Source organism: Dasypus novemcinctus, chromosome 17, assembly GCF_030445035.2.
Source record: "Dasypus novemcinctus isolate mDasNov1 chromosome 17, mDasNov1.1.hap2, whole genome shotgun sequence".
Lineage (NCBI taxonomy): Eukaryota > Metazoa > Chordata > Mammalia > Cingulata > Dasypodidae > Dasypus > Dasypus novemcinctus.
This window is the reverse complement of record NC_080689.1, coordinates 96,862,918-97,007,096: the sequence shown is the minus strand read 5'-3', so window position 1 is coordinate 97,007,096 and position 144,179 is coordinate 96,862,918. Positions and strand designations below refer to the sequence as shown.

Sequence of the window (144,179 nt, the reverse complement as noted above, 5' to 3'; positions counted from 1 at the left end):
GGTAGATGGGAGCCAACGGTGAAGAGGGCACTGGCGAGGGGAAGACACAGGTGGAGGCCCAAGACAGTGGGCCCAGGGAAGGGGACTCTGACTGTGGAATGGGCTGGACCATCACTAGTACATACAATAAAACAAAAGTGGTATATGTACTGTTTTGAAGCTGGTGCCTTTTTTTGCTTTTAATTAAGGCTTAAACAAATTACAGCTCACATAGGGAGTATGGGCTTGGCATCAAGGCCCTAGGACCAGAGTGAACAAGAGAAGAAACCTCACCTCTGCTCTGTAAACAGTGAAATGCATATGTCTAAAATATGAAATATTCCTGGACAATTTGTCTTTTAAAAAGCATAGGATTGGACAACCAGCAAGATGGCAGCGGAGTAAGGAGCTCCGAGAGTAAGCTCCTGCTACAGTGCAGTTAGTAAACACCCAGAGCTCTCTGGAGCTGGCTGTAGCACCTGCTTGGGGGCCCCAGGAGACCAGACGAGCATCTTGCAATGTCCTTAAAGGAATGGAAGGAGGAGACGCCCATCTGCAGAGAAGATTCGTAAGTAGAGCATTCCACACCACGGAGGCTGGTGCTCATCCTCCACTGGAGGAACAAGCCACCTCAGGAGCTATTCTGTGGCTGGAATTGAAAGCTCCACTTCCCAAAAATGGGGGAGGAAGAGATGGTTGGGCACCAACTTTAGGTACTGATGAGTAAATTCGGCAAGCTAAATATAATCCTAAGAACTGCTAAAGTTTGAGCCTGTCCAAGTCAGAAAGAGGCCGGAAGCCACCATCTTAACTCCACTCCTGGCATGAGGGGAAGCGGGGCAGACTGAGAATTCCAGTGCTGGTGGGGACTGGCTTCTTTCCATCCAGGTCAGACTGCAGCTGTAGCCTAGGTCCCAGTGCCACCTCCGGAAGGGAAGAAGCTTGGGGGACCTGCGTCAGCCTCTCCAGGAAAATAGTGGCCAAGCTGCAGAGGCTGGTGAATATCCTACTATGGCAGCACAAGCTGCCCCAAGAACTATTCTGTGGCTGGAATTGGAAGCTCCATTTTCCCAAAAACAGGAGGAAGAGATGGTTGGCCACTGATTTCTGCTACTGATTAGCAAATTCAGCTTGCTAAAGTCTAACTCTAAGAACAGCTAAAGTATGAACCGGTCCAAATCAGAAAGAGGCTGGTAGCTGCCATTTTGACTTTGCCCCCAGCATGAGGGGAAGCTGGGCTGACCAAAAATCACAGTGTCCATAGGGACCAGTTTCACTCAGATCACCTGCAGCTCTATCCTACGCTTCAGTCCCACCTCTGGCAGGGAGGAAGCTGGTGGGCCCTGCACAAGCCTGTCTAGGTAACTGCAGGTACCTTTGGCTGACACTGACTGAATAACAGAAGCCTATCAGGACAGCTGTGGTCATCTTGGACCTGCACTGCATAAACTGCTGCCCACACCTGCAGCTCCATCCCTGCCTCAGGCAGGGGAGAAAGGCGTGTGAAATATCATCAGTATCTCTAGGCCTCCATGACTTGAATTACTGTACACAGCTGTGATTCTGTCCCTACCTCTAGCAAAGGAGAAAGTTGGGAGAAGCTTCATTGGTCCCTGGGGCAATGAGGGCAGCTTGAGCCTCCAAGCTTACAGCACCAACTACATCCTTGGCTCCTACTGCACAACTAGCAAGAGAGAAAGGGCAGGAAGCCCTAAACTAAAGAGAAAACCTGCAACCAGAATAAATACTCTAGTAAGCCAGATTCCAAGGCACAAAGGAAAAATTACAATCCACATCAAGAAACAGGAAGATATGGCTCAGTTAAAGGATCAAGATAAGCCTCCAGATGACACAAAGGAGTTGAGACAACTAATCATAGAAGTTCAAACAAATATCTTTAACAAATTCAATGAAATGGATAAAGAGATTAGGGATATTAAGAAGACACTGGATAAGCACAAAGAAGAATTTGAAAGCATACACAGAAAAATAGCAGATCTTATGGGAATGAAAGGTGCAATAAATGAAGTTAAAAAAAACACTGGAATAATATAATAGCAGATTTGAGGAAGCAGAAGAAAGGATTGGTGAGCCTGAAGAAATGGCCTCTGAAAGTGAACATACAAAAGAACAGATGAGGAAAAGAATGGAAAAAATTGAACAAAGAATTAGGGAACTAAATGACAGCAAATATTGCAAACATACATGTCATGGATGTCCCAGAAGGAGAAGAGAAGGGAAAAGGGGCAGAAGGAATATTTGAAGAAATAATGGTAGAAAATTTACCAACCCTATTGAAGGATATAGATATTTATGCCCAAGAAGCACAATGTACTCCCATCTGAACAAATCTGAATAGACCAACTCAGAGACACACACTAATCAGAATGTCAGATGTCAAAGACAAAGAGAATTCTGAGAGCAGCAAGAGAAAAGCAATGCATAATATAAGGGATATTCAATAAGATTAAGTGCTGATTTATCACCAGAAACCATGGAGGCAAGAAGACAGTGGTCTTATATATTTAAGATACTACAAGACAAAATCTTCCAGCCAAGAATCTTATATCCAGCAAGACTGCCTTTCAAAAATGAGATTAGAATATTCACAGGTAAACAGAAACTGAAAGAATTTCTAAGCAAGAGACCAGATTTTCAGGAAATACTAAAGGGTGTGTTAGAACCTGAAAAGAAAAGACAGGAGAGAGGGGCCTGGAAGAGAGTCTAAAAATGAAGATTATATCAATAAAAGTAACTAAAAGTATCAAAAGAGTGGTGGAAATAAAATATGACAGATGAAACTCAAATAGTCAGGAATAAACTTAACCAATGATGTAAAGCACTTGTATTCAGAAAACTGCAACTCAATGTTAAAAAATATCAAAAAAAGGCCTAAATAACTGAAAGAATATTCCATGCTCAGGTACTGGAAGACTAAATATCATTAAGATGTCAACTCTACTCAGATCGATATACAGATTCAATGCAATCCTGATAAAAATCCACTAGCATTTCTTTTAAAAATTGAAAACACAATTATCAAATTTATTTGGAAGGGTAAGGGGTCCTGAATAGCCAGAAACATCTTAAAAAGGTAAAACAAACACTCATTTCCAGACTTTAAATTATTTTACCTAGTTATAGTGGTAAAAAAAAAAAAAAAAGCATGGTACTGGCATAAAGACAGACATGTAGACCAATGGAATAAATTTGATGGTTCAGAAACAGACCTTTGCATGTATGGTCAAGAGATTTTTGACTAGCTTGACAAACCCACACAGCTCAAGCAGAACAGTCCATTCAATAAATGGTGTTGAAAGAACTGGATATCCATAGCCAAAAAAAGGAAAGAGGACCCCTATCTCACAGCTTATCTAAAAATTAACTCAAGGGAAATGGACTTTGGCCCAGTGGTTAGGGCGTCCGTCTACCACATGGGAGGTCCAAGGTTCAAGCCCCGGGCCTCCTTGACCCATGTGGAGCTGGCCCATGCGCAGTGCTGATGCGCGCAAGGAGTGCCCTGCCACGCAGGGGTGTCCCCCGTGTAGGGCAGCCCCACGCGCAAGGAGTGCACCAGTAAGGAGAGCCGTGCGCAGCGCGAAGGCCCAGCACGAAGGAGGGAGCAGCATGCTGAGGAATGGCGTCGCCCACACTTCCCGAGCCACTGACTACAACAGAAGCGGACAAAGAAACAAGACACAGCAAAAAGACACAGAAAACAGACAACCGGGGGAGGGGAATTAAATAAATAAAAATAAATTTTAAAAAAATTAACTCAAAATGAATCAAAAAACTTAAAAATAAAAGCAAGAACCCTAACATTTCTACAAGAAATTGTAGGAAAGTATATTCAGGACTTGGTGGTAGGTGGTGGATTCTTTAAGGAGATAAGAGGAGGACTGAGATGGACTGATGATGGTTAATGTATGTAGAAGTTTTAATTAGCTTTGCTGTAAAAGTATGGAAATGTATAGAGTGGATGGTAACACATAGTGAGTAAAAGCTAGTTTATAAATGGGAATGTGGCTGAAAATGGTAGTCTAGATATGAAATGCCAATTGACAGAATGCTTGGGAATAATCTAGGAACTGAATAGCACAGTAAACAAGGAGGTGTATGAGAATTGTGTTTGATGGTACAGATGCAAGAGTGTCCTTTGTGAGCTAGAGCAAATGTATATTACTACTGCAAGGTGTTGGGAATGTGGAGAAGCCCTGAAAAAAATACAACTGGAGTGACCTATAGACTGTGGTTAGCAGTAATAATATCTTATTGCATCTATGCCAAAGATGTACTGTGTTGATAATGGGGCAGTATGGAAAATGTGTGCCAAATGTACACTATGGACATGGTAACAATCAGATACTATCCTGTCTACAACAAACGTTCAGATAGAGGGGTGTTGCTTGGGAATTCTGCACTCATGCATGATTGTTTTAAAAGTTTACAATTTCTGCCATAAAAATATACTTAAAAAACAATAGGGAAGGTAAGATAAGACTGTAAGATTTTGACAATAATCTTTCATAATTGTAACAAACGTCTCATGAAAATGTAAGGTGTTGGTGGAAGGTTGATGTATGGAATCCCTGTATGATGTTACACATATTTGCTTCACAATTTTTACCATACTTATTGTTTATGAACGTTCATATATAAATGATAAAAGATAATAATAGGGCGGGTTGGGGGAAAAATACCTTGGTTAGTAGCAGCATTTTGACAATGCTCTTTAATCATTAGTTTAAAATGCTTAACAACAATTCAAGGTATTGGTGGAAGGGTGAGGTACAAGAGTCCTGTATGATACTATATATGTTTGCTTTGTAAATTCACAACTATTATTATATACTTACTGTTTATGTATGTTTATGTATGAGTGATAGACTTCAATAAATTTTTAAAAAAAAATTTTTTAAAAACATGGGACCCACTGAGTCCATCACTCTCCTTTCTGAAGAATCCAGATGGAAGGAGGCTATTTGGGGAGTCAGGCAAGCTAAAATTATAGACTGAGAGAATGGATAATAAACACATGAGCCATCCATATGCTGCTTACAAGAGACCTACCTTAGACTCAGGGATACAAACCAGCTGAAAGTAAAAGGTTGGAAAAAGATACTCCATACAAATAGTTAACCAAAAAAGAGCAGGGATAACTATACTATATTGGACAAAACAGACTTTAAGTGAAAAAAAGCTATGAGGCAGAGAAGGCCATTATATAATAATAAAAAGGACAATCCACTAGGAAGATGTATTTATGCACCTAACCAGGGTACCCCATAATACAGTTACCCGTGCCTGGAAAAATGCCAAAGACTGAACCATGCCCTGAGGGCCCGCCACCCACGGGCCGCCCCCGAAGGCAGCCCTGCACCCCGCCTTGGCCCCAAACCGGGTAGGGGGGCGCAGGACGGGCGGCGGCGCCACGCACAGCACTGCGGAACCCCGGGCGCCCCCGCGCCCCGCAAGGAGCAGGAGCTCCCCCGGCGGCGCGTGCGGGGGCTCCCTCGGGCAGCGCGGGGAGGGCCGCTCGCCCCTTTTCCGCGCCCCGCGCGCGCCCCCGGGGCCACCGGCGCTGCCCGCCTGCCCCTCCCGCCGCCAGGCTGGGTTCGCAGACGCCCTGGGCCGCGGAGCCGGGCGCAGGCGGGCGCAGGCGGGCGTCCGAGGTGCGGGACCGCGCGCGTGCTCCCCCTGAGCGGCCTGGTCTCGACGTTCGCCGCCCACCCGCCTGCGCCGCGAGCCAGATAACACGCCCCTCCCCGCACGCGTGGGGCCGCGCGGCGTCTCCGCCGGGAACCAGCACCAGGTGAGCGCGGTCGGCGCCGGACACCAGAGCTCCGAGAGGGGGCGCCACCGCGCTGCGAGCGGGGCGGGGCCTGAGCGGCCGGGGGCGGGGCCGAGCGGCAGGGGCGGGGCTGGCTCGGTCACGCCCCTGCCAGAAGCCCCGCCCCCGCCGCCGCTCCACGGGGACCCGCTGTCACTCCCGCCCCTCCACGCTCTGGTACAGCGCGGAATCCGGTGGGACTGCTACCTGCCCCCTCCAGGGGCCAAGCGTCCCCCCACTCTCAGACCTGACCCGCGCCTGGTGTCCACGCGGATCCCCTTGGTCAGGACTGGGGACGCCTCCCAGGAAGGGCTGCTGGCCTCTCCGGTGTTTCTTTTTTTTAATTTTTAAAATTTTCTCTATTTTTTTTTTAATGTTACATTAAAAAAAATATTAGATCCCCTTATACCCCCACCCCGCTTACCCCACTCCTCCCACCTCAACAACCTCTTTCATCATCATAGCACATTCATTGCATTTGGTGAATACATTTTGGAACACTGCTGCACCACGTGTACAATGGTTTATGTTGTAATTTACACTCTCCCCAAGTCCACCTAGTGGGCCATGTCCAGCATCTGTCCCTGCAGCACCACCCAGAACAACTCCAAGTACAGAAAATGCCCCCACATCATATCTCTTCTTCCCTCTCCCTCCCTCAGCAGCTACCATGGCCACTTTCTCCACATCGGTGCTACAATTTCTTCCATTACTAATCACAATAGTTGCACAGTAGAATATCAGTAAGTCCACTCAATCCATCCTCTATTTCTCCATCCTGTGGACCCTGGGATGGTTATGTCCACTCCACCTCTTTGAGATAAATATTCTTCTATGTAATAGACTGAAGCTAAGATTGCAGAATGGCAAAGTGTAGTAGAAGGTGCTCTGGGTGGGGTAGAGTGGGGAGTCTCATTGTAAGCAGATGATTACTGATTCCTTTTCAACTAACAGGTCATGATTCCAGGACCCAATATGATAAAAATAGTGAAATTGGCTAGAATTATTGTAGTTTCTCAAAGTACACAGGAATTTTAAAGTGGAAATCTTAAAGGGAAATTAAGGCCTATGAAATGCTACATTTATAAGTGGATTGACACTTGGAATATTTTAGAGCAATACTTGGAACAAACTGTCTGTAATTCATCTTTTAGGACTTGTGTAATCACTCCAAACAGATTATTCCTGTAGTGTCAGAAACCTATCATAATTATAATTCTCTTTGGTGCTTGAAAGGAACAGTTTCTTTGTACTATATCTTTCATCTACAAAATTCTGAGATGTCACCTTCTGATGGTAGAGTTCCATGCCATCCAAAAGGAGAAGGTGTGCCTACCAAAGAAATAAGCCACAAAAATCCTGACTGGTTCCTGTCCAAGATATAGGTTTCTCTACTTCTAAATATGGCTAAAAGCTAGGGTATTAAGTTAAACAAGCATTTTCAACACAGACTTACTACAGTATGGTAGTCTTCATTACTAGAACCAGTTAAATCATTTTTCTTTTCTGCTCTAGTACAGAACCTGCTCGGAGGGTTTTTCTCCTAGCTTACTTAAGCCTCCCCTCTTCTACTAGTGCCTTTGCAGGGTCCTCTCTGACCACATGAACCTTCCCTGCCATTCTTTATGTCCCATTTCTCCCCTCCTCCCTGCTCTAGGTGAACCACTACCACAGAATTTGCTCCACTCTGAACTGCTTCAGCCAACTGATTGGCCTGCACTTGATCACCTCCAGTAGCAGGGAGCTCACTACCCTTCAGGTGGCCTTCTCCGTCTCTATCCAGGTCAGTGTATTTGGAATGCTTCTTTCACAATGAGCTGAAATCTCTTCTCTGTTTTATAACTCCCCAGCACTTGTCCCGCTTCTGCCTTGGGACTACCTAGAACTCACCTAACTCCTCTTCCACATGAGAGGCCTTAAACTACCTGAGGACAGGCTTGTGACTCTCCCCCGCTGCAGGCTGAGCACCCTCCAGGCACCCAGAAGTTGGAGTTGGGTGGTGGTGTGGCCTCCTGCCTTGGGTCGGGGCTGCCGTGTGAAAAGCGCCAGGGTCCTGTCACCCCAGCTCAGCGTCAGAGGCCCAGGCCCAGAGGCACCCGACATCCCCTGTGTGGGGTGCTCTCAGTCACACCACTGCTTTGACCTCAGCTTTGTCTCCTGTCAGATGGGGGTAAAGACACGTGGGAAGATGCTTTGGAAAGGTGAAAACACTGCACAAAAGAGCATGGAGGAACTAGCACCAGTGTCAGTAGATGAAGGAGCGGACAAAGACGATGTGGTATGTCTAGACGTACAATGGAATAGTAGCCTGCCACGAAAAGGAATGCAGTTCTGATGCCCGGAACCAGATGAAGAACCTGGAAGACATTATGCTGAGTGAAATAGGCCAGACACAAAAGGACGAATATAGTGTGACTTCACTTATAAGAAATAAGCAAATTCCTAGAAACAGAAAGCCTATCAGGGGTTGCCAGGGACTGGGAAGGGGGAAATGGGGAGTGATTGTTGAATGGGTGCAGAGTTTCTGCTTGGGGAGATGGGAAAGTGCTGGTGATGGATGCTGGGGATGAGAACACAATATTGAGAAGGTAATTAATGCCACTGAATTATACACAGGAAAGTGGTTAAAATGGGAAATTTAGTGATGTATGTATGTCAATGCAATAAAAATATATATTAAAAAAAAAAACAGTAGAGGGGATTGACCTCATCATTCCCACATTCACCCTTCCCTCAGATCTGCTTTGCCACCAAGGGTTTCCACACTGAGGTAATTCTGCACGGATCCTCATTGCCACCTATGACACATTGACTTTCTCCTAATTTGCCAGGAACAGAAAGAGAGAGCAGCAAGCCCGATGCCCACTTTACAGGGGAGCAAACTGAGGCTCCGAGCCCACAGTTAAATCATCACAAGGCCAGAAGCTGAACCCAGATCATCTGGCTCCAAATTCAGGATGCGTAAATGCCAGGGCCTCAGGGACCCAGGGAGGCAGCGGCGGGAAGGGTAAGGAAAGCGGCTGTGCTGGGAAATCCGAGGGCCGCGGGGGGCCCAAGGCCCATAGTTGAGCTGACTTGAAGCTGACTGGTGGGTGGGCCGAGGGCACGTGGAGCAGGGTGATGGGGCCCATGCCTGGGCACCTGCTTCTCTCACCTGCCTGCTCTTTTGATTGGTGGCTAGTGGGTGCAAAACTGGTGGGGTGTCCCCTCTCGATGCCTCTTTCTCTTCTTCCTTGGAATCTGCCCAGGGAAAGTCACCTGGGTTTCTGTTTCAATTTCTCTCAGGCACCGATGTTTCCTGGGGTGGTGGGATGTGGCCCGTGGGTACCTAGCATCTGCGAGGCCTCGTTCCTGCCGTGGGCACCCCGGTACTTGCTCCCTGTTGCTTGTTTGTCCTCTTAACTCAATATCAGCCTCATTTTAGTGGCTGAGTCAAAGACTTGCCGCCTCTGAGGTGGAAGGCTTTTGCTGTTGCTGTTGAAACCAAGGCCAACATTGGGGAACAGAGAAGAGGTAGTGCCAGACCGGAAGGGGTCAGACCCCCCATCCCTCAAACGTTCCCTCTCAGCCTCTCCCCAGCTCCCACCCAGCACTCAGCCCCTCAGCACATTCCCTGAGTGTGCCTTTGCCCGCTCTGTGACATCTTTTTCCTCCCCTCGCTTTTCTGCCTGATTCATTCTTCAACACTTGGCCCAGTGTCACCTGCTCCAGGAAGCCTTCCAGGATTGCCTCCCCATTCGGCCCCACTCCCTAAGCTGAGAGATGCACCCCTCTCTTCCTAAATTACTAGACCAGTGTGGCCTCTGGTGGAAAACTTGTTACTTTCACACCAGGACTCAGGCACTTGTCCTCGGCCAGCCCTAATCCCCCAGGCCGCCTCTCGCCCCCGCCAATGCTTCCTGGTGCTGTGGCCCTCATCACTCGCTGGGGCATATCTGCTTCTTGGCCCTCCCTGACTTGTGAGCTCCTTAAAGGCTGAGCCTTTTTTATAATTTTTATTTTATTTTTTAATTATCTTTTTAAAAAGTTAATAGATCACACAAAATGTTACATTAAAAAACACAAGAGGTTCCCAGATACCCCACTCCCCACCCACACCCCAACCATTTTTCTAATTGTATTTTTTGAGGATACATAGATCACAAAAAATGTTACATTAAAATATAAGAGGTTCCCATCTACCACCCCCCACTCCTCCCACATCAACAACCTCTTTCATCATTGTGGCACATTCATTTAATTTGGTGAATACAATTTGGAGCACTGCTGCCCCACATGGATAATAGTTTACATTGTAGTTTACACTCGCCCCCAGTCCATTCAGAAGGTTATGGCAGGAAATATAATGTTCAGCATCTGTCCCTGCAATATCATTTAGGACAATTCCAAGTCCCAAAAATGCCCACACATCACATCTCTTCCTCCCTCTCTCTGCCCTCAGCAACTACCATGGCCACTTTTTCCACATCAATGCTACAATTTCTTCCATTACTAATCACAATAGTTCCATAGTAGAATATCAGTGAGTCCACTCTAATGAGAAGTATTTTAATGAGGAATATTTTATTCCTCCATCCTGTGGATCCTGGGATGGTGATGGTCACTCCACCTCCATATTGAGAGGGGGCTTAGATTCCACATGGATGGTAGATGCAATTCTCCTGCTTGCAGTTGTAGGCACTCTCGGTTCCCTGGTGTGGTAGTTGACCATTTTCACCTCCATTTTAGCTGACCTCGACAAGTCCAACAAACCAGAGAGTAGGAGTTGCAACTCTGCTGAGGCTCAGGGCCCAGCTGTCACATGGCCAGTCCAGAGATTCAGGTCTCCTGAGTATACACCAACCCTAGCACCAACCACAGGTTCAGTAAAAGTAACAGAAGAGGGATGTGTAGAAAGTTCACATATGAGTCCAACTCCGTAACATTCAGGAACACAAATTCCAAAGCAGGGCCCACTGATACGGCACTGAACTCCAGAGCCGTCTGCCATGACCACAGAACCTGTGGGTCTCCATAGCCCTTGGTGAACCAGTACCTGGGGTTGTATCCACTTTGGCTGTCTCTGGTGTTCTGCTGAGGCGCATGTAAGCGCCACCCCTCTGATGACCTCCTGACTCTTTTTTGAAGACTCGTTGAATCTTAAACGTTTTAATTTTTTAACAGCCTTATTGAGCTATAATTCACCTACCATACAATTCTCCCATTTAAAGTGTACAATTTAACAGTTTTCATATATTTATCACAGCTTCAGAACATTTTCATCACCTCAGAAAGAAACTCTGTACCCATTAGCTATCACCCCCTGACTCTCCCAACTTCCCTTAGTCCCTGGCAGCCACAAATCTACTTTTTGTGTCTATAGATTTCCCTATTCTGGGTTTTCATAACAATGGAATAATACAATATTTGCCCTTTTGTGTCTGGTTTCTTTCACCTGATGTAATGTTTTCTACCCATGTCATGGCATGTATCAATTCTTCCTTCCTTTTTATGGACAAATAATATCCCATCATATGCCTATATCACATTTTGTTTATCCATCATCGGTTGATGTACCTTTGTGCTGTTTCTACCTCTTGACTATTGTGACTGAGGCTACTAGGAGCGTTTGTTTTGTGTGGACAAATAGTCTCATTTCTCTTGGGTAGATATGGAGGAGTGAATTGCTGGAGTGTATGGTAACTCTGCATTGAATTGTTTGAGGAACCACCAAACTGTCTTCCAAAGCAGCTGCAGCATTTCACATTCCCACCAGCAGTGTATCAGGCTTCCAGTGTCTCCCCTTCCTTGCCAATACTCATCATCAGTCTTCTCTATTGTAGTCATCCTAGTGGGTGGCATGTGGCGAGCCTTAAACTTTCCATTTACTGGAAAGTGAAACCTGGTGGGGGGAGCTCGAGCCCCGAGGCAGACACAGGGCTGAAAGCCAAGTTCTTCCAGCCCTGCTCGGGGCACTTGGGGCAAGGTTTTATCACACTGCTCAGCCCCATCGTTCTCTTCAGTGGCATGCAGTAAGGGTAGGTGGTTTAAGAAAAACAGAAACAACAACAAATAAAAATAAAGAGTAGGTGGTTGACAAGTGCCCAAATGATGAATAGATAAACAAAATGTGGTATATACATACAATGGAATACTATGCTGCTTTAAGAAGAAATGAAATTGGGACACATGTAATAACATGGGTGAACCTTGAAGACATTATGCTGAGTGAAATAAGCCAGACACAAAAGGACAAATATTGTGTGGTCTTGCTAATATGAACTAAATATGAAGAACAAATGCATGGAGTTAAAACCTAGAGTATAGGTTATTAGGAGATATGAGGAGGGCTGAGAATGTGTACTGATCCTTAATACATGTAGAAGTTTTAATTAACTTGACTGTAAAAGTATGGAAATGGATACAGTTGATGGTAACACATTACAGTGAGTAGAACTAATAACACAGCTGGTTTATAAATGGGGTTGTGGCTGAAAAGGGTAAGCTGGGGATGTAAATGTCAATTGAAAGAAAGCTAGAGAATAATCTAGGGACTGAATAATATACTGAACACAGAGGTGGATAATAGTGGTTAATAGTACAAATATAAGAATGTCCTTCTATGAACCAGAACAAATGTACACCACTATTGCAAGATGTGGAGAAGCAGTGGGAAAATACAATTAACGTAACCTATGGACTATAGTTAACAGCAATTCTGTAATATTCTTGCATCAATGTCAAAGATGTACTGTGCTACTAATAGGGGGGTATGGAAAAATATGCCAAATGTATGCCATAGACCATAGTTGGAGGTAATAGTCTGATATTATCTCATAATCTGTAACAAATATTCCACAACAATGCAGTGTGTTGGTGGAGGGGTGTTGTATGGGAATTCCACACATGTGCATGATTGCTTTGTAAGCGTACAACTTCTCTAATGAAACTATAGTTTTTAAAGAAAGAGTAGGTGGTTGAAATAATGGAGGAGAAAAGGTCCTAAAGGACATATGAAAATATTGGAATATAGACTGGAAGTTTTATATTGACACTAAAGTTCTTGAACTTGATAAATCTGTACTTAAAGTGGTTACATAATCCTCCCTCTTAGGAACCGCACATGGGAGTGTTATGTGTTCAGGAAACATGATGTAACAACCTCTCAAATATTTAGAAAATAAACAGATAGTTGGACTGATGCTAGATAGTTAAATAGACCAATAAAGCAAATGAAACAAAATGTTAAAATTTGGCTCTGGATATGGGGTGGGGGAAGGGGCAAATTGGAGTTCTCTGGATTGATTTTGTATTATTTTTGCAACTGTCTTCTTAGTTTGAAATTATGTCAAAATAAAAAGTTTAAGGGAGAACAAAAAAGAGTGAGTGGTTTTTGAGAGGTGGTGAACATGCAGTTCTTAGCACAGACGCTGACATTGAGAGGGTGCTCATAAGCGCAGCTAACACCAGAGCTGCCACGATGACCGCAGCTCCACAGCCGGCGCAGGGCCACGGATCGAGGGGGTGGGGGTGCTGTGCCCATGGGGGATGCGCCCGGGGTCTGCGCTCAGGAGGCTGGGGAGGGGGCCCCTGGCCAGAGCCCCTTCTAGAGGGCTCTTGTCTCCTTTTTGAGACTCAGCATATGTGCGCCTCCTCCTGCTGGTTTGAATTTGAAGGCAGCTGGTGCCTTCTGGAACACCCAGGGAGAAAGGTCATTGTCGGAGGTCAGACTTCTTGCTGGCAGAGCCCCTGCCCTGGCCTGGCAATCCAGAGCACAACAGCCTGGCGGCACAGTGGGAGCCTTCGCCTTGGGGTGTGCCCTCCGCCCGCCCCCCCCCCCCTCCCCGGGCTGTCCCCTGGGCCTGGTGCACACTGGGTGGGAGCCGAGACAAGGAGCCTCTGGCTGTCTGAGCTCAGCGGGCAGCCATGCATTGGTGGACCCAGGTCTGACTCAACTCCCAGCTGGCAGAGGCCTGGGTGCCTGGTGCAGCGCAGAGGGGGTACCCTCTGGAGAAGGGGGTGGGGAGGCACCAGGAAGGAAGGGGCCGGCAGGAAGGCGGCAACAAGTGGTGGGACACTGAACTTGGGCAAGAAGGGTGGGGTTACTTTTTTTTTTTTTTTGAGGTACCAGGAATTGATCTCAGACCTCGAATGTGGGAAGCCGACACTCAACCACTGAGCTATACCAGCTCCCCTGAGTTGGTTTTGTTTTTGTTTTTAGGAGGTACCTGGGATTGAACTCGGGACCTCGTACATGGGAGGCAGGTGCCCAACCGCCCCAGCCACATCCGCTCGCCCGCTTTCATTTCACAGATGAGAAGTCCAGGCTTGAGCACCACCAGGAATGGGTGTCCTGAGGGCAGGAAGCCCAGGTGGGCTTGCTCCTCCCGCTGCGGACGGGAGCGACAGTGCTTCAGGAGCTGACATTCAGGGCACCCACGGGAGAGGTTTAAATACCATTGTCGTCGCTGGTTTCCTCGCCAGGCCTCGCCCTTCCCCACCTCCCGAACCCGAGCAGCCAGGGAGGGCTTGGGCTGGGCCACCAGCAGTCAGGGCCTGGTGACTGACTCGAGGCCGGCGGGCGCGCGCCCGAGGCCCCCTCGGAGGGGCGGCGGCGGCTGTCAGGCCTGGGGTGCTGGGGCGCCCTAAGGCCTGTGCAGCTCCCAGCCAGCCCGAGGCGCTTCCTCTTCCCTTTCCCTGACTGTGCGCGGCTTCTCAGCGCCTTCTGCCCCGCGAGGACCCCCGGGTGGGCGCTGGGCGCAGCCGGCACCCGCGCCACAACCAGCTGGCGTTTCCCGGGACCCACCGGGTGGGAGCCTCAGCCCCTCACAGCAGTGGGGTGGGGTTTGGGGACCCGTCCTAAATGAGGCCACTCCCTGTTCGCCCCAGGGTCGTTGGGGAGATGAAGTTTGGGCGCGCGGGCCGTGGTGGCGGGAGCAGGGCTGGCCCGCGGGGTGCGCTCGGGAACCCCATTTTATTAGCTCCTTTCCCAGCTTGGCCGTGGCCCCCCTGGGCCGGAATCCCTTCTCTGTTCCTGTGGTCTTTCCAACCCCTGCCCGTCCTGTTAAAAAGAAAGCCGCACCTGTAACAAAACTAAAGCAACCCGAGTGTGGAGGAAAAAAAGACTTTTATGAACCATCTTGCAAGAACACGCGCAGACCTGGATAAAATGACCGACGCCCAAACAGCAAGAATGCTGAGGCTTATACCCCCCACCTAGCACCAGGGCCCTCCCTGCTCCCCACTGCCTGGGCCCTTCGGGGGTCCCGCCTCTCCGCGTGGTCTAACTAAGCTCCGCGTCCCGCTCAGTCCCTGCTCCCGCCTCTCCACACCCGCGGGCTGGGCGCTCGGCGCCGCCTCCACTGCTGGCGGCTTTTCCAATTTGGTGCCATCTTTACTATTGGCCGCGCCCCCTCCTCACCATTGGCCCTTCTCACCACTGGCCCCGCCCCCTCCTCACCATTGGCCCTTCTCACCATTGTCCCCGCCCCCTCCTGACCACTGGCCCATCTCACCATTGGCCCCGCCCCCGACACTCACCATTGGCCCTTCTCACCACTGGCCCCGCCCCCTCATCACCATTGGCCCTTCTCATCATTGGCCCCGCCCCCGACACTTACCATTGGCCCTTCTCACCACTGGCCCCGCCCCTGACACTCACCATTGGCCCTCCTCATTTTGGCGCCACTTTTCAAATTCCCTGCGCGCCGAAGCCGCCGGAAGCCCTTTCCCTCCCCCCTCAGCGCAGATCGGCCCTGGCTTCCGCTTTGAGGAGATTAACCGCCACCCTTTCCCACACTCCCCGAGGTCCATCCTGAACCCCACCTTCTCTCCAGAAGCCTGCCTGGACCTCCCCAGCCCCGGGAAGGCCCTGTGCAGTCATCTCTTAGGCACTTGGAATTTTTTTTGCCCTTTCAGGGGCTGAATTTTTTTCTTTTCTTTTAAAGACTGGAAGAAGAGACTCCCGCAGGATGACGAGGCTGCCGGGGGTGGTGAGTTACAGATGATGGGGGCTCTCATTTCCCACCGTGCGTGTGTACCCACCTTTCCTGCAGGGTGCGTCATTAAAGTTAGCTGGAAGAGAATTCCAGGTAAATGCTGCTGTAAAGAGGAGGCTGCTGCGGCAAAGGCGGGAAAATGCTGAAAGCGGGTGGTGGGCCTGGGTGGGGGCATGCTGGAGTCCTCTGTGTGTGTGTGTGTGGGGGTTGTATTGTTTTTGCCACAGTACGTAAGTTTGAAATTATTAAAAACAAAATGTTTAAGAAATTATATGCATCCAGTACATTAAAAAAAAAAGGTGTTAGAATGGAAACAATCTGAAGCGCCTGCTCCCCGCGCTGGCGGCGTTCCTCACGCTGGGCCGCCTGGGCCCCCCTGGCCTCATCCCGGGCTCCCCGGCTCCTCCTGCCCCCGCGCCCACCACGTCCCTCCGCAGAGCTCCCTCTCCCCTACCCCGGGCTCACAGCTGCCTGTCGCCGGGGTCCAGCTGCTGTCCCCGCGCAGCCCCGTCCCCGCTCCCGGGGCCCCCTGCCCGCAGGACGCCCCCTTCTCAGCGGGGCTGCAGGGTCTCGGGGGAGGGAGGACTCAGAAACCCCGTTCTTGCTCCTCGGGAAGGCGCTTCGTCGTCGTCACGACGGCAGCCCCGGCCTTGAGCTCCACCTGCTCAGCGCTTTACCTGGATGTGTCACGTGACACCCCAGCCCCCCAGAGCCAAGGCGCTAGAAAGTGCATCTTGCACCCCCAGCCCCCCAGAGCCAAGGCGCTAGGAAGTGCATCTTGCCCGGGGGTAGGGGAGGCTGCCAGGACGAGGAGAGGCACACCACCCCCACCTCAGTTTCCCCCTCTGTACAGGGGCCGGACACCTGCTCCCTCCAGGTAGTTATAAGGATCAAACAAGACCACTGGGCATTTTGTCAAGTGCAAACAGCTGCTGGAGTGGCGGGGCAGAATCACTGCTTGATGGAGGAGGGATCCAAGGCCATCTGGGGGCGGGGCAGGGTCATGGGAATTTTAATAATTCCCTTTTGCACTTGCCCTCTAAGGATAAGAGGGAAGGAAAGAAGAGCGCGGTAGCCGCAGGTCCTACCCAGGCCGTGTTCTCTCCTTGGGGTGCTCTCCCACTCTGCCTGCCTCACTCCCACCCACTCTTCAGGCTTGTGCTGCAAGGTCAGCCCTGCAGGGCAGGCTCCCCGGCTCCCAGCCCAGGCTGGTGCCTGAGAGGCTGGCGGAGCCTCTGACCCTGCGCATTGCACCCGTGAAACAACTAACCCTGTAATTAGGGAGCTCCTGCCTGCCTCTCCTGCTGGGCCGCATCTTGCTCGGGCTGTCGCCTCAGGGCCAGAGCTGGCAGGTGGGTCTCCTTGAAGGCTCCCTGACTGACCTCCACATTTCAGGTAGCCCTGATCCCTCACCCAAACTCACCCCACCTGTGCTGGCAGCCGCTCTGGGTCCAGCTGGGGTTGCTAATTGTCCTGAGGTTTTAGTAGCATCTGGGGCTGGGCTTTAAGCCTGATGGAGTCCATGTCCCAGCAGTGCTGCCTTTTGGCTTGTGATGTTGGGAAAGTTACTTAACTGCTCTGTGCCTTGCTGTGAAAACAGATAATAATAGCTCCTTCCTCACTGGTGCCACTGGTGTGAGGACTACATGAGTTAGAGATGATGAGGAGGATGATTGTAATTATTATGTCTGCAGGAATGACTGAAAGGGTTCTTCCTCCTAATTAATAGCTTTGTCCTTCCAGCAGTGGCCAAGGTCTCACCTGGGTTGGAAAGGCCAGGGCAGGGAGCCAGGGACTCCATCTCCCCTGCTAAGCAGATGACTAACACTGGCAGCAGTCATATTTCCTAATTTGCTGCCTGATGGTGGTGTGGGAGAAGATCAAATCAAGGAATGAAGGCACGCCCTTCTCCCCACAAGTATTTATTGAGCACCTACTGTATTCTGGGCCTCTAGGAGAGCCAAGCAGGAAGCAGGACCCCTGCCGTGCAGGAATGCACAGCAAAGTCACAAAGTGCGCAAGTGTCTTGTAAACAAGCATTTTCCTCCGGGAGGTGAGTGTGTGATGGCCGAGGGATTTCTGTGAGTCGAGCCTCTGTTGACATACTTCCTGGCCCACCTTCTCTAGAGAGGAGATTGGGTGCCTTCCTTCCCCTTGAAAGCATCCGAGTCTTGGTTTCTCAAATGGGATTTTAGCTGGGATCGAAGTGTACCTTTTTGCTTTTATCCCCCTCCCCCCAACTCCACCCCCATTTTTTGCTTGTGCTTGTGTCTCTTCTCTGTTCATCTTCTTTTTAGGAGGCAGTGGGAAATGAACCCAGATATCCCATGTGGGAGGGAGGCACCCAATCACTTGAGCTACCTCTGGTCCCTGCTTGTTGAGTCTCTCATTGTGTCTCTCATTTTGTTTCCTTGCTGTGACTCTTCCTTGCATCAACTCCCTGCATCATCTTGTTGCATGAGCTCACCACACCTGGCCCTCACATCACATGCATTCCTTACTCATCATCTTTAGGAGGCACCAGGAACTGAACCCTGGACCTCCCATGTGGTAGGTGGGTACCTAGCTGCTTAAGCCACATCTGCTTCCGACACCTTCTTAGGGATGCTGCAAAGGTGTTTTGCAAAGGGAATCGTTGAGGGTAGTGACTGTGAATGTGAGCACACTGCAGGAGGCAATAAAAAGTATTGAAATAGATTCAAGCAAAAATTTTTAAAAGGGCGCTGTAGCAGTTTGATATGGTTATGAATTCCAAAAATAGATATTGGATTATGTTTGTCATCTGGTCTGTACCTGGGCACGATTGCGTTATGATTAGGGCTTTGACTGGGCTACATCATTAGGGCATTGGTGGGTGGGGACTCACAGATAAAAGGCATAGCAAAGGACAGAGTCGAAGGCTTTTTTATGTTGGAGTTTTGATGTTGGAATTTGATGCTGAAGCATTCAGCTGGAGCCCCATAAAGAGGAAAGAGAAGCCAGCCTCAGGAAGAAAGGAACCCTGAGTCCAGGAGGAAGCAAGCCCTGGGAAGAAAGGGAACTTGAACTCAGAGAAGCTAGGCCCTGGAAGAAAGGTACCAGGAAGCTGAACACTCACAGCTGTCGGCAGCCGTCTTGCTCCAACATGTGAAAATAGACTTTGGTGAGGGAAGTAACTTATGCTTTATGGCTTGGTATCTGTAATCTCCTACCCCAAATAAATACCTTTATAAAAGACAACCAACTTCCGGTATTTTATGTCAGCACCCCTTTGGCTGACTAACACAGGCTCACAGTTTCCTCTTGTTCTGCTTGTGTGCTCCACACCTTCTGGCTGAGCCACCTAACTAAGTACACTTCCTGTCTATCCTCCTGGCAACCCTGTCACCCTAGCACCTACAATAACGTTTATCATGCACTAAGGTCTCAGATTCCAGTCGGGTCACACCTGACTTCCACCCAGACCCAAATTTAAATCCCCAACTTGACTCATTCAAAATAGGTGGTGCAGTTCCACAGCAATGCACGGTGTTGCTGAAGGGGTGCTGTATGGGAAGTCTGCATGTTTTGTATGAATGTTTTGTAAGCTCGCAACTTCTCTAACGAAATGTATATTAAAAGGAAGTGGTGCAACAGGGAGGGTGTGTTGGTCACAGCCATTGGATATGCGGCATAGTGCCTCTTGATTGCTCTTAGCTTACTAACCGGTGCTCTCAGAAAACTAATACTATCTGGGAGGTTCCATGGCTTGGTGACTTAACGTGTGTTCTACTTTGTGCGGATGCTTGTTGTTTATGTTGGGTTTTGCCAAAACTCCCTAAATTGTGGCTTTTGCAAATCTGGGTTGTCCATGGGTTTTATAGACTGCTAGCCCTTGTATGTCAAGAGGGAAAACCTTGGTTTCCAGTTTTCCCCAGAATGGGCATGATTAGTCTGAGTCAAATTGGCTAATTTTATCCAAAAGTCATTGACCTAATGGAATTGGTATAGGGACAGGAGATGGGCAATCCCTGCCCTGGTGCTAGGGCTGCTGGGGCAGGTAGTGTATGGGAATTATGAGGCTTTGCCTGACAGTAACTGGGAGACTATCTGGGGACAAACACTGTGTCTGTGTACTGTGTCCCAGAGGCCAAATGCAGGGGTTCCACTGTGCAATAGGGGCACCCCCTTCACAGGGAGTATAACGTGGCAGCCCACAGGCAGTGGTGTTCCTGGGGCCTGTGGTTCCTTTGTAGCTATTGCTCTCTGCTACTGTCACTCTCTGAACGCTGACTCCATGGATTACTGTGGATCTAATCCCTGGCAAGGTGGCTAAAGGATTATGGGCAAGACAAAGGTCCAAGCCAGGGTGCCAGCTTCTTCCTACAACTACAGAGGTTGTCTCAAAATTAGAAAAAAAGGTAAAATGCCCATACCATGTACTGAGGCCCTATTAAGCCCTGATGCCTATCATGGGGCACCACCCTATTAGTGAACTGTGCAGGCCAGGGGTTCTTCTGAATGATCCTGCCACCATCCTGCTACTGGAAACCTACCCCAACATGGATGGGAGTCCCTAGAGAAAGAGGCAATTGCCTATGAGTCTGGTATGTACAGGGTTTCAAAGAGGACCCCAAATTAAAACCAAATTTCCAAAATTTAGTTGATTGGAGAGTCACACCATACTTGAAGATTTTGTTCAGGGTGATAAGGAGAAAGGGGCCAATTGACAACTGAGCGTCTTTTGAAGACTCCATGCCCCTCTCCTATCAACTTAGGTATTTATGACAGTAAGAAAAGGTCCATTTGTCTATGGTAGGTATTACTGCCTAGGCAGATGTCCACTGGCAAACAGCCGATGAAGTCCAATTTTACTTAGAAAGATTGGGATGATGCGATGGACATAGCATTTTTGAGCATGCAGACAAGAGACAGACCCAAAATCCATCTCCAAACTGAGGAGGCCTCCTTTGACACTGAGTCATGGAAACTTTTCTTACGTGGAGACCCCTGTCCTCCAAAGTACTGGGCTGCTTTATTCAACCTTTTATGGCACGGCCCATCCCATTTACAAGGCCGTGGATGGGGATGCGCGACGGGCAGGACACGAGGGGGCCTCGTTTCAGAATTACAGATCCTGGCTTAACAGGCCCAGGCAGCCACCTTCAGGGGACCACATGGCCCTTCCCTGGAGGGACTCTGTCTCCTCCTTCTGCACACCAAGGGTCCAGTCCCCAACCCCAGGGGTGTTGTGACTATTGGAACAATTCTTATTAAACAGCTGCCTCCAGAGGGAGCCCCTTTTGTTCTTATTTTCCTCCCTACATGCATCTTTTTCATAGACTGTGTAGCAATTTGATATTGTTTATGTGTTCCAAAAATAGATATTGGCTTATGTTTGTAACCTGGTCTGTTCCTCCAGGCATGTTAGATTGTATTGGATTGAGAGGTTTTACTTTTACTTGATCAAATAATGATTAAGGCTTTGATTGGGTCATATCAGTAGGACATTGCATCCCTGCACATACAGAGACTTACAGAGAAAAACATGGCAAAGGACAGAGCTGGGAGTTTTTGAGCTGGAGCCTGGGAAGTAAACACACAGAGAAGCAGATCCAGCAGAGGCCCTGGGCAGAGAGATGTGCCATTTGCCTTGTAATCTACAGCTGGCCTTGTGGAGAAAAAAAAGCAGCTGAACCTGCAGAGAAGCAAGCCTCAGGAAGAGAGGAGCCCAGGAAGCCTGACCCCTTGCTGGCATCGGCAGCCATCTTGCTCCAGCACGTGGCAATAGACTTTGGTGAGGGAGGTAGCTTGCCCTTTTTGGCCTGGTAGCTGTAAGCTTCTACCCCATATAAATACCCTTTATAAAAAACAACCAATTTCTGCTATTTTGCATCAGGTCTTCCTTTACTAATAGAGTACATATATGCATTTTAACCTAATACAGCATATTTGTAGCTATATACAGTCACCTTTATAATTTGTTTTATTCATTCAATGTTATATTACAAGTATTTTCCTCTACTGGTTTACAGTCTTGATAATGACTATTTCGAAGGGTTAAACGGTACTTTATCTTATATATTTATTATTTTTGTTTTGTTTTGTTTGGGGTACGGGGCCAGGGATTGAACCTGGGAACTTGTAAATGGGAAGCTGGCGCTTAACCACTGAACCACCGTGGCTCCCTGAGTTAATTTGTTTTGTTGATTTGCTTGTTATTTCTTTTTTTGTTTTTGTTTTCAGGAGGTACCAGGGATCAAACCTAGAACCTTCCCCGTGGAAAGCAGTTGCTCAACTGCTTGAGCCATATCAGCTCCCAGTACTTCATCTTATTAGAGAATCAAGATTTACTAATTCACTTCCCAGTTGTTTAGCATTGAAGTAATTTATATTCTTTAGTGTATAGCACTGTAATACATATCTTTATGTATGTAGTGTTTTCCTTCTTTTGAATTTTTTTAAGGTGTCATGCTTTTTGTTTAAATGACAGGTGAGAAAACTGAATCCACTGGTATCTGTAAAGAAGTCTGATTTAGCCCCAATTATGAGAACTCTACTGTTGCCTCAGAAATATCAAGTAAGTGATTTTGATCCTATGATACTTTTAGTATCCTGGCCTGTTGTTCAGATGCACTGGTTGGAATCCTGAATATTTTACTTGAACAATTTATGAAAAACAAATAATGACCTCAACCATTATTATTATCCTGTTGATATTCTAACTGATGCACAAATTCAAGACAGCCTTAAATTGAGGACAGAATAAGCTGCTGTGCGCTCCTTTCAACACTGGTGGAGCTCTGCCATTTTACTAGCAGGGGGCAGTGTGGGTCTACCTGTGGTTCCTGAGCTTGGCTCAGGAGGGCCATTTCCTGAAAGGGGACTTGCCTGGGGGACTAGGCCCTATGCTCACTGTTAGGGACTCAGCAGCTGTGTCCCCTCTAGCCTGGCACAGACCCTGAACAAGTATCTTTGTGTCATTTCGGCAGCTGCTTCTTCCCAGGGGTAAAGAAACCTTCAACCCCTGGCTTAGTGGAAACTGACCTCATTTTTCCTAGTGTGTATCCTTTGAGGCATAGGCAACAACCGGTTATTATTATAAACTAACGAAACCAATGGAAAACTTGAATGTTCCCTTGTACATCTGGCCGTATCTAGTCATTGCTGGCCACTGCAGGAGTCCAGAACTGCAACATAGTCTCCATCCTCTATCCAGCAATTGCCAGCTGCTCTAGGAGTCCAAAAAGTGCAACATATTCTCCATCCACTCTCCAGCAATTGCCAGCTGCTGCAGGAGTCTGATCCTACAACCTACTGAGGGATCTCTTAATTTTCATATACTTACTAAATATTTCAATGCAATGCATATCACATCAAACACACTTACCTTGCTTCTTACTTCTGCAACCCCACTGTGATATTGGTAATTACCAGGTATTTTACTTCAGCAGCACAAAAAAACTACTTTCTTATTTTATGATCTTCCACTTTAATGTGCTCATTAAGGTGGCCTCTGCATCTTTACAAATCACATTCCTTTAGTATGCTAGCCTAATGTTCAGGTGCAGTAGTTGGAATCCTGAATATTTTACTTGGACAATTTATAGAAAACTAATGAGTACTTCTACCATTATTATTATTTTGTTGATATGATTCTGCAGAAGAGAGGTGAAATGTGAACTGAAAGTGTTTCTGTTTAATTTATTCTTATTTAGTCATAAATTATTGGAGGAGGGGAGAAAGAGAAGACAATTTAAGCTGTAATCTGTAAGTGCAGTCAGATGAGATTTTTGCATTAAATTATATGAATGTCAGAGCTATAAATACCAAGTTGTGATTTTCTATGGCCAGGTAAAAGCTCAGAGTCTGCAGCCGGTGAGTGGTGGCAAGCTAGCTTTAGACTAGTGGACTTGCTGGGGGGACAGGCTGGCAGGCAGACTGTGTTAGCTTATGATATGTGATGAAATACCATGGCTTGGAATCTGATTCTAACCAGTGCTTTAAAGATAAACTGTCAGAAGGTAAATGCCCTCCAGAAGTTCAGATCAGGTGGCCTTTGCCATTTGACACTACCTGTCATTTCATCACTTTCCATGTAGTAATTTGTTTTGAATATGAGCGGTACCACATATACCTGAGGATTTAAATATTCAGGATTCTTTTCATGAATTTGGTCCACCAGAGTCAGAGAAGCAAAGTGGAAAACCCAGTGGACTTTGAAATCAGATAGAGAGCATCTCCTCTTTATAGAAATGCCATGGAGACTGAGACAGGTTTAGTGATTTATCAATGTGTGAGGGAATTGGGACTTGACGCTCTAGCATCTGTATCATCTTATTTCATATCTCCTGCTTATTATATTATACACCACTGCCGTTTTAAAAGAAATGAAGAGAGGAAACACTTTTCACTGGAGTTCATATTCTGCTTGGTGAGACAGGACAAACACATAAAGAAACTCAAGGAAAACAATTATAACCCAATTTAAGATCAAATATAGAAAAACTATAATAAAAACTGCATGCATAACTAATAAGGAAGGAGGAAGCAAATGAAATAGTTGTCATGGAAAACATGAAGGTCTTAGGAGAGTTTTTGAGCTAAGTTTCAAGTGTCAGGACATCAAGAATTGTTTTCACAGATTAATTCTAATTCATTATTTTTTCCTTCATAATTTTCTTGAGTAAGCTACCTGGAAACAAAAAGGACCCATATCTATACTTCTAGTGATGATAAAATTTCTCCCTCTTAGTAATATAGTAAAACCTGCATTTGAAACTAATTTTTTTATTAATACACTTTCATTCTAAATATTTTTATTCCTGAAAAAATAATGTAACTTTAGAGACTTTTTAAAAATTCACCTATCAAAACAATCCATCTATATATTTTTTTACTGTTTGGGTTACAGGGAACAGAGACTCACTCAGTCTGACCCAAATAAGTGGTTTTGTTGATAGGATACTTAGACCAGTAAAGGAAATATACTATGTGAATCCCAAGGATCGGAGTCATTGTTTATCTGGAACAGAGGAAGGCACTGTAACCAGAGAACATTTTGGTTCAGGAAACCTCAGGCGCCCCAGGTGTGACCTGGATAATGAGGATGACTGTAATAGTAATAACATTTATTAGGTGCTTTCCATGTGCCAGGCACTATTGCCTGTATTAAAGCATTTAGTCCTCACAGCCACCCAATAATGTAGCTCAACACAAGAACCTGTTAGAGTGGGAGACTGTGCAGGACTGAGCATCAACATGGGGGCCAATAAAGGGATTTGTGGCATAAATGTAGGATAGGTATTACAACATGCCCTGATTGGAAACACTTCAGAAGGGGAAAGGTGGGTTGCCCTCATGGTATCAGCTGCACCAATTGTAGGGAGACAGTCTGGGTGGAATGATTGTGAACATAGACTGTATGGCAGGCAGACCCTTGTTAACCTTGGACAAGTGACTTCATCTCTGTAAGCCTCAGTTTTCTCATCTGTAAAAGAGTCCCTTCTTAATAGGGTGGTTGTAAAGGTTAAATGAAATAACACATAACTAGGTACTTTGCAACAGTTCTTAATACATAGGGCTAAAAATCAAGGTGTTTATCATTATAATTTGAAATCATTTTATTTTTAAATGTTTTTATTAAAGTTAATAGATCACATAGAACGTTACATTGAAAAAACCTAAGAGGTTACCATATAACCCACTCTCCCCCCATCATTTTTATAAATTGTGTTTTTGAATATACATCACAGAAAAGGTTATGTTATGAAAAACATAAGAGGCTCCCATATACCCCCCACTCCCCCACCCCACTCCTCCCACACCAGAATATTGTTGCATTTCAACCAAATTGTTTCCTTTATCCAGTTTTAGCCTAGTGATGACTACCTTGCTGGGGTGAATGCCCACATGGACAGTGGTGCCATTAGCCTTCTCCCGCTGCCCCCATTTGATGTAGATGACATATTCCTTCCTGTTAACCTGGACTACTTTGCCAATTTGCTGACCTTTGTAGTGTCCTCTCACAACCTGAACATCATCTTTTCGGATAGGCATGGATCGAACATTATATTTCTGTCTCAGCTCCTTGGAAAGAGGGGAAGACATAAACTTCCTCCAAATGTGGGAAGGTGCATTGAAATGCCTTTTATGGTTCTTGCTCTGATCAGAGGTCACAAAGGGATTGAACTTCATTTTGGCTACTGCCGCTCAGTGATGGCTGCAAAAGGAAAAAGAGCTGCTCTCTATTTTTGATGCTGATTTTAACTGTATTTAACACTGGAAACTACTTAAAGTCATTATCACATTATTAAAGGGCAAGAGTACTCAAAAGTACACTCCTTGCACTTGTATGCTTCTGTGTACATATGTATGTTTTCTGGTTTGTGATTTTGATCTAGTTATTGTTTTTTTTAAAATTTTCCTTTAATCATCCATTTCTTTAGTGTGTATTAATCCTCATTGTGAGCAGTGATGAAATTAGTGTGTTTTCTCTTCCTTCTCTTTCCCCACCCTCTCCTCTAGTACCTGATTTTAGGTGATTATATCATTTTGCTTAAGAGTTTGCCTTTATTCTGTAAATATGCTTCTACTGATGACTATCTTGAGATACTGATGATGACACCTTCATTGTCCCCTCCTCTAGCCAAGTGGTGAGTTGCGTGGGACCAAATGTCAGACAAGGAAAGGGAGTGGGTCTTTCACACCGAAGATAATCCCTGATGAGTGATAGGCAGGTGACATCACCCATCACTGCCCCTCTACCCTAGTATATACCACCTGATTGCTTGGCTCAACTCCCTTGCTCACATAATATCTCTAATATATTCTCTTTCTCCTCAGAAAAGCCAAGAATTTGATATCCTTGTCTTAGGTTCTGTGTTTCCTAGAGGCAATCAAGGCCTTCTGCCCTCATTTGGAAAGCAAGTGTAGAACAAGAAATTAGCTTAGTTTTCTTAGTTTTTGTTAGTTCATGAATTGATTTAGATGAATGGTTTTTTTTTTTTTTAACCCATGATCTCTGTTTGGTCCAAAGATTCGAAGATTCTCTCACATTCAGCCATGGAAACAAGGTAGAGCTGGGATAGAATCTCATTTCTTGTCCTGTATTCCTCTGCCATGTCAAACTCTATGTAATTCATAAATTCATCCAAACTTTACTGGAAGATACTGGAACAAGTCACTTGTACAGAGCAGGGGAGGTCAAGTGCAAGAAGGAGGCTTAAATGATGTAGCTCTTGTCATTTGTTTAAGAGATACACCACAAGAATATGTTATAGATGTAGCTGTGATCAGGGCTCAATGACTTCCACAGATGGCTGTCTACTCAGTGAGCAGCACAATGTCCCCATATACAGGAAGCCTGGGAGTGCATTTGTGAAATCTCAGTGTGAGCCCATTTGTAGGAGTCCAACATTTTTATGGTTTCAGTTCACATGTTGGCAAGATACTGGGTAATAAGATCATGGCATAATGTGGCTGACAGGTTTTTATGTGTATAGGCATTTTAAAAATCAGCTAACCAAATTAAAGGAATTTTTTTCTACAGGTTATTTCTAAAATAGTGCTTTTAAATGTAGGATGGCCAAGTATTAGTGAGTATTTGACAAATTTGAGGGAAAAAAATGTCAGAAGTTGAAGGCAGGCATACAAAGTATGATCTATGAATAACTGGAGTGCCTGAATGAGAAAACCAAAGCAAAGACATGAAAAAAATATTAAAAATTATAATTCCTTATTTTTCTGGAAAGAAATTCTTTGAAACCTTACACTGAGTATTGACTCAGAATGACTAATAGCAAGACAAATTCTAGCTAAAATTACTAGGGTGGAAAGGAAGAATGAAGTCTTTTGTGCATTAGAGTAAAGCAAGTGCATTATGAAAAGAACATTAGCATCTCATCATCAGTTTTGATAATACTTTGTGCCAGAAGAAAATGGGGTAATATATTTGTGGAAAGAAATGTGAATCATGGTGCTATCAACAGCAAAACTGACATGAAAGTGTAAACAGCATTGAAATCCAACTTCACTGGCTTGAAGTTGGGTAATATTGTTCCCATGATCCCTTTCAGGTGAGGGAACAGATTTCAGGAAGACATTGGTAGGAGGACAGATGTTAAGTCTTACATTTACAGTTATTGGTCCATTCATTCACTCTAACTTTGTTTAGGGTGCATATCTATCTATGTATTTCTTTTATTCATAAGGATGAAGAAAAACAAGTAGTTGGAGAGATATTGTTTAATGTATTAACATCTAAAATTAAATGTCAAACCTATTTTTGAAATTCAGTGTAAGTCTTTGAAAATGAAAAATAAACTTTCCCTCAATTGGCTGATTAGGGAATTGGGTAAAAGGGGCTGAGCACTGAGGCATCTCCATTTCTTTGGTATTATATCCCCTCTCAGGCTCCAAACATCATATCGTCTCCAGATCCTCTGAGACTCAGGCTGAGGCCTCCAGCTCAAGGTCTTTGTGCTGTCAGTAGTGGGGATCACTGGGGAGGCATAGAGATGGAGGGAGGAGTTTTTCTGGAGTGGGTAACAGGAGCCAGAAGACACCTCGGATCATTAATTGTCTGCATTTACTTTGACCAGCCAGTTCTTGTTTCTACCTCCATGTTCACACAGAATGCTGGAAACCTCAGTTTCTCCTCAGTTTTGCTGATTTTCCTAAAGTGCCAAAAGAAGGTTAGGAAAGCAATGGAATGCACATGAACTTGTTTCCCTTCCTCTCTTTATCCTATCCACTCCACACTCACATTTCCTCTTCCTCTTCTTCCTGTCTTTTCATTCATTTCTTCAGTGTCTTCAGTGTATTCTAGGAAAAGAGAATTTATGAAAAGACACTTCTCTTCCTTGAACAGTGTAGACAGCTGCAAGGAAAGGAACCCACTTGATGACCATGTGCACATGTGCAGGAACACCCTGCAAGGGGAAAGCCCACCCCAGAACTAACTTCACAGGTGCTCCTTCCACTGGGTGTGGCCCAAAGCCTTTGACAACCAGCCCAGTTCCCTGCCTGGGCCATTCAGGCTTGTGCAAGCTGATTCAGTGATGCACATATGTTAAAACCAGGGCAATGCTAAGAAAAGAGGTAAAGAGGATGGGAGAAATTTATAGACATTGTTGTTCCCATGACCTCAACTTCCTGGATGAGACCACTTCCTTCAGGATAAGAATCATAAAATAAGGAACAGATAGAATGGAGAAAAGCTATAAAGAGGAGCTTATGAATAAGAAAGGGAGAGATTACAAAAAAGACAGAAAGAGGAAGGAAATTACATGCAAATTGTTGTTCTCTGTATCTGATACTTCAGAAGCTGTGAAGTAAGCCTCCTGGTAACCCGGGCAGTAATGGTGATCTATCAACCTTGTGAAAGGAAATGGGAAAGTTAGGGTTGAGGGCAGAACTCAAGCTCCTGTTGGTTATGTCAGGGTGTGGTCTTATCCCAGGACACAATTCTGTCCTCACCACCACACTCCTCTCCTAGGGCCTCAGTCACTTCACCTTGGCTGTGAAGGAGTGGGTCTAAGATTCCAGAGTCCCTTTCCCAGCTCTCAAATACTATACCTGTGGCCAGTGAGGAATGCCTGTATCCTCTAGTTCCTCTAAGAAGGCAGATACTCTCCATGTCTTTCTATACATGATGTTGTCTTTCTTCTCCTTTTTACCACCTTCACTACCTCTCTGCCTCTTTTCTCTCTCTGTATTACTGCCCATTTGCTTTCTCCTTGTCAACTTTCACCAATCATATTGTTCTATGATACAGGAACACTGGAGAACAATCCCTGTGCACATATTATTCCCATATTATGCTGCCACCCTCTCCAAAATATCAATTAGTCAATTAACCAATCCACTCTAACCAGGGAGCAACTATCAGAAGCATGGAGTTGAATCAGGTCTTGTGTTCTAGCCAGTCAACTCTGCCCTGTTCCCCACTCGACAGTCATGCCCCTCCATGTACCTTTCCTCAGTCTTGTCCAGGCACCCATCAGTGCTAGTACGTCAGTGGTTTGACGAATTCCCAAAATATTCCACTTATTTAAGTGGCCTGTCGATCCCCTATTATATCACTTTCAGACTAACTGAATACAGACAAGTTACTTTATCTCTAACCTTACAGTCAACCCCTCCAATCAGTTCAGAAACTTATAGGGATGCTGTGAGGACAAAGTGTCTTCCATGAACCTAAGGTCATACCAGTCTCAGGACAATCACTTGATTTATAGGATTAACGGTCACTATCACCCGCAGGACATGATTCAATTCCATGCGTCTGAGAGTTGCTCCCTGGTTTAAAATGGATTGGTTAATTGATCAATTGATTTACTGAAGAGGGTGGGCAGTGTAATATGGGAATAATCTGAGAGGAGCAGGGAACCCTTGGCCCTGCTTCCCAGAGACTCTCCAAGACAGCAAGAGCCAGTATGTGAAGCAAGCCTGGCAGGCCATTCACACAAGGCCTCCAGAAACCCAGCCAGGCTTTGGAATGTGTTGGAGAAAGAGTTGTACATGAACCTCTCAAATGGGAGCAATTTCAGGTTTTAATCTAATCCCAGGATTTTGGATTTGTGTGAGCAGTAGAGAATAGAAGGATGTTCAAGGATATGTTTCCTTTGATACCTTTCCAGCACCCAGGTGCATGTGTAGTCAGCTCAGAGCACATGTTCTTTATGTCAGAAAGGATAAAACATTAATGAAGTGCTACCAGACTGGTAACTACAGAGGGAGAAGACCTAATTCTCAACCACCACCTGGCACCCAGTAGAAGAACTTTGTCCCAAGTCTAGTTGATAGTCTGGGAGAGCTTGTGTCCTGCCAGATCCCCTCCATTGTAGGTCAACACCAAAACCTCATCTACACTCTCTTGTGCTTTATTCCCAAGAGCTGCTAACCAAGGAAAAACAAAGGCTTTGAGGATTGGTCTTATGGGAAAGTGAATCTTAAATAGCATAGCAAGGAAAGATGATTGCAAACACAGTACACTCAAAGAACATGATGATAATACTTCTTACTATTGTTATTAAATATGGAAAGAATAAAGCAGACCTCCATGTATATTTCCATTACTTTCTGATTTCACAGTCCCTTCTTCAGTTGCTAAAGTAGCAGTGTTACTAGACTGTTCCTGATAACCCACTCACATTGGATCCTATCTTGAGTGATATTACCTATCTGGATTGTCATTTTCATCACTGCTGGTGGAGTCATACCTCTGATCCACAAACCAATCTTTAGGAACACAAACATCTACAAGAAAGTTTTTAGAGAATGTGGCACACCCATCCCTTCCTTCTCCACTTGATGGCTTTCTGACTACCCAAGATCACCACAGGTTCTTAGACCATCTCTGGACTCTGTGGAGTCAGAGGCCTTCAATAAGACATTATAAATGGTTTGCAAATGAGCGAGGTGGAGAAAGAATCCCCTTTTAACTATTTACTTTCCCCATTTTGATGGATCATTAAAGCTCTTATGTCCAAACTTATCACCCTGAAATTCTGACTGTTCTGGAAATACTCTGTATTAGATGAGTTCAATGAAAAGACCAATGGCAGGCTCAGAGCTGCTGCCCGGGAAAGTGTATTGTGAGGATGGAAATGTTCTTTCTGCATCATCCATGCCATAGCTACTAGCACAAATGGCTGTTGCGCTTTTGAAAAATGGATAATGCTACGTTGTGCTGCAGATGCCCTGAAGGTGTGGTGCTCAGTAATAAGAATTGAAATCATGAATGTTCCAAACTCATAGACAATTCGAGATCCCGCCATGCCAAAGAGATGTGAACAAAGTGTATAGAATTTGGAGTCAAAGCACTTAATATCTCCAGAATATGGTTTCCTATTCTCTAGATGTGAAACTCGAAAATTCATTCACCTCTCAATCCTTCCATATCTCATATGTTTTGAAAAAGTCAGATATGGCTGCTTTTCTTTTATCATGACCAATCAAAATGCCATGATCAGACTTTAAAGGCTTACTAAGAGGTGAGATTTATTACTAAATGAAGACTTATTATGAAGTCTTAGTAAGAGGTGTTCTCTAATACAATTTTTTTAATCTTTTTTTTTTTTAAAAAAAGATTTATTTATTTAATTCCCCCCCTTGCCCGGTTGTCTGTTCTCTGTGTCTATTTGCTGCGTTTTGTTTCTTTGTCCGCTTCTGTTGTCATCAGTGGCACGGGAAGTGTGGGTGGCGTCATTCCTGGGCAGGCTGCACTTTTCTTTTGCGCTGGGCGGCTCTCCTTACGGTTGCACTCCTTGCGCGAGGGGCTCCCCTACACGGGAGACACCCCTGCGTGGCGCGGCACTCCTTGCGCGCATCAGCACTGCGCATGGGCCAGCTCCACACGGGTCAAGGAGGCCTGAGGTTTGAACCGCAGACCTCCCCTGTGGTAGACGGACGCCCTAACCACTGGGCCAAGTCCGTTTCCCACAATTTTATCCATTTACAGTTCTGTCAACATTTTCCTGAAGGGTAATGGGGTATTCTCCTGGTTTACTGAGGTATATTTGACATACAATAAACTAAACATATTTAAAGGATAGAACTTGATACAATTTTGACATATACCCATGAAGAAATGAAGCTGGCATTTTTTTAAACAGAAAGCTGACATTAGCAACTTTTTAGTGTTAGAGAAATCTAGGAAAACACACAAATGGACACACGTTCTCACACATGCACCTTGAGAATCATACACACACACATCAGGAAGCTTCTTTCTGTGGAGAGGTTCTCTAGACAAAGCCAACAAGGAATTTTCATTGATCATCATCTAGATTTTTCCTCAGCAATTGTGTGATGAGAGAATACATACTATTGTTGCTTGCTCTTGGAGCCACCTGTAGTTGCAGAAAAGAAAACACTATAACGATCACAACTTGCTATGTTGTGTTTGTAGAAGGCTTTAGAAAACCAGATGGGAAAGAGGGTCAAGTCAAGGAAACCAAAAAGCAAGTGAGGGGACACCTGAGGAGAAGGCATGAGCTTTTCCTGTGTGATGTATCTCTCCATTTTGGTTGGCATTTAAAAAATTCTTAATCCAAGAAGAAGATATGGCTGCTAAGGATAAACGTCCTTTTATAATCGAATGCTTCCATTCGTGGTTGTCCTTTTGAAACAGAGATCGGCAGGTCAAAACAGATGCCAAGTGAACACAGTCCCCACCAAGGAAATTGTACATATCATCTGTAAAGTAATGGTCAGCTTTAATTGAATGGAAAAAGAAAAATACAGAAAGCAATGGTTCTAAAGGGAAACTTACCTTGGAATTAGGTGGGGCTTCCTCTACTGCCCTGGCTCCCAGGTATTTTAGCAGGCCCTCTGGGGGAGTGAGGAGGATAAAGAGTAATAGTCAGTTCATTGGAAGTGTTGCCCTTGGAGTACTCTGAAGTTTTGCTTGACATGGACAAAGGGTTAGAGTAATATGGAGCAGGTATTTAACAAGGATAGTGTGAGCTGCTGATGAGTGGAAAAAGGATAGCAAAATGGAGGTGGAGGAATAAAATGGGATGCAGTCCTTGACTTTGTAGCTAATGACATCCCAAAGCAATGTGAAATAATCTAAAAAAGTTACCAAATACATGTCATTGTTCAATGATGGATTATCATTCCTCCTGCCATTTTGAAGTCCTACTAAAATGCTACTATCACCTTGTCCTGTTACAAAATCATCAGTATCCATGGTTCCACATATGTCATCTCTCTCTTTTTTTTTTTTTAAAAGAGGTACCAGGGATTTAACTCTGAACCTCATTCATGGGAGGCAGGCACTCAACAACTGAGCTATACCTGCTTCCCATTTTTCATCTTTTGTATAGGATTTTTTTCTCTATTTTTTAAAAAATGTTACATTCAAAAAATATAAGAGGTCCCCATTTACCCCCTACCCCCCTCACCCCACTCCTCCCACATCAACAACCTTTTTCATCATCATGGGACATTCATTGCATTTGGTGAAAACATTTTGGAGCACTGCTGCACCACATGGATAATGGTTTACATTGTAGTTTACACTCTCCCCCAGTCCACTCAGTGGGCCATGGTAGGACATACAATGTCCAGCACCTGTTTCTGCAGGATTTTGCTGTTATTTGTACATGAGCATTTTATTAGCTTTCTAAAGTTTAATAATAGGGTAATTGTTTTAAAGACATTTTATTTATAACTTTATTGTGGGACTGGATTCAAGTCTAGGCAAAACATTCTGTTTTATGTTTTTTTAATCCTTTATCATAAAGATACTCAGTTATAGAAGATTTGAAGATATTTAAATACTGCCACTTAAAAATTGACCACTATAAATCATGTAGTATTTTTCCTTCCAGTCTTCCTTTTCTATACCTTGAATGCTTATTCATTGAATGTGATGGATGTCCATCTTTATACTATCCAGGCACCAATTTGATAGCTCATTATTAAGGGGAGACATGAGTTGAGTGCTAAGGCTCTAATGCAGTTATAAAAATTGCAGCAAGGATGATATACACCAGATCAATAGCCAAATGGTAACTTGAGTTCTTATTGGTCACTGTCCCTAAGGCATGCAGCAAACAGTGCCGAGCATTTCTAGGACTCAAGATGCTGATGTTATGAAATACGCTAACATCTCCCAGTTCCTATCTGTTTGGGCTGTAGTGTGGAGGACTGACTTGGGTAAACCAGATTGTGCTTGCAATCATTCAGAATCTGAGCTGAAAAGGCATGTGGACTTTTTAATGTGCATTTCACCCTATGTCAATTCACAGTCTGCACTCAGTTTCCCTTGCTGGCATGGTGTAGAATCATCGCATGGCCAAGTGATGGGGCTAGATTATGGCTATAGCATCAGGATCAGGGACACTCATGTTTGAAATTGTAGGCTAATTGTCTCTGCACCTCCGTTCTTCTTCAGAAGAGTGGGAATAAACAGTCATAGTATGGTTGTGTTGAAGGTTGAATGAGTAAATATATGTAAGGGGTGTAGTAGTGGTTTTTTTGAGAAGTTGACGCTGGCAATTGTGCTATATAGATGGGAAACAGCTTCTCCACCCTCACCTTCACAATCTCATCTCAAAGACTCTAACATAGATATCTCCAGCCCTGGTACACAAACCCTCACCACCTAAAGGGAATACAGATGGCCATCACTTAACCCAGAAAATAATCACATCCCCATTTCTCATTCTCACCTGGAAGCTGGAATCAGGGTGGTTCTTCAGAGTAAAGCAAGCACACAGTCCCTGGGAATTGAACCCAGAACCTCATACATGGAAAGCAGGTGTTCAACCACTGGGCTACATCAGCTCCACCCTGGTTTTTTAATTATCTAGATTTTTTCTAAAGTTCAAAAATGCATACCATTTTCTCTTGTACCTGAGGCCACCTGTAATTATATTAAAGAAAACTCAGGATCAGATCATGCTGTGTAGTGTTGACACAGATCTTTTGCACTTTTGGTACAGATGGGAAACAGTGGTTGAGTGAAAGGTCCCATAAGTAATTGTAGCAGACACACATGGAAAGATACAAACTTTTCCTAGCTAATGCATCTCTCATGTCTATTTTGGTTGGCACAAAAAATTCTTACTCTTAGAAGGAAAAAATGCTGCCAATTAAAAAGCCCATATACTTGATTCCCTGCTCTTGCTATTTGTAAATAACAACTTGACACAGTAATAGAATACTCCTTAAGTAAGGAAATTGTATATGTCATCTATAATGTACACGGTCAGAATTTTCATATCTGAACTCAATTGAAAATGAAAGGAATAAGTAAAGTGACAATTTTCTCAGACAAAGAAAGGCAACCTTACCTTGGAATTAGATGGGGTCTCCTCATCTGCCCTGTCACTAGGTGGTTCCTCCATCAGGCCAAGGTCTCTCTTTAAAAGGTGGTACACATTCTAATAGTGTTTAAGTGCCCATCCTGTGCTGACCAAAAATAATTTGCTTGCTCACAAAAGCCAAATTGATTGTTAGGGAGGCATCCCCCACTTAAAAGAGCTCATTATCAAAGTTGAATTTTAAAAGTCCCATTCAAGTAATTGCCAAACAAATAAGTTCTCCCTATATACAAAAAAAAAAAAAAAAAAGGCCAACAGAAAGGCCTTCTATCACCAGGCCAAACCAGAAGAAAAATGTTCAAGTAAACAAACAGGACTGCTGTTCTGTCAAAATGCCAAAGTTCAAAAGTCACCCCTAAAAGGTCTAGAACCTCAACCAAAAAGAGGCATGTTCAGAACCAAGAGGACTCACAGACAGGAACTCAGGGCTTTGGGGGAGATGGCAGAGCTAAAGGGGCTTTTGCCTTTACCATGCTTAAATCCAACAGTAGCTCCAGAGTCAGGTTGGTAGGACTTAGAATCCTGTTTCTAACACTATGTAATGTCAACTGAGAAATAAACTAAGCTGCAAGGCAACAAAGGCACTTATTTAGGGTCTTAGGGTTGCAATTAGGGGAGCACAGATTCAGGTAGCAATCCAAATCATGTCCCATCTTTGTATTTCCAGGCAAGGGGCTTTAAAGAAGACTTGAGAAGTTGTTTGTAGTTGTAGTGTATTTGGGGTATTCAGTATTCTGTATTGTCCTTCAGGTTAGATAGTTAACTGAGTTCTTTATCTTGTGTGTGTGTGCGTGTGTATGTTTTAATGGTCAAAGACCAGAGAAGAAATACTTTCAAATATTAGCATTGGAGTATGGATGTGGCTCAAGCAGTTGAACACCTGCTTCCCACATGGGAGGTCCTAGGTTTGGTTCCCGGTACCTCTGAAAAAAAAAACAAAAACAAAACCAACCAACCAACCAACAATCAAACAAAAGAAACCAACTCAGGGGAACCGATGTGGTTCAGTGGTTAAGCACTGGCTTTCCACATACATGAGGTCTCAGGTTTAATCCCCAACCCCAGTACGTTAAAAAAAAAAAAAAAATAGCTTTGGTATTTTTTCAGCGGTGAGCTTGTGATTTTGATTCTCTTTGCTATGCCATCTGAAGTTTCTTAAATAGTATGTTTAAGTTGCATAGAGAAATAACTATTTTGAGTGCTAATGACACCTGTAAAAGTGAAAAGGTCGAATGTTCTTCTGAACACTTGCCTTGAATTGCTTTTCTAATGCCTTACCCAGCATGTTTTTGACAGCAGCTGTTATGTTCAAGGCCAGAAGATGAATGTGATTGGGAACGTGGACATTGATTGGAATTACATGTTCAGGGCTGATTCCTGACTCTGCTTCATGTCAGCTGGGAAATTTACTCAATTGTCTGTGTCTCATTTCCAGATCTGAAATACTGAGCTAGTACCATTGGCCTCATCGGCTGTCCTCAGAATTAAGTAATGGTCCTGGCTCAAATTAGAGACACAATCCATATTAATTTATTGATATATCTAGTGCTCTTTTTCTTATTATTCACCTGTTTGCTCAGTTACTTTTCTTCATATGGTAATTCATAACTGTAATGTATAAGTATTGTGAGACAAAAGTCATCCTAAATTCCAAGAGCAATACCCACAGTGGAGTTATGACCTTTTTCTACGCTCCCAGACAGATATTTATGGACACCAAAGGCAGACTGGATAAACTGGGGGCACAATAATAGTGAAGTTGGCACACTGTTCTTATGTTGTGCTAAAAACTTCTGCCAAAGGACTAGGCCCAAACTGAGTGTGAAATACTAAAATATCTGTCTGGAAGACCAGAGCATGGAATATTGGAAACTACTTCACAACAGTTGTGAATTAAAGGCAGCCAAGGCGTCTTTTGTTGTTGTTGTTGTTGTTACTGTTTTCAGGAAAGTTTATTACCAACCCCTTAGGAGGGCACTACAAATAATGGGGTTAGAAACCCAAACCAAACCCTGAAACACTTGAAAACAGGCCTGCTAGAGAGCCAGATGGCCCCAAGTCGTCAGGGAAAGGAAGTAAAGGAGAGGCATTCTAGATGGTGACCTACCCTGGAGCCTGAGTCTGTATATTAGTGTGACTATTCTGGGGAAACGGGGGGGGGGGGGGGGGCAAGAAATCCTCACCTCCATAACCCCAGTGTTGCCCTGGATCGTGGCGAGGAAAGGCAGAAGCAAGCACTGAGGGCACAGACCTTACTGAGTCTAATCTTGGCATCACTGCCTCCAAAACTGTGAGACAATAAACTCCTTTAAGCCAACAAATATGTGTTATGTGACATGTCAACCATGGTGTACTGAAACAGTTCCTTTGAAAAATCCTCTTGCTCCAAAGTTCCTGAGGGGAAGAATTGATGCCCTGGAGGAGGTGGCTCACCCACAAGAAGAGTACCTATCCTGACCCAGCCTCCTGTCTCTACATTTCCATCCTTGATGCAAAATATGAGGTAGTTTCCCCCACATAAAGGCCTTCTGAAGTATCAAGGATGTTCAAATATTTGGCCCTCTTCCCCCAGCATCTTCACAATACCTTCTGTCTCATGTGAGTCTTCCTGGGGGTTGGACTACCATCCCAAGTGACCAGTGGTCTGCTTGGCTCCTCTACTGGCTCAGAACCTAAGACATTCCAGACCAACTGCCAGATAACAGCTATGCAAAGAATTAGCTTCACCTTTAACTGAACTACTCTGGAAGAACAGTTAATGCTCATCAACTGGCAAAGTCACCCACCTGACTGAGGTTTGGTGAGTTAATGAATGAAGTCTCCCTGTTCCCAATTATCTCCCTGACTAAATATTTGAACAACTCTCTTAGTGTGGAGTCCGTACCGTCCCTGCTGAAGTCTTTCTCATCCTAAGAGTACCCTTTCTGGAAGATATGGGCGTGAGACTTTGTGGTTCTGATATGTATTTTACTGATCACTAGTGATGTTGAATGCATTTTCATACTCCTGCTCATTCTGAACTCACTGCAGAAATTATGATTTATGATTTACAGAGAGGGGACATGGTGAATCATTTGTACTCTGAGATGTCCACATCCTTAGAGAACCCAATCCTGCTGAGAGTAATCTCAAATCCCCAAGGGAGAACAAACACACAGCCCTGTTCTCAGAAATGCTTCATGTTCCTGCATCAAGAGTCCCCACTAGACTTAGAGAAGAAAGATGGGGTTTTCACCATGAAGAGGGGGTTTTCACCCCCATACTCCATGAAGGCCAGTATCCCTCAGAGGACCCCAGAAATTCTTACATATCTAGGTCAGCCAGATCTCAACCAAAGCCCTCTTCATGTTGTATCAATTAACCCAACCCAGTCTCACAAGAGAGAATGATGCTTCCACCATGAGTTTTCACAAGGCATTATCTCTTTTTAGGAGCAATGACAACAGCAGATATGTAGACAATGAGGACAATAGTGAGCTTTCAGAAAGGAACACATCAAGAGCCCACTACATAAAATGCAAAAGATGACCAGTTCTATTCAGTAAACTCACGACAGCCTTGGGATTCAACTGATCATCCAGTCCTTTTTTGTATCTCACCCCATCTACCTTCTGAGTATTCAAAAGATAGAGTTACAGATGTGAAAATGCAAGATTTGCAGTGAACCCTCTTGAAGTGGGCTGGCGGACGAAGTGGATATTTTGGTGTGAATTCATGATGTTGATTCCATAAATAGATACAGGATTAACTACAAGGCAGTTAGACTGGAAGTTTGCATGGTGTTGCCTGTCTAAGCTGGACTCAGTCTTCCTCCACCCCCAGTGCATTGTTGACTGTGAAGTGCTGCTTTCTTTTCCAAGTCTAGAATCAGAATAGTGACTTCATTGCCTGAGGGTGAAACATCAGAGGGTTCCCTTGCTTCTGTGGCAGCTGAGGAATGTCGCCTTTATGGTGACTGGATTTGATTAAGCAATTCCTTGAATTCCTTGAATCTATTTTACCCCAGAGATCACATCGAAACCCCTTTCTCTCTGGATCTTCCTCTGGGGTACCACAAAAGCTGACAAACTAGACCAATGGCCATTCTGACTTACCTTCCTTGTGGACCTCTGGGGCAGCCTGGAGGGGGCTGGGGCTGAACACCACTCCCTCTGCAGCGGTGGGAAGCAGGTGTATGAGCTTGTGAAGGTGCTTGCTTTGGTGCATGAGGTCACAGGAGTGGTCTGGAAGTTCTGGAGGGAGGTGCTTTCTGAGCTTTGAGAATGGAGGTTTCTCATCAGAACCCAGGCCTGGGGAGGAAGGAAGAGAACCATCCACTGACCCCCAGAATAGATGCACTCCCAGTGCCATAGGAACCTGTCTCTGACTTCTGACTGCTCCTTAGCTGCTCCTTAGCCAAATATGTGCAGGATGAAGGCACATCAAAAGCTGTGGCTCAGCCCCCTGGCTCCTCTGGCAAGTCTGGACTTTCTGATGCTGGAAGATGGAGTTTGTCACAAGGGAGACAGGACCCATTGGGAGACACAGCCACCATCCTCTACTCTGGCATCAGCAAAGTTGGCATCCACATGGGACAGGGTGCCCTCGAGCTGACAGCAGAAACAGGTGAACCATTGGGCTCAGATGCTTTGGAGCCTGCTGAAGGTGGCATCTTTGGGGTTAGGGCCTGTGAATCCCCCACCTTATCCCCTGGGGGACTGGGGAGAGCCACTCAGATCTAAAGAGCAGAAGGCACCAGTCCTGTTGTGGTGGAGGTGACTATGGTGGGGGGAAGGACAGGCTAGGAGAAATGGAGTTACCATCGGACCCAGCAATCCTGCTTGTAGGTATTTGTCCAAGAGAGTTATTTTTCACTTAATAACTTGTATACTGATGTTTTAGCTACTTTATTCCTATCTCTTAGAAAAAGGACCATTTGGGTTATACAATTTTTCTGGAATTCCTTTGGAATTCTTTTTTAGTGGTTGCTCTGAGAATAATACAGGTATCACAGTCTAAAAGAATTAATGTTTTACCCACCCAACTAAAATGTGGACACCTTACAGCCATAGGAATCATTTAATCCCCTCTTTGCTGAAGTGGTCTTCTAAGTTCCCAGTCTAGGGTATAACTTCTGCAAACATTTTGTATTTTTATAATTTTTCAAAATTCATTCATATATTTAACAATTTAACAGTTGGAAAAAAGTTATTCTTTCTCCCCAGATACTCACCATTCCTGATCCACATCTTTTATTCCTGAAGTTGAAAGCTTCCTCCTTGAATTATTTCCATTTAGCCTGAAGTTCCTTTCCCATCTTTGTAGAGCAAGTCATCAGGTGATGAATTCACTTGTTTTTCCATCCTCTCCTTCTGTCTTTATTTTGCCTTTAAACCTTAAGCAACTTTTGATGACTGCAGTATTCCTGGTTGAGGGTTTTTTCTTTTAGCCCTTTAATGATGTTTTTTCACTCTCTTGTGGCCTCTATATTTTCTGAAGAGAAATCAAAGGCCTTCAAATTGTTATTCTTCTACAAATAAATTGTCAAATTTTCTGACTCCTTTCAAGATGTTTTTCTTCATCTTTAGTTTTCAGCAGTTTGATTATGATGTATCAGGGTGAGATTTTGAGCCCCTTGGATCTCTCTTTCATAGAGTAGTGTTCAGTCATTTCTTCCCTTACCTTTTTATTGGCACCAGCCTCTTTCTGCTCAACCCAGTCTTTCAAATGAATATTAAAACTTTTAGTATTGCCCCACAGATCATGAGGCTCAAGTTTTGGATCAATTCTCTCTTTCTCACTCGCTCTCTTTTCTCAGATTATATTATTTCTACTCATCTAAATTCCATCTCACCAATTCATTCATCCCTTACTTGTCTTCTCTAATTGGGATTGCTCAATGAATTTTTTAAAATTTTCTATAACTTTATGTCTAGATCAAAAGTTGTCATTTACATCTTTTCTTTGTTTCTTTTTCTCTGCTGAGAACTCCTATCTTTCCACTCAGTGAAAGAGAATGCCCTTTGATGGAGTTGGATGGAGATGTGACCTCTCTACACACGCCTTTTCTGTCAATTTCACTGAACCTGTGGTTGGGGCTGGGGTTGGTGTGTGCTCAGGAGGCTTGGGTCTCTGGACCATGTGCCAGCTGGGCCCTGAGCCTCAGCAGAGTAGCAATACCTACTTTCCAGTTCATTGGACTTACCCAGGTCAGCTAAAAGGGAGGTGAGGCTAGCCAACCACCACACCAGGGTACCAAGAGAGTCTACAACTGCAAATGGGATAATACAGTCCATCAGCCATGTGGGCTGTAAGCCCCCTCTCAGTTTATACTTGGAGTGGACATTTGCCATCCCGGGGCCCACAAGATGGAGGAAGAGAGTATGGAATGGAGTGGATTTGCTGGTATTCTACTTTAGAACTATTGTGATTCTAGCACTGGAAGAAATTGTATCCTTTATGTCAATACAGTGGCAACAGGGGTTGCTGAGGGCAGGGAGATGGAAGAAGAGTTGTGATATGCAGATATTTTTGGGATTTCATTCATAATACCTGAATGGTATTATGGGGACAGATAGAGGACATTGTATGTCCTGCCATGGCCCACCGGATGGACTGGGGGAGAGTGTAGGCTGTACAGTGTAAACTGCAGCCCTTGTGGCCTAGCAGTGCTCCAAAATGTTTACAGCAAATGCAGTGAATGTTCCATGCTGATGAAAGAGGTTGTTGATGTGGGAGGAGTAGGGGTGGTGGGGAATAGTGTATTTGGGAGCCTCTTATATTTTTTAATGTAACACTTTGTCTGATCTATGCATCTTTAAAAACAAAAAGGACAAAATAATTAAAGAGAATGTACCTTAATCTCATTGAGCATAGACAGAACCGTTTTGTCTGATAAATCCTTCTGTGGTTAATTTAGAACAGTGTCTACTGATTGACTTTTCCCTTAAGAATAGGTCAGGTTTTCCTAGTTTTTTGTATATTACATAGGGTAAATTTGAGTGATATTTTGATAAGCGTGTTTACATTGTGAAACTATTTCAAGGCTGTCTTGGCTAGCTTAGCCACTTAATGATTCCATGGGAATTTGAGGACCAGCTTTTCCATTTCTGTAAAAAAAAGTCTACTCAATTTTGATTTTGAATTTAATCTGTAGTTTCCTTTGCGTAGTATTGACATCAGAACAATATAGTTAGTCGATGAACAATGGACATCTTGCTATTTGATTAGGTTTTCAGTGTCACTCAGCAGTGTTTTCTAATTTCAGTATATAAATGCTTCACCTTTTGTTAAATTTTTAGATATTTTATTCATTAGAGGCTATTTGATTGGAAGTTTTAAAAAGTTCCATTTAGATTGTTCTATGCTGGATTATAGAAACAAAAATGACTTTGCATTGTGTATCTTGTATCTTTCAATTTTGCTGAATGCCTTTATTAGTGCCATTACTATTCTTGTGGATTCTTTGGGATTTTGTTTGTAAAAGATTAGGCCATCTGTGTTTATAGAAATAGCTTTACTTCTTCCTTTCCAGTTTGGATGCCTTTCATTTCTTTTTCTTGCCTGTTGGCTCTCTCAAGAACTTCAGGACAATGATGATTAGCAGTGATGAAAGTTCACTACCTTATCTTGTTCCTGATCTCAGGGAAAGACAGGTTGCTACAATTTATGTAGATGGCATGCAGCTGCTAATGGAGTTAAATGACTTCCACCAATGACCATCCACTCAGTGAGCAGTAGAACACCCCCAGGGTACAGGAGGTCTGGGAGTGCATTTCTGAAGTCCTGGAATTTTAGCTAATTTTAGGAGGCCAACATTCTAATCATTTTGAATGGCATCTTTCTTGTTAATGCGTATGTATTCAGGTGTTCATAATGAGATCATGATATGATATAGCTGAAATATTTTTACGTGGTCCTAAATTTGAATATTCTGTAAACCATTTTAAATGACGTTTTTTATTTGTAGAGGTTATTTCTAAAATAGTGCTTTTAATGTAGCAAGGACAGGTATTAAGGACAATCCTTGGGGACCATGGAAAATACATAGATTGCTTTGGGGGTTGTTGGTGTATGTGCCTGAGGATAGTTATAAAGCTACTTGGTGCTATATATGTAGTCCAGATATACATACCATTTTTCTTATGTGATTAGGAATCAAAACAATATAAATTAAAATGTTATTTAAAAATGAATCGCCATTGCTAAAGCCAAATATGTTTGAAAATAGATTAACTTAAAACTAAATAAAAAGAAAATAATACTGAAATTTATGACTCGACTATAATGTATACAGAACAAAGAAAATTCAATATAAAATAAGTATAAGAAACCAAAATCTAATAATTGTGGAAATAAAATGCATATAAATATATACGAACAAAGTGATTCAGAAATGAAATACATTTCAAGACATACAATAAAAAATACCCTTAAAGATAGTTGGTTCTGGAAATATATAGACCTTTATCTTTCAGGGAATGACTAGATTTTGGCAAAGTGGTTTTAGCTGTTCCACATCAAGACAAGAGCATACATTCAAAGGAGATATTCACTAGTCAGATGCAGAAACAAATAGACAATGACAGGTGCAACAGCGGTAATGATAGTGAAGACCCATATTTAAGAGTGTTAGAAGTACAGAACCCAGAAATATCGGGAAGAAAGCTGTTATATATATTTTTAATTTCAAAGAAAATTTGGACAGAGACAGATCTGTGTTGTTGGGAAAGCTATTTTGAATCTTGTTTCTATCTACAAATTTTTAAAAAATCATATGAAATACCAACAGAAAAAATATTGATGTTATTTCCAGTACAGGTATAAGGGCAAAGTAAGGCTCTTCTTTTTGATGTACATTATGTAGTGAAATGTACTATCTCAAAAAGAAGGTAAAAGCATTGATGAAAGGAAACAGTATATGAGGGAACATCATCAATGAGATAGGGGGAAAAAAAACCTCAAAAATGAAGGGACAGAAATCAGGGAAGAATAAGAAAAAAATGGGGAAAAAAATCATTTCATGATTTACATATAAACTAGAAGAAACAGTGAAAAGGTAATACCTAAATAGAAAGAGAAGTTAAAAAGAAGAAATTGCTTAAAAGTAATTTAATATAATGTAAAAGATTTGAGAAAAAAATGTCAAAAGTTTAAGATCAGCATAGAAAGGCCAATATATGAATACTGCAGTGTTTGAATGAGAGATTAAAAGCAAATACTTGCAGCAATTATTAAAAATTATGACTCCATTTTTTCTGGAAAGACTTATTTGAAGCTCCATAATAAAATTACACACTGAGCATTGATACAGAAGGTCTAAAGATAAGGCAAATTTTAGTGAAATTACTATGGTTTAAAGAAAACAAAACCATTTATTAGAGGAAAGCATGCGGCATTATGGAAAGAATATTAGAATCTCTTCAACATTTTTGAGAACAATATTTTGTGCTATGTGAAAATGGGGTAATGTCTTTGTGGAAGGAAATGTGACTCATGGTTTTATCCCCAGCAAGACTGAAAAGAAAGTAAAAAAGACAGTGAATTCGAAGTTATCCTGCTAGACCAAGGGTGGCGTTATTGCCATAATCCCTTCCAGGTGAGTAAACAGATTTCAGCAAATGAAACATCTGGAAGACATTGTCCTGAGGACAGAAGTTAAGCACTAAATTTTCAGTTACTTGTTCAACTATCAAACATTGAGGATTCTATGAGAGAGTAGTGACCTTGGTGGGAGCCAGGAGGGAGACCAAATTTTATAATTAATTTGGCTCTAACTTTGTTTAACATGCTGATCTAAATACATGTTTAATTTTTTTTTGATAAATTAAGAAACACAAGTTGTAGGAGAAAATATTGATTAATATAGTAATATCTAACATTAAATATAAAATGTTTCTCTAAAACTCAATCTAAATTTATCTAACTAAATTCTACCAAAATTTATTTGGGTATGGGTAGAAGAGAATAAGCACAGAGGCATCTCTAAACACCATATGATCTACAGCTCTTCTAAGCTCAGGCTGGGGCCTCCAGCTTAAGGCCTTTGTAGCTGTCAATGGTGGGATCTGCAATAAAAGCACAGGATATAGAATCACCGGGTACACAGAGACAGATGGAGGAGGGGTTTTGCTGGTGAGTGTTGCGGGACTCAGAAGGTACAATAGACCCTGGAGAAGCAAAGTTGGCCACCGATACCTAGGAACCAGATCCAAATGGCACTGAATTCCTATTGCTACTCTCGGCTTAAGGTATCGTCTGTGGCACAGTGTCTGTAAATGTCCAACTGAAGGGATTTAATCTGTTTGCTTTGATGGGTGCCCTTGAAGTGACTCTTCCCTGAAGAGTAAGTTTGACTGTAGGGCTCCAGGAAGAAAAGGCAGAGTCTTATATATCTGACCAGGTGAGAAGCAGGACATCGGAAGGATAGGTATGGAAGTGATTACCCTGCTTCCCCAACCCCTGTCCCCTACACAGTCCAAGTCATGACTGCATCTTCACATTACTATTGGACAGGTTCCTTTTTCTCTCTAAAAACTAGTTTCATTTTAAAACACACCAAAACTTACGTGTGCTTTTCGGTTAAAAAACAGTTAGGCTCTAGTACTAAAATCATAAGTTTTCTTACATTAGTATATTCCAACATGAAAACATTACAGAAGACACTCCTTTTAACAAGATGCTATAAGTATTATGCTTATCTTTAATTAATTATGAAAGTAAAAAATAAATAAAAGGAACATAAGTAACTTGCAATTCTACCCATTTCACTCATCCCAAGTGAGCTCTTCATTGACCATTCTTTCAGGTTTGTATGAATTATACATACCTAAAAAACTTCTCAAGAACCACAGCTTGAGGAAAGGTGGCATGAGCTGACCAGGGATCTGAACAGGACCCAGCAGAGGCTGAGAACCCTCAGGGCTTGGGCAACTGCCAGTCAGGACTTAAATTTCCCCCTAAGATGGAAACTGGCCCAGAATACCTACCCTACCTGCCTGCGAGGGACCCCAGAGTGCCATTGTCCTTATTATGGATTGAATCAGGTCCGCCCATAAAGTCATGTTTTTGTCCTAACCTCCGCTCTTACAAATGTGAACTCATTTCTAAGAGCATACTAATGAATGTGAGTCCAACTTTAATCAGGGGGCCTTAATCTAATATGACTGGAGACCTTATAAGAAGAAAATTAGGCACATTCAGGCACAGGAGATAGGAGTCAGATGGCCAAGAAATGGAGGCATAGGTTCAGTTATGGATTGCTGGCAAGCTGCCACCACCTTCAGAAAAAGCACAGTGCAGCCTAAACCATGATTTTGGACTTCTAATCTCCCAAACTGTGAGACAATCAATTCCTCTGTTTGAGCCAGCTGGTTACCAGTATTGATTAAAGCAGCCCTGGCAAACTAAGACAGCCTAATTCACCCTTTTGCCAGAGACCTGAGTTAGTGGCATTTAGGTTCACTCCACCCTGTTCACCATACTCATTAATAAACAGGAGAGGCTTTTGTTGACTGTAAGTGGATTATGAGTGCAAACTTCACTTCAGCAGGGCTGAGGTGTTGAACTAATCCGGGGTTGATCTTCACAAAGAATGCAGTGTGAGAGCACATAAGGCTTAAAATGGGCTAGTGCCCTCTCCTGCAAATTAAGGAGCCTTTGGAGGCTGTGGCTTGTATAGAATGAGATTTTGTTCCCTGAGAAGAGGGTGTGAGGATATACTCTACTTGCCTGTGCTTATTTTTGACCAGCCAGTTCTTGTCTCCACCTCCATGTTCACCCTCATTTGTGGCAACGCCAATGTTCTCCTTAGTTTTACTGATTTTCCTGAAGTGCCAAAGAGAAAGTTAGGAAAGAAATGTAATGTGTGTAACTTAATTCCCTTCCCCTTTTCATCCTATTCACTCCACATTCACATTTCCTTTTCCTCTTCATTTCTTCAGTGGCTTCTGGGTATTCTAGGAAAAGAGAAATTATGAAAAGAGACTCCTCCTTCACCTCAAACAGTGTACTAAGCTGTGTAAGGAACAGAAAACACTTGATTGTCCAGAGATACCATTTGCAGGAACATACCTGTGAAGGGAGAGTCCAGCCCAGAACCAAGTTCACAAGTGCCCTCCAAAAGAGTGGCCCAAGGCACCTGACTCCCAGCCCAGCTCCCGCCCTGTTACATTCTGTTTTACTTGAGATTGTGCATGCTGCATAGTAGGTTTGGAAATGATGGAAATGCTAAAAAAGCAGTTGAGAAGGATGTACAAAGTTGTTATAAACCGTCTCAAACCCATGACCTCAACTTCCTAGATGAGATCAAATCCTTCAAGATGAGTATCATAAAAAGAGGAGAAGATGGGAGAGGTACAAAGAGAAGTTTATGAACAGGAATAGATGAAAAAAGACAGAAGACATGAATTACATGCAGATCGTCATCCCCGTGTCTGAATCATCTGACTTGATGAAGAATGCTTCTGAATGTACCATGGCAGTAACCATGATGGGGCATCCTTGTAAAAGGAAAGGAAAATGTTAGGGTTGAGGGGAGAGCTTGAACTATTGTTGTTCTCACCTGGTTATGACCTTATCCCAGCACATAATTTTGTCCTTATCACAACATTGCATTCCTTGGGCCTTGATTGCTTCACCTTTACCATCTAAGCTTGGTCTAAGATCTCCACAATCCGTTTTCCAGTCCTCACATACTCTAAATGTAGGGAAGACTGTCCACCTTTTCCCTCTAAGAAGGCAATCGCTTTGTCCATGTCTTCCTGACCACGACATTATAGTATCTCTTACTATGATCTTACTGAAATAGGAAAAGAACAAAGCAGATCTCGAAATATTTCCTTTACTTTCTGATTTCACACCCCTCTCCTCCATCTCCAATGCAGAAGGGGTAATGCAACTGCTCCCAGGAACTCTCTCCCATTGGGTACTTCCTTGAACATCGTTACCGACTTGGATTGTTACCGTCATCACTGCTGGTAGAGCCATACCTCCAATCCACAAGCCAATTGGAGGTATTGTTTAGGAACACAGATATCACCAAGAAATTTAATTGAGAGAATGGCACACTAGACCCTTCCTTTTCCAGTTGAGACCAGGCTGGCCACCGAAGATCACCTCAACTCTTTACCCTGGGTTCTCAGACCTTCCCTGAGCTCTGTGGAGTCAGAGACCTTCAACAGGACATTGGAAACCGTATGCAAATGAAAAAGAAGTGGGGATGGAATTCTTTCTCAGCCTCTCACACTCCCATTTTGCTGGACTGTTACAGCACAAGCCTCCAAGCTTATCACCCTGAAAGTTGGACTACTGTGGATGTGGTCTATGTTAGAAGAGTCCAATGGGTTAGATGAGTTCAGCGGCAGACTCTGAGCAGCCTCCCAGGAGATGTTTTGTGAGGATGAGCATGTTCACTCTGCATTGTCTATATCATAGTTACTAACACACATGGCAATTGGGCTTTGGACAAATGGGTGACATGTACTTGTGCTGCAGATGCCCTGGTGGTGTGGTGCTCAGTAACAAGAATTAAAAATGACAAATGTTGCCAGATTCGTAGTAGAAGATTAGAGATTGCCAGGCAGAAGAGGCATGATGAGATTGTGCTTTGGTATCAAACCACCTAATACCTCAGTGCCTAGTTTCCTGTTTGGTACTTTGCATTTCTGCAAAATTAATTCAGCTTCTAAGCCTCTCTTTTCTCCTATGTTAAAAACGACAGATATGGCTGCTTTTCTTTTATCATCGTCAATGAAAGTGCCATTTAGGGGCAAGGAGAGTGCTCTACACAGGCTACACTATTCAATATTAAATGAATTCTTCTCATTAAATCCTAATGACAGGGATTTTGTAACACAGTATTTTCACTTGGAGTCCTTTGAACATTTTCCTGGGTTGTTATGGGATATTTTCCAGGTTTATTGAGGCATACTTGACTTACAATGAACTATATTATTTGAAGTATATAATTTGAAAATATGGACATACGTATATGTCCTTGGGGAAATTATTATGGGATTGCACAGGTAATTGTGCTGGTTATAGGAGAGAAATCTAGGAAGGCACACAGCAGACATAGGATCTCACACATGCACATTGGCAATCACATTCATTACACTGAGAATCACAGCACATACTCATATACACACACAACACTCACATGAACACAAACCCATGCCATCTAAACAGAATCCAACTATTCAAGAAACATCATGCTAGTTCTTACCTGAAATATCCATTTGCTTCCCCATACCCAAATCCTTGTTCCTACCCGGGAGTTTTAATCAGGGGGCTCTTGACTGAAGCCAGCAAGAAAGACCCACATTTCTTGTCATGTAGATTTTTTTCCTCAGCCCACCTACCATTGACACTTTCTTTTCGGGCCAGCTGCAATTACAGAAAAGAAAACACTGTAAGAATTATAAATTATTATGTAATGCTAACAGAAGGATTTTGTCCTCTTGGTGACTTTAGAATACCAGATAGGAAAGAATGGTCAAACAAAAGGAAAGCCAAAACCGGTGAGGGGACACCTGTGGAAAAGAAATGAGTTTTTCCTCATTGATGCATCTCTCAAATCCATTTTGGTTGCCAGTTAGAAAATTCTTAATCCAAGGTAAAAATATTGCTCCTTAGGGTGGGCCTAATACCATATAGTTTATAAGTTGATGCTGCCTTTGTGATTTTACTCTTGAGACAGGAATCAGCTAGTAATAGACTCCCATTGAAGACATTGCCCAATAGTTTTGTGCATATCACCTATAATGTACATGGTCAGATTATCCCAACTGGATTAAAAAAGAAGGAAACCAAGAAAGCAACAGCTTGATCTCAGACAAAGAAAGGTGACCTCACCTTGGAAGCAGATGGAGCTTACTCTACTGCTCTGGCATTCAGAAGCTCCTCCAACAGGCGCTCAGGGAACTAGGAGGACAGAGAATAACAGTCAGTAGCTTGGGGCTGTTTCTCCTGGATTACTGATGGTGCTTTGTTTATCTTGGGCAAGAGATTAGAGTATTATGGAGGCAGTTTTCAACTAGTATAGAGTGAGCTGTTCAGGAGTGGAAAAAGCAAAATGGAGGAGCAGGAGAATAAAAGGAAGCAGTCCTTGGCTTTGTCATTAAAGACATTCCAAAGCAACATGAAATAGTCAATTTACAAAGGGTAGGAAAATACATGCTATTGTTCACTGATGAATTCTTATCACTTCTGCCTTTTAAAAAATAAGTCAAACTTTTATTTATGGATTTGTAGGGTAAAACCGCAGCTCATACCTCATGCATGCAAATATGTCATTTTAAAAATATTTCTATTTCTATTTTGAGCCCCCATTTGGTAGCATATGGGAAACACAGTCTCAGGCTACTGCAGGTCTCCTTCTGTGTTTCCCCGGGGGGCCAGGAGTTCCAGGAGACTTACAGGATATCAAAGCATCAGGCTGGAGCATCTGCCTGTTTCTCTTGATCTTTACTTTTCAGTCTGTGTAGGCCAGTTCTGCATACTTGTCCCCAGTGTAAAGATTCATCAGGTCTGTCAGATGTCTCTCAACCACTTCACTCCCCTCATTGCTGGGTAGAGGAAATCATCATAATATTTTAGTCTCCTATTATATGCTGGGTACTCAGAATTGTTTCAGGCCCCTTTGCATAGACAGGATCACATACGTAATTTGTGGGGCCTGGTTCAATATGAAAATGTGAGGTCCCTTGTTTAAAATGTATTAAGAATCTGAAGACGGCTACAAGCATTAAACCATGCACAGGGTCCTGTGTGACTGCAGAAGCCACATGTTTCCTGATGCTCAAACACCATGCTGGATGTCAAGAAAAGCATGAGTCTTCCTCCTAAGACAAGCATAGGGCTCTGAGTTTTCAGTAACTGGACATCCTCACTCTCCTACCAGCCCTTATCCTGAGATGCAAGTGGCTGGTCCATAGGACATATTGCCCAAATTGTCTTCTTTCTCTCTTTCTCCCTCCACATAAACAAACATGGGTACTCCATCAAGTCTGGGAGTGTGCCAGCCTGCCTCTTTTCTATTCTCAATATCTTGTTCAAAGGGAAGAAAATTCTTTAAGCCCTGAGACCTTTAGAGCTTAGACTTTTAAACAAAGCAAAACAAAAAATGAGCAGTCTATGTTAACTCAAACCCCTTTTCTTTCAATACTATTCTGTCATTTGCTTTAAAAACCTCTTTTGAAATTCAAAAGCACTGTTTTGGTCTTTTTTCTCTCTTTTGCCTATGGCATCCCTTTCTGGAGTGAGTAAGCCTATAAAGGCCAGATGCTAAAACAGCTGCAAAAGAGCCAATGGGTAAGATAAATGGGCAATAACATTGGTTCTTAATTTACTGATGAGAGGGTTAAGTATGTTGCCCAAGGTCATGCAACTAATTAAGTGGCAGAGGTGGGATTTCAGTTTATGTGGTTTAGTTCCAGAGTATGGAATCTTTTAGTAAGCTCTGAGAAATGACAGCTTCATTATTGATTATAATGTAAAGTAGCAATAACAAAAAAGCTTCATTATTTACTGTGATGATAAAGTAGCAGAAACAAAAGAATATCCAGACCATTAAAACAAATATATTTAAGGTACAAGGAAGAAAAATTTGTTTAGCTTGACATTTATTAGCGCGTCACCATCTTTAACAAATGATTAATACTAAAACAATAATAGAAAGTAGTTAATAATAATTGATAATATAGTTTCTCTCATTTGTATTTTTTGAAAGAAGTTGGGAGTTTACAAGAGAATCATGTGTAACATACAGAATCCCCATACAACACCTGGGGCAGTTTGATATTATTTATAAATTCCAGAAAGGGATATTGATTACGTTTGTAAACTGACCTGTTCCTCTGGGCGTGATACCCTTTGACTGACTTAAATTCAAAGACTTTGCATTTACTTGATTAAATCAAGATTAGGGCTTTGATTTGACTACATCATTAGGGTGTGCAGGGTTGCGTTCCCCACTGCCTTGGTGGGCTGATAGAACAGACTCTTAGACAAAGGCAGGCACACAGAGAATATACACAGAGGGAGAGAGACAGCTCCATAGACATGGCAGGGGCCCTGGGAAGAGAGAAGAGCAGTTCCCCTGATAGTAAACAGCTGACCTTGTGAAGAGACTAGAACTGAGCCTGGAAAGAAATGAGCCCTGAAGAGAGATGAGCCTTATGCCAGCCTACGCTAAGATCAGAAGAAGCTAGACCCATGGAGCCTTAAGAGGAAAGAGGAAGGCTGAATCCTGAAGAGATCAGCAGCCATCTTGTTCAACATGTAGTAACAGACATTTGGTGAGAAAATACCACTTAGGGTACCTTGAGTTGGACTCTTTAGGGCCTTGTAACTGTAAGTTTCTACCCCAAATAAATACCCTTTAGAAAAAACAGAATATTTCTGGAGCTGTGCATCAGCACCCCTTTGGGTAATACTACCCTACCACAAACATCCTGCATTGTTGTGGAATGCTTGTTATAATTGATAAAATAACATCCAAATATTACTACTAAGTATGGTCTAAAGCTTGCATTAGGTATAGTTTATGGAGAAAAATTTCCCCATAAAACACCCTATTATCAGCACCATGTATTTGTATTAAACGTTTGCTGTAAGTCACATTAAGAATGTTTGCATGTTCGTACTGTTAACAAAAATCCATCATCCACCACAGGGTTCACTATTAAGCTGCCCCATGTCTTGTGCAATCCATTACTCCTCCTGCCGTTTTGAAGCCAAACTCAAATGCCACTATCTTGACACGTTCAAAAACCATTTTAGCCTCCATAGTTCCACCTATACTACACTGCATTGATTAGCTGTTGTATAGGATTTTGCACTTGATTGAATGCCAACAATGTATTTTCTTCCCAAAATGTAACAATAGAATAATTGTTTTAAAGACATTTTTATTCATAACCTTTTGTTGTGGGACTGGATTCAATTCTAGAGAGAACATCCTATTGTATTTATTCACTAATCATTTGTCACAAATATAATCAATTAAACAAGGTTGGAAACTACTAAAATACTACCATTTAAAATTGACAGTTATATATCATGTAATATTTTTTCTTCCAGTCTTCCTTTTCTGTGCCCCGTGTGTGTGTTCATTGACTGTGTTTGTTGTCCATGTTTCCACTCCCCATGGCTAAGGGGAAGTGTGGGGTTAGCATTTAGACTCTAACTCCGCTGTAAGACATGAAATAAGGACTATGTGCACCAGGCTGGTCATGAAGTGGTAACTTGAGTTCTTATGGTCACTGTCCCTTGGTTGTGGAGCTACAGGATTTGAACATTTCTAAAGCTCATGTTGATGATGTTATCAAATACACTAAAACATAACCCTGATACTTATCTGGTTGGGGCCAGGTTGGAGGATTTACTACAGTAAACACCTCTCAGAATCTCTGAACTGACCACAAGAATGGGGGCTTTCTCTGTGTGGTATTGTGTCGAGGCCGTAGTGGGTAAAGGCATCTGTCACCTCTTTTGTCTCATGACACCACTGAGACTACTTACAATGAGGAGTAAGGATTGGGGTCTCTGCAGGTTGGATACTTCCAGGAATACAAATGGAGGTTCAGCCTCCCTTGCATGGTGTACACTGACCCCATGGCTGAGCAGTGAATGAAGATAGTGGCTTGGGGCATCATCAGCACTGGGGCTGCATGCCTGATTTCACAAAGAGGCTCCTATACGTAGGAGCTTGAAATCCTAGGCTATTCATCTCTGCACCGCAGTTTTTCCACCCAAGGTGTGGGGAAACATTAAACAAAGCCCTAGTACTGTCATTCTGTGGATTGATTGAATCAGTATATGTAAAGTGTGCAGTCATGAAGGGATAAATTTGAGAAAGTTGACAATAATTGTCCTGCATAGTTGGAAAATACCTCATAGGGAAACACACTCACCCTCACCTAACCTTCACAATCACAACCTATTCTTAAGTGCAATTCCCACTCAACTGCCACATGCAAACCCACACCACCTAAAGGGAACACAGCTGTTTACAAGGACTGTAGAACGTGGCCATTTTTCTTTACCCAGAACAGAAACAGTCCCCATAACTCATTCCCATCTGGAAAGTGATTTTAGGGTTCCCACACCACAGGAACCACAAAAGCCTGGGTTTTATTTAATCTTAGCTTCACTCTCAATAAGTGAGCAATTCCACAATACATACCATTTTTTCTTGTTCCTGAGGCCACCTACAATTAGGCAAAAAACAAGCAAAAAAACCCACAGTACTCTGAGGGCTCGACCATGCTGTATAGTGTTTGCACTGGCTTTTGTTCTCTGCGTACCTTTAGAAAAGCAAATGAGAATCGGGTCAAATGAGTCTCCATAAATAACTGCAACAGATGTGTGCAATGGCACAAGCTTTTCCTGAACGATGCTTCTCTCAAGTATATTTAGGTCGAGAATTTAGGTTGGGTGATAAAATATTTTTAATCCTAGGAGGAAAAACTGCCAGTGAGGAAAAGTCACTGTACTGTGTACCTGGTTGCTGCCACCCTCTTGAATCCAGGGTAGGTTAATTATAGGTTCCCATTGAAGCCTCCCCCAAACAAAGGAATCATACATCATCTATAATTACATGGTCAGATTTTCATATCTGAACTCATTTGAAAAATAATAAAGTGACAATTTTAGCTCAGACAAAGAAAGGCAACCTTACCTTGGAATTAGATGGGACCTCCTCCTCTGACCTATCCCTAGGAATCTCCTCCACCAGGTCCTCAGGGGGAGCTAGAAGGATAGAGTCACTGTCAGTACATTGGGATGCTCCTCATTGGTTATTAAGAGAGCTGCACCTGATGTGGTAACAGCCAAGAGAGCAAGGGGATAGATGGACAATAAGCCTGGAATGATCAGTTGCTGGACCAACCTCCTGGGTGGAAGGATTGTAAAGAGCAGGAGCAGAAAACAAATGAGAAATAAGTTTCTTTGGTTGTGTATGTAACGGCATCCCATTGTAACGTGAAATAATCTATAAATGGTACTAAAACAGACACTATGATTCATTGACAGAGTCCCATCATTCCTCCTGACCATTTTGAAGCTAGACTAATTGTCACTGTCCTGTTGAACTTTCCGAGATCATCTCAAATTCCACACATTCAAAGTGCTCCTGCTAGAATTCTCATCTCTTATGAAGTATTTTTCTCTTTATAATAAGCAAACTTTTATTGGTGGACTGGATTTAATTCTAGGCAAAGTATTCTAATGTATTGAATCATTAGTCCTTTCTTATAAAGATAATTACAGTGGTTTTGATAATACTGATACGCTACCATTTCAAAATAAGCAATTGTGACTACATAGTATTTTCCCTCCATCTTCCTTTTCTTTATCACTTATGCACATTTGTTGAGTGATGTGACTCTCCATGCTCACACTAACCAGCCACAGTGGGTCAGTTCACGAGGAGGGAGGCACAGGTTGAGCACTGAGGCTCTATAGCAACTCTACAAGAGAGTTGCAAGAAGGGTGGTGGAAAGTAGGCTAATGACTAAGTGGGACTTTACAATCTTATTGGTTATTGTGTAGCTTAGATTTGATCATTTGAAGGGCTCAAGGTGATAAAGTTATCAAATAGATGAAAACAAGTCCCTGATTATTATCTGGTTGGGCCAGGTACTTAGCAGTGACCCAGCACTGGCAAAGATTGTCAGGCTTGTCCTACTGATGCCTCGTAATCTGAGAATCTGTGAGCTTGGCAGAAACATGAGGACTTCTGTTGCTTTTGACACAAACAGCTATGTCTAAGTATCTCGTAAAATGCCCCTAATGGTAGCCTGGGTTATGTGACCCTCAGGCTTCCTAATATATAAGATCAGTGTTTAGGAGCCCTCTAGGCAAATGTCTATACATGGATGATGGAAATCCTTTGCGTGGCCACTAATGAACCATGTCTGTGAGCTAAGTGAGAGGGAGTTATTCAGAGTATCAGCATATGGGCCTCATGCCTGTGTTCACATTTTGACTCTACCTCTTAGGAACTCGAGATCTTAGGTTATTAATCTGTGCCTCTCAGTCTGCATGTAAGAAGTGGGGAGAGTAAACATAACCAGAATTTTGTGATGAAGATTTTACGAGTGAATATATGCTACATGTGCAATATTAATGGTTTGGTTTTTGAGAAAGTTTGCAGTGGCCATTGTACAGGGTGAGTTGAACACATCTCTTGAGAAAGCAAACACTAACATCCCCACAGTCACACATTCACAATCACACCACATAGGCTCACTCGTAGGCACTCACTAACCCCTTTACGCACAAATCCGTGCCACCTAGAGGCAACACAGCTGCTTTCAGGACTTTAGAGCATGCCCCATAATGCTTCCCTTTGAAAATCATTTTTTTTAACCACACCCCCAATCCTCATTCCTCGCAGTAACTGGAACCACTATCCCTGAAGACAAACATACTAACAATACCCTGGTTATCTTATCTTCCATGTTTTCCCAGATGTCAGTAATTCTAGATATGTACCATTTCACTTATTCCTACAGCCACCTGCAATTAGAGAAAAACCTATGAGTATTACATCATGCTATACCCTGTTTGAATGGGACTTTTGTTTGCTTGATACCATTAGAAAAGCAGATAGGAAACAGTGGTGAAGGCAAAGCCCCATAAGAAAGTACAGCAGGACATATCTATTAAGGCACAAGCTTTTCCTAGAATATCTCTCAGGTCCATTTTGGCATGTGATTACAAATTCTTATTCCACGCAATAAAAATTGCAGCTGAGGAAAAGGACTTTTAACATAGTTTATAATCTACTCCTGCCATTTCTGGATACCCTGTTGAATCATGGATCAGTTGGAACATGCTCCCATGAAACACTCTGCATTCCTAAAAAACTGTATATACCATCTATAATGCATACTGTTAGGCATCCTTACCTGAAATCAGTTGCAAAAGATAGAATACAAAAAGCAGCACCTCTCCCTTAGACAAAGGATAGCATCCTCACCTTGGCATTGGGTGAGGCTTCCTCCTCCTCTCGGTCCTTGGAAGCACCACCTTCAGTTGTTCCTGGGGAGCTAGGAGGATACAGAGTAATTCTCAGTATATTGGTGTGTTACATGTAAATTTCTCAGGGAGGGTTCTAGTCTTGGACAAGATACTAAAGGGTGTAGAGTTTGTAGTGTAACAAGCCTAGTATGACCGGCTGTAGGGGCTATCTTCTGTACTGAAAGCAGGTTGGCCAGGAGTGTAGCAGGGAAGAAGCAGGAATCAAAATCCTTATTGGCAATCTATAACAACTGACCGTAGTCTATAAATAATACTAAAATATATTATTATTCATTGATAGTCCCAAAATGCCTCCTGATTATTCCATATTTAGCCTAAGTTGACAGTATCATGGGACATCTCCAGACAAATTCAACCTGCATGGATATACATATACTGACAAAGACTTTACTGTATGTTCTTAGGAATTTCCACTTGATTAGGAGCTACCTTTCAGTGGGCTACATTGAATCCTGGGCAAGTCATTCTATTGCATCTATTCACTAGTCCTTTGTTGTAAAGATAATTGTAGATTTGAATATCCTGAGATCATTTAATAATCATTACTTATTAATCATAGAATTTTCCTTCCAGTCTTCCTTTTCTATGCCACGTGTGTGTATTCATTGCATTGGTGGCTCTCCATCATTGCCCTTTCAACACTGTGACAGTCATTATGGAGGGACACATGGATTTAGTGTTGACTACCTCTAAGCCAGATCTCCAAGAGCATTTCAGCAAGGGTGTTGAACACCAGGTTCAGAATGTTTTGAATGCCAAGTGTCTTTGGGTTCTATTTTATCAAGGACTCATAGAACTTGAGCATCTATAGGGTCCATTATGGTGATGATATCAAATGCAGTAAATTGTCTTCCAATGTCTATCTGCTTTGAGCGAGCTGCTGAGCTGACACCTCAACCCTGGCAGGGTTGACCAAGTCATTATCACAACAGAGAATTTTGGGGCGATCAGAAGCATGTGGGCTTTCTGTGTGTTTTTGACACTAATAGCTATACCAAAGTCTGTGATAATCTGCACAACCTGCTGCCCTAGGCTGTGTGACTACTGAAGCTATCTTAAAATGGTGGGCAGTTTGGTTTCTCTGTAGACTCAGGTAATTCCAAGACATAGGGAGATGCTAGAACTCCATTGTCTGATGTCTAATGATCCAATGGCTAAATCATGCAATGTATTTGAGAAAGTTGACACTGGCAATTCTCTGCATAAGTGGGACATAACACCTCAGGGAATTGCACATGATAACCCTACAGTTACCTAAAGGGAACACAGCTTCTACTGGGGACTTTAGAAACAAGGACAGAATACCGTAACAAAAAACCTTTCATCATACCCCCAATCCTGTGAAACTCCCATGGCTGAGTATAGAGGGCAGGTCTGTAGCTCAGAGCATCAGAATTGGGGCCAAAATCTAGGTTCACATTTAGGCCCTTCCCCTTAGGAGCAGACAGCTGAGGCTGTTGTTCATTTCTGCAACTCAGTTTCTCCACCTGTGTTGTGGGGATAAAAAGCACACCCTAGGTGCAGCTGGATGAAGTAAATGTGCATAATCTGTTCAGTGGTGATAGGGTTTATTTGAGAAAGTTGAGAAAGTTGGCCCTAGCAATTTTCCTTTGTAAATGGTACATATCACCTGGTTAAATGCACGCAGACTCAAAATCAGACCCCAGAGACTCACACGTGAACTCCCATTAGCCCCTGTGCACTAAAACGTCTACCACCTAAAGAGAACACAGCTGCTACTTGGAACTGTAGAAACAAGGACAGAACACCCTAATGGAAGCCTTTCATCACACCCCAACCCTCATTTCCCAGTGAAACTAGGATCAGGCTGGGTCCACAGCCTAAAGCTTGGAGGAAACCCCCTATTTTATTTTGACTTTTCCCACAACAGTTGCATGAACCAGAATAACTACCATTTTTGTTGTTTCTTGAGTTCACCTGCAATTGCAGAAAGTAATGAGAATCATACTATGCTGTGTTGTTTTTTCTCAGATCTTTGTGATTTTATAAAAATGAATGGGACACAGTGATAAAATCAAAGACCCCATGAATACATATGGTGGGCTCCTGTGGGAAAGGCTCACACTTTAACTGGGGGCTTTCTCTCTCAAATCCAGTTTGGCAGGAATTACAAAAGTCTTGATCCAAGCAAGAAAAGTGGTGCTGAGACAAAAGGCTCCAGCTATATGGGTTATGACCTGGTGTTGCCATTTTTAATGCCTTCTTATCAGTGGTCTATTAGTAGAAATCCCTCTGCAAATATTCCTTCCCCCAAACAGCACCCATTATCTGTAATGTACATCATCATATATTAAGATCTATGCTTAGTCGAAAAAGAATAAATCTGAGAAAGGAACATTTCTATCTTAAACGAAAACGTGACTACCTCGGCATTAGATGGGGCCTCCTCATCCGCCCTGTCACTAGGAGCCTCCTTCACCATGTCTTCCAGGAGCTCTAGTGGGATGTAGAATAACAATTAATACACTGGGGGAGCAGCTCATGCATTATTCAGGGACATTTGCTTTATTAGGACAACAGGCTCCAATGTATGGAGCTGACTGGTTAGTGAGCGTAGACTTGCACTATTTGGCCTTCCTTGGCAGAAGAAAGACTAAGGTGAGGAATAGGAAAGCAAACAAAAACAGAGTCCTTGGCTTTGTAGCTAAAGGCAGTCTAAATTAATGTGAAATAGTTCATCTATAAATGATAGAAATTTATAGCCTATGATTCAACACTTCTGCCCATTTTGAAGCCCATGTTATTTTCTGTTTTTAATTAGCAACCGTTTTAGTAGATGTGAAAAGGTATCATTGTGGTTTCCTTTTTTTTTTTTTAAGGATTATTTTTTATTTATTCCTCTCCACATCCCCTCCCCCCTCCCCACTGTCTACTCTCTGTGTCCATTCACTTTGTGTTCTCCTGTGTCCGCTCGCATTCTTGTCAGCAGCACTGGGATCTGTGTCTTTTTGTTGCATCATCTTGCTGTGTCAGCTCTGTGTGTGTGTGGTTCCACTCCTGGGCAGGCTGTGCTTTTTTCGCATGGTGCAGCTCTCCTCTTGGGGTGCACACCTTGTGCTTGGGGTTCCCCTATGTGGGGGACAACCCTGCGTGGCGCAGCGCTCCTTGAGCGTGTCGGCACTCTGTGTGGGCCAACTCACCACACAGGTCAGGAGGCCCTGAGTTTGAACCCTGAACATCCTATATAGTAGGCAGAGGCTCTATCAGTTGAGCCAAATCCTCTTTCCTCATTGTGGTTTCAATTTGCATTTTCCTAAAGGCTAAGAGTGTTCAGCATCTTTTCAAGGTCCTTCTGGCCCTATGTATATCTTCTTTGGAGAGTCATCTTTTCAAGTCTTTCTCTGATTGTTTGGCAGTTTTTGATGTTGATTTCATCTCTACATTTAACTGCTCTGTTGACATAGGTTGCTTGTGAGTTTCTAGGAATGTTTTATCTAGGTGTCTACATTGTTGGCATACAGTTGTTCGTAGTTGTTAAGATATGTAACAGTTTAAAGTTTTTTGTGAATCCCAGAAGATCAAGTACTTAAACTAATACATGCCTGTGAGTGTGTGATCTTTTGATTGGACTTTATCAGTGAGGGGTGACACAGACTGGGCCTCCACCCTCTTGCTGGTGTCTATTATACTATATACTGAGGAGTGACTCAAAACACAAAGACAGGTGTCATTTTTAAGCTGCCATGTGAGACAGACCTGAGGATCTCTAGCTGCCATAGCTGAAGAAATGTGATACCCAACAGGCTAAGCACAGAATGTAGCTCCAAGATGAAGAGACTAGCCCTGCCATATGCTTCATTGCCCATAGCTAGCTCAAGGGGAATGCAGCCTGGAGGAGACAGCACACACAGGCCACCAGTTTGCCTTGCCATGTGGCAGGGCTACAGGTTCTGCTAGCAGCCAATCTTTGATGAGAGAGCATCTCTGATGGTGCCTCAGTCTGGACATTTGTGTGGCCTCAGAACTGTATTACCCTAAAAAATTCCCTTTATAAAAAGCCAATGCATTTTTGGTATACTGCATTGGCTACCTTTGACAAAGAAGAACAAGATCTTTTTTACTCCTGTGGGATCAGTAGTAATGTTCCCTGCTCATTTCTGAAGTTATTTGTTTGCATCCTCTCCCTTTCTTCCTTTGTCTGTCTAGCTAAAGGTTTGTCAACTTTATTGATCTTTCCAAAGAACCAACATCTGGTTTTCTCAATACTTCTCTACTGTTTTTGCTTTTTATTCTCTATCTCATTATTTATTATCTCATGTTTGTAATTTCTTTCTGCTAGTTTTGGATTTAGTCTGCTGTTCTTCTGCTAGTTCCTCTTGGTGTGCAGTTAGGTCTTTGATTTTTCCTCTGTCTTCTTTTGTAATATAATCATTTAGGGGCATAAATTTCCCTCTCAGTACTGCCTTTGCTGCATCCCAAAAGTTTGGTTGTAGTGTATTTGTTTTCATTCATCTCAAAATATTTCCTAATTGCTTTTCTGCAAATTTTTTGACTTGTTGGTTTGCCAGATGAGCCGTGGCATATTAGGACCCTCCCTTTAAAAAACGTTCCTGCCACAAAGTTACTGGGGGTGAGAATCAAAGCCCCCGAGGATATTCCTGGGCCACAAGAGGGCCCAAATGCTGACCCAACCTCCTGATACTACATTACAAACCCTGACCTAAATGACAGTGTTATTTCCCTTACATGAAGTCCACTGATGGTCTAGATAAACTCCAAACTTGTGGCCTTCCTTCCCTGCATCATCAGTGTTTCTCTTTCCTGCTGTGAGACCTTCTGGGAGTCAAGTGACTATCTTGAATGACTAGTGGTCTGTATAGCTCACAAGCCGTCTCTAAACGGCAGGCATTCCAGACCAACTACCATGTAACAGATCATCAAAGGATTAGATTCACCTTCTATTGACCAACCCTAGATGACCAGTTGATGATCATCCACTGCAAAAGTCACCTGCTGCATTGGGGATTGTTGGTTTTATGTAAAAAGTCTGCAGGCCCCAATTATCTCCCTGACTACCATCTGCACACCTTCCTGAGGAGTCTAGACTGAGAGTGGGTAGTGAGTACACAAGCACTGAGTATGTATCTTCCCTGCTTGGGCCCTTTCTCACCAAATCGAGTTGATTCAGGAAGCTATTGCTCTGAAATCTGGCAGTTCAAATCAATTTTACTGATCACAAGAGATATTAAATGCCTTTCCACACCCTTTTTCAGTTCAGGAACTCACTACAGATCCTATGACTTATTGTACACTGAATAAAGAGACTCTATGGATTATTTGTTCTTTCATAGTCCTCTACATCCTGTTGATAACTCCAGCCTGCTTGCAGCCTGATCCCTAAACCCCAAGGGAGACAGCCAGTCCTTTTCCTAGATAGATTTTGTCCTTCCCTGAGAGTCCCAACAAGACATATGGGGGAATTTTGCCCTTCTGTGAAGTGGGAGAATTACATGCCCATACTCAGTGAACACATATTTCCCTCAAGGAATCCCTCCAATAATTATATACCTAGGTCAGCCAGATCACAACCAAAGACCACACCATGTGATACGTTTTAAACCATCACAGTCTCACAAAAGAGAAACGCTTCACCCATTATTAGCAGAGAGGACAGAAGCAGAGAACAGACAGTGAGTGCAATCCTGAATAGAAGGGAACAGAGCAAGGACTCATGCAATAATTTGTCTACGGAAGGGCCAGTTCCATTCACAAATCACACAATAATGAAAAGGACATTGAACTCCCATTCTGGGCAGTTCTGCTACATTCTCTAATAGAACAGCAAGAATCCCAGAGTGCTGCAGTGCCTATTGAAGAAAGGCAGAATGTTAAGCCAGACCCTTGATATCGATGACTGTACTTATGAGCCTTTCCTTGTGAAATTGAAACTTATCCTAGTATTATATATTGCCTAAGTGTTACCTCCTGAAAGCCTCCTTATTGCTTAACTGTGTCTTCTCCCTAAGCCAAACTCAGGATATAAATACACTACCTCTCCCTCTCCATGGGACATGACTCACAGGGATGAGCCTCCCTGGCACCAGGGGATTGTTACCAAGCACCAACTAGCAATGCATCTAGAAAAACAGCTTGACCAAAAGGGGGAAATATTAAATACAAATGAGTTTTTATACTAAGAAATTTCAAAGTGAGTTGGGAGGCCATTCCTGAGGTTATGTTTTTGCAAGTATTACCAGGATCTCTTTGACTGCCACAGTAAACAGTGCCTCAAATAGTGGGGCTTCTGGGGGCTCTGGAGACATCTAGACACTATAAGGAGGGCAGACAGCTCAGGAATTCCATTCCCTGCCTTATTTTGGTATATATGCTCCCCAATGTAATATAGTTATACTCATTCATTGGGTTGTCTACACATGGCTATCCCGCCCCTTTTATTTGATCCTCTAATTAACACTATACTTGTTAAATATATGTCCCAGAGACTTAAATCATTGGCCCATCCATGGGCCATTTGAACCCTGAATTTCAGCAGAGTTCCTACGCCTACACTCCAGTTCTTTGGATGAGCGCAGGACAACTAACAGGGAGATGATGATTGAGAACACCCATTACAAGTAGCAGAGAGTGCCTGCAATTGCAAGCAAGATAGTTCCATCCATCTGCCCTATGGGATCTAAGCTACCTCTCAGTTAGAAGTAGAGTGGGCATCGCCATTCCCAAATCCTCATTATTGGGGCATGAACAATGGACTAATGTAGATGTTATTATTAGTTTTCCAATTTTTATTTTTATTTTTTTAATTATCTTTTTTAAAGTTAATAGATCACATAAAAAGTTACCTTAAAAAACATAAGAGGTTCCCATATGCCCCACTCCCCATCCCTCAGCCCCATTAATTTTTTAATAGTGGTTTTTTGTTTTTAAAATGTGTATATTTTGGGGGCATCGCCATCCCCAAATCCTCAAGATTGGGGCATGAACAATGGACTAAAGTAGACATTATTAAAGTAGACATAATAGACTTACTATTACTCTAGTACTGGAAGAACTCCTATCATTGATACAAAGGCAGTGACCACAAGAGGTACTGAGGGATGGGAGAGCAATGAATAAGAGTAATGTGAGGGCATTTTCAGGACATTGGAGTTGTCTTGCATGACATTGCAATGACAGATACAGGCCATTGGATATTTTGTCATAATCTACAAAATTGTGCAGGGCAGAATGTAGACTATATCATAAAATGTAATCCATGGTCAATAGCTGTGCTTCAACATGGGTTTGTCAATTTTAACAAATGTAACACAGTAATGAAGGATGTTGATAATGTGTGAAAGTGTCAGAGGGATAGGGAGTGGGGCATATGAGAATCCCTTGGATGTACCATTTTTATATTCTAAAGCTTCTTTAAATAAATAAATAAATAAATAAATAATTTTTTTTAATGGAAAAACAAAAAATACCCATAGATGCACTCTCACCATTCCTGCTATCCCCATACTAGTTCAAGCAAAGGCAATTTGAGAATAACTGTGGGAGAAAAGGAAGAAGGAAGATGATAAACAGTCATTAGGATGTTACAAAGCTTCTGCTTAAAGAATAACCCCAAGCAGAGTGAAATAATAAAATATGTATCTGGAATTTCAGATCATGGATTATCGGGGAAGTATTTCACACTATGTACAAATTTTAAGGGTTGGTTAGTTATAAAGGAACAGAATGTCGACAGCAAAAATAGTGGATTTGGGGAGTCCCGGAGTCAAGCCATCCACAAAAGCAACAAAGAAAATGACAAAAATAGTAGAATAAAATTGTTATGAATTCTGGAATCTAACCAAAATCATACACCAAGAAGGGGAACTTTGAATCAGGTGAGGGAAAGAGAAAAAAAAAATAAAGCAGGTGAAACGTGTCAGAGAGGTTTGGGTTATTTTCCTTTACCCTGGTCCCATTCTGCTCACCACCTTGGTATGGCTTTGAAGACAACAGCCTGAATTTCTGTTACAATAACCGATACCAGAGGGAGCAGAAAGGACCTTTTTCAGAGAGGCTTCTGGTTGACTGTTTTACTTGGATGGCAAATCCATGGAGGTCCGTCTCCAAGGACCTGCATATATTTCACCTAAGGGAACTCTGGGTGCTCAGGTGGTTACCCGAGAGGTATTCACCCAAAACATTTAAGACAAATAGACTAGTTGATGCCACATGGCTCACAGGAATACACTGGGGCAGCAAAACACTAAGACGAATGTTTTGGAGGAAGGCTGAGGAATGAGGTGCTTTGGCTAATAAGATCCTTGAAAAGCTGCAATATATTCCTGGTTATGTACAATCTATGTATATAGAAGGACTGGGTACATGTATAAAAAGGACCCGAGAACAACCTAAGCACTCATTTCTGGTTTACTATTAAGATTTGTACCAACAGGACATGTGGAGTTGTGGAGTCATAAACTGAGTGTTGAAGCCATGTTGCAGTGTATACATACCACATATCTGCAAGGACTTTTAAATTTATTGTTGATTTTAGGCATATGTGGAAATTTCTGTCCATTCACTGTCTGGCCAGTAAGCTACCGGGACAAGAGATTTTAGTGACTATCCATGACAAATTGTACTGACTTCACACAATTAGTGCTAAGAAGTGACCAAACGAAGAAAAACAACAAGCAGTCACAACAAACCCTGGATGCAGGAAAATCTGATTTTCAGACTGGCCACCTTAAAATAGTCAAAAGATCCAGTTTTATGGGCATGGAGTGTACCAAGAACGAATGTCCCACACACAAGAGAAAAGACAATTAATAGAAAATATCCTTCAGTTATAAAACAGAGTTATACATTACAGATTTTTAATATGCTCAATGATAAAAGGAGAATATGAGGATGGTGTCTCAGTAAGCAGAAAATATCAGTAAAGAGGCAAAAATGTAAAATTAACTGAAATAGAAATTCTGGGGCTGAAAAGTTCAGTCACCGGTATGAGAACTTCTCTAGAGGTTGTCAACATTCGTCTCCCTGACTGAAGACCTGAGCCACTCTTTGAGCAGCCTGGTATGTACAACTTCCCCAAATCCTTCTTCAACTAAATTGTGTCCATTCTGTAAGATGTGTCAATGAGACTTTCTCTTTTTCATGTGAATTTTACTGGTCACTATGTTGAGTAAATTGTCATACCCTTGTTCATGCTTAACTCAATGTAGATCCTATGATTTAGGGTATATAGAGCAGGGGACATGGTGAGTTATTTATTCTTCCAGAGGGCACTCTTTCCTTCTGAGAACCCAAGACTGCACCCAGCCTAAATGAAAATTCCCCAAAGGAAGGACACAGTACTGTTCTCAGAGATATTTTACATCTTTGCCTCTGAGTTACCATGAGAATTTCAGGAAAATGATGGCAGCCATTAAGAGGGAGAATTAGAACCCCTTTTTCTGTGAACCCCAATATTCCTCAGAGTATCCCAGAAATTCCTACATATCTAAAGCAACCAGATCCATAACAAAGCCCTCCTCCTGTTCTATAAATTAATCAATCCCAATCTCACCATAGAGAAAGTTGTTTGTTTTGCATCATCTAGCCACTTGCTGATGCCATATAAATTGGAGCATCTGTTTTTCCATTTCTGTAAAAAAGAAAAAAAAAAAGTCAGTTGGGATGTTTATAACTATAATACTGAACCTGTAGTTCCCTGTGGGTAGTATTGGTATTAGAACAATATTTAGTCTTACCATCCATGAACAATGGATGTCTTGCCATTTGTTTAAGTCTTCTTCAGTTTCATTCAGGTATGACTGCTCTTGTTCAAGTGCTTTACACTTTCAATAAATTCATTCCTAAATATTTTATTCATTAGAGGGTAACTGAATGGATTTTTTTTTAAATCCATCTTAGACTTTTTTTTTTACCATACTATATAAACAGAACTGACATTTGTGTGTATTATCTCATACAATGCAAGTTTGCTTAATGTCTGTATTTGTTCCAGTAGTATTTTTGTGGGTTCTTTGGGAATATCTATTAAAAGATCATGTCATCCGTGTATCAGAATAGCTTCCTTCTTCAGTTCCGTTTTTCTTGCCCAATTCCTCTGGCTAGAACTTCCGGCATAATGCTGCATAGCAGTGATGAAAGTGAGCAAATTTATCTTGTTGTCATGGCAAAAACTTTCAGTATTTCACAATTGAATATAATGTTTGCAGTGGATCATATAGACACAGCTGTGAAGAGAATGGAATGACTTCCACAAATGACCCTCCACTCAGTGAGCCGCAGAAAGTCCCCAGTTTATAGGAAGGCTGTGCGCGCACTTCAGAAATCCTGGAATGTGAGTTAATTGTAGGAGACCTACATTTTTATGGTTTTGAAGAACGTAATTCTTAATAATGTAAAAGTGTCCCACTTTCATAATAAGATCATGGTAGAATATGTCTGAAATGTCTTTTATGTATTCTTAAATTTTAAAATTCAGTAAACCATATCAAGCAAAGTTTTTCTTTCTAGAAGTTATTTATAAAACATTACTTTTAATGAAGGAGAGACAAGGATTAAGGACATCCTTGGAGACCATGGGAAATAGAACTATTACATTGGGGGATGCTGATGTATGTGTCTGATGATAAGCATATACCATATGGTGGTAATATTGCAGACCTGATATGAATGACAGTGAACCTATGTCATTGTGACTCTAAAGCAGCAGCATTTTAAAAAAAAATTCACTGAATATGAACTGCCACTGCTAACACCAAATATGTATGAATATTGATTTAAAACTGGGGAGGAAATTAATAATTCTGAATTCAAATGACTGAAATATGGAGTATAAAAACAAAGAAATTTCCATGTAAAATAAATATAAGTAGCTAAAATATAAATGATTATAGAAATAAAACAGATAAATAGGCAAATATAATTCAGAAATGAAATACAACGCAAGATATCTAATGGAAAATCCCTTACAGATAATTAATTTTCAACCTATATGGGCATTTATAGAAAATGACTAGATTTTGGCAACGTCAGGTAAAAGATGTTTCACTTCAAGTAAAGAGTATATATGAAAAGGAATATTCACTAGTCAGATGAAGAAAGAAAATGATAGGTGCAATAGAGGTGATGAGAGTAAAGTCCCATGGTTAAGAGAGGTAGAATTGAAGCATCTGGAAGTACCAGGAAGAAAGATGTTGTACTTTAAAAAATTTCATTAAAAAAATCTAGGAAGACACACTTATCTCTGTTCCTGGGAAAGCTAATTTGAATTGCACTTCTATAATTTTTTCTAATTATATGAATACGAAGGAAAAAATCACATTATTTTCATGTAACAAAGTAATTTAGGGAGAAACGGAATACAGAGTAGCCACAACAAATGCATGAAAGGCCTTCTTCATTATGTACATTATGTCCTGAAAAATGCTTTCTCAAAAGTAAATAAAAGGCATTTAGAAAATGAGATAATACATAAGATGTCATAAATTAAAAATAGAAAATCAAACAACGATTGGGATGACATCAGAAAATAAGAAAAATATCAGTTCAAAATTGAATTGTAATGCATAATAAATAGAATGACCAGAAATGGTTAAGTAGAAAGCAAAAGGAAAAGCAGATAGTGTTTAAAAGAAATTTTGTGGAGAACGTAAAAGATTTGGGGGAAAAAAAGTAAAAGAATGACAAATGGCATAGTTGGTCTAATACCTGAACACTGGAGTGTCTCGAAATCCAAAAGCAAATCCAAATCCAAAGCAAATCCAAAAGCAAAGACTTGAAAGAAATGCTAAAAAATTACAATTTGTTTTTTTTCCCCCTCTGGAAGGAAATTCTTTGAAGCTGCGTGTCAGAAGTGCATGCTGTGCACTGACTCGGAAGGACTAAAAGCAAGGGATATTCTAGGAAAATTAACCAGGTTAACCAAAATGTGAAAACATTTACACTCATATTATGTGAAGGAATTAGAATCTCATCAGTGTTTTGGAGAACAAGATTTTGTGCCAGATGCAAATGGGGTAACATTTGTGGAATGAAATGTGAATCATGGTTTTATACACAGCAACACCGCAGTGTAAGTGAAAAAGGCCCTGAAATTCACGTTATCCTGCTAGACCAAGATGAGCATTTTTGGCATGACCCATACCAGGTGACTGAACATAGTTCAGTAAATGAAATTTTAAAAACCCATTGACAGGAGGGCTTATGATAAGCTGTCAGTTTCCAGTTATTTTTTCAACAAACACTCAATGAGGATTCCATGAGTGAGTGTTTCACCTTGGTGGGAGCCAATACGGAGACCAGATATTATAATTCATATAGCTCTAGCATTGCTTAGGGTACTTATCGGTATATTTATTTATTACATAAAGAATAAGAAATATAAGTAGTAAAGGTACAAAAGTTGTTTCATATGGCATATAACATTAAAAGTAAAACTTATTTCTAAGACTTCGTCTCAGTCTTTGGATTAAAAACTAAAGTGCCACTTAGTTGTTCATTCATAGTGGAGTAGAAGGGTGAGCACATAAGTGTCGCCAAGCGCCATAAGATCTCCAGTTCTACTCAGCTTCAGGCTGAGGTCTCCAGCTCAGCATCCTTGTAGCAGTCAGTTGTAGGATCTGCAACACAAATACAGGATCTGGACTCACTCAGGTGGCACAGAGGTGGTCGGAGCTTGGGTTTCCCTGAGGTGGTTTGTAGGACTCAAAAGTTATCTCAGACCAACCCTGGAGAGGTGATCTTTGGCCCATGATATCCCACGAGCCAGATCCAGAGGGACTGAATTCCTACTGCTGCTGTCTGCATAGGGTGCTGTCTGTGACTAAGAGTGTCTCTAAATTTCCAGGCAATGGGCTGTGACCTGATTGCTAGATTGGGCACCTTTCAAGTGAATGTCCTCTGGAGAACGAAACTGATGCAGAAGAAAAGATGGGCTCAAGTCCTCTAGAAAGAAAAGGCAGAGGCCCATCTCCCTGGGCCAGGTGAGGGGCAGGAATTCTGAAGGGAGAGGCGTGGAAGCGATAACCTTGCTCCCTCCACCCTGGTCCTCAACAGCATCCAGTGGTGAAAGCCTCAGATCAAAAAGGGACCGATTCCTGGAGCTCTTTCCCTAATTAACAGTTTCATTCTAAATCAAACACTGAGCTTACTGGGCAACCCATTTTAATATAAAGTGACTGTGACGCCAAAATCATATAGTTTCTTACATTAAGATATTCCAACATGTAAGTATTACAAAACACTCATCATAATCTAACAAGAGTTATTACTTAAACAATATAAAATAAATAAGGGGACTTAAGTAACATGCAGTCCTCTCTGATTTTCTCATTCCTAGCAAGCCCTGCAGGGAGATTTCCTTTGTGCTTTGTGTTTGTTTGAATTCTACATACATGAATAAATTCTAAAGAAGTACAGCTTGAGAAAATGAGTGTGAGCTGAAGTGGGACGAGGAAGGAAACTACAGAGGCTTAGGACCCCAAGGCTTGGGCAGCTGTGACTCAGGTCCCACTGAGGTAGAAAACAGGGCCTCAGTAGCTACCCTGTTTGCCTGAGAGTGACCCCACTGTTCTGGGTTCTGGATTGAATAATGGGCAGCCATAAACTCATGCTTTCATCCTCATCTGCACACCTTTGGATGTGAACTCATCTGTGAATAGGGTCGTCAGAGATCTTACTAGTGAAGGGGAGGCCAACCTGCATCTGGGTGACCTTAATCCTATACGCTTGGAGTCCTTCCAAAGAGAGGAAGACTAGACAAATTCAGAGCAGGAGCACTGGGAGACAGATGAAGACAGATGATCAGGTGATGGAAGCAGAGGTTGAGTTATGTGTTGCTGGCAGCATCAGGGAAAGCATCATCATGCTGACACCTAGATTTTGCTTCTAATCTCCTAAACTGACTGTCAATTCCTGTGTTTACCCCAGTTAATCACTGGTATCAGATAAAGCAGCCCTGACCAACTAACTCAGGCTAATTCACCCCTTCCCTGTGAGAACTGGTGGCACTCTAGGTCACTCCACAGTGTACACCACACTCAGTAAGAAAGACAGGAGGATTTGGCAGGCCTTAGGTGGACTGGGAGGGCAAACTTTGGTCCTGAAGAGGGCTAGAGCCCTCTCCTACAAATTAAGGAGCCAAGGGAAGGCATAGCTGATCAGCTTTAGGGCTTACATGGAAAGCACTTCTACTCATGGGGAGAGATTCTCAGGGCACCCTTCACTTGCCTGTGCTCATTTTCCCCCTCAGATTCCTATCTCCGCCTCCATATTCACACACAGCTGCAGGCACTCCAGCAAGCTCCTCATGAACGCTGAATTTCCTGAAGTGGCAAAGAAAGTTAGTGCATGTGGACTTGTTTCCCTTCCCTCTTCATCCTACCCACTACTCCACACTAACATCTCTTCTTCCTCTTCTTCCTCTTCTTCATCTCTTTTTACATCATTGATTCCTTCTGTGCATTCCCGGAAAAGAAGGTCGATGTAAACAGACTCCTCCTCCTCAACGAGTGTAGACAGCTGCAGGGTAGAGAACACACTTGCTTTTCCAGAGCCATATGTGGAGGAACACGGCAGTGAAGGGAGAGCCCATCCCAGAACAAACTTCCCAGGGGCCAACCCCACATGATGTGGGCCAATGCTTCAGACTTCAGCACAACTTCTCACCTGGGCCATTCAGGGACACACCAGTTGATTTATGGTGCATAGTAGGGTTGGAAATCCATGCAATGTTAAAACACAGTAGGTGAAGAAGGTGGAGAAACATCTTAAAAACATTGCCAATTGTATAACCTCACCTTCCTGGAGGCTACCAGGGCCTTTGAGATGACAATTGTAAAAGGAGGGGGAAAGAGAAGAGCTACGAAGAAATGCTTACAAAGAAGAAACAGGAAGATTTTAAAATTAGGCAAGAAGAGGAAATAAATTACATGCATATTGCCATTCTCTACGTCTGACTCTTCTGAGTCCGAGAAAAACGCCTCTGAGTGAACCATTGCGGTGACCGTGATAGGGTGACCTTGCAAAAGGAAAGGAGAAAGTTAGGGTTCAGGGGAGAATTAGAGCCCCTATTGTCTTTGTCATACCGTGACCTGAGCTTGGCACCCAATTCTGTCTGTATCACCCCAACTTTCTTTGGGCCTCGATAACGTCTCCTGTGCCCTGTGTGGTTGGCCTAATGTCAACAGGGTCCGTTTACCAGACCTCATATACTATAATTCTGGGGAGGAATGCCCATTTCCTCCTTGTCCTCAAAGAAGGCAGGCATATTCTCTATGTCTTGCTAAGCATGATGTTGGTTTCCTTTCCATCATCTTGCCTCAGAAACTCCCTGCCTCTCCTCTCTCCCAATACTGCTTATTTCCTTTATTCTTGTCTTCCATTCACATTGTTTTTCCTTATGAGAACACAGGGGAATGATCAAGTGTACCATGCCACCCTCTCCAATCAATGGATTGGCCAATTACCAATTCAACCAATTCCAGATGCAACACTCGGGATCTGGAGTTGAATCAGATCTTGTGGAAGAGAGCTACCACCAACCCCCAAAATCAAGTGATTTTTGAAGTGTCTGGTATGGCTTTAGGTGTGAAGCAAACATTCTGTCCTCTCAACATCTCCATAGGTTCCAAAAAAAGCGATTTAGAGAGGATTAACAGGAAATTAGACATAAAGTAACTTGTCCACGTTCCCTTATCTTGCAGGTGTGTTAATAGCCTTGTGTAGAATGTGTGGCCATTTAAATGAATTGAGCCTTCTAGGTTTCATCAAGCCTTCTTAGGCCTGAGTACCTTGGGTGCTTTGAGAAGCCTGCGGAAAGGCACGGGGAGAGAAATGAATATTGCTTGAGAAACAGGGCACTGCTGACCATAGCACTGAACTCAAAGAGCAGGAGGAAACCTGTGGCCCTGCTGCCAAGAGGCTCTGATTTGGGCATACTCAATTCCAGAGCACCAGCCCCATAGGACTGTGAGAGCCAGTGTGTGAAACAAGTCAGCGGCCCATTCACACAAGTCCTCAGAAAGCCTGCTGGGCTTTGGAAGCTCTTCTGGGGCAACTGGAATCAAACCATTCTCAGTCGTAATTAAATTTAGGTTTCCAAACTACACTGGCATTTTGCATTTGGGTAGGAAGTGCAAAATAGTAGTGAGTTCAATAATGTGCTTTAGCCACACCTCTCAAGGACACAGGTACATGCTAAGCCCAGAGAAAATGTTCTTCATGGCTTCCAACCCATGGTTAACCTTTAAAGCAGGATCCGCAGTAAGGATGGAACATGAAGAAAGTTAAAACTAGATCTAAAAGTGCACGGGATGAGGCCCTACTTCTCAGGTGCCGTCTGTCACTAGCTAAAAACACTTTGTCCCAGGTCCAGGTGAGAACCTGACCCGCTCCATTGAAGTTCAACACTTAAATCCAAACCACGATTTCTTGTATCAGTTACTATGGGATGCTAAGCAAAGGAAACCAAAGTTTTGTTGTCAGACTGTTGAGAAGACATGAAAAAACTAACCCATGGGAAGTTAATTTTTAAAAAAATACATGGAAAGTTCATTTAACACACAACACACACAAAGCTCACGGTCATTATATCTCCTACTTTTATGTTATTGAAAACGAAAAGATGAAAGCAGGCCCTCATAAATATTTCCTATTCTTTCTAATGTCATGCCCCCTTCCATAGACTCCAAGGCACCAGGTATAACTACTGATCTTGGTATCTTCTCCATTGGATCCTTCCTTGAGAATTGTAACCTACCTGGATTGTCGTCTTCGTCATCACTGCTAGTGGAGTCATACTTGCGGTCCGCAAGCCAGTCTTTAGGAAAACAAAGATCCGCAGGAATGTTATTAAGGATTGGGCCACTCCCATCCCTCCCTTCTTCCTTGAGACCTTGCTGGCTACCATAGGAAAACCCAGCTCTCTGCCCTGGGTTCTAAGACCTTCCTGGGCCCCTCTGGAGCCTGAGGCCTTAGCAAGAAAGTGCAAAGTGCTTGCAAGTGAGGGAGAGGAGGGGAAGGTATCAGCTCTCAACTTCTCACTCCCTTATTTAGCTGGAAAATAGAGCACTGACCTCCAATCTTGTCACCCTGAAATTATGACTCTTTGGACATGCTCTGTCTTAGATGAGTTCAAAGCACAGACCTAGTGCTAGACTCTGGGTTGCTGCCTTGGGGAGCATTTTGTGAGGATGCACATGTTCCCTTCTGCATCATCCCTACCACAGCTACCAGCACAAATGGGTATTGGGCTTTAGCAAAACTGCAAAAACTAGAATCTGCTCTAGATGCCCTGGCTGTGTGAACTAAAATGACAAATGTTGACAAATTCATAGCAGAACTTTAGAGACTCTGCCAGGCAGAAGAGACTTGAAGAAAATGTGTGGATTAGGAGTCAAAGCACCTAAAATCTCAAGTTCTTTGGACTGTATCCATTAAATGTCCAGTTCTGAAGACTTTTCTTCACCTTCTCAAAACTGCCCTGTCTCATACGTTAATGAATGGACATGTATGTCTGCCTTTCTTTCATCCTGACCACTCGAAGTGCTATGAGGTATAAGTAAAGCCTTATAAAGCTTATTATTAAGCCAAGACATATTATTACATCCCAGAAAAAGCGTCCTGTACCACATTTCCGTCCCTGTAGAGCTTCATGAAAATTTTCTTTGATGTTGATGAATTATTCTTGAGTTATTGAGGTATACTTGACATATTGTAAGCCACACTACATATTGTAAGCCACACTAACGTAGTACATAATTTGATAATATTTGACATATATATTTATCCATGAAGAGATACTGATGGGATTTATTACAAAGAAAGTTGACACTAGTCGTTGTGCTGTTTGGTGTGTGAAAAATTCAGAAAACTCATTAAAGACTCACATTTGTACACATGCCCATTGAGAATCAAAACATGTATTCTGAGAATCACATCACAAACATACACGTGTAAACCCACACCACTTCCATGCAGACAAACACAAGCCAACTAATCAGTACTCAACTTCTTAAGAAAGACAACCCTAGTTCTTACCTGGAATATCCATTTCATTCACCACACCCAAATCCTTATTCCCTCAAGGAGGTTGTCATCAGGAACCTCTTTAAACTCAATCGACAAGGAAGATTCATGTTTTTCAATATCTGAACTTTTTCTAAGCAAATGTAGGATTTCAGAATACTTACCATTGTTGCTTGCTCTTGGGACTGGCTGCAATTTTACAGAGAAGATAATGCCGTAAGGATCAGAACTTAATCTATAGTGCTACAAGAGGCTTGTGTTCTCTTGGTGACTTTAGAATACAAGAGGGAAAGAAGGAAGTTAAGGAAAACCAAAAGCAGGTATAAAGCATGAACAGTCCTGGATGATGCATTTTTCAAGTCCATTTTGATTACTAAGTACAAAATTCTTAATTCCAGGTGAAAAAATTTCTGCTAAAGAATGTCCTCCTGCCATATGGTTTATAACCTGATGCTGCCATTTATGATTGCCCCCTTCAAACCGGGATTAGCTCCTAATACATGCCCACTGAACACTGACGCACCAAGCATTTGAACCTCTCATCTATATTGTACGTGGTCAAATTTTCGTAACTGAATTGGATTAGAAATGAAAGAAGCCAAGAATGCAGTGGTTCTATCTCAGATAAAGAAAGTTGGCCTTACCTTGGTGTAAGTAAATGGAATGTGCTCTATTGCCTGGGCACTCAGAAGTTCCTCCAGGAGGCCCTCCGGGGGAGCTAGGAGAACAGAGGAATAGCATCAGTACATTGGGGTAGTTGCTCTGGGTTTAGTCAAGAAGCATTGCTTGACTTGGACGAGGGATTAGAATAACAAGGAGGCAGGTATTCAGCAAGCCTAAGTGAGCTGCTAAGGAGTGGAAGGAGGGCAACAGGGAGGAGCAGCAATACAAAGGGAAGCAGTCCTTGGCACTGTAGCTAAAGACATCCCAAAGCACCATAAAGGGAACCTGCAAAGGTACTAAAGAAGAGGATGTTGTTCAATGACAGTTTCTTACCACTCCTCCTGCCCATTTTGAAGCCCAATGTTATTGTTGAACTTTGAACATTTAAATACTTGTAAAGTGTGCAACTATCATGGGATATGAACAAAAACCCAACCCACCCAAGGGGAACACAACTGCTGAAAGTACTGTACAATGTGGACATTTTTCTTCCTCTAAAACAGAAGGACCCCTCTATTATGCCCACATGGAAGGTAAAATCAGGATGCTTTCCACAGTAAAGAAAGCATGAAACCCCTAGTTTAAATATCTAGATATTTTTAAAAAAGAAGTAAAGTGATACCAAAATACATACCGTTTTCACTTACTCCTGAAGCCACCTACAATTAGAGAAATGAAAACACTCTGAGGACTGGAGCAGGCTGTATAGTGTTTGCACAGTTGGTTTACTCTCTTGCTGCCTTTAGAAAACTAGGTGGGAAACGGGTTGAGATGAAGGCCCAAAAAGTAATTGTAACAGACACTTGTGGAAAGACACAGCATTTCCTGTTTTATGCATCTCTCCCATCTATTGAGGAGGAAACCTAGCCCTGTAATGTAGGGGGGACTCCTTGAAGTTCCTCTTGAAGCAGAGATGTTAGTAAAAGTTTCCAAATGAACACTCTCCCGACTAAGGAAATCATAGACATCACCTATAATTATTTGGTCTGATTTTCATATCTGAACTCAATTGGCAAATAAAACAAAGAAAAAAAAATAAAAACCAAAAAAACTTAAAATCAGCAATTTGACAACAGAGAAAGAATGGGTGACCATACCTTGGAATTTGATGGAACCTCCTCATCTTCCCTCTCACTGGGGGACTCATCCAGCAGGCCCTTAGGGGTTCCTGGGAGGACACAGAGTAAATGTCAATACATTGGGTGGTGTTCATGGGTTACTCAGGGACCTACCCTGACACTGCAGGGGGCAAGAAAATAGGGACCTGAGGGGTAATAAGTCTGTAAAAATATGTTGCTGGGCCATCCTCCTTGGTGGAAGAAGGATGGTAAAGGAGAAGAGGAACAGGAAAAAAATGAGAAATGAAAACTTTTTGTCTGTGTACCTAAAGGTACCCAAATTCAACATGATATATTCAATCTAAAAATAGTATTAAACAGATGGTATTACTTACAGAGCTCCATCACTTTTCCTTCCTGTTTTTTTAATAGTTGTGTTTTTATTATTTTCTTTACGATTTACTTTTTATTTCTCTCCCCTTCCCCCCCCCCCCCCCCATTGTCTGCTCTCTGTGTCCATTCACTGTGTGTTATTCTGTGTCCACTTATATTCTTGTCAGCATCACTGGGAACCTGTGTCTCTTTTTGTTGCGTCATCTTGTTGCGTCAGCTGTCCGTGTGTGTGGTGCCACTCCTGGGCAGGCTGCGCTTTCTTCATGCTGGGAGGCTCTCCTTATGGGGCACACTCCTTGTGTGTGGGGCTCCCCTATGTGGGAGACAACCCTGCATGGCACTGCACTCCTTGTGCGCATCAGCACTGCACATGGGCCAGCTCATCACACGGGTCAGGAGGCCCTGGGTGTGAACCCTGGAACTCCCATGTGGTAGGTGGGCGCTCTGTCCATTGAGACAAAATCTGCTTCCCCCTTCTTGTTTGGAATCTAGACTTGTCAATGCCCTTTTGAACTTTCCAAGGTCATTTCCATCTCCACTAATTCAAAGTGCTCCTACTACAATACTAATCTGTTGTGTAGTGTTTTATTTATTCCTTTATTGGTTGACTGGATTTAATTCTAGACAAGGTATTCTTTTGTATTGAGTCACTAACATGTGTCATAAAGATAATATTTATAGGGTTTGTCATAGTACTCATGGACTACCATTTAAAAGTACCCAATGTTCATATGATATTTTTCCTTCATCTTCCTTTTCATTACCATGTTTTTGTATTCATTGTGTGATGTGCCTCTCCATGATTATATGAGCCATCCCACAGTGGGAGAGTTAGGATCGATTGAAGGTTGAGCATGAATCTCTGTGCTAGCTATAAGGGAAACTTGAAATAAGAATGATGAACATGAACCTAATGGCTAAGAGGGAATTTGAGTTCTTACTCATTACTCTTCCTCAAATGAGCAGCTCACAGAATGATTTTTTTTTTAATGGCTTATGGTGATAACGTTATTAAATAGATGAAAATATCTCTCCAATCCTTGTCTGTCTGCTCGGGCCATGTGCTGAGCTGTGACCCAGTACTGGCAGCGATTGGCAAGCTTGTCCCACTGAAACCTCACGAGTCTGAGAGTCTGTGAGTTTACCAGCAACATGTGGGACTCTCTATGTGTTTTTCACACTAATAACTGTGAATAAGTATCTTGTAAAATGCACCTGCTAACCTGTGTTATGTGACCCCTGTGAATATCTAATACATGAGTGTCATGTTTAGGAAATGCCATGGGCACCTACATTTATATAGGCAGTGGAAATTCCTTCATTGTCACTAGTGACCCATACCTGTGATTAGGTAATATTCAGTAGTTCGGAGTAGTAGTATAGGGGTTACATGCCTCAGTCCAAATCTTATCTCTACAACTTAGGAATTTGAAATCTCGGGTCATTAACTTATGCCCCTCAGAACCTGGCTGTAAGGGATAGGGAGAGTTTACATAATTCCAGGAATGATTCTAGTGAGATGTTTACAGGTTATTATATGCAATATGTGCTGTGGTAATGTGATGGTGTTTTAGAAAGGTTTCGATGACAGTTGTCCTGTGTATGTTGGACCCTTCACTTAGGGAAACACACAGCAATGCCCCAACACACACCTTCTCAATCCCTCCAATAGGCTTCGCTCATACACACTCCATGACTGCCATAGACACAAATCCATTCGAGTCAAGTGAATACATCTACTGAGTGAACAATAGAGCATGACCACATTCCTTATCAGGAGGCATTAATGTTTAATGTTTAACCATACCTCAAAAAATCCCACCAGTAACTGGAACCACCCTGGCTTTCCAGGCAAACCTAGGATCAATGCCCTGCTTGTCTAATCCAAAATTACCTCAATTCAGCAATTCTAGATATGTACCTGTTTGACTTTCTCCTGGGGCCACCTGCAATTAGAGAAAACCTTATGAGGATCAGATCATGTTTCGGCTGTTTGCAAAGGATTTTTGCTTGATTTGCAGTATTAGAAATTCAGATGTGAAGTAGGGGTCAAGCAAACCTGATGAGCAGGTGTAGCAGACACACCAAGAAAGGCATGAGCTTTTCCTGGACGCACATTTGTTAAATTCAATTTGGGTGGCGATTACAAATTCTTAATCCAAGGAGAAAAAAATTGTAGCTGAGCAAAAGCCTACTTTGTCAACTTCTGCTCCCCTTTGTGGTTGATCTCTTCAATGATGGATCAGTTAGAAGAGCCCCCACATGATGCTTCCCACCCCAAGGAAATGGAATATTTCATCTAATATGTTCATGGTTAAGTATCCTCATCTGATATCAATTACAGTGGAAGAGACCAAAAAATCAACTTTAGACCAATGACTAGTAAGCTCACCTTGGCTTTAAATGGGACCTCTTCATCCTCTTGATCACTTGGAAGTGCCCCCATCAGTTGTTCCTGGTCTTCTAGGATGACACAGAATGACTCAACACATTGTGTGTGTTTCTCATAAATTTCAAAGTAAATTTACAGCCTTGGACAAGACTCTTAACTGTGTAGAGGAGGTAGTTTATCAAGCATGCTGAGAACTGCTGTGGGACCATCTTCCATCATGAAGGAAGGATGCAAAGAGAGCAGCCAGAAAGAAACAAATATATATCCCTAGCTCTGAAGCTAATATCAACCTAAACCTTCTGACCATACCCAGTGTACAAATGGCACTGAAAAACATGCTATGCTTCAATGCCTGAGTCCCACCATCCCTCCTCTTTATAGTATATCTCAACTTAAGTGCCAGTATCTTCTGGACAACAGCAAATGAATTTCATCTCCACGCCACATATACAGACACAGCATTTACCATTTGTTCTACAGAAATTTATCACTTGATTAGAAGCAAAGTATTCTGGTGGTCTGGATTCCATTCCATGTAATGCATTCTATTGCATTTATTCACTAACCCATTGGGATAAAGATAACATATCACAGAAGATTGGGAATACTAAAATCTTACATTTAAATAGCAACACTTATTAATCAGATGGTTTTACTTCCAGTCTTTCTTTTCCACACCAAGTGTGTGTAGCCATTGAAATATTGACCGTGCATCATTGGCCATCAAATATGGGATAGCCATTATGTAGGGACATACAGATTGAGTGTCAACACCCACAAATGCAGCTCTTTAGGAACGTTTCCACAAGGGGTTTGGACACCAGGTTAAGAACCAAGATGTGTCTGCATTCTTATTTTTCAAAGACCATCTTGTGGGACTCGTGACTTGAGTGCCTATCGTGTCCTTTGGGATGATGCTGTCATATGTACTAGATTGTCTTCCCGATGCCTATCTGCTTCGGGTAAGTTCCTGAGCTGTGACCTCAATCCAGTTATCATGGATCACGTCATCCTATGTGATGCCTCATGACTCTCAGAATTTGGAGCTGCTCATTAGCATGTATGATTACTGTGTCCTTTGAGCACTAATAACTGTATCAAAGTCTGTGGTAGCCAGCACAGGTACTTGGCCTAGGTCATGTGACCACTGAGGCTACTTTATAATGATGGGCAGTTTTGGTCTCTTTGTAGGCTCATGTAATTCTGGTGTATGCATATATACAGATGCTGTAACTCCCTTGTATGGTTTCTAGTAAGCAGATGGTTGAGTGGCAAGTTCAGGTCTGTAACTCAAAGTATTATGACATGTGACTAGGTTCCCATTTAGTACCATCCCATTAGCAGTGCAAGAGCTTGGGATATTCACCTTTGCCCTCAGTTTTCCATCCGTGTTGTGGTCATAGAAAGCAAACCCCAGGTCCAGCTTTGGTGAGTGTGGAACAAGTTCATGTACATAGAACGTACAGTGGTGATGGGGTATATTTGAGAAAACTGTCCCTGTTGTCCCTGGTAATTGTCCAGTCTAAATGGGTTATAACATCTGGGAAACTGCTCATGGTTGCCCCCATATGCACACACACAAAGTCAAAATTACACCACAGAAACTCACACTAGGCCCCCCAAACCCCCATGCATGCAAAGCCTGCACAACCTAAAGAGACCACAGACAAAACCACAGACTGTAGGAACAAGGGCAGATTCCCTTCAGAGAAACCATTTCATCGTCACCATGATGCTTTGTCCAGGATGTCCCCAGCTGAAGGTTTTCTGGAAGTTCCTTATTTCCCCTCTGTTTTGCCCTCGGATGTGGGATTAGCACAGAATACCTACCGTTTTCACTTTCTCTGGAGTTCCCCTGGAATTGCAAAAAAGAAAACACTATGAGGATCCTATGATGTCGAGTAGCATCTTCTCAGGTATTGGTGATTTTATGAAAACTGATAGGAAGCATTCGTAAAGTCAAAGGCCCCATAAATAAACATGGAAAATACATTAGGAATGGCTCAAGTGTTGCCTCATGGATATGACTTTCCAGACCATTTTGATGGGAGTTACAAAAGTTCAAATCCAAGCAGAATACTGGTGCTGAGGCACAAGCCCACTACCATATGCTATATAACCCGGTGCTTCAATTTCTAATGCCTTCTTTATCAGGGCTCTTTTGGTAAGAGAACCCTTCGAAATATCCTTTCCCCTGACCAGTGGCTGGTATCTATAATTCACACCATCATATATTATGATATTTACTCAATTGAAAAGGACAAATAAGAGAAAGGAATATTTCTGTCTTAGACCAAAACAGATGACCTTACCTCAACATTAGGTGGAACCACTTCATCCTCCCTGTCACGAAGAGGGTCCTCCACCAGGTCTTCCAGGGGAGCTAGGGGGACACAGAGTAACAGTCAGTACAGTGGGGTGTGGCTGATATTATTCAGGGATCTTTGCTTGACCCAGACAGGGGCTTGCAATGTGCAGGCCCGTGGTCAGGAAACAGGGACTGTGGAGTTACCCAGACACACTTCATGGAAGAAGGAGACCAAAGAGAGGAAATCATGGGCATCAGAAATAGGACCCTTGGCTTTGTAGTTAAAGAGAGTCTAAATCAGTGTGAAATAGCTCACGAACAAGTGGTCCTAAAATGTACAATATGATACAGTGATATGGCTCCAACTCTTATCTGACCCATGCTGAAATCCAGCAAAATTGCTGGAATCTCATTGACATCATGAGATACTGCTTCACCCTCACAGATCTTTGTTGACCTTGAGTTTCTCATCTGTTCTACAGGATTTTTAAAAATTTTCAACAAGTTAACATCTACATAACATAAAATTTGCCAGTTTACCCATTTTTATCTATACAATTAATTTACTGTCATCAATTAATTACATGTCCAATGTTGTGTTACCATCCCATCAAACATTCAATTCCAAAATTTTCTCATTACCTGAAACAGAAACTGTAGCCATTAACCAATAAGCCTAATCTCCTATCTCCCTAGCCCCTGGTAATAAAGTCTAATCTCCTTTTCTTTCTCTGAATTTTCTTTTTCTTATATTTCAAATAAGTACATCGATACACTGTCTTTCTTTCATCTCTTCCTTATTTCCTCAGTATAGTGTTTTTAAGTATCATGCATATAGTAGGGTGCATCAGAACTTCTTTGCTTTGTGTGGCCCAGTCCGTGGAGATGCTTTTTTTTTTTTTTTTTTTTTTTTTTTAACTGATTCCCCTATTGCTGGACACTTGGGTGGTTTGAAACTTTTGGCCATTCTGAATGATGCTGCAACAAACACTGAGTTTTCAAATACCTATTTGTGTCCCTCTTTTAAGTTAAATTCTTTTTATACATAGACCTAGTTGTTAGATTGCTGGTCCTATGGTAATCCTGTGTTTTTCTCAATGAGAGATTGCCAAACTATTTCCCAATGTGGCTGATCCATTTTACCTTCCTTCCACCAATGTATGGGCCTTCCGGTTGATTCACAGCCTCACTTATATTTGTTATTTTTCATTTTATTTTCTCTTAAAAACATTAGCTACCCTACTGGATATAAGGGGCACCTCATCGTGGTTCTGACTGGCATTTCACTGAGGATTAATTATATTGAGTATCATTTCTTGTGCTTATTATCAATTTGCATGTATTCTTTCAAGATACATCTACTCAAGACTCAGCTAGTTTCCAACCCAGGAGTCCACACTCCAAGTTTACCTGCTTTGCTTAACAACAGCCACATTATTTATGTATCATCTCCCTTTTGAACGAATCTGACAAAGCTGGCAAAGATCCTATTGTTGACAGCCTAAGTGTAATGCCTGTTCTTCTGAATGGATGAGTTTCCTGACTGTTAACAGAGACCCAGTCAAGTGAGATGAACAGCAATTACAAATGATAGTGGTCTTATTTATTATGAAGTCCTTTGTCCCAAAATGCATAAAAATATCACTTTGGATTATGTTTTACCTTAATTATAAGTGTCTCAATTGATATATTTGCCAAGTCATGGAATGAACCATAACTTAACTTTGAACAGAGTTCTGAGTGAAGAATTAGGAGACCTTTATAGTGACCCCAATGTTGGCAGCATCTAAATGGGAATATATTTCTTCGCTGTGCTGTATGTGTGTTTGTGTGGGGTGGAGTGGAGAAAGGAGGGGTGGAGAAAGGATTGGGAGAGGACTGTTTAGAGAGGTATAATAAGACACTGACCAATATTTTATCAGGGAGTGCTCCTGTGCAGTGCCTACACGATGACTGAAACAGTGATTAAGGCATCTAGGAAATGGGTAATTTTCAAATGACACTTGAAGCAAATGACAAAATAATTTTATGTGTAAGACACCAAGTGTTTATCATAAAGTTCCAATTCTTTGAGTAATTCTCAAAGAAAGAAAAATGAAAAGGTATCAGAAGACAATGTAAATACCAAAGCATTTGCAACAAAGTTTTCATGAACTCAAAAGGGGAAAAGAAATAAAATTAAACCTCCCCAGAAACATGAAACATTTCCCTAGCCAGAGAGCACATTGATGTAGAAATAGGCATGTAATACCATTCCCAAGCTCCCTTATCCAACCAGCTAGTGTCCCTGTAAAATGAGAAGGGACACAGAAAGAAACAGTAAAGGGAGAAGGCTATATGAATGTGGAGGCAGAGGCTGGACTCATGCAGCTACATGCCATGGATCACCAAAGATTGCCATCCTCCACCAAAAGAGAGGGAAAGCCAAAGGAGAACTCTTCCCTTAGGGCCTCCAGAGGGAGCATGGTGCTGTGACACATTGATTCCAGACTTCTGCACTCCAGAGCTGTAGAAGAATACATTTCTAGGCCTTATTCTTTTTGTTTGTTATTATGTGGCCAAGATTTTGGTACTTTGTATGGCAGCCCTGGAAAACGAATATAGTACCCTTCATGATATGTAAGGCTCCATACAAATGACCATCACTGCTGATTCACAGCCAGTTTCTTTCAACTAATAATTGACACATGCAGGGACATGAGTGCTCTGCACATCTCAGGACGATCTCAGTGACTGCCATAGAAAGCAGTGCTTCAAGCAGGGGTGCTGCTGTGGGCTCTAGAGACATCTGGACACTTTAGGCCTTTCAGCCAAACTCAGGAAATCGGCACCACATGGGTGGGCCTTACCTTAGAATATATGATAGCCAATCTCCCCGGTGTATCAGGGTTAGGCTCATTTCCTACTCACGGTTTTTCTGCCCATATATTTGAACCTATACTTATCACTATATCCATTAGATGTATGTCCCAGAGACTTAAATCTGCAGTGTGTTCATATGCCACTGGAGCCCTGAATCTCAGCAGGGTTGCAGCCAACACCTACTCTCCAGTTCCTCAGATTCACCCAGGATAAGTAACAAAAGAAGGATGATGGACAACGCCCATCCCAAAAGACAGAGAGTATCTAGCACTGCAAGCAACAGTGTTTCCTCCATCTACCCCATAGGACCTAAAACCCATCTTAATCAGAAGTAGCGTGGGTGTAAGCATTCCGAAATCCTCAAGATTGAGGAATGAACACACATAAGAGGAAAATGTAAATATGGACCAAAGTAGACTTATTATTACTCTAGGACTAGAAGTCCTTTCCACATTGATGGAAAGACAGTGATCACCGCAGTTTCTGTGGGGAAGCACAGGGAAGAATAGGTGTAACATGGGGCATTTTTGGCATATTGGAATTGTTCCACATGGCATTGCAATGACAGATACAGGCCAGTATACATTTTGTCAAAACCTGTAAAATTGTGCAGGGCATCGTGTAAACTGTAATGCAAACTATAGACCATGGTTAGTAACAATGCTTCCATATTTGCTCATCAATTGTAAAAATATATCACAATAATGAAATGTGTTGTTAAATGTGTACAATGTGAGCAGATGAGGTGGGGTATATGGGAATCCCTATATTTACAAATAACTTTCATGTAATCTAAAACTTCTTTAAAAATGAAGAACACGTGAGTACTATAGGTAAAGCCCTTAGAAAAAAGTTGTGGTACAGTGTAACTTTCACATGAATTTTCAATTAGTAAATCTGAAAGGATGTGCAAAAATTTAACAGTCGGGGGAAACGGACTTTGGCCCAGTGGTTAGGGCGTCCGTCTACCACATGGGAGGTCCGCGGTTCAAACCCCGGGCGTCCTTGACCCGTGTGGAGCTGGCCCATGTGCAGTGTTGATGTGCGCAAGGAGTGCCCTGCCACACGGGGTGTCCCCCGCGTAGGGGAGCCCCACGCAAAATGAGTGCGCCCCGTAAGGAGAGCCGCCCAGCGCGAAAGAAAGTGCAGCCTGCCGAGGAATGGCGCTGCCCACACTTCCCGTGCCGCCCACACTTCCGGCGCCGCCCACACTTCGCGTGCCGCTGACAACAGAAGTGGACAAAGAAACAAGACGCAGCAAAAAAACACAGAAAACAGACAACTGGGGGAGGGGAGGGGAATTAAATAAATAAAAATAAATCTTTAAAAAAAAAATTTAACAGTTGGTACTTAATGACAGAACCTAGAGGAGTATAGAAAATGGAGGGAAAGTCAATCAAATTTCAATGTACAGTTTTTTATGTATTTTTAATTGTCTACAAGCACATTATTTTTTGCTATTATCTTATGCAAAAAGCCTACTCTCCGAAATTCCTGAATACAACGATTTCCCTTTTTTTTTTTTTTTTTTTTTTACATATATGGAAATCCAGGGAGTGCAGAGTGCTGAGTTCTGTTTGTTATCTTTGATGTCTGGGCCTCGATGGGAAGTCTCACTGGCTGCACACAACTCGGAAACATGTGGGTAAACATCACCCATGTCTGTGTTCAGAAACAATATTTTGATGTGAAGCCTCTGTGAGACCTCTCCATGTATCTATTAAGGCAACAACCCACTTCCCAGTACCAAATCTAGCTAGTTTCCTAGTGTTTCCATAATAAATTGCCACAGATTGGGTGGGTTGAGAACAGAAACTTATTCCCTCACAGATCTAGGGACAAAAAACTCCAAAGTTATCGTGTCCGTAGCACCACTTTGTCTCTCTGAGGAGCCTAGCCAGGAATCATTCCTTGACTCTTCCGGCTTCAGGTGGCTCCAGGTGCCCTGGCTTATGGCAGCACAACTCCAGTCTCTTCTTCCATCTTCACATGGCCTCCTCCTCCCAGTGTCGGTCCATCTTCACACAGCTTTCTCCTCTGTCTCTTACCTTCTTATAAGTGCTCTAGTCATAGAATATTAACATCCACCCTTAATTCAATAGACCTCATCTTAATCACATCTGCAAATACATTATTTCCAAATGAGCCCACCACACACAGTTACCAAGGATTTCTGAATGTAATTTGTGGGACACAATAAAACACCTGAATTTTTGTCATGGGAGTTACATGACAATATGCCTTTGTCAAAATGCACAGAGGGGTAGACAGGAAGCATGATTCTCCAAAACAATGTACTGGTACTGTCCCTTTAATTATACACACATCCATAATAATGAGAGTGGTCAGCAGGGGAAACAGTGCTGGGTCTGCACTGGGAGGATGGCAGGGAAACATGTAGGAACTTCTTGTACTCTCTGCACAATTTTTATGTGAATATAAAACTCCTCTAACAATTTATATCATTCTTATAACAATCTCACAGCACTTTTTTGAAGTCAACTCTTTCAGCTAAAGTCCATAAATAGATTAATGACCAAACATTACCTTGAAATGCTGTTTACCAGTAAACACAAACCAACTTTTGTCAGTGCCTCTTTCATTATGTGGTTGTGGTGCTATCTACTAACACGATTAATAAAGTTGTGACTTGGCCCAGTGGTTAGGGCGTCCCTCTACCACATGGGAGGTCCGGGGTTCAAACCCCGGACCTCATTGACCCGTGTGGAGCTGGCCCATACGCAGTGCTGATGCGTACAAGGAGTGCCATGCCACACAGAGGTGTCCCCTGCATAGGGCAGCCCCACGCACAAGGAGTGCATCCTGTAAGGAGAGCCGCCCAGCGCGAAAGAAAGCAGCCTGCCCAGGAATGGCGCCGCACACACGGAGAGCTGACACAACAAGATGACGCAACAACAACAACAAAAAAACACAGATTCCCATGCTGCTGACAACAACAGTAGCAGACAAAGAAGAAGATGCAGAAAATAGACATAGAGAATAGACAACTGGGGACGGGGGGAAGGGGAGAGAAATAAATAAATCAGTAAATCTTAAAAAAAGAAAAAAGAAAAAAAGAACCTTACAAGGTATATTTAAAAAAATAATAATAAAGTTGTCAAACATTAATTTAAAAAAAGATGGTGTCTTAGCCTTTGTGTAGGTTTTTCCTCAGTAGGGGACACTAAATAAACTACAGGCAACATTACTGAGGCAACACAATGATTGCAATTCCATTGTACCTTCGAAAGAAGAAGAGTTGCTTGGGGACGTTTGACGGCCCTTCCTCTTCCTTGGCCACATGGTGATTTTGCGACTTCTGACAGACTGGGAATGGTGGGCAGTAGACTTTTTGGATTGAGTAGCACATTTTCTTTTTTTATACTTGAGACATGAACCTGGGAAACGCATGCACAATAGAAATATCAGTTGACATGTTATTGACAGTTGAGCATAGGAAATCTTTAATGAATTATTTAGAGTTCAAACTATCATCCTCTTATTAAGGAGCTTCCCAGAAGACCCCATTGGGTCTAATTTTGGTTTCAAAAGATGTTGTAGTTTTGTGTTGTTCACTTTAGAAACTCAATAGACTGATGTGGGATGCCCTTATGTAGATGAGTCAGCATAGGAAAGCAGCAAAGCACAGTGACCAATGTGTGCTAGTGTCTGATCAACTGGGTTCAAACACCATTTAGAGGCCACCCAAGCCAGGTTATAGCTTGTAAATTTTCTGGGTTCAGTTTTCAGCACTGTCATTTGAAAACTTTAATAAGATCTACTTAATCGTGCATATTATGAAACTGAAAATGAGTAAATGCAAGCAAATCCTTAAGAAAAATGCCCAATATGTCATAAAAGACTTAGAAGAGTTCAATTGTTAAAAGTTGGGAGGAATAAGCAAGTATTCTACTAGTGCTTTGCTCCAGAGAGGGTGGCCTGTCCTGAGCCTTGATGGCTCAGGACAGGGGAGGCGTGACACTGACTTTCAGCCCTACATGGGTGTGATGCTTTAGAGCTCCTGGAGAACATGTGCAATGTCCTGTCACCCCCAAACGAGTCCTGTGTGTTCACAACATTGCTGAGTGAAGGATTTGGGTCAGGAAATGAAAGTGCTACCCCAACTTGGCAAATTCCAGGGGTTCCAAGTTCCCTCCCCGGAGCTGTGGACAAAGGCCAGCCAAGTACTTGATTCCAGGGAAGAGAATGACTCAAACCCTCACCCTACTGTCTGCCTAAAAGTTAATTCTCTGATGCAGAACATGACTCAGTTTCCCCCAAATGGAGTTCCTCTGAAGGACCAGGGAATCTTGTGGACATCCTACCCCAAACTATTCACACTGTCAGCTGCCTTGTGCAAGACTTCCTGGGGGTCAGCTAACCACTCCTGATGACCAGTCATCAGCTTGGCTGCCATGGTGGCTCAGAGCCCAGGATTTTCACAAATAACTGCCCAGGGCAGCTCTGCAAAGCACTAGCTCCCTTCAACCAGTGAAGCCTGAATAAGCAGTGAGGAAGGAGAGAGCCCCATCCCTAGACATAGCTTAGAATCCCCATCTAGGGATTTCCTCAGCAACCCGGGCCTGCATTCCTTTGGGTCCCACACTCTGATCAATTAAGGGATTTCCTTTCTACTCCCTCTCCCAGGCTGCCCTCAGAATCCTGCATCCTCTGCTATCGTCCCACAGAAATCCTGCCAGGAAATCCCAGGTACTTTCCTTTGTAATCTCTGGTCCAAAATGCAGACGTTTTCCATGCATTTCAGCACATGTATTCAGAAGAATGTTCTCTGTAATTTCCCTTTCCCATCTTTGTCTTTCTGGAGTTCGGTATCAAGATTCTCTTGATTTGATGAAAGAGTGTCCCTCTATATCTATTCTTTGCAAGTGTGTTCTGCTTTGGCATGATGTCTTTATGAATATTGTGTGGTAAACATAGGAAGCCACTGGGACCTGGAGATTACTTTGTGGGCACGCTAACTTTTTGTATTTCTTTTTTCTAAACATTAATGCTTATTTTAATGATTGTGAAGTACACAAATGCACTTCACAGGGCTTGGTGGCTCATATAAACACACGTGTTGTGAACGCCCTGACCTCCACTCAGAATGTGTCCAGCCCCTGGCAGCCTAACGTTTGCTACTTCCTGTCAGTAGCCCCCAGCAATTGCCACTGTTCTGACCATGATCACCGTAATTTAGAGTTCTCTCTTTTTCACACCCTATCAATGGGAGCACACAGTATAAACTCTTTTGAGTATGGCTGGATGTTATATCTGAATATTGTGGGAATTCCAAGCTGTTGCTGTGTGAATCAACGTTCGCTATTTGGAATGCCAAGTAATTATATCACATTAGGACTTTGCACAATAAGTGTATTCCTTCTACATTTTATACACTGTATTGTTTCCCTGAATGACTACTCAGGATCTAACTGTTGCAAATGAGTCTTTGCAGGCCTTTGTGTGGACATCGCATTCATGCCTCATTCATGGCCCTTAGATTATATAGAACAAGGACAGGGACTGCTGGGTCACAGGTGCACATGCCTCTAATCCATACCAGAACACTGTTTTCCAGGTGAATGTAACAGCGCCCTCCCCACAGTATCATGGGTGAGTTTCTCCATGTGTGCACCCATTCTTGGTGTTCATCTTTATACCCAGGTCATAGGTCATTCTGGCACATTTAAGAGGCATCCAGAACATCCAGGATACAATTATCCCTTCTATACATCAATGCAATTGACATATTGTATAGGTGACACCTTCTGCAAAAGAACCTGTACTGTGGATGATTTGACAGGAGACAAATATCAAAACTTTTTAGTTCTCCTTTTTTTTTTTTTTTTTTTTTGCCTTTTAATGTCTTGGAGAATGAGATATTCAAGTTAAGGTTTTCATTCCATTTGTTTCCCGGCAAAAATATGAAATGAAAACACCTATCTGTACTTTGAATATATTTTTGTCATACAGGGTATAGTCTTATAAGTAACACTACAAACAAACCATGCAAAGAAATCAGTTCTGTGATGTACTTCAAAATCTGGCAAAAGTTTTCTATGAAGATAGACAGGTCACTAATGCAAAAGACTGTTAAAAGGAATCCTTCCATTTAAGTTAAGCATTTATTTTATTTATATAGTCATGCTTCATAACCACTGAAGCACCTTAAAAGTCTTAAGTGAGTTGTTATGAAAAAAAAAAAACTAGAGAAAATCAATATTTGCTATAAAACAGAAAGAAGAAAGTGAGTCATTAGAGACAACAATGATTACAGGAGGGAATGAAAGAAGCAGGGAGGGAGGGAGGGAGGGAGGGAGGAGGAAGGAAGGAAGGAAGGAAGGAAGGAAGGAAGGAAGGAAGGAAGGAAGGAAGGAAGGAAATAAAGAATGGAAAGGTTCAGGAAAAAATGAGAAAAAGATTCCTTGGATTTCCAGCTAAGGATTCCTAAAGTGTCTTACAAATGGTAAGTCTACAAATGCATAAATAGTAATGTGTTCATTATGACACAACCTGCATCCCATAACACCATCTGTTTTGAAGCACAGCTTAACCACCTTTAAAACCATTTCACCTCCTGCAGGTCCATTTATGCTGCCTCTCCATTTGTTGTCCCTTTTATGGAAGTTTACAGTTTATTTAGGGTCTGGAATTTTGAATTCTGGGCACAGTATTTTGTGTATTTATTCAGTAATCTGTTGATATATAGGAAATCCAATTTTGAAATTTAAAATGTTGAAATCCTAACATTTAAGGTTACTCTTTTTGCTATTGTGTTTTCCTTCTCAACTTAAAATTTTTTTTTATATTTATAGAAGTTGTAGATTATGAAAATGTTATATAATAACAAGTTCCTCTTTTATTCCTTGTGTGTGTTCATGAATGAGCTGGTGCGTGATCTGTGATGGCACTAAGCAGCCCACACTGGAGAATTCATTAAGGAGATAGGCATGGGTTGAGCACAGAGGATCTCTAACCAGGTGCACAAGACAGTTCAGTAAGGGTGACCTGGGCTAACAACCAAGGGAAATTTTGAGTTCTTACCTTCTGCTGTACACACAACTCATGGCTTGCAAGACTGGCACATTTCTTGGGCTACTGGCATTAATGTTAGCAAATACACTAGAAGAATCTCCCGATTTTAATCAGATACTGGCCAGGTAATGATGAGTGACCCAAATCTAAGAGATATTGACTTTGTTTCCCTACATAGTGACTTTGAACTCTCAGATATGTGACTGGACAAATGCATGTGAAATTAGCAGTACGGTAATTTGAGAGGTAATCTGGGTTATGTGACACTGGCAAAATCTTATAATGATGAGCAGTGGTTGAAAACTCGGTAGGCTTGGAAACTTTCAAGTCCATGCATAGATGCTAATGTTGTCCAAATTTCCCATGTACAGTGTTTGATATCTCCATGTCTGAGCTTTAGATGCAGGTTCAGTTTCAAAATTGGAGCCTCATGCCTGGGTACAGAACTTGGCTCTAAATCTTAGGCTCTAGTGAGACTGTTGACATAGGTCTCTGTGCCTCTGCATTCCAGCTGAGGTGTCAGTATTTTAAACACATGCGTGACATATGGCTGTGATGAGGATTTAATAAGTTACTGTATGTAAACTGTGCACTGGCCAGAAGGAATCATTTTCTTGGTAGAGTTGACAATGTTGATTTACCCGTGTAAACAGGAACACTGTCTAGTATGAATAAATACAAGCACACAGACATACACACATTCAGATTCACAGTTACATAACACAGACTTACTCATTGGCATGCCTCAACTACAATCAATACTAATCCACACTACCCAAGGGCAACCCAGCTGCATCCAGAAACATGATCAAAGTTGAAGAAACATGATCAAGGTTCTTTCCCTTGAGATCAGTTTTTCTCACACCATCCCCAATTCTCACTCCCATAAGGAACTGGGAATTATCCCAATTATCCCCACCTAAGCCATCATGGAAAGCCCACCTATTCATCTAGATTTCTATTATTTTCTATCCCCAGCCATTCAGTGATTCCAGAATACACACCTTGTTCTCTTGTTCTTGAGGCTACCTGTAATGAAGGAAAAGAAAGCATGTGAGAATCACATTAGGCTGGGTATTGTTTACACAGGTCTTTGCTCTCTTAGTTGCTGTAGAAAACCAGGTGGGGATCCACTCTTAAGTCAAAGAACAAAAAAGCAAAGTAGAGGACACCATTAGAAAAGGTGCAGACCCTCCCAGAATGTATTTCCTTCTATTCCTTTTTGGCAGACAATTACAAAATTATTAATCTAAGGAGAAAAAAAAAGCCACTAAGGCAGGGGGTCTTCTACATAGTGTCTCCCAACTGACACCACCGATGTTGAAGGCCCTCTGGCACCAGCTGTCCGTTGGTAAGAGCGTCTACCCATTCCTGCTTACCCCCAAGTAGACAGTACCTAAATTCTATACTCTACATGATGAAATTTTCAAATCTGAATTTGATTGCAAAAGAAAGAAACCAAGAAACCAACACATTTATTTTAAATAAAGAAAGTCAACCCTACCTTTGTGTTAGATGGGTTCTCCTCATCTGCCCTGGCATTAGGGAGTTCCTCAGATGGGTCACCTGTGGGAGGTGGGAAGACACAGAGTAACTCTCAGTATATCAGGAATACATCTCATGAATTATTCTGGGAACATTGCTTGACTCCTGATGCTTCTCTTTATGGATGTTGGTTATACCAAACCTGAACTGGGCTGCTACTGGGCCACCGACTGCATAAATATTATTTCTCTTCTCATCTATATACATTATCTTTTTTCTCTGTGTGGGAAAGTGTCAAAGCACTTGCTTATCTATCAATGTCTATGAGTTCATTTTCCTATTTTTCTATCTATTGCTGTGTGTTGAAAGATATGCTGCTCATTGGGTGGTGGAGAAAAAAATTACAGTATTTTCCCCATACTTACCATTAGGGAGGGCAGTGGGTAAGTGAAAGCATCAATAAGTAAGTTTGTCAAATGAAAATTTTGGATAAACCCCAAGGATAAAAGGAAAGGTGCATATTGGTTCATTTACTGACATTTAGAAACTCAAGTTCTTATAACTAGCTTTGGAAAACTAGTTATATGAATGGAAGCAATGGATTCCCTAAACATACTGAGTTATGTATGCATTTCAGGATGCTTAGAAATGGTAAAGCATGTTAAAAACCAACTTTAGTACACTTCATCTTCTGAAATGCCTCACTTCTGATGTCTAGCCATCCATTTTAACTCCAAATTCTGAAATAAATAATTTACTTGGCCCTTGCTGAGTAAAAAAACAGCGGCAAAACAGACATGGAGCTGAGGAGAAGATGGTAGGGTACAGAACATTAAAAAGAAATACTAAATTTTTCTAATGGGAGATTCATTTTAAGGCAACCAGCTTGATAGAAGGATCTAAAATATGAACGAAGTAGTAAGAGACAAGTATAAAGCTCATCCGAAATGTTGTAGGATGAGTTAGAGAGGAGAAACTAGAAACGAATGAGGAGAATATTCTGTTGAAAAATCACTAGCCAAATTGAGGGGTAGTAACTAGATTAAGTAAGTCAGTATGTTCACACCTCTTGAGCAGCAATTGAGATTTCCCATCTCTATGAGCCGTACGAACGAAGCTGGGAGCTTTTCCACCTGCCGCCAACTTCAAATCTCTCTGGGCACAGAGTGACAGTTAGAACCGTGAGGCAGATGTGCATCATGAAGTAACCATGGCGACCAGTCATCACAGAATTTTCAGAGGGAATGCCTTCTCCATATTGCAAGGCCCAACTGCTGCTGTGTGGCCATTTTCCTTTGCCACCAGCAATGACCGGATGTTCCTATTTCTCCACATCCTCTCCAGTACTTGTTTTTTTCCATGTCTTAATAAGAGCCATTCTAGTGGGTATGTTATGATATCTCATTTTGGTTTTGAATTGCATGTCCATCATAGCAATGACAGTGAGCATCTTTTTATGTGCTTTCTTGCCATTTTTTACCCTTTGGAGCCATATCCAAGACTTTTGCCCATGTTTCAAAATGTATTTTTAGTTTCATTTTTTCACTGTTAGAAACATTTATTTTGATTCAGTCTACCGTAAATAACTCAGGAGAGATTCCACTCAGCCTCGGATGCAATATTTTGTTTATTTTTCAGAGATATATACATCACACAAAATGTTCCATTAAAAAATGAAGGAGATTCCCATATGCCCCACTCCCCACAACCCCCATTTTCCCACATCAACAACTTCTTTCATTAGTGGTGTACATTCATTGCATTTGATGAATACATTTTGGAGCATCGCTACACACATGGATTATAGTTTACTTTGTAGTTTTCACTCTCTCCCAGTCCATTCAGTGGGTTATGGCAGGATATATAATGCCCTGCATCTGTGCCTGCAATATCATTCAGGTCAACTCCAAGTCCCCAAAACGCCCCCATAATATGCCTCCTTTTCCCTGTCACTGCCTTCAGCAACTCCAGTGGCCACTGTCTCCACATCAGTGATATAATTTCTTCCATTGCTAGAGCCACAGTAATTCCATAGTAGAATACCGGTAAGTCCACTCTAGGCCATATTTCACTTCCCAATCCTGAGGACTCTGGCATGGCGATGCCCACTTCACTGCAATTGACAGCAGCTTTGTCCGTTTTTTAATTGGGTTGTCTTTCATTCTATATATGTTGACCTTCACGATTCTTTATATTTTCTAGACAGAAAACCCTTATTGGATATATGGTTTCCCCATATATCCTTCCATAGAATTAGATTGCTTTTGCTTTCATTATAAAGGTATTTTAGGCACAAAGGTTTATAATCTTGATTAGGTCTCACTTATCTATTTTTCTTTTGTTGCTTTTGCTTTGGGTGTAAAATCTAAGAAGACATTGCCCTGGAGAGCTCCCTCCCACCCATGCATTCCCAGTCAATGATACCTCACTTCAGAGTTTCCAACAACTGAGGGAGGGCTGAGTTCCCATTCCGGGAAACTCTGCCCCACTCCCCACTGGAGCAGCAACAATACCCCAAGTACAAGGGCAAAGACCAGTGAAGAAGGATGGTCCAGTGATGGGCCCTTGATACTGATGACTATGTTTATGGGCCTAAGTGCTTTAAATTACAAGTAGGCCTAAACTGTAGGGTGCCTAAGAGTTACATCCCAAGAGCCTCCACATTGCTCAAATGTGGCCACTCTCTAAGCCAAACTCCGCATGTAAGTGCATTACCTTCCCCCCAGTGTGGGATATGACTCTGGGATATGACTCTGCTCCCTGGTGCTGAGGTATTACTATCAACACCTGCTGGTGATGTACCTTGAATAAAACGGGTAAGTGGTAAAGACAGATGAGTTTATATGGCTAAGAGACTTCAAAATGAATTGGGAGGTCTTCAGAGGGGTTGCACTTATGCTCATCTCAGCAGGATCTCAGAGACAGCCAAAGTAGGTGCAACTCCAGGGAAGGGTCCTTCTGAGGGATACAGACACACCCAGGTTCTCTGATCATGACAGATGGCTCTGGAGTTCACTGCCTCGTCAGTGGAATTTGTGCTCCTGAGTGTGGAGTTGGATTCAGATGTGACTTCTCTATGCATGCTTCTTCTGTCACTTTTCCCTTACCTGTGATAGGTGCTGGGTTTGGTATATGCTCAGGAGACTTGAATCTCTGGACTGTCTATATGCCAGCTGGGTCCTGGGCCTCAGCAGAGTTGTAACACCTACTCTCCTTTTCATTGGACTTGCCCATGTCAACTAACAGGGAGGTGAGGATAGTCAACCACTGCACCAGGGAACCAAGAGAGTCTACAAATGCAAGCGGGAGAATTCCATCCATCAGCCATGTGGGATCTAAGCCCCCTTTTGATTTCCTCAGGATGCAGGAATAAAATAGAATGGATTTACTGGTATTCTCCTATAGAATTGTCATGACTCTAGCATTGGAAGAATTAAATTATTTCATTGATGTGAAGACAGTGGCCATGGGAGTTGCCAAAGGCAGGGACGGGGGAAAAAGAGGTGTGATACTGGGGCATTTTCAGGACTTGGGAGTTCTCCTCAATGATACTGCAGGGAGAGATGCGGGCATAATATAACCTGCCATAACCCACTGAACGGACTGGGAGTGAGTGCAAACTACAAAATAAACTATAATCCATGCAATGTAGCAATGCTCCAGAATGTGCTCTTCAAATGCAATGAATCTACCGCCCTAATGAAAGAAGTTGTCGATTGGAAGGAGTGTGTGTGTGTGTGTGTGTGTGTGTGGAATGCAGTATATGGGAACCTTTATATTTTTTAATGCAATAATTTGTGTGATCTATGTATCTTTAAAATAAGAATGATAATAATAAAAAATATTTTTAAGAAACAAAACTAAATATTGCCCAACTCATGGTTCTGAAGAACTTCTTAAGTGTTCTTCTACAAGTTTTATGTTCCTAGTTCTTTTAAGTCTTTATACGTTTCAGTTAATTTTTGTATATGATATGAGACAGTTGTCCTCCATCAAACTTTTACATATGGATGTCCAGTTCTGCCAGCATCAGTTATTGAAGAGACAATTATTTCCCCATTGAGGGTACCTGGCATCCTTGGGAAAAATCAGTTGGCCATGAAAGTGAAGGTCAATTTGTGAACTCTCACTTTGATTCCATTGATCTATATATTTATTCTTATGCCAGGACCATGTTTTTATGACCACTGCTGCTTTGTAATAAGTTTCAAGTCAAGAAAGCTGTGTCTTCCAACTCTGTCTTTCATGATGGTTGTGACTTTTCAGGATAGCATATCCTTCCAAATAAATTTGATGATTGTCTTCCATTTCTGCAAAGCTGTTTATTGCAATTTTCATTGGGATTGCATTGAATCTATCATTCATTTTTGGTAGAGTTGATATCTTGGCAATATTTAGCCTTCCAATCCGTGAGCATGCAATGTCTTTCCCTTTATTAGGTCTTTGATTTCTGTTTGCACAGTTTCGTAGTTCCCATACATAAGTTCTTTACAACCTTGGCTATATTTATTCTGAGATATTTGATTTAAATGTAATTGGAAATGGATATTTTTCTTCATTTCCTCCTCAACGCTCATTACAATCATTCACAAATATTACAAATTTGTATAGGGCATCACTTTGCTCAATTTCTTTCTTGCTCTAGTTAGTATATTTGTTGTAGATTTATGAGGCTTTCTATACATGGAATCTTGTGGTTTGCAAATAGTGAAAATGTTACTTCTTCCTTTCCAGTATGGATGACTTTTATTTATTTTTCTTCTCTGCTTGCTCTAGCTAGAATGTCCAGTACAATGCTGAAGAGCAGTGGTGACAGTGGGCATCCTTGTTTTGCTCCAGATCTTAGAAGGAAAGCTTTCGATCTTTCACCATTCAGTATGATGTTTGCAGTGGTTTGTTTCCTATATGCCTGTATTAGTCAGCCAAAGGGGTGCTGAAGCAAAGTACCAAAAATCTTTTGGCTTTTACAAAGAGTAGTTATTTGTGGTAAAAACTTACACTTATAAGGCCATACAGATTCCAACGCATGGCTGCTTTCCAACCAAAGTCAATTGCCATGTGTTGAGACAAGATGGTGGGTGTTCTCTGCCTCCTTCTTTCTTCCTCTTAAGGCTGCCCGCCCAGTTTCTCCCAATCTCAGCTTTATGCTGGCATAGGGCTTGTCTCTCTGGGCAAGCAATCAGGCTTGCCCAGACTCATCTCTCCTCAGGGCTCCAGAACTGACAAAGTTCTCTCTTCCTTGTCTTCTTCTCTCTTCCTGTGTGTTGTCTTGAGTAAGAGTCCTTTTATATCAAGGGGGTGGGTACTCAAACATGAGTCACACCCTCCTGACTTGGTTGAATCAAAGCCCACATTTCACAGGTCAATTTTAAAAATATATTTTTATTTATTTTTAAAAGATACTTAAGATTACATAAAATGTTTCATAAAAAAAATATAAGGGATTCCCGTATGCCCAACTCCCCACCCCTCCCACTTTTCCTCTCACGAACAACTTCTTTCATTAGTGTGGTACATTCATTGCAATTGATGAACACACTTTGGAGCATTGCCGCTAAGCATGGATTATAGTTTACATTGTAGTTTACATTCTCTCCCACACAATTCTGTACGTTTTGGCAGGATATATAACCGTCTGTTTCTGTCATTGCAGTGTCATTCAGGACAATTCCAAATCTGAACAGGTAATTTAGTTAAAGACCTCTGTGGTGAATCTAAGGCAATCAAAGTGGGTTACACTCAGAGGAACAGGCCCATTTACAAAATAATGTCTTTCGGGGGTTTACAAACATTATGACGCTTGGGAGGTCCATTGGTTATTTCAAACTGCCACAGTGTTCATTCTCGTGTAGAGGGCATTTCCTTTTATTCTTACTTTTCTAAGTGATTTTATGAGGAAAAGAAACAGGATTTTGTCACATGCCTTTTCCACGTAAATTGAGATGATCATTTTTGTTCCCTTTGTGTCAATATGGTGTATTATATTAACAGATTTTCTTTTTTTGGAACCACGCTTGCATAAGGGGGATAATTCCACTCCTTTTTATGACTAAATAATATTGCATTGTATGCCTGTGTGTGTGTGTGTATACCATGTTTTGCTTATCTATTCATTAGTTGATTGGTAATTTGAGTTCCTTCCATCTTTTCACAATTCTGGATAATGGCCTTGTGAACACTGGTGTACAAACATCTTTTCATGACCCTGCTTTCATTTCTTTAGGGAATATATCTAGTGGTGGATTGCCAGGTCATATGGTAGTTCTATACTTAGATCTCTCAGGAATCCCCAGTCTCTCTTCCATAGCCACTCCACGATTTGACATTGCCACTGGCCTTGAAAGAGTGTTCCTATTTATCCTCATCCTCTCTACATGTTATTTTCTGTTTTTAATAGCAACCATTTTAGTGGATGTGAAAAGGTATCTCACTGTGGTTTCAATTTGCATTTTCCTAAAGGCAAATGGTGTTGCGCATCTTTTCAAGGTCCTTCTGGCCCTATGCTTATCTTCTGTGGAGAGCTGTCTTTCCAAATCATTGTCTGATTGGAGGTTTTTGATGTGGATTTCATCTCTTTACTTGTAACTGCTCTGTTGAGACTTTCTTTCTTTTCTAGAGTCACTGTAGGTTGCTCATGTGTTTCTAGGAATGTATCTATTCCGTCTAGGTTTCTAAATTGTTGGCATACAATTGTGTGCTCTTAAGATCTGTTACAGCTTGATGTTCTTTTGTGACTCTCAGAAGATCAAGTAATTAAACTAATACATGCCTGTGAGCGTGTGGTTCTTTGACTGGACTGCATGATTTCATAAATAGAACCTCACATGTATGTCATATTGATTTTTGACAAGTCTTCCAAGTCCACTCAATGGTGGAAAGAATAGCCTCAATAATGATGCTGGAGAACTGGATATCCATATGCAAAAGAGAGATGGAAGACCCCTATCTCATACCATATACACAAATTAACTGAAAATCTATAAAGTCTTAGAAGAGGTAGAAACATTAAACTTGTAGAAGAAAACATAAATACGGCCTTCAGCATCTTGTGTTAGGAAGTGTTTTCTTAGAATTTATACCGAAAGGACACATAGGAAAAGAAAATAGATGAATGAGACGTCATCAAATTTTAAAACTTTTGTGCCTAAAATGACTTTACCAAAAAGAGAAAAAGTCAGATAATTCCAGGGTAGAAAATATTTGTAAACCATATATCCAATAAGGGTTTTATATCTAAAATATATAAATAACCCTAAAGCTCAACAAACAGTGAAAAACAACCTAATTAAAAAATTGGAAAAAGACTTATGTCCTTCAAAGAGGATGTATAAATTTCTAGAAAGCAGGTGAAAAGAGGTTCACCATCATTAACTATTAGGATATGTTACTCGAAACCAAAATAAGATACCATTTCATACCTACTAGAATGACTTATAAAAAACAAAACTGAAAACAACAAGTATTGGAGAAGATGTGGAAAAACAGTAGTACCCATTCATTGCTGGTGGCAAAGGAAAATGGTCACATGGCAGCAGTTGGACCTCGCAATATGGAGAATACATTCACTCTGAAAATTCTGCGATGACCGGTTGGTATGGTTATCTTATGATACATATATGGCTCATGGTTCTAACAGTCACTCTGTGCCCAGTGAGATTCAAAATTGGTAGCAGGTGGAAAAGCTCCCACATTCATTCCTATGGTTCATAGAGATGGGAAATCTCAATTGCTGCTTGAGAGATATGATCATTGACCTACTTAATTAATCCAATCCCCCCAAATATGCTTATTTTTTTTCACAAAATATTCTTTTCTTTCTTTAGTTTATTCTCTCCATTTGCCCTACAGACTTTTATATGTGTTTTATGCTTCTCTTACTGTTGAATATATATATTAGGTCCTTCTGTCAAGCTCATTGCCTTAAAATGAATCTCCCTTTAGAGAAATTTAGTATTTCTTATGATTTTCTGTATCTTTCACTCTCTTCCTCATGGCCATGTCTATTGTGATTTTTTTTTTTACCAAGGAAGGATGTAGTCAATTATTTATTTCAGATTATATAGTAAATCTGGAATTGTAGTGATCGAAAGGGAGACATTTCACATGATGAGATGTCTGAAAGTTTTTTTTTAACATACTTTTCAACTTCTATTCATCTTGAAATGAGTATATAACTCAGTATATGTGGGGTCTGTTCCTTCCATTCACATAATTAGTTTTCCAAAACTAAAAACTTGAATTTCTAAATATCAATTTATGAACCAACATGCACATTTGCTTTTATCCTTGTGGGCTAATCTAAAATTTTCATTTTTATATAGTTATATATCAATGCTTTCACCTATCCATTTTCCTCCATAATGGTAAGTGTTGGGAAGAGAGAGGACATTTTCTCCACTGTGCAGTGAATAGTCTTTCAATACACAGTGATATTCAGAAAATTAGTTCAATTAACTCATAGCAATTGATAGATAACCAAGTACTTAGGCAGTTTCCACATTGAGAAAACATAATATATATAGATAAAAGAGAAATAGAATTTGCGCAGTGGATAGCCCAGTAGGTCAATTTTTGTTTGATAACAAACATTCATAAACCGAAGCACATTGTAAGAGTCAAGCATTGTTACATGAGTAATTCACAAGGTGCATTTCTAATATACTGATAGTTACTCTCTATCTTCCCATCTTCCACAGGTGATCCATTGGAGGAACTTCCTAATTCCAGGGCAGATGTGTAGAATCCATATAAGACCAAGGTAAGACTTCCTTTCTGTGTTTGAAATTGATGTGTTACTTTCTAGGTTTCTTTTTCAATCAAGTTCAGATTTGAAAACCTGATTATGTAGATAATAGAATTCAGTACTGTCTGATTGTGGGTAGTGGGTAGTTAGATAGACTCTCTAACTAACAGATACCTGGTGACAGAGAGGCTTCAGTTTTGGTGGCCTCTGGTGGGAGACTCAAAGATAGAAGACATTTTCCTCAGTGACAAAGTTTCCTCTTTGGATTAATAATTTTTGAATTGCCTACCAAAAAGGAAGAGAAAGATATAACTTTTAGGAAATTGTGCACCTTTTCAAATGGTGTCCTCTACTCTTGATTTTGTGTTCTTTGACTCAACCATGATTTCTCATCTGAATTTCTAGAGTAACTAAGAAAGCAAAAGACCTGTGTAAACAGTACACAGCATGATCTGATCCTCATATGTTCTTTCTTTCATTGCAGGTGGCCTCAAGAACAAGAGAAAAAGGTATGTATTTGGGGATCTCTCACAGGCTGAGGATAGAAAAGGATGGAAATCTAGATGAATCCCATTGGTTTTTCCTTGATGGTTTTAGTGGGGGAAAACTGGTGTAATTCCAGATTCCATGTGAGAGTAAGAATTGGGGTGTGGTGAGAGAAACCGGTCTCAAGTGTAAGAATTTGAACGTTTCTGAAGTCCCTGGAAGCAACTCCATTCCACTTCAGTGGTACGGATTTGTTTGAATTGGAGTTAAGGGATGTCAATGAACAAGTCTACATCATATTATTGTATATCTGAGTATATATATATGTGAGTGTGCTTGTATTTCTTCATACTAGACCGTGTTATGTTTACACAGGAAAATTATCACTGTCAACTCTGACAACAAAATACTTCCTTCTGACCACAGCAAAATTTACTATAGTAACCCACTGAACTCTGATCAAGCCATATGTGGTGTCTGTGTTTACTATACACACACATCAGATGGAAAAGAGAGGCACAGAGACAACTGTCAACAATGTTACTAGCGTCTATGGCTTAGAGCTAAGATATGTACCCAGGCATGTGGCCTGAATGTTAAAACTGTAAACATGCACTTAAAACTCAGACATGGGAATATTACACAACATACATGGGAATACTAGACAAAATTAGCATCTGTTCATGTTTTTTAAATTTTGCAAGCCTGTAGAGTACCCAACCACTGCCCATTGTTACAAGATACTGCCAGTATAACATAACCCAGGGCCCTTCTCAAAGCATTTCACTGTAAATTTCCCATGCTTTTGGCCACAGATCTAAGAGTTCAAGGTCAACACTTAAGACACGAAAGTCAACATCTGTTAGAGTTGGGTCACTCTTTATTACCTGACTGGAATCTAATTATAATTGGAGAGATACTTTAGTATATTTCATAACATTATTTTCATGAGCCCATGAAACGCTCCAATCTGACAAGCCATGTGCCTCATATACAGCAGCAGGTAAGAAATAAAAATCCCCCTGGGTTATTTTGTCCCCCAAAATTCTTTTTTTTGCCTGTGTCAGTCTTTTCGAAGAGTCTTGTCCACCTGGATTAGAGACCCTCTATGCTCAACCTATGTCTACTCTCCTGAATGAGTGCTTATTGCCAGTGTAGATAGAGTGCCAGATCATTTGATGAATATACACACATAACAAAAAAGGAAGCCAAGAAGGAAACTAGTATATGAAAAAGAGCAGTTACTTTTAAATGTTAGGATTTCAATATTTTAATTTTCAATATTTGATGACCTTTATAGTAACAGTTTACTGGTTAAATACAATAAAATATTGTGCCCAAAATTCAATAATCCAGTTCCCCAATTGAATTTAAAATTTCATTAAGTGATGACAAAAGCAGAGGCAGCATAAATGGATCTGTGTAAGGTGGTTTTGGAAGGTGTAAAGAAGCTATTGGAGGTTAGACTATGCTTGCAGTCAGATGGAGTTATGGGACACAGTGTCATAATGCATATTTTAGTATTTACACATTTGTAGATTGTGTTTCTAATCCCTTCAGATGCCTTAGTTAGAAATATAAGGAAACTTTTTCATATTTTCCCTCAACCTTTCCTTTACCTATCTTTTATTTTATTTTACATTTTCTGGTTATGAAACATCAATAATGATCAATTTAATCTAATTTTTTCTTTGTGTTTTACATCATAAATTAATTTTTTAGATGGTTTCCATAATAACACAAATTAGACATTTAAGGTGTTTCATTGTTTTGTTGCAGCAAAGTCAGGAGTACTAAATAACAGAGAAACCCAAATCCAGCACTCAGACATGGAGGAACAGATTTATTACATGTGGGCCCAGAGTAGAGTCGATCTCCAAATTCTGAGCCCCATTTTTCATTTTCTATAGGTTTATATAGGATTTCAGGTGGGATCGACATAACTTTCGCTAATTGGCTAATGCACTGCTTGGCAAAGTTTTGCAGGCAGGGTTTCAGAAGCAGAATGCAGGTGCAAGGCTGCACTTTTAAAGGCTGATTTACAGATGCAGGGGCAGAAATTACTTGTTAGATATTCTCCTGCTAGGCCATGTTTTCACAGACTGATTTACAGAAGCAGGGGCAGGGATCACTCATTTGATGTTTTCCTGCAAGATCATATTTCCCTGAGGAAGATGCATGTTACTCCTATTTCTTTTGTTAATAGGTCTAAGGCTCTCCTGTTTTGCAGGGCTACTGTGGCTAGTGAGTTGACTTGGCTCTGGAGGTAGACTATGGAGTCAACAACATGTTCTATGCCCTCATTTAATTCTCAGGAGAGTTTGTAATAAAAGTTGAAGGAAGAACCTAATCCTCCGAGTCCAGTTCCTATTTCTGCAACTATACCTGTTCCTATAAGGGTGGTGGCAAGCAATGTTTGTTTGGCCCACTCTTGGTGCAGGTTAAGGGCTTGTTCTACCTCATTTTCAGTATATACTGACACTTTTTGTGTTAAGAACACCGTGATGCAATTCCCTGTCCAATTGGCTTCTAAGCATCTATATGCAGTGCTCCCACATAGGAAGAACAATCCTGGGAGGTTACACTGGGTCACGTTGTTTGCTAGGGTTTTACTGGCAGTACATAAGTTTGCAGGGATTTTCCCCACCAATTCTGATGTTAAATCAGAGTTTTTCCCCAGATAGCAGGTCATATTGTTTTGATTGCCTTCTGAGAGAACTAGCTGGACGTTGAGGGCCATGGGGCCAACAGGGGCAACTACATTTATAATTTTAGCTAAGGTTTTTTTGGGGGTCCACCCTGGAGGAGATGGGGTGCCCACAAGGTTTTTCTCGAGGGGCAGGCAAGTCAACAGATGTTGGTGTCCAGGTGAGCGTTAAGGAGGAGGGTATTAGTGGTGTTGACTAGCTGCTCCACCTGCTGAATGGGGGCTATGAGCTGAGTAAGTTGGCGGAGTCATTTGAGGTTTGCCCACTGATATAGATATTTGGGACCTTTGGCTAGTCAGATGAGTTTGGCGCAGATCTGTTTTAGGACTTTTTCCTGGGCTTGGTTGTGCATTCCTCCCCCATCAGACATGTCTATTTGTGGGAGATAGGTCCAGCCTACAGTTTCCCCTGGTTTACCCCAGGTTTTGCAGCCCCAGTGTTTCACTATACCCATCCAGAACTTTTGCCCATTTTCTGAACATAGGGTAAGAGTTTGGATATCGTAACATTTTGCTGGCATGTAAGTGTAATATTTAAAGGCAGGCACAGGAGACCATTCTTTCTTGAGCTGCTTTAGCCTCTGTATAGCAGTGGATACTATGGCCTTGTAGCACCCAGTACAGTGGGGGTAGGCACTGGCAGTGGCCCCAAGCCAAGTGAAGAAAACAACTTAAAATAGCAAAGCATCCCACAAGACTTGAGTACACTATTAACATTAGTATCCTCTCAGCTACTCTCCAGTCTCTGGGAGGTGTAGCTTCCAGTCCAAAACAGGAAGCTGAGCAGTCCAAAGAGTAGTAGGAACCACAGGAAACAGGAGTACATCTAGTTGGGTGATGATGATTCTCGGTGGCTCTGGGCAATTCGGATTTTCAAGGAAGAGTCAGGTACAGGGTAAGCTATCCAGTAGTCTTGATTTTTTTTTTAATTGAAGTGTGCCCTTTTAACTCTAATATGATGAATCTAAGGGTCAATACCTAAAACTTTAAGAGCAGTGGAGTTACAAGGATAACAGTATGTGGGCCCATCCAGGTGGGCTGGAAGGGCTCCTTTTCCCAGTCTTTTACCAAAGGTAGGTCTCCAGGTAAGTGTGGGTGTACTGGGTGGCCTAATGAGATGGGATCTGAGATAGGATAGTTTTGTGTATTTGGGCCAGGGTTTATCCTTGTTGTTGGCTAAGTTCCCTTGAAGGAAAATATTAGGACCAGAGAAAGTGAAAGGGGTAAGAAAAGAAAAATATAATAGTAGTATTGATAGTGAATGTTCGCAAAAGAACCATGTGAGATCTCGGAGCATGGATATAAAAGATAGAAAACAGAACAGAGGTATTAGAGATAAAAAGTCAGAAATATTGGCGACTAACCAAAGAGAGGTGGAATGTAAGAGAAACAATAAATGATGGAGGCTAGAAAGATGTGAAGGAAAGGGAATAGCATTGGTAGCCAAAATCAGTACACACAGAAAAGAGGAAATTGAGGATGAGGAAGCACAGCAAATAAGAAGTGTTGCTTGCGATACCTAATATTAAAAAAGAAAAGAAAAAAGGTAATTAAAAAAAGTAAAAAAGGGGGGGGAAAGCAAGCAAGAAAAAAAGAAAGAAAAAGTGCCATGGTGGGATAAAGAGGAAGGAAAAGCAGTAAACAAACAAACAAAAAAACCAGACAAAGCCTTAGGCAAGGAATGCTCTTTGCAATTGAATAAACTGCTTAGGAGTCTGACCTTCCCCCTTTTTCCCTTCCTCACTTCCCTCTCTCCCAGGGTAATTTGAAGGCTGTGTGAGGGTTCCAGTAGGACATTCAAATAGGCCCCTGGTGAACCAATACACCTCAGGAAGTAATGTCTCTTAATTTCTTGAGAGCACCCACTTCTTGCCAGGGACCCTAAATATACTATTGCAAGCCTGCAAAGCATGTCTTACTGTCCCGCTCAGGTGTGCTACAAGGGGACTAGTTAATTGTTTGACTCCACCTTCTCTCAGACCAAGTTTCCTATCTCCCCAGGGCATTTAGGTAAATCAGGCTCTCTCAAAGGATTTGCCTCTCCTCTCTTCCTAGCCTCTCCCCAAGTCAGCTGATATGCTCCTCCAAACTCAATAAAATGGGGGACCAGACACTTGAACCCACACTCCTTGGATCCCTCTGTACCTCCCACCTAAACCCTCCCACTCTTGGAGTTAGTCCATGACAAGAGGACGAGGGCAATGCTGGATTTCGGGGAGGGCTGTGCTTGAGTAACAGAGGCCCAGGAAGATGTGGAGTTGGGGTACATAAGTCTGTGAAATGTGGGTTGCAGGGGTTCAGGGAACACAGGCTTGGGGTTCACGTGTTTGGGGAACTTGGGGCTTGGGAATGCTGCTGTGTGACTCGTAGTTCTCAGGGAGCACTGAGGCCCTTAGCCCTAGGGGGAAGGGATTTGTTTTCCCATGGCTTCCTAGTTCAGTGTTAGAAACCCACAGCTTTACCTTGCGGAAGCCCTAATCTTGTTGCAGTATCTCTAGATTGATGTCCAGACACCTCCTGCTTTGTAGGTTCCTGAAACAGCCCACTCTGGCAGGATTCCATCACCACTTAGCTGGTCCTTTGCAGGAGAGATGATGATGGTGCACGTATTCGGACACCATCTTGTACCACCTCCCTTCCCTCTGCTTCTTATTTGTAAGCATTTCATTGTAGCACTTCCCTTTCCCCCTCTTTATTAAAAAAAAAAAAATTTCTCCAACTTCCTCACCCACTGTATTTTAACTTTGCACACATTTCCAAATCTCCATGCATCTTGAATTAACTCATGTAACTCTGAATTGCCCAGGCAAGCAATTGTGCTGGAAGGCAGAAGCCTTGAACCACACTGTTTGGAGGGGCTCCTGTTAAAATTGTTTCTAGGCTGGGCTCTCCCCCAACAGGTTTTTCCTGCACATGTAGCTCTGGAAATGCAAGTGTGTTCTCATCCGTGGAGTTGGCTTCACTTTTTTAGGAGGAGGAGCATATTTATATTGCTTTTTATTTTTTTCCCTGGGAATACACAGAAGGAATTCAAAATGTAAAAAAAAAAAAATGGAGGAAGGAGAGGAAAAAGAAATGTTAGTGTGGAGTGGTAGGATGAGGAGGGAAAGGAAAACAAGTTGACATGTACTCAGATGACTCTTTTTTTTTTTAAGATTTATTTATTTCTCTCCCCTCCCCCCCTTTTCTGTTATCTGTGTCTATTTGCTGTGTCTTCTTCCTCCGCTTCTGTTGTCAGCAGCATAGGAATCTGTGTTTCTTTTTGTTGCATCATCTTGTTGTGTCAACTCTCCATGTGGGTGGCACCATTCCTGGGCAGGCTGTACGTTCTTTCACACTGGGTGGCTCTCCTTACAGGGCGCACTCCTTGCACATGGGACTCCCCTACATGGGGATAGCCCTGCATGACTCGGCACTCCTTGCACGCATCAGCACTGCACAGAGGCCAGCTCCACATGGGTCAAGGAGGCCTGGGGTTTGAACCACAGACTTCCCATGTGGTAGACAGATGCTCTAACTGCTGGGCCAAGTCTGCTTCCCTCAGATGACTCTTAACTTACTCTTTGACACTACAGGAAATTCAGCATTCCTGAAGAGTTTAGTGGACTGGCTTCACTTGTGTATGAATATGGAGGTGGAGATAAGAACTGGAAGGTAAAAATAAGTTCAGGCAAATGAAGGGTGTCCTGAGAACCTCTCCTCAGGGACTAGAAACCCTTTCCACATAAGCCCTAAGATTGCTCAGTTATACCTTCCCAAGACACCTTAATTTGGAGGACGGCTCTAGCCCTGTTCAGGACCAAATTTTGACCTGCAATCCACTTAAGCTGAACCAAGACCCTCCCTTTGTTACTGAGATCAGTGAACACTGTTGAGAGACCTTGAGTGCCACCAATTCTAAGGAAACACTTCCTAACACAAGATGCTGAAGGCCGTATTTATGTTTTCTTCTACAAGTTTAATGTTTCTACCTCTTCTAAGACTTTATAGATTTTCAGTTAATTTGTGTATATGGTATGAGATAGGGGTCTTCCATCTCTCTTTTGCATATGGATATCCAGTTCTCCAGCATCATTATTGAGGCTATTCTTTCCACCATTGAGTGGACTTGGAAGACTTGTCAAAAATCAATATGACATACATGTGAGGTTCTATTTATGAAATCATGCAGTCCAGTCAAAGAACCACACGCTCACAGGCATGTATTAGTTTAATTACTTGATCTTCTGAGAGTCACAAAAGAACATCAAGCTGTAACAGATCTTAAGAGCACACAATTGTATGCCAACAATTTAGAAACCTAGACGGAATAGATACATTCCTAGAAACACATGAGCAACCTACAGTGACTCTAGAAAAGAAAGAAAGTCTCAACAGAGCAGTTACAAGTAAAGAGATGAAATCCACATCAAAAACCTCCAATCAGACAATGATTTGGAAAGACAGCTCTCCACAGAAGATAAGCATAGGGCCAGAAGGACCTTGAAAAGATGCGCAACACCATTTGCCTTTAGGAAAATGCAAATTGAAACCACAGTGAGATACCTTTTCACATCCACTAAAATGGTTGCTATTAAAAACAGAAAATAACATGTAGAGAGGATGAGGATAAATAGGAACACTCTTTCAAGGCCAGTGGCAATGTCAAATCGTGGAGTGGCTATGGAAGAGAGACTGGGGATTCCTGAGAGATCTAAGTATAGAACTACCATATGACCTGGCAATCCACCACTAGATATATTCCCTAAAGAAATGAAAGCAGGGTCATGAAAAGATGTTTGTACACCAGTGTTCACAAGGCCATTATCCAGAATTGTGAAAAGATGGAAGGAACTCAAATTACCAATCAACTAATGAATAGATAAGCAAAACATGGTATACACACACACACACAGGCATACAATGCAATATTATTTAGTCATAAAAAGGAGTGGAATTATCCCCCTTATGCAAGCGTGGTTCCAAAAAAAGAAAATCTGTTAATATAATACACCATATTGACACAAAGGGAACAAAAATGATCATCTCAATTTACGTGGAAAAGGCATGTGACAAAATCCTGTTTCTTTTCCTCATAAAATCACTTAGAAAAGTAAGAATAAAAGGAAATGCCCTCTACACGAGAATGAACACTGTGGCAGTTTGAAATAACCAATGGACCTCCCAAGCGTCATAATGTTTGTAAACCCCCGAAAGACATTATTTTGTAAATGGGCCTGTTCCTCTGAGTGTAACCCACTTTGATTGCCTTAGATTCACCACAGAGGTCTTTAACTAAATTACCTGTTCAGATTTGGAATTGTCCTGAATGACACTGCAATGACAGAAACAGACGGTTATATATCCTGCCAAAACGTACAGAATTGTGTGGGAGAGAATGTAAACTACAATGTAAACTATAATCCATGCTTAGCGGCAATGCTCCAAAGTGTGTTCATCAATTGCAATGAATGTACCACACTAATGAAAGAAGTTGTTCGTGAGAGGAAAAGTGGGAGGGGTGGGGAGTTGGGCATACGGGAATCCCTTATATTTTTTTTATGAAACATTTTATGTAATCTTAAGTATCTTTTAAAAATAAATAAAAATATATTTTTAAAATTGACCTGTGAAATGTGGGCTTTGATTCAACCAAGTCAGGAGGGTGTGACTCATGTTTGAGTACCCACCCCCTTGATATAAAAGGACTCTTACTCAAGACAACACACAGGAAGAGAGAAGAAGACAAGGAAGAGAGAACTTTGTCAGTTCTGGAGCCCTGAGGAGAGATGAGTCTGGGCAAGCCTGATTGCTTGCCCAGAGAGACAAGCCCTATGCCAGCATAAAGCTGAGATTGGGAGAAACTGGGCGGGCAGCCTTAAGAGGAAGAAAGAAGGAGGCAGAGAACACCCACCATCTTGTCTCAACACATGGCAATTGACTTTGGTTGGAAAGCAGCCATGCGTTGGAATCTGTATGGCCTTATAAGTGTAAGTTTTTACCACAAATAACTACTCTTTGTAAAAGCCAAAAGATTTTTGGTACTTTGCTTCAGCACCCCTTTGGCTGACTAATACAGGCATATAGGAAACAAACCACTGCAAACATCATACTGAATGGTGAAAGATCGAAAGCTTTCCTTCTAAGATCTGGAGCAAAACAAGGATGCCCACTGTCACCACTGCTCTTCAGCATTGTACTGGACATTCTAGCTAGAGCAAGCAGAGAAGAAAAATAAATAAAAGTCATCCATACTGGAAAGGAAGAAGTAACATTTTCACTATTTGCAAACCACAAGATTCCATGTATAGAAAGCCTCATAAATCTACAACAAATATACTAACTAGAGCAAGAAAGAAATTGAGCAAAGTGATGCCCTATACAAATTTGTAATATTTGTGAATGATTGTAATGAGCGTTGAGGAGGAAATGAAGAAAAATATCCATTTCCAATTACATTTAAATCAAATATCTCAGAATAAATATAGCCAAGGTTGTAAAGAACTTATGTATGGGAACTACGAAACTGTGCAAACAGAAATCAAAGACCTAATAAAGGGAAAGACATTGCATGCTCACGGATTGGAAGGCTAAATATTGCCAAGATATCAACTCTACCAAAAATGAATGATAGATTCAATGCAATCCCAATGAAAATTGCAATAAACAGCTTTGCAGAAATGGAAGACAATCATCAAATTTATTTGGAAGGATATGCTATCCTGAAAAGTCACAACCATCATGAAAGACAGAGTTGGAAGACACAGCTTTCTTGACTTGAAACTTATTACAAAGCAGCAGTGGTCATAAAAACATGGTCCTGGCATAAGAATAAATATATAGATCAATGGAATCAAAGTGAGAGTTCACAAATTGACCTTCACTTTCATGGCCAACTGATTTTTCCCAAGGATGCCAGGTACCCTCAATGGGGAAATAATTGTCTCTTCAATAACTGATGCTGGCAGAACTGGACATCCATATGTAAAAGTTTGATGGAGGACAACTGTCTCATATCATATACAAAAATTAACTGAAACGTATAAAGACTTAAAAGAACTAGGAACATAAAACTTGTAGAAGAAAACTTAAGAAGTTCTTCAGAACCATGAGTTGGGCAATATTTAGTTTTGTTTCTTAAAAATATTTTTTATTATTATCATTCTTATTTTAAAGATACATAGATCACACAAATTATTGCATTAAAAAATATAAAGGTTCCCATATACTGCATTCCACACACACACACACACACACACACACTCCTTCCAATCGACAACTTCTTTCATTAGGGCGGTAGATTCATTGCATTTGAAGAGCACATTCTGGAGCATTGCTACATTGCATGGATTATAGTTTATTTTGTAGTTTGCACTCACTCCCAGTCCGTTCAGTGGGTTATGGCAGGTTATATTATGCCCGCATCTCTCCCTGCAGTATCATTGAGGAGAACTCCCAAGTCCTGAAAATGCCCCAGTATCACACCTCTTTTTCCCCCGTCCCTGCCTTTGGCAACTCCCATGGCCACTGTCTTCACATCAATGAAATAATTTAATTCTTCCAATGCTAGAGTCATGACAATTCTATAGGAGAATACCAGTAAATCCATTCTATTTTATTCCTGCATCCTGAGGAAATCAAAAGGGGGCTTAGATCCCACATGGCTGATGGATGGAATTCTCCCGCTTGCATTTGTAGACTCTCTTGGTTCCCTGGTGCAGTGGTTGACTATCCTCACCTCCCTGTTAGTTGACATGGGCAAGTCCAATGAAAAGGAGAGTAGGTGTTACAACTCTGCTGAGGCCCAGGACCCAGCTGGCATATAGACAGTCCAGAGATTCAAGTCTCCTGAGCATATACCAAACCCAGCACCTATCACAGGTAAGGGAAAAGTGACAGAAGAAGCATGCATAGAGAAGTCACATCTGAATCCAACTCCACACTCAGGAGCACAAATTCCACTGACGAGGCAGTGAACTCCAGAGCCATCTGTCATGATCAGAGAACCTGGGTGTGTCTGTATCCCTCAGAAGGACCCTTCCCTGGAGTTGCACCTACTTTGGCTGTCTCTGAGATCCTGCTGAGATGAGCATAAGTGCAACCCCTCTGAAGACCTCCCAATTCATTTTGAAGTCTCTTAGCCATATAAACTCATCTGTCTTTACCACTTACCCGTTTTATTCAAGGTACATCACCAGCAGGTGTTGATAGTAATACCTCAGCACCAGGGAGCAGAGTCATATCCCAGAGTCATATCCCACACTGGGGGGAAGGTAATGCACTTACATGCGGAGTTTGGCTTAGAGAGTGGCCACATTTGAGCAATGTGGAGGCTCTTGGGATGTAACTCTTAGGCACCCTACAGTTTAGGCCTACTTGTAATTTAAAGCACTTAGGCCCATAAACATAGTCATCAGTATCAAGGGCCCATCACTGGACCATCCTTCTTCACTGGTCTTTGCCCTTGTACTTGGGGTATTGTTGCTGCTCCAGTGGGGAGTGGGGCAGAGTTTCCCGGAATGGGAACTCAGCCCTCCCTCAGTTGTTGGAAACTCTGAAGTGAGGTATCATTGACTGGGAATGCATGGGTGGGAGGGAGCTCTCCAGGGCAATGTCTTCTTAGATTTTACACCCAAAGCAAAAGCAACAAAAGAAAAATAGATAAGTGAGACCTAATCAAGATTATAAACCTTTGTGCCTAAAATACCTTTATAATGAAAGCAAAAGCAATCTAATTCTATGGAAGGATATATGGGGAAACCATATATCCAATAAGGGTTTTCTGTCTAGAAAATATAAAGAATCGTGAAGGTCAACATATATAGAATGAAAGACAACCCAATTAAAAAACGGACAAAGCTGCTGTCAATTGCAGTGAAGTGGGCATCGCCATGCCAGAGTCCTCAGGATTGGGAAGTGAAATATGGCCTAGAGTGGACTTACCGGTATTCTACTATGGAATTACTGTGGCTCTAGCAATGGAAGAAATTATATCACTGATGTGGAGACAGTGGCCACTGGAGTTGCTGAAGGCAGTGACAGGGAAAAGGAGGCATATTATGGGGGCGTTTTGGGGACTTGGAGTTGACCTGAATGATATTGCAGGCACAGATGCAGGGCATTATATATCCTGCCATAACCCACTGAATGGACTGGGAGAGAGTGAAAACTACAAAGTAAACTATAATCCATGTGTGTAGCGATGCTCCAAAATGTATTCATCAAATGCAATGAATGTACACCACTAATGAAAGAAGTTGTTGATGTGGGAAAATGGGGGTTGTGGGGAGTGGGGCATATGGGAATCTCCTTCATTTTTTAATGGAACATTTTGTGTGATGTATATATCTCTGAAAAATAAACAAAATATTGCATCCGAGGCTGAGTGGAATCTCTCCTGAGTTATTTACGGTAGACTGAATCAAAATAAATGTTTCTAACAGTGAAAAAATGAAACTAAAAATACATTTTGAAACATGGGCAAAAGTCTTGGATATGGCTCCAAAGGGTAAAAAATGGCAAGAAAGCACATAAAAAGATGCTCACTGTCATTGCTATGATGGACATGCAATTCAAAACCAAAATGAGATATCATAACATACCCACTAGAATGGCTCTTATTAAGACATGGAAAAAAACAAGTACTGGAGAGGATGTGGAGAAATAGGAACATCCGGTCATTGCTGGTGGCAAAGGAAAATGGCCACACAGCAGCAGTTGGGCCTTGCAATATGGAGAAGGCATTCCCTCTGAAAATTCTGTGATGACTGGTCGCCATGGTTACTTCATGATGCACATCTGCCTCACGGTTCTAACTGTCACTCTGTGCCCAGAGAGATTTGAAGTTGGCGGCAGGTGGAAAAGCTCCCAGCTTCGTTCGTACGGCTCATAGAGATGGGAAATCTCAATTGCTGCTCAAGAGGTGTGAACATACTGACTTACTTAATCTAGTTACTACCCCTCAATTTGGCTAGTGATTTTTCAACAGAATATTCTCCTCATTCGTTTCTAGTTTCTCCTCTCTAACTCATCCTACAACATTTCGGATGAGCTTTATACTTGTCTCTTACTACTTCGTTCATATTTTAGATCCTTCTATCAAGCTGGTTGCCTTAAAATGAATCTCCCATTAGAAAAATTTAGTATTTCTTTTTAATGTTCTGTACCCTACCATCTTCTCCTCAGCTCCATGTCTGTTTTGCCGCTGTTTTTTTACTCAGCAAGGGCCAAGTAAATTATTTATTTCAGAATTTGGAGTTAAAATGGATGGCTAGACATCAGAAGTGAGGCATTTCAGAAGATGAAGTGTACTAAAGTTGGTTTTTAACATGCTTTACCATTTCTAAGCATCCTGAAATGCATACATAACTCAGTATGTTTAGGGAATCCATTGCTTCCATTCATATAACTAGTTTTCCAAAGCTAGTTATAAGAACTTGAGTTTCTAAATGTCAGTAAATGAACCAATATGCACCTTTCCTTTTATCCTTGGGGTTTATCCAAAATTTTCATTTGACAAACTTACTTATTGATGCTTTCACTTACCCACTGCCCTCCCTAATGGTAAGTATGGGGAAAATACTGTAATTTTTTTCTCCACCACCCAATGAGCAGCATACTTTCAACACACAGCAATAGATAGAAAAATAGGAAAATGAACTCATAGACATTGATAGATAAGCAAGTGCTTTGACACTTTCCCACACAGAGAAAAAAGATAATGTATATAGATGAGAAGAGAAATAATATTTATGCAGTCGGTGGCCCAGTAGCAGCCCAGTTCAGGTTTGGTATAACCAACATCCATAAAGAGAAGCATCAGGAGTCAAGCAATGTTCCCAGAATAATTCATGAGATGTATTCCTGATATACTGAGAGTTACTCTGTGTCTTCCCACCTCCCACAGGTGACCCATCTGAGGAACTCCCTAATGCCAGGGCAGATGAGGAGAACCCATCTAACACAAAGGTAGGGTTGACTTTCTTTATTTAAAATAAACGTGTTGGTTTCTTGGTTTCTTTCTTTTGCAATCAAATTCAGATTTGAAAATTTCATCATGTAGAGTATAGAATTTAGGTACTGTCTACTTGGGGGTAAGCAGGAATGGGTAGACGCTCTTACCAACGGACAGCTGGTGCCAGAGGGCCTTCAACATCGGTGGTGTCAGTTGGGAGACACTATGTAGAAGACCCCCTGCCTTAGTGGCTTTTTTTTTCTCCTTAGATTAATAATTTTGTAATTGTCTGCCAAAAAGGAATAGAAGGAAATACATTCTGGGAGGGTCTGCACCTTTTCTAATGGTGTCCTCTACTTTGCTTTTTTGTTCTTTGACTTAAGAGTGGATCCCCACCTGGTTTTCTACAGCAACTAAGAGAGCAAAGACCTGTGTAAACAATACCCAGCCTAATGTGATTCTCACATGCTTTCTTTTCCTTCATTACAGGTAGCCTCAAGAACAAGAGAACAAGGTGTGTATTCTGGAATCACTGAATGGCTGGGGATAGAAAATAATAGAAATCTAGATGAATAGGTGGGCTTTCCATGATGGCTTAGGTGGGGATAATTGGGATAATTCCCAGTTCCTTATGGGAGTGAGAATTGGGGATGGTGTGAGAAAAACTGATCTCAAGGGAAAGAACCTTGATCATGTTTCTTCAACTTTGATCATGTTTCTGGATGCAGCTGGGTTGCCCTTGGGTAGTGTGGATTAGTATTGATTGTAGTTGAGGCATGCCAATGAGTAAGTCTGTGTTATGTAACTGTGAATCTGAATGTGTGTATGTCTGTGTGCTTGTATTTATTCATACTAGACAGTGTTCCTGTTTACACGGGTAAATCAACATTGTCAACTCTACCAAGAAAATGATTCCTTCTGGCCAGTGCACAGTTTACATACAGTAACTTATTAAATCCTCATCACAGCCATATGTCACGCATGTGTTTAAAATACTGACACCTCAGCTGGAATGCAGAGGCACAGAGACCTATGTCAACAGTCTCACTAGAGCCTAAGATTTAGAGCCAAGTTCTGTACCCAGGCATGAGGCTCCAATTTTGAAACTGAACCTGCATCTAAAGCTCAGACATGGAGATATCAAACACTGTACATGGGAAATTTGGACAACATTAGCATCTATGCATGGACTTGAAAGTTTCCAAGCCTACCGAGTTTTCAACCACTGCTCATCATTATAAGATTTTGCCAGTGTCACATAACCCAGATTACCTCTCAAATTACCGTACTGCTAATTTCACATGCATTTGTCCAGTCACATATCTGAGAGTTCAAAGTCACTATGTAGGGAAACAAAGTCAATATCTCTTAGATTTGGGTCACTCATCATTACCTGGCCAGTATCTGATTAAAATCGGGAGATTCTTCTAGTGTATTTGCTAACATTAATGCCAGTAGCCCAAGAAATGTGCCAGTCTTGCAAGCCATGAGTTGTGTGTACAGCAGAAGGTAAGAACTCAAAATTTCCCTTGGTTGTTAGCCCAGGTCACCCTTACTGAACTGTCTTGTGCACCTGGTTAGAGATCCTCTGTGCTCAACCCATGCCTATCTCCTTAATGAATTCTCCAGTGTGGGCTGCTTAGTGCCATCACAGATCACGCACCAGCTCATTCATGAACACACACAAGGAATAAAAGAGGAACTTGTTATTATATAACATTTTCATAATCTACAACTTCTATAAATATAAAAAAAAATTTTAAGTTGAGAAGGAAAACACAATAGCAAAAAGAGTAACCTTAAATGTTAGGATTTCAACATTTTAAATTTCAAAATTGGATTTCCTATATATCAACAGATTACTGAATAAATACACAAAATACTGTGCCCAGAATTCAAAATTCCAGACCCTAAATAAACTGTAAACTTCCATAAAAGGGACAACAAATGGAGAGGCAGCATAAATGGACCTGCAGGAGGTGAAATGGTTTTAAAGGTGGTTAAGCTGTGCTTCAAAACAGATGGTGTTATGGGATGCAGGTTGTGTCATAATGAACACATTACTATTTATGCATTTGTAGACTTACCATTTGTAAGACACTTTAGGAATCCTTAGCTGGAAATCCAAGGAATCTTTTTCTCATTTTTTCCTGAACCTTTCCATTCTTTATTTCCTTCCTTCCTTCCTTCCTTCCTTCCTTCCTTCCTTCCTTCCTTCCTTCCTTCCTCCCTCCCTCCCTCCCTCCCTCCCTCCCTGCTTCTTTCATTCCCTCCTGTAATCATTGTTGTCTCTAATGACTCACTTTCTTCTTTCTGTTTTATAGCAAATATTGATTTTCTCTAGTTTTTTTTTTTTCATAACAACTCACTTAAGACTTTTAAGGTGCTTCAGTGGTTATGAAGCATGACTATATAAATAAAATAAATGCTTAACTTAAATGGAAGGATTCCTTTTAACAGTCTTTTGCATTAGTGACCTGTCTATCTTCATAGAAAACTTTTGCCAGATTTTGAAGTACATCACAGAACTGATTTCTTTGCATGGTTTGTTTGTAGTGTTACTTATAAGACTATACCCTGTATGACAAAAATATATTCAAAGTACAGATAGGTGTTTTCATTTCATATTTTTGCCGGGAAACAAATGGAATGAAAACCTTAACTTGAATATCTCATTCTCCAAGACATTAAAAGGCAAAAAAAAAAAAAAAAAAAAAGGAGAACTAAAAAGTTTTGATATTTGTCTCCTGTCAAATCATCCACAGTACAGGTTCTTTTGCAGAAGGTGTCACCTATACAATATGTCAATTGCATTGATGTATAGAAGGGATAATTGTATCCTGGATGTTCTGGATGCCTCTTAAATGTGCCAGAATGACCTATGACCTGGGTATAAAGATGAACACCAAGAATGGGTGCACACATGGAGAAACTCACCCATGATACTGTGGGGAGGGCGCTGTTACATTCACCTGGAAAACAGTGTTCTGGTATGGATTAGAGGCATGTGCACCTGTGACCCAGCAGTCCCTGTCCTTGTTCTATATAATCTAAGGGCCATGAATGAGGCATGAATGCGATGTCCACACAAAGGCCTGCAAAGACTCATTTGCAACAGTTAGATCCTGAGTAGTCATTCAGGGAAACAATACAGTGTATAAAATGTAGAAGGAATACACTTATTGTGCAAAGTCCTAATGTGATATAATTACTTGGCATTCCAAATAGCGAACGTTGATTCACACAGCAACAGCTTGGAATTCCCACAATATTCAGATATAACATCCAGCCATACTCAAAAGAGTTTATACTGTGTGCTCCCATTGATAGGGTGTGAAAAAGAGAGAACTCTAAATTACGGTGATCATGGTCAGAACAGTGGCAATTGCTGGGGGCTACTGACAGGAAGTAGCAAACGTTAGGCTGCCAGGGGCTGGACACATTCTGAGTGGAGGTCAGGGCGTTCACAACACGTGTGTTTATATGAGCCACCAAGCCCTGTGAAGTGCATTTGTGTACTTCACAATCATTAAAATAAGCATTAATGTTTAGAAAAAAGAAATACAAAAAGTTAGCGTGCCCACAAAGTAATCTCCAGGTCCCAGTGGCTTCCTATGTTTACCACACAATATTCATAAAGACATCATGCCAAAGCAGAACACACTTGCAAAGAATAGATATAGAGGGACACTCTTTCATCAAATCAAGAGAATCTTGATACCGAACTCCAGAAAGACAAAGATGGGAAAGGGAAATTACAGAGAACATTCTTCTGAATACATGTGCTGAAATGCATGGAAAACGTCTGCATTTTGGACCAGAGATTACAAAGGAAAGTACCTGGGATTTCCTGGCAGGATTTCTGTGGGACGATAGCAGAGGATGCAGGATTCTGAGGGCAGCCTGGGAGAGGGAGTAGAAAGGAAATCCCTTAATTGATCAGAGTGTGGGACCCAAAGGAATGCAGGCCCGGGTTGCTGAGGAAATCCCTAGATGGGGATTCTAAGCTATGTCTAGGGATGGGGCTCTCTCCTTCCTCACTGCTTATTCAGGCTTCACTGGTTGAAGGGAGCTAGTGCTTTGCAGAGCTGCCCTGGGCAGTTATTTGTGAAAATCCTGGGCTCTGAGCCACCATGGCAGCCAAGCTGATGACTGGTCATCAGGAGTGGTTAGCTGACCCCCAGGAAGTCTTGCACAAGGCAGCTGACAGTGTGAATAGTTTGGGGTAGGATGTCCACAAGATTCCCTGGTCCTTCAGAGGAACTCCATTTGGGGGAAACTGAGTCATGTTCTGCATCAGAGAATTAACTTTTAGGCAGACAGTAGGGTGAGGGTTTGAGTCATTCTCTTCCCTGGAATCAAGTACTTGGCTGGCCTTTGTCCACAGCTCCGGGGAGGGAACTTGGAACCCCTGGAATTTGCCAAGTTGGGGTAGCACTTTCATTTCCTGACCCAAATCCTTCACTCAGCAATGTTGTGAACACACAGGACTCGTTTGGGGGTGACAGGACATTGCACATGTTCTCCAGGAGCTCTAAAGCATCACACCCATGTAGGGCTGAAAGTCAGTGTCACGCCTCCCCTGTCCTGAGCCATCAAGGCTCAGGACAGGCCACCCTCTCTGGAGCAAAGCACTAGTAGAATACTTGCTTATTCCTCCCAACTTTTAACAATTGAACTCTTCTAAGTCTTTTATGACATATTGGGCATTTTTCTTAAGGATTTGCTTGCATTTACTCATTTTCAGTTTCATAATATGCACGATTAAGTAGATCTTATTAAAGTTTTCAAATGACAGTGCTGAAAACTGAACCCAGAAAATTTACAAGCTATAACCTGGCTTGGGTGGCCTCTAAATGGTGTTTGAACCCAGTTGATCAGACACTAGCACACATTGGTCACTGTGCTTTGCTGCTTTCCTATGCTGACTCATCTACATAAGGGCATCCCACATCAGTCTATTGAGTTTCTAAAGTGAACAACACAAAACTACAACATCTTTTGAAACCAAAATTAGACCCAATGGGGTCTTCTGGGAAGCTCCTTAATAAGAGGATGATAGTTTGAACTCTAAATAATTCATTAAAGATTTCCTATGCTCAACTGTCAATAACATGTCAACTGATATTTCTATTGTGCATGCGTTTCCCAGGTTCATGTCTCAAGTATAAAAAAAGAAAATGTGCTACTCAATCCAAAAAGTCTACTGCCCACCATTCCCAGTCTGTCAGAAGTCGCAAAATCACCATGTGGCCAAGGAAGAGGAAGGGCCGTCAAACGTCCCCAAGCAACTCTTCTTCTTTCGAAGGTACAATGGAATTGCAATCATTGTGTTGCCTCAGTAATGTTGCCTGTAGTTTATTTAGTGTCCCCTACTGAGGAAAAACCTACACAAAGGCTAAGACACCATCTTTTTTTAAATTAATGTTTGACAACTTTATTATTATTTTTTTAAATATACCTTGTAAGGTTCTTTTTTTCTTTTTTCTTTTTTTAAGATTTACTGATTTATTTATTTCTCTCCCCTTCCCCCCGTCCCCAGTTGTCTATTCTCTATGTCTATTTTCTGCATCTTCTTCTTTGTCTGCTACTGTTGTTGTCAGCAGCATGGGAATCTGTGTTTTTTTGTTGTTGTTGTTGCGTCATCTTGTTGTGTCAGCTCTCCGTGTGTGCGGCGCCATTCCTGGGCAGGCTGCTTTCTTTCGCGCTGGGCGGCTCTCCTTACAGGATGCACTCCTTGTGCGTGGGGCTGCCCTATGCAGGGGACACCTCTGTGTGGCATGGCACTCCTTGTACGCATCAGCACTGCGTATGGGCCAGCTCCACACGGGTCAATGAGGTCCGGGGTTTGAACCCCGGACCTCCCATGTGGTAGAGGGACGCCCTAACCACTGGGCCAAGTCACAACTTTATTAATCGTGTTAGTAGATAGCACCACAACCACATAATGAAAGAGGCACTGACAAAAGTTGGTTTGTGTTTACTGGTAAACAGCATTTCAAGGTAATGTTTGGTCATTAATCTATTTATGGACTTTAGCTGAAAGAGTTGACTTCAAAAAAGTGCTGTGAGATTGTTATAAGAATGATATAAATTGTTAGAGGAGTTTTATATTCACATAAAAATTGTGCAGAGAGTACAAGAAGTTCCTACATGTTTCCCTGCCATCCTCCCAGTGCAGACCCAGCACTGTTTCCCCTGCTGACCACTCTCATTATTATGGATGTGTGTATAATTAAAGGGACAGTACCAGTACATTGTTTTGGAGAATCATGCTTCCTGTCTACCCCTCTGTGCATTTTGACAAAGGCATATTGTCATGTAACTCCCATGACAAAAATTCAGGTGTTTTATTGTGTCCCACAAATTACATTCAGAAATCCTTGGTAACTGTGTGTGGTGGGCTCATTTGGAAATAATGTATTTGCAGATGTGATTAAGATGAGGTCTATTGAATTAAGGGTGGATGTTAATATTCTATGACTAGAGCACTTATAAGAAGGTAAGAGACAGAGGAGAAAGCTGTGTGAAGATGGACCGACACTGGGAGGAGGAGGCCATGTGAAGATGGAAGAAGAGACTGGAGTTGTGCTGCCATAAGCCAGGGCACCTGGAGCCACCTGAAGCCGGAAGAGTCAAGGAATGATTCCTGGCTAGGCTCCTCAGAGAGACAAAGTGGTGCTACGGACACGATAACTTTGGAGTTTTTTGTCCCTAGATCTGTGAGGGAATAAGTTTCTGTTCTCAACCCACCCAATCTGTGGCAATTTATTATGGAAACACTAGGAAACTAGCTAGATTTGGTACTGGGAAGTGGGTTGTTGCCTTAATAGATACATGGAGAGGTCTCACAGAGGCTTCACATCAAAATATTGTTTCTGAACACAGACATGGGTGATGTTTACCCACATGTTTCCGAGTTGTGTGCAGCCAGTGAGACTTCCCATCGAGGCCCAGACATCAAAGATAACAAACAGAACTCAGCACTCTGCACTCCCTGGATTTCCATATATGTAAAAAAAAAAAAAAAAAAAAAAGGGAAATCGTTGTATTCAGGAATTTCGGAGAGTAGGCTTTTTGCATAAGATAATAGCAAAAAATAATGTGCTTGTAGACAATTAAAAATACATAAAAAACTGTACATTGAAATTTGATTGACTTTCCCTCCATTTTCTATACTCCTCTAGGTTCTGTCATTAAGTACCAACTGTTAAATTTTTTTTTTAAAGATTTATTTTTATTTATTTAATTCCCCTCCCCTCCCCCAGTTGTCTGTTTTCTGTGTTTTTTTGCTGCGTCTTGTTTCTTTGTCCACTTCTGTTGTCAGCGGCACGCGAAGTGTGGGCGGCGCCGGAAGTGTGGGCGGCACGGGAAGTGTGGGCAGCGCCATTCCTCGGCAGGCTGCACTTTCTTTCGCGCTGGGCGGCTCTCCTTACGGGGCGCACTCATTTTGCGTGGGGCTCCCCTACGCGGGGGACACCCCGTGTGGCAGGGCACTCCTTGCGCACATCAACACTGCACATGGGCCAGCTCCACACGGGTCAAGGACGCCCGGGGTTTGAACCGCGGACCTCCCATGTGGTAGACGGACGCCCTAACCACTGGGCCAAAGTCCGTTTCCCCCGACTGTTAAATTTTTGCACATCCTTTCAGATTTACTAATTGAAAATTCATGTGAAAGTTACACTGTACCACAACTTTTTTCTAAGGGCTTTACCTATAGTACTCACGTGTTCTTCATTTTTAAAGAAGTTTTAGATTACATGAAAGTTATTTGTAAATATAGGGATTCCCATATACCCCACCTCATCTGCTCACATTGTACACATTTAACAACACATTTCATTATTGTGATATATTTTTACAATTGATGAGCAAATATGGAAGCATTGTTACTAACCATGGTCTATAGTTTGCATTACAGTTTACACGATGCCCTGCACAATTTTACAGGTTTTGACAAAATGTATACTGGCCTGTATCTGTCATTGCAATGCCATGTGGAACAATTCCAATATGCCAAAAATGCCCCATGTTACACCTATTCTTCCCTGTGCTTCCCCACAGAAACTGCGGTGATCACTGTCTTTCCATCAATGTGGAAAGGACTTCTAGTCCTAGAGTAATAATAAGTCTACTTTGGTCCATATTTACATTTTCCTCTTATGTGTGTTCATTCCTCAATCTTGAGGATTTCGGAATGCTTACACCCACGCTACTTCTGATTAAGATGGGTTTTAGGTCCTATGGGGTAGATGGAGGAAACACTGTTGCTTGCAGTGCTAGATACTCTCTGTCTTTTGGGATGGGCGTTGTCCATCATCCTTCTTTTGTTACTTATCCTGGGTGAATCTGAGGAACTGGAGAGTAGGTGTTGGCTGCAACCCTGCTGAGATTCAGGGCTCCAGTGGCATATGAACACACTGCAGATTTAAGTCTCTGGGACATACATCTAATGGATATAGTGATAAGTATAGGTTCAAATATATGGGCAGAAAAACCGTGAGTAGGAAATGAGCCTAACCCTGATACACCGGGGAGATTGGCTATCATATATTCTAAGGTAAGGCCCACCCATGTGGTGCCGATTTCCTGAGTTTGGCTGAAAGGCCTAAAGTGTCCAGATGTCTCTAGAGCCCACAGCAGCACCCCTGCTTGAAGCACTGCTTTCTATGGCAGTCACTGAGATCGTCCTGAGATGTGCAGAGCACTCATGTCCCTGCATGTGTCAATTATTAGTTGAAAGAAACTGGCTGTGAATCAGCAGTGATGGTCATTTGTATGGAGCCTTACATATCATGAAGGGTACTATATTCGTTTTCCAGGGCTGCCATACAAAGTACCAAAATCTTGGCCACATAATAACAAACAAAAAGAATAAGGCCTAGAAATGTATTCTTCTACAGCTCTGGAGTGCAGAAGTCTGGAATCAATGTGTCACAGCACCATGCTCCCTCTGGAGGCCCTAAGGGAAGAGTTCTCCTTTGGCTTTCCCTCTCTTTTGGTGGAGGATGGCAATCTTTGGTGATCCATGGCATGTAGCTGCATGAGTCCAGCCTCTGCCTCCACATTCATATAGCCTTCTCCCTTTACTGTTTCTTTCTGTGTCCCTTCTCATTTTACAGGGACACTAGCTGGTTGGATAAGGGAGCTTGGGAATGGTATTACATGCCTATTTCTACATCAATGTGCTCTCTGGCTAGGGAAATGTTTCATGTTTCTGGGGAGGTTTAATTTTATTTCTTTTCCCCTTTTGAGTTCATGAAAACTTTGTTGCAAATGCTTTGGTATTTACATTGTCTTCTGATACCTTTTCATTTTTCTTTCTTTGAGAATTACTCAAAGAATTGGAACTTTATGATAAACACTTGGTGTCTTACACATAAAATTATTTTGTCATTTGCTTCAAGTGTCATTTGAAAATTACCCATTTCCTAGATGCCTTAATCACTGTTTCAGTCATCGTGTAGGCACTGCACAGGAGCACTCCCTGATAAAATATTGGTCAGTGTCTTATTATACCTCTCTAAACAGTCCTCTCCCAATCCTTTCTCCACCCCTCCTTTCTCCACTCCACCCCACACAAACACACATACAGCACAGCGAAGAAATATATTCCCATTTAGATGCTGCCAACATTGGGGTCACTATAAAGGTCTCCTAATTCTTCACTCAGAACTCTGTTCAAAGTTAAGTTATGGTTCATTCCATGACTTGGCAAATATATCAATTGAGACACTTATAATTAAGGTAAAACATAATCCAAAGTGATATTTTTATGCATTTTGGGACAAAGGACTTCATAATAAATAAGACCACTATCATTTGTAATTGCTGTTCATCTCACTTGACTGGGTCTCTGTTAACAGTCAGGAAACTCATCCATTCAGAAGAACAGGCATTACACTTAGGCTGTCAACAATAGGATCTTTGCCAGCTTTGTCAGATTCGTTCAAAAGGGAGATGATACATAAATAATGTGGCTGTTGTTAAGCAAAGCAGGTAAACTTGGAGTGTGGACTCCTGGGTTGGAAACTAGCTGAGTCTTGAGTAGATGTATCTTGAAAGAATACATGCAAATTGATAATAAGCACAAGAAATGATACTCAATATAATTAATCCTCAGTGAAATGCCAGTCAGAACCACGATGAGGTGCCCCTTATATCCAGTAGGGTAGCTAATGTTTTTAAGAGAAAATAAAATGAAAAATAACAAATATAAGTGAGGCTGTGAATCAACCGGAAGGCCCATACATTGGTGGAAGGAAGGTAAAATGGATCAGCCACATTGGGAAATAGTTTGGCAATCTCTCATTGAGAAAAACACAGGATTACCATAGGACCAGCAATCTAACAACTAGGTCTATGTATAAAAAGAATTTAACTTAAAAGAGGGACACAAATAGGTATTTGAAAACTCAGTGTTTGTTGCAGCATCATTCAGAATGGCCAAAAGTTTCAAACCACCCAAGTGTCCAGCAATAGGGGAATCAGTTAAAAAAAAAAAAAAAAAAAAAAAAAAAGCATCTCCACGGACTGGGCCACACAAAGCAAAGAAGTTCTGATGCACCCTACTATATGCATGATACTTAAAAACACTATACTGAGGAAATAAGGAAGAGATGAAAGAAAGACAGTGTATCGATGTACTTATTTGAAATATAAGAAAAAGAAAATTCAGAGAAAGAAAAGGAGATTAGACTTTATTACCAGGGGCTAGGGAGATAGGAGATTAGGCTTATTGGTTAATGGCTACAGTTTCTGTTTCAGGTAATGAGAAAATTTTGGAATTGAATGTTTGATGGGATGGTAACACAACATTGGACATGTAATTAATTGATGACAGTAAATTAATTGTATAGATAAAAATGGGTAAACTGGCAAATTTTATGTTATGTAGATGTTAACTTGTTGAAAATTTTTAAAAATCCTGTAGAACAGATGAGAAACTCAAGGTCAACAAAGATCTGTGAGGGTGAAGCAGTATCTCATGATGTCAATGAGATTCCAGCAATTTTGCTGGATTTCAGCATGGGTCAGATAAGAGTTGGAGCCATATCACTGTATCATATTGTACATTTTAGGACCACTTGTTCGTGAGCTATTTCACACTGATTTAGACTCTCTTTAACTACAAAGCCAAGGGTCCTATTTCTGATGCCCATGATTTCCTCTCTTTGGTCTCCTTCTTCCATGAAGTGTGTCTGGGTAACTCCACAGTCCCTGTTTCCTGACCACGGGCCTGCACATTGCAAGCCCCTGTCTGGGTCAAGCAAAGATCCCTGAATAATATCAGCCACACCCCACTGTACTGACTGTTACTCTGTGTCCCCCTAGCTCCCCTGGAAGACCTGGTGGAGGACCCTCTTCGTGACAGGGAGGATGAAGTGGTTCCACCTAATGTTGAGGTAAGGTCATCTGTTTTGGTCTAAGACAGAAATATTCCTTTCTCTTATTTGTCCTTTTCAATTGAGTAAATATCATAATATATGATGGTGTGAATTATAGATACCAGCCACTGGTCAGGGGAAAGGATATTTCGAAGGGTTCTCTTACCAAAAGAGCCCTGATAAAGAAGGCATTAGAAATTGAAGCACCGGGTTATATAGCATATGGTAGTGGGCTTGTGCCTCAGCACCAGTATTCTGCTTGGATTTGAACTTTTGTAACTCCCATCAAAATGGTCTGGAAAGTCATATCCATGAGGCAACACTTGAGCCATTCCTAATGTATTTTCCATGTTTATTTATGGGGCCTTTGACTTTACGAATGCTTCCTATCAGTTTTCATAAAATCACCAATACCTGAGAAGATGCTACTCGACATCATAGGATCCTCATAGTGTTTTCTTTTTTGCAATTCCAGGGGAACTCCAGAGAAAGTGAAAACGGTAGGTATTCTGTGCTAATCCCACATCCGAGGGTAAAACAGAGGGGAAATAAGGAACTTCCAGAAAACCTTCAGCTGGGGACATCCTGGACAAAGCATCATGGTGACGATGAAATGGTTTCTCTGAAGGGAATCTGCCCTTGTTCCTACAGTCTGTGGTTTTGTCTGTGGTCTCTTTAGGTTGTGCAGGCTTTGCATGCATGGGGGTTTGGGGGGCCTAGTGTGAGTTTCTGTGGTGTAATTTTGACTTTGTGTGTGTGCATATGGGGCAACCATGAGCAGTTTCCCAGATGTTATAACCCATTTAGACTGGACAATTACCAGGGACAACAGGGACAGTTTTCTCAAATATACCCCATCACCACTGTACGTTCTATGTACATGAACTTGTTCCACACTCACCAAAGCTGGACCTGGGGTTTGCTTTCTATGACCACAACACGGATGGAAAACTGAGGGCAAAGGTGAATATCCCAAGCTCTTGCACTGCTAATGGGATGGTACTAAATGGGAACCTAGTCACATGTCATAATACTTTGAGTTACAGACCTGAACTTGCCACTCAACCATCTGCTTACTAGAAACCATACAAGGGAGTTACAGCATCTGTATATATGCATACACCAGAATTACATGAGCCTACAAAGAGACCAAAACTGCCCATCATTATAAAGTAGCCTCAGTGGTCACATGACCTAGGCCAAGTACCTGTGCTGGCTACCACAGACTTTGATACAGTTATTAGTGCTCAAAGGACACAGTAATCATACATGCTAATGAGCAGCTCCAAATTCTGAGAGTCATGAGGCATCACATAGGATGACGTGATCCATGATAACTGGATTGAGGTCACAGCTCAGGAACTTACCCGAAGCAGATAGGCATCGGGAAGACAATCTAGTACATATGACAGCATCATCCCAAAGGACACGATAGGCACTCAAGTCACGAGTCCCACAAGATGGTCTTTGAAAAATAAGAATGCAGACACATCTTGGTTCTTAACCTGGTGTCCAAACCCCTTGTGGAAACGTTCCTAAAGAGCTGCATTTGTGGGTGTTGACACTCAATCTGTATGTCCCTACATAATGGCTATCCCATATTTGATGGCCAATGATACACGGTCAATATTTCAATGGCTACACACACTTGGTGTGGAAAAGAAAGACTGGAAGTAAAACCATCTGATTAATAAGTGTTGCTATTTAAATGTAAGATTTTAGTATTCCCAATCTTCTGTGATATGTTATCTTTATCCCAATGGGTTAGTGAATAAATGCAATAGAATGCATTACATGGAATGGAATCCAGACCACCAGAATACTTTGCTTCTAATCAAGTGATAAATTTCTGTAGAACAAATGGTAAATGCTGTGTCTGTATATGTGGCGTGGAGATGAAATTCATTTGCTGTTGTCCAGAAGATACTGGCACTTAAGTTGAGATATACTATAAAGAGGAGGGATGGTGGGACTCAGGCATTGAAGCATAGCATGTTTTTCAGTGCCATTTGTACACTGGGTATGGTCAGAAGGTTTAGGTTGATATTAGCTTCAGAGCTAGGGATATATATTTGTTTCTTTCTGGCTGCTCTCTTTGCATCCTTCCTTCATGATGGAAGATGGTCCCACAGCAGTTCTCAGCATGCTTGATAAACTACCTCCTCTACACAGTTAAGAGTCTTGTCCAAGGCTGTAAATTTACTTTGAAATTTATGAGAAACACACACAATGTGTTGAGTCATTCTGTGTCATCCTAGAAGACCAGGAACAACTGATGGGGGCACTTCCAAGTGATCAAGAGGATGAAGAGGTCCCATTTAAAGCCAAGGTGAGCTTACTAGTCATTGGTCTAAAGTTGATTTTTTGGTCTCTTCCACTGTAATTGATATCAGATGAGGATACTTAACCATGAACATATTAGATGAAATATTCCATTTCCTTGGGGTGGGAAGCATCATGTGGGGGCTCTTCTAACTGATCCATCATTGAAGAGATCAACCACAAAGGGGAGCAGAAGTTGACAAAGTAGGCTTTTGCTCAGCTACAATTTTTTTCTCCTTGGATTAAGAATTTGTAATCGCCACCCAAATTGAATTTAACAAATGTGCGTCCAGGAAAAGCTCATGCCTTTCTTGGTGTGTCTGCTACACCTGCTCATCAGGTTTGCTTGACCCCTACTTCACATCTGAATTTCTAATACTGCAAATCAAGCAAAAATCCTTTGCAAACAGCCGAAACATGATCTGATCCTCATAAGGTTTTCTCTAATTGCAGGTGGCCCCAGGAGAAAGTCAAACAGGTACATATCTAGAATTGCTGAATTGAGGTAATTTTGGATTAGACAAGCAGGGCATTGATCCTAGGTTTGCCTGGAAAGCCAGGGTGGTTCCAGTTACTGGTGGGATTTTTTGAGGTATGGTTAAACATTAAACATTAATGCCTCCTGATAAGGAATGTGGTCATGCTCTATTGTTCACTCAGTAGATGTATTCACTTGACTCGAATGGATTTGTGTCTATGGCAGTCATGGAGTGTGTATGAGCGAAGCCTATTGGAGGGATTGAGAAGGTGTGTGTTGGGGCATTGCTGTGTGTTTCCCTAAGTGAAGGGTCCAACATACACAGGACAACTGTCATCGAAACCTTTCTAAAACACCATCACATTACCACAGCACATATTGCATATAATAACCTGTAAACATCTCACTAGAATCATTCCTGGAATTATGTAAACTCTCCCTATCCCTTACAGCCAGGTTCTGAGGGGCATAAGTTAATGACCCGAGATTTCAAATTCCTAAGTTGTAGAGATAAGATTTGGACTGAGGCATGTAACCCCTATACTACTACTCCGAACTACTGAATATTACCTAATCACAGGTATGGGTCACTAGTGACAATGAAGGAATTTCCACTGCCTATATAAATGTAGGTGCCCATGGCATTTCCTAAACATGACACTCATGTATTAGATATTCACAGGGGTCACATAACACAGGTTAGCAGGTGCATTTTACAAGATACTTATTCACAGTTATTAGTGTGAAAAACACATAGAGAGTCCCACATGTTGCTGGTAAACTCACAGACTCTCAGACTCGTGAGGTTTCAGTGGGACAAGCTTGCCAATCGCTGCCAGTACTGGGTCACAGCTCAGCACATGGCCCGAGCAGACAGACAAGGATTGGAGAGATATTTTCATCTATTTAATAACGTTATCACCATAAGCCATTAAAAAAAAAATCATTCTGTGAGCTGCTCATTTGAGGAAGAGTAATGAGTAAGAACTCAAATTCCCTCTTAGCCATTAGGTTCATGTTCATCATTCTTATTTCAAGTTTCCCTTATAGCTAGCACAGAGATTCATGCTCAACCTTCAATCGATCCTAACTCTCCCACTGTGGGATGGCTCATATAATCATGGAGAGGCACATCACACAATGAATACAAAAACATGGTAATGAAAAGGAAGATGAAGGAAAAATATCATATGAACATTGGGTACTTTTAAATGGTAGTCCATGAGTACTATGACAAACCCTATAAATATTATCTTTATGACACATGTTAGTGACTCAATACAAAAGAATACCTTGTCTAGAATTAAATCCAGTCAACCAATAAAGGAATAAATAAAACACTACACAACAGATTAGTATTGTAGTAGGAGCACTTTGAATTAGTGGAGATGGAAATGACCTTGGAAAGTTCAAAAGGGCATTGACAAGTCTAGATTCCAAACAAGAAGGGGGAAGCAGATTTTGTCTCAATGGACAGAGCGCCCACCTACCACATGGGAGTTCCAGGGTTCACACCCAGGGCCTCCTGACCCGTGTGATGAGCTGGCCCATGTGCAGTGCTGATGCGCACAAGGAGTGCAGTGCCATGCAGGGTTGTCTCCCACATAGGGGAGCCCCACACACAAGGAGTGTGCCCCATAAGGAGAGCCTCCCAGCATGAAGAAAGCGCAGCCTGCCCAGGAGTGGCACCACACACACGGACAGCTGACGCAACAAGATGACGCAACAAAAAGAGACACAGGTTCCCAGTGATGCTGACAAGAATATAAGTGGACACAGAATAACACACAGTGAATGGACACAGAGAGCAGACAATGGGGGGGGGGGGAAGGGGAGAGAAATAAAAAGTAAATCGTAAAGAAAATAATAAAAACACAACTATTAAAAAAACAGGAAGGAAAAGTGATGGAGCTCTGTAAGTAATACCATCTGTTTAATACTATTTTTAGATTGAATATATCATGTTGAATTTGGGTACCTTTAGGTACACAGACAAAAAGTTTTCATTTCTCATTTTTTTCCTGTTCCTCTTCTCCTTTACCATCCTTCTTCCACCAAGGAGGATGGCCCAGCAACATATTTTTACAGACTTATTACCCCTCAGGTCCCTATTTTCTTGCCCCCTGCAGTGTCAGGGTAGGTCCCTGAGTAACCCATGAACACCGCCCAATGTATTGACATTTACTCTGTGTCCTCCCAGGAACCCCTAAGGGCCTGCTGGATGAGTCCCCCAGTGAGAGGGAAGATGAGGAGGTTCCATCAAATTCCAAGGTATGGTCACCCATTCTTTCTCTGTTGTCAAATTGCTGATTTTAAGTTTTTTTGGTTTTTATTTTTTTTTCTTTGTTTTATTTGCCAATTGAGTTCAGATATGAAAATCAGACCAAATAATTATAGGTGATGTCTATGATTTCCTTAGTCGGGAGAGTGTTCATTTGGAAACTTTTACTAACATCTCTGCTTCAAGAGGAACTTCAAGGAGTCCCCCCTACATTACAGGGCTAGGTTTCCTCCTCAATAGATGGGAGAGATGCATAAAACAGGAAATGCTGTGTCTTTCCACAAGTGTCTGTTACAATTACTTTTTGGGCCTTCATCTCAACCCGTTTCCCACCTAGTTTTCTAAAGGCAGCAAGAGAGTAAACCAACTGTGCAAACACTATACAGCCTGCTCCAGTCCTCAGAGTGTTTTCATTTCTCTAATTGTAGGTGGCTTCAGGAGTAAGTGAAAACGGTATGTATTTTGGTATCACTTTACTTCTTTTTTAAAAATATCTAGATATTTAAACTAGGGGTTTCATGCTTTCTTTACTGTGGAAAGCATCCTGATTTTACCTTCCATGTGGGCATAATAGAGGGGTCCTTCTGTTTTAGAGGAAGAAAAATGTCCACATTGTACAGTACTTTCAGCAGTTGTGTTCCCCTTGGGTGGGTTGGGTTTTTGTTCATATCCCATGATAGTTGCACACTTTACAAGTATTTAAATGTTCAAAGTTCAACAATAACATTGGGCTTCAAAATGGGCAGGAGGAGTGGTAAGAAACTGTCATTGAACAACATCCTCTTCTTTAGTACCTTTGCAGGTTCCCTTTATGGTGCTTTGGGATGTCTTTAGCTACAGTGCCAAGGACTGCTTCCCTTTGTATTGCTGCTCCTCCCTGTTGCCCTCCTTCCACTCCTTAGCAGCTCACTTAGGCTTGCTGAATACCTGCCTCCTTGTTATTCTAATCCCTCGTCCAAGTCAAGCAATGCTTCTTGACTAAACCCAGAGCAACTACCCCAATGTACTGATGCTATTCCTCTGTTCTCCTAGCTCTCCCGGAGGGCCTCCTGGAGGAACTTCTGAGTGCCCAGGCAATAGAGCACACTCCATTTACTTACACCAAGGTAAGGCCAACTTTCTTTATCTGAGATAGAACCACTGCATTCTTGGCTTCTTTCATTTCTAATCCAATTCAGTTACGAAAATTTGACCACGTACAATATAGATGAGAGGTTCAAATGCTTGGTGCGTCAGTGTTCAGTGGGCATGTATTAGGAGCTAATCCCGGTTTGAAGGGGGCAATCATAAATGGCAGCATCAGGTTATAAACCATATGGCAGGAGGACATTCTTTAGCAGAAATTTTTTCACCTGGAATTAAGAATTTTGTACTTAGTAATCAAAATGGACTTGAAAAATGCATCATCCAGGACTGTTCATGCTTTATACCTGCTTTTGGTTTTCCTTAACTTCCTTCTTTCCCTCTTGTATTCTAAAGTCACCAAGAGAACACAAGCCTCTTGTAGCACTATAGATTAAGTTCTGATCCTTACGGCATTATCTTCTCTGTAAAATTGCAGCCAGTCCCAAGAGCAAGCAACAATGGTAAGTATTCTGAAATCCTACATTTGCTTAGAAAAAGTTCAGATATTGAAAAACATGAATCTTCCTTGTCGATTGAGTTTAAAGAGGTTCCTGATGACAACCTCCTTGAGGGAATAAGGATTTGGGTGTGGTGAATGAAATGGATATTCCAGGTAAGAACTAGGGTTGTCTTTCTTAAGAAGTTGAGTACTGATTAGTTGGCTTGTGTTTGTCTGCATGGAAGTGGTGTGGGTTTACACGTGTATGTTTGTGATGTGATTCTCAGAATACATGTTTTGATTCTCAATGGGCATGTGTACAAATGTGAGTCTTTAATGAGTTTTCTGAATTTTTCACACACCAAACAGCACAACGACTAGTGTCAACTTTCTTTGTAATAAATCCCATCAGTATCTCTTCATGGATAAATATATATGTCAAATATTATCAAATTATGTACTACGTTAGTGTGGCTTACAATATGTAGTGTGGCTTACAATATGTCAAGTATACCTCAATAACTCAAGAATAATTCATCAACATCAAAGAAAATTTTCATGAAGCTCTACAGGGACGGAAATGTGGTACAGGACGCTTTTTCTGGGATGTAATAATATGTCTTGGCTTAATAATAAGCTTTATAAGGCTTTACTTATACCTCATAGCACTTCGAGTGGTCAGGATGAAAGAAAGGCAGACATACATGTCCATTCATTAACGTATGAGACAGGGCAGTTTTGAGAAGGTGAAGAAAAGTCTTCAGAACTGGACATTTAATGGATACAGTCCAAAGAACTTGAGATTTTAGGTGCTTTGACTCCTAATCCACACATTTTCTTCAAGTCTCTTCTGCCTGGCAGAGTCTCTAAAGTTCTGCTATGAATTTGTCAACATTTGTCATTTTAGTTCACACAGCCAGGGCATCTAGAGCAGATTCTAGTTTTTGCAGTTTTGCTAAAGCCCAATACCCATTTGTGCTGGTAGCTGTGGTAGGGATGATGCAGAAGGGAACATGTGCATCCTCACAAAATGCTCCCCAAGGCAGCAACCCAGAGTCTAGCACTAGGTCTGTGCTTTGAACTCATCTAAGACAGAGCATGTCCAAAGAGTCATAATTTCAGGGTGACAAGATTGGAGGTCAGTGCTCTATTTTCCAGCTAAATAAGGGAGTGAGAAGTTGAGAGCTGATACCTTCCCCTCCTCTCCCTCACTTGCAAGCACTTTGCACTTTCTTGCTAAGGCCTCAGGCTCCAGAGGGGCCCAGGAAGGTCTTAGAACCCAGGGCAGAGAGCTGGGTTTTCCTATGGTAGCCAGCAAGGTCTCAAGGAAGAAGGGAGGGATGGGAGTGGCCCAATCCTTAATAACATTCCTGCGGATCTTTGTTTTCCTAAAGACTGGCTTGCGGACCGCAAGTATGACTCCACTAGCAGTGATGACGAAGACGACAATCCAGGTAGGTTACAATTCTCAAGGAAGGATCCAATGGAGAAGATACCAAGATCAGTAGTTATACCTGGTGCCTTGGAGTCTATGGAAGGGGGCATGACATTAGAAAGAATAGGAAATATTTATGAGGGCCTGCTTTCATCTTTTCGTTTTCAATAACATAAAAGTAGGAGATATAATGACCGTGAGCTTTGTGTGTGTTGTGTGTTAAATGAACTTTCCATGTATTTTTTTAAAAATTAACTTCCCATGGGTTAGTTTTTTCATGTCTTCTCAACAGTCTGACAACAAAACTTTGGTTTCCTTTGCTTAGCATCCCATAGTAACTGATACAAGAAATCGTGGTTTGGATTTAAGTGTTGAACTTCAATGGAGCGGGTCAGGTTCTCACCTGGACCTGGGACAAAGTGTTTTTAGCTAGTGACAGACGGCACCTGAGAAGTAGGGCCTCATCCCGTGCACTTTTAGATCTAGTTTTAACTTTCTTCATGTTCCATCCTTACTGCGGATCCTGCTTTAAAGGTTAACCATGGGTTGGAAGCCATGAAGAACATTTTCTCTGGGCTTAGCATGTACCTGTGTCCTTGAGAGGTGTGGCTAAAGCACATTATTGAACTCACTACTATTTTGCACTTCCTACCCAAATGCAAAATGCCAGTGTAGTTTGGAAACCTAAATTTAATTACGACTGAGAATGGTTTGATTCCAGTTGCCCCAGAAGAGCTTCCAAAGCCCAGCAGGCTTTCTGAGGACTTGTGTGAATGGGCCGCTGACTTGTTTCACACACTGGCTCTCACAGTCCTATGGGGCTGGTGCTCTGGAATTGAGTATGCCCAAATCAGAGCCTCTTGGCAGCAGGGCCACAGGTTTCCTCCTGCACTTTGAGTTCAGTGCTATGGTCAGCAGTGCCCTGTTTCTCAAGCAATATTCCTTTCTCTCCCTGTGCCTTTCCGCAGGCTTCTCAAAGCACCCAAGGTACTCAGGCCTAAGAAGGCTTGATGAAACCTAGAAGGCTCAATTCATTTAAATGGCCACACATTCTACACAAGGCTATTAACACACCTGCAAGATAAGGGAACGTGGACAAGTTACTTTATGTCTAATTTCCTGTTAATCCTCTCTAAATCGCTTTTTTTGGAACCTATGGAGATGTTGAGAGGACAGAATGTTTGCTTCACACCTAAAGCCATACCAGACACTTCAAAAATCACTTGATTTTGGGGGTTGGTGGTAGCTCTCTTCCACAAGATCTGATTCAACTCCAGATCCCGAGTGTTGCATCTGGAATTGGTTGAATTGGTAATTGGCCAATCCATTGATTGGAGAGGGTGGCATGGTACACTTGATCATTCCCCTGTGTTCTCATAAGGAAAAACAATGTGAATGGAAGACAAGAATAAAGGAAATAAGCAGTATTGGGAGAGAGGAGAGGCAGGGAGTTTCTGAGGCAAGATGATGGAAAGGAAACCAACATCATGCTTAGCAAGACATAGAGAATATGCCTGCCTTCTTTGAGGACAAGGAGGAAATGGGCATTCCTCCCCAGAATTATAGTATATGAGGTCTGGTAAACGGACCCTGTTGACATTAGGCCAACCACACAGGGCACAGGAGACGTTATCGAGGCCCAAAGAAAGTTGGGGTGATACAGACAGAATTGGGTGCCAAGCTCAGGTCACGGTATGACAAAGACAATAGGGGCTCTAATTCTCCCCTGAACCCTAACTTTCTCCTTTCCTTTTGCAAGGTCACCCTATCACGGTCACCGCAATGGTTCACTCAGAGGCGTTTTTCTCGGACTCAGAAGAGTCAGACGTAGAGAATGGCAATATGCATGTAATTTATTTCCTCTTCTTGCCTAATTTTAAAATCTTCCTGTTTCTTCTTTGTAAGCATTTCTTCGTAGCTCTTCTCTTTCCCCCTCCTTTTACAATTGTCATCTCAAAGGCCCTGGTAGCCTCCAGGAAGGTGAGGTTATACAATTGGCAATGTTTTTAAGATGTTTCTCCACCTTCTTCACCTACTGTGTTTTAACATTGCATGGATTTCCAACCCTACTATGCACCATAAATCAACTGGTGTGTCCCTGAATGGCCCAGGTGAGAAGTTGTGCTGAAGTCTGAAGCATTGGCCCACATCATGTGGGGTTGGCCCCTGGGAAGTTTGTTCTGGGATGGGCTCTCCCTTCACTGCCGTGTTCCTCCACATATGGCTCTGGAAAAGCAAGTGTGTTCTCTACCCTGCAGCTGTCTACACTCGTTGAGGAGGAGGAGTCTGTTTACATCGACCTTCTTTTCCGGGAATGCACAGAAGGAATCAATGATGTAAAAAGAGATGAAGAAGAGGAAGAAGAGGAAGAAGAGATGTTAGTGTGGAGTAGTGGGTAGGATGAAGAGGGAAGGGAAACAAGTCCACATGCACTAACTTTCTTTGCCACTTCAGGAAATTCAGCGTTCATGAGGAGCTTGCTGGAGTGCCTGCAGCTGTGTGTGAATATGGAGGCGGAGATAGGAATCTGAGGGGGGAAATGAGCACAGGCAAGTGAAGGGTGCCCTGAGAATCTCTCCCCATGAGTAGAAGTGCTTTCCATGTAAGCCCTAAAGCTGATCAGCTATGCCTTCCCTTGGCTCCTTAATTTGTAGGAGAGGGCTCTAGCCCTCTTCAGGACCAAAGTTTGCCCTCCCAGTCCACCTAAGGCCTGCCAAATCCTCCTGTCTTTCTTACTGAGTGTGGTGTACACTGTGGAGTGACCTAGAGTGCCACCAGTTCTCACAGGGAAGGGGTGAATTAGCCTGAGTTAGTTGGTCAGGGCTGCTTTATCTGATACCAGTGATTAACTGGGGTAAACACAGGAATTGACAGTCAGTTTAGGAGATTAGAAGCAAAATCTAGGTGTCAGCATGATGATGCTTTCCCTGATGCTGCCAGCAACACATAACTCAACCTCTGCTTCCATCACCTGATCATCTGTCTTCATCTGTCTCCCAGTGCTCCTGCTCTGAATTTGTCTAGTCTTCCTCTCTTTGGAAGGACTCCAAGCGTATAGGATTAAGGTCACCCAGATGCAGGTTGGCCTCCCCTTCACTAGTAAGATCTCTGACGACCCTATTCACAGATGAGTTCACATCCAAAGGTGTGCAGATGAGGATGAAAGCATGAGTTTATGGCTGCCCATTATTCAATCCAGAACCCAGAACAGTGGGGTCACTCTCAGGCAAACAGGGTAGCTACTGAGGCCCTGTTTTCTACCTCAGTGGGACCTGAGTCACAGCTGCCCAAGCCTTGGGGTCCTAAGCCTCTGTAGTTTCCTTCCTCGTCCCACTTCAGCTCACACTCATTTTCTCAAGCTGTACTTCTTTAGAATTTATTCATGTATGTAGAATTCAAACAAACACAAAGCACAAAGGAAATCTCCCTGCAGGGCTTGCTAGGAATGAGAAAATCAGAGAGGACTGCATGTTACTTAAGTCCCCTTATTTATTTTATATTGTTTAAGTAATAACTCTTGTTAGATTATGATGAGTGTTTTGTAATACTTACATGTTGGAATATCTTAATGTAAGAAACTATATGATTTTGGCGTCACAGTCACTTTATATTAAAATGGGTTGCCCAGTAAGCTCAGTGTTTGATTTAGAATGAAACTGTTAATTAGGGAAAGAGCTCCAGGAATCGGTCCCTTTTTGATCTGAGGCTTTCACCACTGGATGCTGTTGAGGACCAGGGTGGAGGGAGCAAGGTTATCGCTTCCACGCCTCTCCCTTCAGAATTCCTGCCCCTCACCTGGCCCAGGGAGATGGGCCTCTGCCTTTTCTTTCTAGAGGACTTGAGCCCATCTTTTCTTCTGCATCAGTTTCGTTCTCCAGAGGACATTCACTTGAAAGGTGCCCAATCTAGCAATCAGGTCACAGCCCATTGCCTGGAAATTTAGAGACACTCTTAGTCACAGACAGCACCCTATGCAGACAGCAGCAGTAGGAATTCAGTCCCTCTGGATCTGGCTCGTGGGATATCATGGGCCAAAGATCACCTCTCCAGGGTTGGTCTGAGATAACTTTTGAGTCCTACAAACCACCTCAGGGAAACCCAAGCTCCGACCACCTCTGTGCCACCTGAGTGAGTCCAGATCCTGTATTTGTGTTGCAGATCCTACAACTGACTGCTACAAGGATGCTGAGCTGGAGACCTCAGCCTGAAGCTGAGTAGAACTGGAGATCTTATGGCGCTTGGCGACACTTATGTGCTCACCCTTCTACTCCACTATGAATGAACAACTAAGTGGCACTTTAGTTTTTAATCCAAAGACTGAGACGAAGTCTTAGAAATAAGTTTTACTTTTAATGTTATATGCCATATGAAACAACTTTTGTACCTTTACTACTTATATTTCTTATTCTTTATGTAATAAATAAATATACCGATAAGTACCCTAAGCAATGCTAGAGCTATATGAATTATAATATCTGGTCTCCGTATTGGCTCCCACCAAGGTGAAACACTCACTCATGGAATCCTCATTGAGTGTTTGTTGAAAAAATAACTGGAAACTGACAGCTTATCATAAGCCCTCCTGTCAATGGGTTTTTAAAATTTCATTTACTGAACTATGTTCAGTCACCTGGTATGGGTCATGCCAAAAATGCTCATCTTGGTCTAGCAGGATAACGTGAATTTCAGGGCCTTTTTCACTTACACTGCGGTGTTGCTGTGTATAAAACCATGATTCACATTTCATTCCACAAATGTTACCCCATTTGCATCTGGCACAAAATCTTGTTCTCCAAAACACTGATGAGATTCTAATTCCTTCACATAATATGAGTGTAAATGTTTTCACATTTTGGTTAACCTGGTTAATTTTCCTAGAATATCCCTTGCTTTTAGTCCTTCCGAGTCAGTGCACAGCATGCACTTCTGACACGCAGCTTCAAAGAATTTCCTTCCAGAGGGGGAAAAAAAACAAATTGTAATTTTTTAGCATTTCTTTCAAGTCTTTGCTTTTGGATTTGCTTTGGATTTGGATTTGCTTTTGGATTTCGAGACACTCCAGTGTTCAGGTATTAGACCAACTATGCCATTTGTCATTCTTTTACTTTTTTTCCCCCAAATCTTTTACGTTCTCCACAAAATTTCTTTTAAACACTATCTGCTTTTCCTTTTGCTTTCTACTTAACCATTTCTGGTCATTCTATTTATTATGCATTACAATTCAATTTTGAACTGATATTTTTCTTATTTTCTGATGTCATCCCAATCGTTGTTTGATTTTCTATTTTTAATTTATGACATCTTATGTATTATCTCATTTTCTAAATGCCTTGTATTTACTTTTGAGAAAGCATTTTTCAGGACATAATGTACATAATGAAGAAGGCCTTTCATGCATTTGTTGTGGCTACTCTGTATTCCGTTTCTCCCTAAATTACTTTGTTACATGAAAATAATGTGATTTTTTCCTTCGTATTCATATAATTAGAAAAAATTATAGAAGTGCAATTCAAATTAGCTTTCCCAGGAACAGAGATAAGTGTGTCTTCCTAGATTTTTTTAATGAAATTTTTTAAAGTACAACATCTTTCTTCCTGGTACTTCCAGATGCTTCAATTCTACCTCTCTTAACCATGGGACTTTACTCTCATCACCTCTATTGCACCTATCATTTTCTTTCTTCATCTGACTAGTGAATATTCCTTTTCATATATACTCTTTACTTGAAGTGAAACATCTTTTACCTGACGTTGCCAAAATCTAGTCATTTTCTATAAATGCCCATATAGGTTGAAAATTAATTATCTGTAAGGGATTTTCCATTAGATATCTTGCGTTGTATTTCATTTCTGAATTATATTTGCCTATTTATCTGTTTTATTTCTATAATCATTTATATTTTAGCTACTTATATTTATTTTACATGGAAATTTCTTTGTTTTTATACTCCATATTTCAGTCATTTGAATTCAGAATTATTAATTTCCTCCCCAGTTTTAAATCAATATTCATACATATTTGGTGTTAGCAGTGGCAGTTCATATTCAGTGAATTTTTTTTTAAAATGCTGCTGCTTTAGAGTCACAATGACATAGGTTCACTGTCATTCATATCAGGTCTGCAATATTACCACCATATGGTATATGCTTATCATCAGACACATACATCAGCATCCCCCAATGTAATAGTTCTATTTCCCATGGTCTCCAAGGATGTCCTTAATCCTTGTCTCTCCTTCATTAAAAGTAATGTTTTATAAATAACTTCTAGAAAGAAAAACTTTGCTTGATATGGTTTACTGAATTTTAAAATTTAAGAATACATAAAAGACATTTCAGACATATTCTACCATGATCTTATTATGAAAGTGGGACACTTTTACATTATTAAGAATTACGTTCTTCAAAACCATAAAAATGTAGGTCTCCTACAATTAACTCACATTCCAGGATTTCTGAAGTGCGCGCACAGCCTTCCTATAAACTGGGGACTTTCTGCGGCTCACTGAGTGGAGGGTCATTTGTGGAAGTCATTCCATTCTCTTCACAGCTGTGTCTATATGATCCACTGCAAACATTATATTCAATTGTGAAATACTGAAAGTTTTTGCCATGACAACAAGATAAATTTGCTCACTTTCATCACTGCTATGCAGCATTATGCCGGAAGTTCTAGCCAGAGGAATTGGGCAAGAAAAACGGAACTGAAGAAGGAAGCTATTCTGATACACGGATGACATGATCTTTTAATAGATATTCCCAAAGAACCCACAAAAATACTACTGGAACAAATACAGACATTAAGCAAACTTGCATTGTATGAGATAATACACACAAATGTCAGTTCTGTTTATATAGTATGGTAAAAAAAAAAGTCTAAGATGGATTTAAAAAAAAATCCATTCAGTTACCCTCTAATGAATAAAATATTTAGGAATGAATTTATTGAAAGTGTAAAGCACTTGAACAAGAGCAGTCATACCTGAATGAAACTGAAGAAGACTTAAACAAATGGCAAGACATCCATTGTTCATGGATGGTAAGACTAAATATTGTTCTAATACCAATACTACCCACAGGGAACTACAGGTTCAGTATTATAGTTATAAACATCCCAACTGACTTTTTTTTTTTCTTTTTTACAGAAATGGAAAAACAGATGCTCCAATTTATATGGCATCAGCAAGTGGCTAGATGATGCAAAACAAACAACTTTCTCTATGGTGAGATTGGGATTGATTAATTTATAGAACAGGAGGAGGGCTTTGTTATGGATCTGGTTGCTTTAGATATGTAGGAATTTCTGGGATACTCTGAGGAATATTGGGGTTCACAGAAAAAGGGGTTCTAATTCTCCCTCTTAATGGCTGCCATCATTTTCCTGAAATTCTCATGGTAACTCAGAGGCAAAGATGTAAAATATCTCTGAGAACAGTACTGTGTCCTTCCTTTGGGGAATTTTCATTTAGGCTGGGTGCAGTCTTGGGTTCTCAGAAGGAAAGAGTGCCCTCTGGAAGAATAAATAACTCACCATGTCCCCTGCTCTATATACCCTAAATCATAGGATCTACATTGAGTTAAGCATGAACAAGGGTATGACAATTTACTCAACATAGTGACCAGTAAAATTCACATGAAAAAGAGAAAGTCTCATTGACACATCTTACAGAATGGACACAATTTAGTTGAAGAAGGATTTGGGGAAGTTGTACATACCAGGCTGCTCAAAGAGTGGCTCAGGTCTTCAGTCAGGGAGACGAATGTTGACAACCTCTAGAGAAGTTCTCATACCGGTGACTGAACTTTTCAGCCCCAGAATTTCTATTTCAGTTAATTTTACATTTTTGCCTCTTTACTGATATTTTCTGCTTACTGAGACACCATCCTCATATTCTCCTTTTATCATTGAGCATATTAAAAATCTGTAATGTATAACTCTGTTTTATAACTGAAGGATATTTTCTATTAATTGTCTTTTCTCTTGTGTGTGGGACATTCGTTCTTGGTACACTCCATGCCCATAAAACTGGATCTTTT

The 144,179-nt window shown here is 41.8% G+C and overlaps 2 protein-coding genes and 2 long non-coding RNA genes across 6 annotated transcripts; 1 reads left to right on the top strand and 3 right to left on the bottom strand.

Annotated features, from left to right (window-relative positions):
• Positions 1 to 27,975: 27,975 nt before the first annotated feature.
• Positions 27,976 to 38,294, bottom strand: LOC131274099 (uncharacterized). Of its 2 annotated transcripts, XR_009181303.2 has the most exons (6): positions 38,169 to 38,294; positions 35,553 to 35,665; positions 34,929 to 35,122; positions 33,023 to 33,081; positions 28,511 to 28,569; positions 27,976 to 28,421 (listed from the first exon to the last, which is right to left on the bottom strand). It is a non-coding gene; the product is annotated as an uncharacterized lncRNA (long non-coding RNA). The 2 variants fall into 2 exon arrangements; XR_009181304.2 differs by lacking the exon at positions 35,553 to 35,665 and having other exon boundaries at positions 38,169 to 38,284.
• Positions 38,295 to 39,519: 1,225 nt separating this feature from the next.
• Positions 39,520 to 140,351, top strand: LOC131273836 (uncharacterized). The gene is made up of 18 exons (XM_058277994.2): positions 39,520 to 39,533; positions 39,967 to 40,187; positions 116,626 to 116,687; positions 117,163 to 117,187; positions 121,826 to 121,981; positions 128,011 to 128,081; positions 128,539 to 128,563; positions 130,322 to 130,392; positions 130,839 to 130,863; positions 133,064 to 133,134; positions 133,573 to 133,597; positions 134,177 to 134,250; positions 134,706 to 134,730; positions 136,103 to 136,162; positions 137,903 to 137,991; positions 138,402 to 138,520; positions 138,598 to 138,692; positions 140,302 to 140,351. Exons 1-18 carry the CDS (start codon positions 39,520 to 39,522, stop codon positions 140,349 to 140,351), a joined length of 1,278 nt encoding a protein of 425 aa, XP_058133977.2.
• Positions 69,915 to 82,502, bottom strand: LOC131274098 (uncharacterized). Its single transcript, XM_058279090.1, has 13 exons — positions 82,427 to 82,502; positions 81,945 to 81,969; positions 80,115 to 80,185; positions 79,644 to 79,668; positions 77,369 to 77,439; positions 76,906 to 76,930; positions 76,253 to 76,326; positions 75,773 to 75,797; positions 74,341 to 74,400; positions 72,512 to 72,600; positions 71,983 to 72,101; positions 71,811 to 71,905; positions 69,915 to 70,201 (listed from the first exon to the last, which is right to left on the bottom strand). Exons 3-13 carry the CDS (start codon positions 80,166 to 80,168, stop codon positions 70,152 to 70,154), a joined length of 687 nt encoding a protein of 228 aa, XP_058135073.1. The 5' UTR covers positions 80,169 to 80,185; positions 81,945 to 81,969; positions 82,427 to 82,502; the 3' UTR covers positions 69,915 to 70,151.
• Positions 88,511 to 102,796, bottom strand: LOC139436775 (uncharacterized). 2 transcript variants are annotated; one of them, XR_011646214.1, is made up of 4 exons: positions 102,722 to 102,796; positions 93,824 to 93,885; positions 93,324 to 93,348; positions 88,511 to 88,682 (listed from the first exon to the last, which is right to left on the bottom strand). It is a non-coding gene; the product is annotated as an uncharacterized lncRNA (long non-coding RNA). The 2 variants fall into 2 exon arrangements; XR_011646213.1 differs by lacking the exon at positions 102,722 to 102,796 and adding an exon at positions 94,871 to 94,944 and having other exon boundaries at positions 88,512 to 88,682.
• Positions 140,352 to 144,179: the final 3,828 nt, after the last annotated feature.

Excerpts from the sequence above, each read along its gene's own strand:
- LOC131274098 (XM_058279090.1), bottom strand. The coding sequence starts at position 80,168 with ATGGGGGCACTTCCAAGTGATCAAGAGGATGAAGAGGTCCCATTTAAA. Across the intron at positions 77,440-79,643 it reads CCCAGGAGAAAGTCAAACAG|GAACCCCTAAGGGCCTGCTG; the intron begins GTACATATCTAG and ends GTGTCCTCCCAG. Across the intron at positions 75,798-76,252 it reads TTCCATTTACTTACACCAAG|CCAGTCCCAAGAGCAAGCAA; the intron begins GTAAGGCCAACT and ends GTAAAATTGCAG.
- LOC131273836 (XM_058277994.2), top strand. Across the intron at positions 136,163-137,902 it reads TGACGAAGACGACAATCCAG|GTCACCCTATCACGGTCACC; the intron begins GTAGGTTACAAT and ends TCCTTTTGCAAG. Across the intron at positions 138,693-140,301 it reads GAGGGGGGAAATGAGCACAG|ATCCTACAACTGACTGCTAC; the intron begins GCAAGTGAAGGG and ends TTTGTGTTGCAG.